Source organism: Mauremys mutica, chromosome 9 (genome assembly GCF_020497125.1).
Source record: "Mauremys mutica isolate MM-2020 ecotype Southern chromosome 9, ASM2049712v1, whole genome shotgun sequence".
Classification (NCBI taxonomy): domain Eukaryota; kingdom Metazoa; phylum Chordata; order Testudines; family Geoemydidae; genus Mauremys; species Mauremys mutica.
In genome coordinates, this window is record NC_059080.1 from 67,921,516 (window position 1) to 68,065,694 (window position 144,179).

Here is a 144,179-nt window from a genome sequence, read left to right on the forward strand (position 1 = left end):
CACTAATGTCAATGTTCTGTAGTTACAACTATCCCATCAAGGTGTTAATAAAGATGGGAAGAAGAATTTTAAAAGCCTACCAAACAGCATAAATATGCTAGTCACAGGAAATTAAATGTTTTTTAATTGTGTGTGCAAACCTTTAATTACAGGAGAAGCAGTGATTAATAGTGGCCCTAAACATCAGAGATTAGAAAAATTCCTCTGCATAACCAGTATAGATTTGGAAAAAAGGTATGGTGATTTTTATTAAACAGCACTAGTTAACAATTTTAAATGCCACTTAGAACCTAGCGTAATTGAGGTTTAACACTTCTACATTTGTGGTATCAAGTCACGATCAACTCTGCATGAGCCCTCATGTGTAAAACAGCATGAGGTTAGTGCAAATTTATAGCCAAGAACATGGTGGCAATAAACAAAAACATGTCTCATGATCAATAAACTGTGTTTCCTAAGAAGTCCATAATAGGGTTCCAAAAAGCCTCGAGTAAATCCCTTCTCTTCCTCAAGCAATGTGTGCTCTTCTCCTGCACAGCTGTTGGGCACAGTCAGGTGAAAACATTCTGCCTCTGCTGTGTGGCACTGATTTTCCAGTGTCTCAGTAAGATATTGCAGCCATTAGTCCAAGTACTAAATCTTTTTTTTTTTTTTTTTAAAGGATTGGGTCAAAATAGTAAAAAACACCTTCTCATTTCTGAATTTAAAAATAATTTTGGAAAGGATCCTGCACCCTCCCTCTACTGCTCAGTTTAACACACATGCTCACTGTTATGACTTCACATGGCCTGCTGCAATGTATGTGACCTACTGTGAAGTGAGGCCTTCTTTAGAACCTCTTCCTGTAGTCAGTATGCAGCTACTTCTCTGTGATTGGATATCAGGCATTAGAGGTGGGAGAGGATTCCTAACACAGGCAGACCTAAGACATACCTGAGTTTAATATCTTGAGTCACTGATTCAAATCCACATTTGGTTGTCTGTGACGGAAAAAAATTGTCTAATAACTGTTTGGTGACTTACGTAGAAGGTCCAGTTCTTGCTCAACAAATGTTCACACTGCAAACACTATTTCTGTCGATGATGCTACATGACTTTGTTGCTTGCTGGTAATCTCGCCAAAGCTAGTGTTGCCGCTCTTCAACCAGAGCAGCTAGTCCAGAGATCGGCAACCTTTGGCACGCAGCTCGCCAGGATAAGCACCCTGGCAGGCCGGGCCCGTTTGTTTACCTGCCGCATCCACAGGTTCGGCCGATCGCAGCTCCCACTGGCTGCAGTTCGCCGTCCAGGCCAATGGAGGCTGTGGGAAGTGGTGGGGACCAAGGGATGTGCTGGCCACCGCTTCCCGCCACCCCCATTGGCCTGGAGTGGCAAACCGTGACCACTGGGAACCACAGTTGGCCAAACCTGCAGACACGGCCCGTAAACAAACTGTCCCAGCCCACCAGGGTGCTTACCCTGGCAAGCCGTATGCCAAAGGTTGCTGATCCCTGAGCTAGTCAAATTTTGGATATTCCAGTTGGAAGTAGAAATTGATATAGTCTGGTATTCTATTTGATACAATCTTATTTACAAGGAATATACAAAGTCCACCTTCTCCAAATGCAGGAGGAACCAAGAACAAAAGGAACAGGTTCCTAGCTTACAGCTCCAAGCCTCTTTAGCCAACAGACCCAAAAGCTCTCACTCTAGATTTTCCCAGGGTCACACTATGTTCACAGGATCCTGGTTGGCTTTCTTGCTTTTTGCCTGTGCTTCTCTCTCACCCCGCCCCCCACCCCCACCCCCACCCGGTCACAATCCCCAGTCAAACCCTTAGCCCAAATGATGGTAGTTTCTTGGCAGTCTTCTACATTTAAAATGTAGATTGCCCTAGCTGCGGCACTCAGAAGTGTGAAAAATTCATACCTCTGAGTGATCTAGTTAAGGTGATCTAACCCCCCCGTCTAGAATTCTTCCATCACCCTTGCTACCAAAACGCAGGATAGTTTTCTGTCATCGTAGGGTCTACAATACAGCACTAGGGCAGCATAGCTGCAGCTGTGCCACTGTAGTGCCTGTAGTGTAGACATGTTGTGTGTGCATATACATGATGCTTTCCCTGCCTCACTGTGCCCATTCTTCTGCACAAATGTATCGATAAAGGGATCACTAGTCAGAGAACCCAGAATTGTAGCAGTGCAAGCTTCATTTTGGGGAAGTTAGGTTTCTATGTTTGGTATATATATGTGTATGTACAATTTTTACATCAACACTGTGTCCCAAAATAATTCTCTCGTACCTGTTGCGTTGTTTCTCATAGGCTTAGATAACAGGCTGGCTTCTTTGATTACACAAGTAGTGCCAGTGTGGCCAGTCATTCTTGCTCTGCCAGCTAAAGATTACTAAGTTATTTGTGGTGGCTGTTACCGTGTATGACATCACAAATGGGAGGGCACCAATCACCGTCCATGGGTTTATAAGGAAAGGGAGCACTAGAACTCCTATTGCTTGTAATGACTGCCTCAAGTTGCTCTACACAGTCACTGGGTTGCCACACTGATTTTAAATGAGCATATGCAATTACAAGGTGAAGTCCAATAAATCACAGAATTTATTATATTAAGAGAAGGAGTCACCAAGATTTAAAAAAGGATGAGTTATTTATCAGAGATGATGGGCTAGATCTCCCAGTTATTAATTTTCCATCTGAGAGTCAACTGCTCCTGGACTTTTAAGTAATATTAGTAACTACAAATGACTTTTATGTATTTGGATTACTGGAAATGCCTCTGAGCTATCTCAGAGGCCTATTCAGAAATTTCAGCTAGTGCAAAAAGCAGCTGGCTGCAACTAAGAGGTGGTCTGTGGATGGAGCATGTTGTCTGTTTTTTTCCAGGTTCAGTTTAAGGTGTTTATCTGTAAAGATTCTATCCATGCTACCAGAGAGACCTCTCTCCCTGTGCACCATTTCAGAAGTAAGTGCAATTATGCTAAATGGATTTTGCACAGTAGGAAGTTCATTTTCAGTTGACTTGTCAGTTTTTCATCTCTGATATACATTTAATAGTGTAACTACACCTGCTGACTATTGCTGGGTCCCGATAGACCAGGCTTGCACAACTCATAAAGCGGCGAGAGCCATATTACTCTAAAGAAAACAGCCGAGGGCCGAACCCCACCCCCCCAGCCAAAATCCCCCCTCCCCAGCGCCTCCCAGCCCCCCTGAAATACCCCTCCTCCAGCACTGCCCGCCCCGTGGAAACAAACCCTCCTTCCCCAGCGCTGCCCCACCGAAACAGGGGTATTGAACCTTGATATATAGCAGGCCCCTAAGGTAGTATAATTAAAGTAAAAGAAAAAATGTCTTTATGCTAGAAGTAGACTAAGATCTTCCCCCAACTTTGTAATCAATTGCCCTGTTGAATGAACGAGGTGTGGATGAGGAAGGCGTGGAAGGCAGCACCTCCAGACAGCTGCAACCCTTGGAGAGGGGATGGGAGCCAGACCAGATCAGTAGAACAGGTCAGCCACCGACTCGTAGCTCGCCACCTCAGCCCCCCCTTCCCTGCCGGCGGCTCACCTGCCCCCCGCACTGCCCGCCCACTCACCTCCTCAACCTCCCACACTTCCCGCTCGCCTCCTCACCACCCGCCACTGCCCACCTGCCTCTTCAGCCCCCCCTCCCTCACCCACCGCTTGCCTGCTCACCCCCCACGGGCCACACAGCGAGCCCACGCGAGCTGCATGTTGTGCAGGCCTGCGATAGACAAATTAAACAAAATCTGGCCTCTGTGGTGACGGTAGGCTAGGAGATGGGTTATAAATCCCAATACATCCTGGCATAAGGTGATCACTAGCTGGCCTTAGGAAGAGGTTTCCTCCCACCATATACTTTGGTCTGGGCCAGCATGATGGTTCCCTCTATTCTAACTACTAGCTGTCTCTTTTTACTGTACTGTTGTCAGTTCCCTAGAGCAGGAGTTCTCAAACATCATTACATCGCGACCCCCTTCTGACAACAACATTTGCTACCTGACCCAGGAGGGGGACAGAAGCCTGAGCCTGCCCGAGCCCCATCACCCTGGGTGAGTGGGAGGGGCAAAGGCAAAGCCCAAGGGCTTCAGCCCCAGGCAAGCGGCCCGTAACCTGAGCCCTGCCACTCAGAGCTGAAGCCCCTCAGGCTTTGGCTTCAGCCCTGTGTAGTAGGGCTCAGGCTGTGGCCCTGGGCCCCAGCAAGTCTAAGCCAGCCTCGGCAACCCCCATGAAAATGGGGTTGCGTCCCGCAGTTTGAGAACTCCTGCCCTAGGGTAAACTCTCTCTATGAGCCCCCCCCCCCATCTATATGCAAAATTAGCAACCTTCTCTTTTGGTAGGGCGATTCTAGCCCCTTGCTGATTTGGGGGCAAGAGGAAGGAAGAAAGGGAACCAACATTTCTGTTCTGCATTCTAGTTCTAAGCCTTATGCTCTCTGAATAGAGAGGAAGCTAAGACATGCAATATATACAGACACTAGAGGGAGCTTCACAAAACAACCAGAAGGGGAAGAGAGAATAACAAGATGGTGGAGATTTGCATATACAGAGTTTGCTTGCACAAAAATTCAATTAATCCTATTTTTGTCAAACTACATTTTCTGTGTGTGGGGGGGGGGGGTTAGCACATGCTGTGTTTGACAGTGAGAAGAAAACAACCAAATAAAGTGACACTTTGTGTGTGTGTGTGTGTGTGTGTGTGTGTGTATACACACACGCTCCCTCTCACCCCTCCTCCTCCCCCGCCCCCATACAGCCTTAGCTATGCTGGCTGTCACTCCACATACAGAGCTGTGATGGTCCCCAATTCCTCCCCTACCCATCCTGATTGGTGTTCCTTTCCAGAGGACAACTAGTCTGAGGCGATTTCTGTCACATGATGTGTGGAGGTCGGAGGTTGCCAGCTTACGAGCTCTGTAATGTGCACAGCAGTCTCTCAGGTGAAGCAGGAACCTGGGGCCTGGCTCACTGATTTCCTGCTGTGCTTATTTAGTGCCCCTCGGCAAAGCTAAGAATCATTGAAACTGTAAACAATAGTGGCATCAGTCCAAAAGCAGAAACTGCCCAGGGAGAGATGTTGCCTTAATCTAGATATCAATCTGTAATAGAAATAGTAATTGTAACCATAGACTAGGGTAGAGGGATATACATCAGATAACTTCTAGTTTCTCCCACTTATGTATAGAGCAAATTTCAGAGGAACTCAACTATTAAACCTCACAAGACATCAGAGCAGTAAGTTGTATACTTGTTTTACAGATGGTTGAAATGAGCCACCTTCCAAAGGTCAACCAGCAGGTTAGTGAGAATAAGACCCAGGAATCCCAACCTCCTGCTCTGCCCCTCAGTTCATCAACCCCACTTCAACCTGTAAAAACAAATAAAAGCACATCAGTCAGACCTCGTAATAGCTTAGGGAAAAACATTCCAAGTAGACATTAAATACAGACACCACCCTAGCAAACAGTGCCACCGAGCCTCTGAATTATGAGAGCTGATAGGAAAACAGAATGTAAAGTGCAGGTATTCTGATGAATACAGTAGTTACAGTAATGTTAGCAGTAAGGGGAATGCATGATGAGGTGTTGCTATGCTCCCTTTCTTCATGCACAGGTTTGTCTTCATTTTTCATACTCAGCACTAGTATCAAATTCTGTCAATGTCTTAAGGTTTCTTTTCTTATTAACTGGTAAAGAAATATGCACTGTACTGGTCAGTATGGGGATTATATACTGAGAAGGATAAAATGTAACATCTTCCTCTCCAGAGTTTAGATAATTGGTATTGACTTAGACCAAAGACAGTAGACTGGTCTAAACACTTGGAAATCCAAGGTAACAGTAAAATACTGTGACCCATTGGTAAGCCTCTCAGTTGACAATAGTAAATCCTCCATTACTCAGACTCTGATCTCCTAATACAATTCAGCTTTAACTTTGGCTGACAATTTCTCTGCAGACACTCCTTCCCAGAACCCATGTTACGAGGAGGTTGAATTGTCTAAGAAGCAAGAAGGCCCATCACCTCTTCTGTTTTGTTCCCATCACTGGCCACTTAACCTTGACAAGAGCCTCCTGAAAACTAAAAGCTCATTCTCAAAAAGCTGAGCCTTAGTCTCTAATCATTTTGCTGCAAAGACACTACTGCTACTTGACTGAATTCTAAAATGTGTTATAAAAAGGGTTAGCCTCCTAACAGTTATCTGGAAAAAAACAATTTTTTTTCCCATTTCTCATATTTTGACCAGTTCTACTCTATAGACAAGTCTGTACCTTCAACCCTCAGCACATTTCATCTCTCATCTGTACAAAATACAGAATCTTCAAGATCCTTCCCTCCTGAGGCTCTATCCACGACCAGTGGACTGTACTAGCAATAATGGGTTGGGATCAGTAGTGAGACAAACTAATTTTGAACCTCTCTAAAATTCATCAGTCCAAAAGTTTCACCTTGTTATTGGGTTCCAGTGGTGTCAGAGAGAGGTATTTAAGTAACGGGCAGCAGAAAAATGATCTACTGCAATAAGCCTCATCACTGTGGTTTCCTTTGGCAATGAATGCTACATTAGTGCAATGAATGCCATGGCTAAGAGTAAGTATAGTATCTTTTGCAGAGGGAGCTGGGTATATGGATTGGAGACTTACCGCTGGTGCAAGAAAGATATAAACTCTTGCAGTATGGACAGTACAAACTGCAAGAGATCTGGGTTCAATCCCCAGATGTCAGACTTCTCAGATGACCTTGGGCAAATCACTTACTAGAACCTTCTAGTTATTGAGCACCTGCAGCTCCCGCTTACATTAAGTACAGCTGTGGGGAGCCAGAAACTCTGAAAAGCAGTTCTTTAGTGCCTCAGTTTCCCTCCCTGTAACTTAAATATAATTTCCTGTCACAAGGAATTATTGGATAACATCACTGGTTGTGAGATGCCAAGGCGATATAAAGCCAGAGGGAAAAAACTTCACCCATAACCCTTCCCACAGAGACTATTGCAGCACAATGATTAGTAACAACCTAACCAGGCTATTATTCAATAGAGGGTAAGCTCAAAGGAGAATTGGGACACAGTGTCCAAAAATCTTGTGTATGGAAGTATATTTAATGTACTGAAGTATGCCTGTGCTATGCTGAAATGCAAATCTGCCTTATTGTGGTTCTAATCCCCACGTATGACCTACTAATAAAAAGAGTTTTTTAATACTTACCATCTGTGTTCAAGCTTGTTTCCCACACTGAAAGCTTGCCTGGTTATAGTTGTGTAGGCATCACAGAGAATATACCTTTCAACTGACAAGGCTTGATAATCCCTGAGGGACTTTAAACTGCAAGCTGCAGTTCTCTCACTCTATGCGCGGTAGAGTCAGTTGCCTTACATATGTAATATCTTCTCATTTCATGTTTGTCATGCAGAGAAGTAAAATCTACACTTCCATCTGATGGTAACTGTAACTCACAGACAATAGGATTTCCAGATGGGTAGCTGTAATGCATTTTTTCATAATATATTAATACACAGTCCCCCACCTGTTAAGAATAATGAAAGATTTACCATTAAAAAGACCTAGTGGTTCCATTCATGGGTGCTTTGAAGTAATACATCTTGGAAGACAGTTGACCTTACCATCACCATTTCCTACACATCTCCCTTGTTATTTAGTTGGCATTTGTAACACTCTTGTCCAACACCACTCAGCTGTTTACATTTATACTGTCCTTCCCCTACAGGACTAGATCCCCCAGTAGAAAGAAGGGTACATTGTATTGGTGCAAGATAACGGGCAACTTTAGAACTGGCTATAATGCAGTGTGAACAATTGTCAAGTTTATAACAACACAAGTAAAGAGCTTGCTTAAAAGCAACACAAGAAGTCTATGGACTCAGCTGTTCTACGTGAGAATGGATATCTGGAGAAATGCTGCAGCTTGGGGCAGGCTCATTTTCCAAGCTAGTGGAGGCCATGAAGCAGAAAACTGTTGTGCCTTGTGAAAACTGACTTACATCAACAGCAATACCTTTGTCATACTGAGAGGTTCCAATAAGCGAACAGAGCAAATGACAACCACACAGAGGCCTTGAGGTTTGGCAAGACAAGGAAGGTAACACAGATGGTCAGTCATTACAGCAAACACACAAGGCTGGGTAAGGAGGTGCAAAACAACCGAATCCATGTCCACTCTCAAATGCTGCGGCAGGAGTTGAAATCCATTGCTACGGCTATGCAAGTGCAGCATGAAATGTATCAAGTTCTGCAGGCATACATCATAGCCTCCATCCCATAAAACCTTTGATCAATATTTTTGGACTCTAAGCAAAAAAGTCAGTCTGCTTTTTGTTTTTTTAAGTTTCTCTCTCCAATTTGGTTAGTGCGGCGCTCCAAAGTGATAAGGCTTATATCTACCACGAAATAATTTCAACTTTGATTTTTCTTTGACTTTAGAATGATAAGAGATCAAAGGTTTTGCTTACTGCATTGCAGGAGATATTGTGTAAGTCTTGCTTACAAAATAGCTCTGGTTTTCATGAAAAAGTTTATTTCCCTCCCCCAACCACCGATGAGCAAATGACAACCGTACAGAATAAAAGCTCAACTCCTTAGTTCTGCTCACATTCGTTCAACATTTGTGCTAATCAATTACCTTATTTCATGCAATAAGAAAAGAATGAGATTCCTGTTATGCAGCCATAATCAGTTACAGTATGAAGCTCTGTCTGTGGAACATTTCTGATTTTGAAAACTAATCATGTGCTTTGCCATTACATTTCTCTTGTAATACATTGGGATTTTACCCAACTTTTTTTGTTTGGGGGGGGGTGAGTAAATACATTGATGGCACATTGTAGCCCTAGTTACCACGTTCTTACATTGCAAATGCCAGCCTAATTGTAATGTAAGGAACATATTTACGCATGGAGCCAGACCGTGTTTTTCTAGTTTATTAGAACATTGAAGTATAAATGGATGTTCTCTGCAGAGAGAGACTAAAGGGTATGGTTGCATGTGAAGTGGATATTTGGAGGTGATATAACAGTTTTGTCTTCACAAGAAGGGCTCAATATTGATCTCTAGGGCAGAGCATGGCATGGTGAGCTCAAATTTGGTGATAACATCAGGGTGAAGGACTCCAAGCTTTCCAATACTTTGACCTTTGGCAAGGATCTCAGCACAACGGCCAGGGAAGAAAGCCGAGTCTGAAAAGAAAGTGAGAGAAAAATCAATATTTCTTCAGGCTAAAAAAGTTAATAGACATTTAACAGTGAGAACAAAGCTTTTATTATTTAACCGGTTTCTCTGCTAAGAATGGGCTCTCTCACTTTCTAGCATTAATAGATGTGCAATGATTGACAAAACAAGGAAACACTTCAAGTTAAAAATAAAACGTGGAACCCTAACATGGACATTTCCCCCCACTCTAGAGTTGTTTTGACAAGCATTTTTCCTATAATAGAAATCAGCGCAGATGAGTAAAGTCAGCAGAGAGACACTGAAGTTAACAAGAAATTTAGCATACTTTAAGTATTATCCAAAACCTGAATGTTTCCCACCTTATTATGTTTAGGAAAATAAAGCTTGCTGTCATCTAAGGGGTGAGCAGGAATGTCACGCTTGATTACATGCCACATTACTAGTAACATGACCTACATTCCTTATCTGGAGAAGAGCTTTTAAGCAGTTTCATGTATACTGTAAAACCACAGCAATGACTGACTCAAAGGAAGCCTGAGATCTTCCCCTATATATCTCAAATCAAACATCAAGTTTTTAAATGTTATTTGGTAGTTTTTAAAAAAAAAATTAGTTGCAACAGTAATAGGGGAAGTCAGCAAAGGAAGAAACATGAGGATTTCTCACTGGGAGCCCTTACTGTCTGGGAACTTATGCACCAACATTAAGGTCTTGTCTACATAGGAAAGTTATACCAATACAAACTAAATAGTGAATTTAAACCAATATAGTTACACAGGTCTATCCCCCACATTATAAAAGTGGCTTTTATGTTGGATTAGCTCATGTTACTTTGGAAGGGTTTTAAGCTACATTGAAAAGAGTCACTCTTATACTTGGAAATAGTATACACATGGGGAGTTGTGTAGGTATAACTACACTGGTTTACAATATCTATACAATTATACCAATATAACTGGTAACACTCTCCTGTGTACACAAGCCTTAAATGCCACAGATGCAGAAAGTTCTAATCTGATAAATTTCTGAAACAGTTGATAAGTATTTCCTTCTATCTTCTCTAATAACAAAGTGCAGGATTCACACATCAACAACAGTTCTTCCCCGTGACTGCTGTAGGCAAACATTACTGGATAGTATTTCCAAGTTAGTAAGATTTAAGATTCCAAAAATTTTTTTTTAGATTCAGGAAAAACATGTTCTAGGGAGAAGTGGAGAAGGGAGGGAAAATACTGGGAGAAACAACTCTTCCCTCTCTTTTCCTGTCAGGTCAGTCACAAACAACGCCCTAAACTGCACCAGTAGATGGGAGTTATTTTATTACACCAGAAGGAACCTACAAGGGTCTAGGGTCTATTTGATCTCATCTTAAATTACTAAAAATGAGACCTGTGACTCACGTCCTAGTGTACTGGGACCTCCTGGACTCAAAGCATATAACTCTGGACTAGAGTGATTTACCCAATGGGACGAGAAGAACGGTAGCTAGTAGCTCTAGCAGAGTTCCTTGTGTACAGTCCCCTCAAGAGAGGGGAGGGTATCAGGAGTAGGCAAGGCCTCTCAACTCCATTGATCGCCCACACTGTTCTGCTGCTACCCAGAGGGAGGGTCCAGCTTTCAGCTACATTAATATTTGAATAGATCTCCACTCAGAACTCTGGTGAGTCACCAGGAGACAGTACCACAGAGAGTAGTCAATCCCAAACTCTACTGCTCCCTACACTTCTCTTCACTGTGTTAAAAAAAACAAACCCACAAAACACTTACAAGAAAATCCAATGGAGCATTCCTTGTACGGTGAGAATCAGGGGAAGACACACAGCAGGGGAGAAGCTCATCCCCCTCCCACCCACTTCTGCAGATGCTGTGCTGAGGGGGTAATTCAGCAGACATCCTCTGTAGCAGGGAGGGTCTCAGTTTTATTGACACTGGTGGGAACTGAGTCAGTGCAGAGCCCTGGGCCCTGCATAAGGCCAGAGATAGATTCCCTAATGGCAGTTTTCTCTTTGGTTTCTCTAAAGTGCTATTAAAATTCTGGCGGGAATAGGCTCAGGTCATTATAATGTGCTTAGGAAGAGCCATTTAAAATGGCAACATCAGGTCAAATTCAGCCCTGAACCTCAGGTTCATCTTTTATGAAACTCAAAGAGCCAACAGACATGGGGCCCCAAATTTTCTTCTTCTTTAAAACATCAATGGGAACTTATTTTGAAAAGTCCCCCTGCAGTGGTCATAGACAAAGTTTACAAGGGCAAGAATCTGAAAGTAAAAATCAATTATTCTGCACTCACTAGCCAACCTGTGGGAAATACCAACAGAATGTTAATATATATTTCACTCTGTACTGTTTGTTAAAACTGAAAGTGTTAGTAAAGAATAGTAATAATGTAAATAAGGAAATGCTTTTAAAAATATTTTGAATGAGAGAATGTCTTTAAATCTAATCGCACTATTCCAGTCTCAGTTATAAGGCCAATCCAACATTGGTATACGTATTTATATTGGACATTTAAAACTGAAATTATGTGCACCCTAAATTCTACTGAAATGTTGATCTAGCTAAACAGTCTCTTTCTACTGCCAAACTGTTGTACCCAAAATGGTCCCTTAAAGTAAAACTTGACAAAATAAATTTAGAAAAGCAAAACAAGTGTTGTGTATACTAACCTCTCTTCCACTTTCAATGAAAACCTAATCAAGAAATAAAGTATGCTTGCTGTCAGTGATGACAGAGTCGCCCATTTGGTGTATAAAGCTGGTACTGTACAACTTATTTGAATAGGATACAGTGATGTTCTCTTCAAGACTTGAGTTTTAAATTTAACAAGCACAAGAGCAATGTGTCAATATGGTCTGATAGCAAGAGACTGTGTCAAGGTCATTAAACTGTAGCCAAAAAATGCTGTTTAACAATATGTCTAGCGGATAGTCAGGAGACAGAGTCAGAACTCCCAATATCTATTCTGCCGATTTCTGTCTGTGCCACTCAGTGTGTAGGAACATGTGTTACTTAACCCTCTGGTGCCTCAGTTTTCTGGGTACACCACCCTCTATCCTTACGTTTAATTGTTTTTAACATGCTTTGAAACCTTTGGATCATGCTATAATAATATTGTACTGAGGTCACCCTAAAATAAAATCAGTTTTTGTCACTACATCATTATCATGGCTATACAAACTGCCCCTTCATTAGAAGAGGGATATATAACCTATGGTATTCAATGAGTTAATACTAAGCCATATATTTATGCAGGGACCTGATCATCACTCGGCTTAATAAGGATCATATTATACCACATCTCTCTCCGGAAGTTCTGACATTCATTTGCGCAGCAAAGAGTAGTTGCATAGAGTCCCAACTATAAAAAGGCATATATATACTGGATACTCCTTTGTTAGAGGTCATAATGAGCGGGGCTGCTGAACTAATTGGTTTCAGAATGGCTGCATTACTGGAAGAGGGCTGTTATTGGTATCAAAGTTAAATAAGTTATTAGCAAAAGCTTCCATAAAGTAATCCACTGCCACGCCAGTATTTTGTTTTGTTTCTAAAACTGTTGCCTCAGACGAGTTAGAATCATGTGACCAATACACATTCTAGAAGATGGCACACTTTCTTCAGAATATAAAGCAGTAAGTCATGCTACATGTAGAATATTTTATTTGGACTTCTTTGAGACTGTTACAGAGTTTGCTGTTGTAAGTCTGCGGGGAGCTTATGGATACTTAATGAAGAGTGGTCACATTTCTGAGGCTTTATGCTGCTTCCCATTGTGTGAAACTGGTTTACACAGGAATAGTCTACTAGCCAGGCATTTCTAATATGTACACAACCTAGTCAGCAGTTAGCAAACTTTTTTTTCCCACCTATGCCCAGCTTTGCCCTACCCAAAAGCGGTGGTATTAATGAAATTATTCGTGTTTTTAGAAAGATATTCCCCAAAACACTAACATCCTAAACTGGAAACTCTAAAAATTTAGGATGCCATGGGATGAAACGCTAAACCGGCTACTTTTTTCTAACAAGCAATAATGTGTAATTTGCCATAATCAACCTCTTATAAAAGCAATAACTAAAATTCAGTATTGTACAAGTATTAGTTTGTAAACTTTTTAGGGCAGGGAGTTTATCCTTGTTTTGTAAAGGCATTTCTTTAGCATTACATGGGTAATGAGCAATAACGTAGTAAAGGAAGAAAAAAGATCAGCTAGAACCTGAACACTGATAGAGGTGTGGTCCCACTAGCCATTACTGGCTGAGAACAGAACAGAACTCACTATGGTTCTGGGGGTTCTCTCTTTCAGGCTGTTTGTCAGTGTCTTGCTCTTGTTCCCATCAGCTAAGTTTGAAGAATGCACTCTGATTTCATATCTTACTTGGAGGTTCCATGTAGCCTTCAGTGTGAGGAATTAGACATAAAACTCCCATTAACAGGGGGCATGCTATGGACTCCCAGCGCATGGTGCTGAGAATTCAGCCCTCCATACTAGCTCTTTACTTCTGTTCATACCCAGTCTGGGATGTCCATTATTTGTCAAATGCAATAGGTGTGCAGGCTACTTTACAAACAAGAAAATCACATAACAGAGATGAGATTCTATAGTAAATAAAAAATGAGAACAAAGGGGTTGGGGCCATAAGCTCCAGGATCTCTCCTGGACCAGTCAACTTTTGAACTCTGCAGTGGGGAGGCACGGATTCCTGTTTTGTTTGAATTAAACTGGACTGTTCACATATGAAGTTGAAAATTGACTTCAATTTAATTTTAACACAGCCTCAAAGCAGAAAAGGGTCCAAATGGCATTCTCCCAGCAAAGCTAGCAGCAGGCGATTTGTGGTCTGTGTGTGGACATATAGAAACAACAGTAATATCTGTGGCAAGGTTATCTACACAGTCACCTCAAGAGTTTTATGGTTGTGAAAATCTGTTAAGTCCAAGTTTCTTTAGTGGAGAGGTTTTACTAGTTAAGCAGTCACTAAACTTCACCTCTAAATTACCCGTAATGATCAACTAGCATACGGACCAGGCCTTAACCCTTTGCTGCTAGGTGAGATTTCACATCAATATTTACTGAAGCAATTATGTTGTAAGTCTCCTAAAGGAGATCCTGGCTTGTGCCAAAAGCTTATTAAGAGCCCACATTTAGTTAAAGATTGTAATTTACTACTCCATTCACTTTTATGATTAACATTAGATGAAAAAAAAAAAAAACAGTCTCCTGATTTAACTAATCCCCTCATGCTCTATAAACAAAAACGTCTAACTAGCAGAAATTCAAAAAGCTTCACTTGCAAATACCAGTTCAAGTGTCTAAAATTCACCTTGAAATCCAGTTAGAGATCTAATACTCATTGCTGATAGAGACTCCTAACATGTCAGAAGAAGCCAAACAAGGGTGGTAGTGGGGGAAAATCGTCTTTTAATATGTCAACATTATAACCAGCAGCTATGAAAGGGGGTGGGATGAAATGCAATACAATGCCTTTTGACAAAAAGAGGCTCTAAAGCCAGTAATGTCTTAGGCGTACTACATGCAAGCAACAGACAAAAGCCATATCTTATAGGTGCAAACAAGAATTTAATTTCCAGCACTCAGTGAGGTGGAAATAATTCCTTTAATTAAAGCTTTTGTAGCATCTCCTCAAAATCTATAATTGTCTTTCTGTGTTCAGACAGTAGGGCCACTTTGATTGCTTTGGGGGTAATTCTTTGGCCAGTAATCCAATGAAGAACCTAGTCTTTAGCACATTTTCTGGCTAATTGACCTTCAAAAGGCTTGGTGAGCTCTCTAGGCTCTTCGTTGTCAAACACCTTGCACAGTTTCTTTTCACTGCCCATTCTTGGCCCCTCCCTCCTTTAAAAAAGATTAAGGTAATATTATAGGCCTAGAGTTAGGATAAGCTTTAGAACATACCAATTCATTCCTATAATTTGAGGGAACTTCGGAAGTCGAAGCTTAAACGGGTAACTGAGTGGACCCTGAATTCTAAAAGCAGCAGAGCTGTGTTATTGAGCATGTGGCATCTGAAGTCTTTCATCTTAATTCCCATTCCCATTGGTTACTTTATTTGCCCATTTACTTGCTTATCCTAGATTCCTCTTTTGAAGTGTCTCATCTGCTCTCTATATTTGCAGATTTTCTTAAAATCATGTTCTTTACTTTATAGATTTGCTTTTTTTCTTGCAAATATACAAAAAAGTCATGATCCAGTACCTGACAAGTCAACATCTGAAAAGACAAACGGGCATTCCTTGCGCATTCTGTGCAGGCCCAGGCCCCATAAACTTAGACCTAACTATAACAAAGTCAGTGGAAATCTTCCCCACTTCAGGGAGAAAAATACGTTTCTATACTCCTCTCTATTTCCGTTTATTCTAAAAATCGTAGCTTTACTAATCGGATTAAGACAATACATGATCTATATAACAATACACAATCTATTGCCACAAATTAGTATAGCTGTATGCAGTATAAACTGCATAAATATTAATTAGACTTCAAAATATGCTTTCCTGCATGGCTACATTTTGCCATGACACAATTCAAGGTGTCCAAAAATAGGAGCCTAAAATGAAGCTTCCAAATTCCGCCTGACTTTTCACAAGTATTGAGACTTCAAGAGCTCCCATTAAAGTCAACCCATTGTCACCAACCCCTCTGTCACAGCTAGTGAATACAGTTAGTTATTGAGGCCAATGGCAGCCTCGGGGGGGGAGGGGGGAGGGGAATCCATCAACTTTAAGCTCCTGGTTTCGAAAAACGTGACCTTTCTCTCGACAAGACGTCTCATTACACAGGATGCCCCAAATGACACAACTGTAAAACCTGGCTAATAGGGCAAACAAATCAATGTGATCACATTAAGTGTGTTCCTTTACATGCCCCCCTCCTTTTTTAAGAGGTAAAATCAAATGTAAAAATTTTAGGGGGGAAAAGGCAAAGCAACAAAAATTACTGAGTTACAATTACTTAAATATCAACACAGCCACCTGCACCTACACACTGATCTAGCAGGGTCACAGTCTGGTGTGTTAAATTAAATGTATATTTACCATACTGGTTTTCTCTTTCATTTTCACAGGTATTAATACCAAAGGTTTTGGAGGGAAGGTCAATGGCACAGTCAATTATCTACCTGTGTGGTATACTGGATACCCCAAATAGGGCTCAGCTTGGAAACCCTTGAGAGGAGGACAATAAGCCCAGGGACTGTAGAATCCTGGACATACTTGCAATTATGAGCAAACAAAAATATTCTGTTCACAACGCACTCGGACAAAAGCTAAATCATTTGTATGTCACCAGACCCCCAAGATACAAATTCAAATATATTATACGGTTGTAAGTCATATTTAAAATAAAATAGAAGTTTACACTTTTCTATAACAGTATCTCTCTGTTACTTGTAATAATTTTATTTCTATGGATGTGTCTGCTCTAAAACCCTCCCAGCAGATCTGGGTATATTTTATTGTAATATGTTGGCTGAAATTCTGTTTATTTAGTTCCTGTCCATACTCTGGCTTTTAACAATGCCTGAAATAGTTTTCAAACACAGTTGCAGTCCATAGTCATAACACTGTTTGGGCCCACAGTTAATGGTTACAACCGTTCCAAGGAATCATGTTATTTATGTAGGCTTCAAAGCCGTCTCTATACTAGTATTTCTCTTCCAGTTGTACTGGATCACACAAGCAGCTTCCATCCCATCTACACCAAACTCTAGTCTAGAATTCTTGCTCATTCTTCCTCCCCCTATGGCAGTCGTAGTTGGAGTGCTAGAATAAACTGGGCTGCTGGAATTTTAGCTTTGTCATTTGGTAGTTTAGAAATATAACAGACATGAGACAAAATAGGAGCAGTAAAACAGTGTTATACATATAGATACAGTACCTCCAATGTAATTTAAAATTATCTGTAAAAATAATATACTCCTACTGCTCCCACAAGAGCTTGATTATCTGTGTGAATGTTGAGGATGACTAAGGGAAATGAATGATTCAGATCACTGATTTCAATGACAGGATTTAATTTATTCTTTGAAAGTGGAACAGAATGAGTGTTAAAATTATATGCCAATGGAAAAATGTATACTGAGTATAGTATATATTGAATACAAATCCTTGGGAGAATTCTCCCACCACTTCTGTATGTTTCTTTAGGAATTCACATGTGCACTATGCACTAAACTCACCGCATTTGCTTTGGTGCAGCAATTAGGAAAAATGGCATGCCTGGCTCAGAATTTACCTGTGTTATAAGCTAGCTTTATGAAGCAACTACACCTTTGTCTATTTTTAAGGACCATTCTGAAATCCAGATCTCAGTAATACTGTACATGATTAAGCAGTGGTTTATCAATGAAGTACACTGAAATCTTACATCCGGTCTAATCCAAACGTTAATCTGGTATTATTTATGTCATTGCTCATTTATAAAACAGGAGAATTCCTAACTGCAAACACTCAAAGACTGGACTTTTTTCAGATGTATAACCATTCAACTTACACTTGAAATGAAATATTTCGAGAACCTAAAGTCTTTAACACTGGAAAGCCTAATCCCCCAATTCAATGGCTACCTTTCATCCCCTTTTGAACATCAAAAGGAAGGAAACCCTCCCAAAACATTACAGTCCTTAGAATCTGTCAGACAGACTGGGGAACAAAGAGTATTATTAAGTCTAATTTTCTAAAGCTCTTTGGAGCAGGGACTGTAATTTATTATATGCTTGTACAGCACCTAGCACAACGGAGCTCCAGCCGATTTGTGGCCATTAGGCACAACCTAAATATAAATGTTAAATAATAAAGGCTAGAGTCAAGTCACAGTCTACATATGCATCAGAAAGACATTTTTTCTGTCTATCTTAAATAAATGCTATTTTACTTGGCTTATTTTATTTCAAGCCCCAGAGTAAGTCATCTTCTTTTGTGATCTGCTGACATTACCTGGTTTGAAATTCATAGAACCACTTGTGATTTGACTTTCATGACTGTCACTTTTCCTGCTATTTAGAAAACGGCTTAGCCAATTAGCCTGCAGAATACTATATCATTACACTGAAGACCTCAGCCATCACTCATCTTTAAGGGGAATTTTTAAGATTATTAGGTCTAAGATTTTTAGCTATGTTAAGGATGAAAATAAACCATTTTCAACTTGAAAATTCAGTGATTCTAAGTGAACGTAAAGTCAATTCCTCAGTCACAGGAGTCCACATTTCCTACTCTTTACAAAACAAGTTTGAAGGGAAGATTTTCCTGAAAATTATTCTGTTTTGGATGTCTTTTGCATCCACCTGTGCAAGGAGAACAGAATCTTGAACTCAACACTTGCCAGTTAAGTGCGGGAGAAACATGTGTGTGTTCTAAAGAGAAAGATTTGGAAGGCTCTGCTTAGGTCTGGAATTCTACAGCAATTTCAAGATGAATGATTTTCCTCAGACATTTATTTAAAAAAAATCTTGTTTGAATGCTAACAATTGTTTAATTGTATGTTGCATTACAAGGAGCCTGGCGCTGTGTTTTGTAGCATACTTCAGGCTGATGAGCCCCAAACTTTAAAATCAGAATCTCACAAGACAGATGGCAAGCAATGTGTCTCTACATTTCTGTCACAACAGATGCATACGTGGGAAAAGGTCTACACCAGTTCTTAAAAAGTTATGCCGAAAAAAAACCAAAAAACAAAAAAAAAACCAGAATAATCAGGGCTAAGTAAAATTAGAACTATTTTAACAAACAGTACTTACACGCCTGCTTTTTACATCCACCCATTTTATGGACTTTTAATTTGGATACATAAAAATGACCATTATTTACACATGTTTTGCAGTAGACCACTGAGGTCTCAGCTGAGATCAGTGGAGGGCCCCATTGTATTAGATGATGCACAAAATACATAAACGCAATCCCTGTCCTAAAGAGCTTAAAATCTAAATTGGCAAGACAGACCGGATTGGAGGTGGGGGACAGAGAAAGGGAAAGGGAGGGGGCACAAAGCAGAGGCACAGAGAGGGGAAGTGTCTTGCATAAGATCACAGCAAATTAGTGCAAAAGCTGGGATAGAACTGAAGGATGAAATTCTGGCTCTGTTGAAGTCAAAGGGAGTTTCATTATTGACTTAAATGGGGACAGAACTACACCCCAAGTGTTTGGGATCCCAGTCCATTGTCCTAGCCACTGGACCATGCTGCCTCCCCAAAGAATGGAGGTTTGTAATCGGGATTCTATTGTTGATGTTAACTACTTATATAAATCATCTTTTGGGAGGAACACAAAACAGTTGAAAATACAGTATCTGGTCTAGCTATGAAATAGTTTGCCATTTGAAGGAGGAAGATAGTGACAAGATAATGTTTTAATATGAGAGTCAGGCTGGAGGTTCTAGACTTCTGAGACTAAGGAATAAACACTACTTATGATGTACGATTAGAAAAAGATAGTCACACTAGGAAAGCAAGGGATTAAGCCCAGAAGTCTCCACAATGAAGAAACCGCAGTGAAGCAAAGAATAAAGGGCAGAGAGAAGAAAAACATCTTGAGAACCAGGTCACAGCTACAAATACCAGGGTCATAGATGTTCTTAACGAAGACCTCTCACATGGAACTGGTAGACAGTGAAATCGCTGCTTCAGAGTATTTAGATGTAAAGGAGAATTTTATATTTTTGAATGTTTCCACCAAGTCATGCAGAAAACCTGATGGGAGCAGGAACAAGGTAATCACCATACTTATGACAGAAGGAAGGGGGATAGAAAAATATTTGTCAGCTCAAAAGGTGATTTGACAATGAAGCAAAAAACAAAGCACCTTTTCCACTGACTTTTCACCAGAAGTCCTTGCTCAGATGCTTCCCACTTTGCCACTCCCATGCCGGACCATAGAAAGATATTACTAAACAGGCCAATTCAACTGACAGCAATTCAGCTTAAGAGAGAAACTATCTTGGCACAGTTGTTTCTTCTCCCTTTTCACTTTTGTCCCCCAGTCTTAACCCCCCCTTCCCCCACAACACCCACCCACCCCACCAATGGTATCATGCTCACGTATATCATTGTAAGAAGTTGCTGATAGCGTTGTCTTTTTAAATTTCCATAGAGCACTTTATTGTTCTGCGCTGGGCTGAGATAAAAACCTTTCTTCCTCTCTCCCCTACCTGACAAGATGAGACCTCTACAGCCAGACTACTTGGAGAGCATAGGACAAAAATACTTCAATCAAAAACTTTCAGAGGCAGACTAGAAACAAGATAAAAACAGTGTCACTAGCTCCTAGTTGTACTTCTTTTGGAGTACACCTCTCTCTCGATATAACGCTGTCCTCGGGAGCCAAAAAAAATCTTACCATGTTATAGGTGAAACCACGTTATATCGAACTTGCTTTGATCCACCGGAGTGCGCAGCCCCGTCCCCACAGAGCGCTGTTTTACCGCGTTATATCTGAATTTGTGTTATATCGGGTCATGTTATATCGAGGTAGAGGTGTATCTATGACTGGCTGTATAGTATAAAGCTACTAAATGCAGTTTTGTTTTGGGTTTTTTTGCATTGGATGGTGCATATTTTTATTAGGTTCTCACACACCTTAAAAGTTTTGAATTTCACAGACAGAATCAAAGTGACTATAGGCCACAGATAATTTTATAGTGTAGTGGCTTTGAGGCTGTGATCAGTGGACCACTGCCCTTTCCATAGAGTTTGACATAACTACAGTCATTACAATACTCAAACATCTGCCAGTCAAGTTGCAAAGCTTCCTGCTACTTGCAGTAATCCAGGTCTCTCTTGGAACGTCCGGAGGCTTTTCAGCCAATTAAACAAAACATAAAAACAACTTTTCACACCCAGTGCACTTGCTTCACATCTTTGTTTGGTGTTTTCTTGGGTGTAAATTCAACCCTGATTAGATCTGTAGCACCAAACCACAGGGACAGTACACGAACAGTAGGTCAAATTAATATGATGGCAACCTGAAAAGATTAGAGCAGCTGGGGCATGAAGAAAGAAGGGAAAATTTGCTACTGAAGTGTAATAGAGGACATAAGCAGATTTTTTTAAAATGGGACAGTAAGCGAGCAGCCACACCCATCTAATTAAAGTGAGTTTAGTTTCATCTCGTCTTCTTAAAACGGTGCTAATCTTACTTTTTCATGTAACCAAGCATTCTTGGTTCCACAAGGAAAGTTGCTCAAGAGACTTAGATTGTGAGGTTAGCAGGGGCGGTGGTATGCAAGACCTCCATCTTAAAAAGTGGCCCATAGTTGGAGAAGGTTTGAGAACTAGTGATTTCATGTTAGTAATAATGAAGGTCATCATTATTTGAACACTGTCAAGCTGTGGGTGGAGACCACCTGTACCCCAACTCATTAATAGCGGATAGACATCTAGTACCCGTGACAAGCTTTGTTTTGTTCCTTTATGCTGTACTATTTGATAGTCTCAACAGTGGAGCTGTACATTTTCTACATATTAACAGACAAGATGAACTAAGTAGAAAGGGCATAATTTATACTAGTAGAGGCATAAACATGATAGCATAAAACTGTAGCAACACCTAGATGTACTGTCAGAAGTCAGGGTCCTTTCTACTAGGCACTATACATACACACACAATGAAAAGACAGTCCCTGCCTCAAATACCTTGCAGTCATGAGAATAATAGGCAGATACCACCAACAAACGGGAGCACAAGGTAACAATAAGATGATTACGAACTGCAGATTAAGCAGTGGTCACTGCACACAAGCTATTAGCTATTGTACCTACCTACAATACTTTAGGTACTTATGTGGCCCCCACTGCAGTACAGTAGCATCTGAGCACCCCTCAATCTTTAACACCTTTATTCTCACAACACATGTGAGGAAGAGAAGTGCGATCACTCCATTTTTACAGACGGGGAACTGAGGCATAGGGAGACTAAATGACTTAGTCACGATGACACAGGGAGTCTGTAGCAGAGCAGGAAACAGAACCTGGCTCTCCCAAGGCCTAGATTATAGATAACCACTGGATCATCCTTCCTCTCTAAAGAGGTTTGTAGGCATCCCACTACAGATAGGGGACAGACTATGAATTAAGGTCAACTAAGCTCAAGTCTATGATTCAGGTCTGTTGCATATTTATTGTAAAAAATGAAAAACAAAACAAAAATGTTCATTCCCTAGTTATGCCGCGATAGCTTCTTACACCTCTGTAATTTCACAGCCAAACCTTATTAGATGAAAAGCTATTACTATGATTTACTGTGTCATTAAAATTTTCTACACTTTACCACACCTTTCATTTAATTAAATGGGGGCAGGTGACGGAAAGTAGTGCAGTCTTTGTAAAGATTAAATGTTATTACACAACTGTCAATTAGTGACAGAAGCAAAACTAAAGATTTGTAAGTATGTAATTTTTAAGTTGAATCCAAACTGGCTCGTTTCCCAGCATATCTACAGTATTAAGCTATTGCATGCCCTACAAGAGTGATTGACAGGAACTGAACTCTTATTAAAAAGGCCCTGTGAAAGCTGTTGAAGTACACAAAAAAAAAAATCACACAAGTTTCAGAGAGTACAAAAAGCAGCGTGTGCTGTGGGCTCTCTCTCTCTCTCTCTCTCACACACACACACGTTTTTTTAAAAACTTTTTGTTGAAGCAAATACTTTTCCCAGACTTTCTGATAAATCTCATTATGAAGGGACATGGGACGAAGAGTCAAGCAATTTAGTTTCTATTCCTAGCTTTGCTGCTGACTTTCTGTGAGACTGGGCAAGTCGCTTCACCTCTGTGCCCCACTTACCCATTTGAAAGTTGTAAATAACACAACTTTTCTTCAAACAGAGGTTGTTAAGTTTAATTCATTGATGTTTGTCATATGCTTGGATAATCAGATAAAAGATGCTGGAAGGGCACATTAAAAAGGTTATTTTCCACACACAAATCTTAAATATTTGCATTTTAATAACACTCAGTATAGTACCATAGGTGTCCCTGGCAAGTAAATACTTTGCATTTTTAATTCTATTGCACCTTGTGTTTGAGGATTTCGAAGCAGAACCTTATGCTGATATTAATTAAGGATAAAAAAACCTGTATTTTTAAGTTTCAAAACTCCACTATAGGCTAGCATGGGCCGGAGCCCTAGTTCAGCATCATCTTTTATGATACTGGCCTCAGCTACCGGAGGGAAGAAGAAAATAGTTTTCTAGTACACTGGTCCCGTAGGAACAAGAGAGGACCAATATTATTGGAGAGAGTTATTTTAGGTTTAAGCAGAGATTACAGGTTTTTGCATTCACATTACACCACCTTTCAATCCATCTATCTAAATGCCGTTAGTTTCCATTTCAAGACACGAAACCATAACAAAGAGAAATGAATCAGGAATGAGGGCATTTCATGTCCAGATTCACTGGATGGCTCTTCTCAGCTCATATATTTTTGTTACTTCTCCTTGATAGATTGGTTACTCTAAAAGGGTTTAGACTGCTTATTGATTCTTTTTCTGTGATGGCTGTATAGTCCATAAACTTTGATCTTTATATTACTAATTACATGGAACTGGCTAAAATATCAATAAAGGAATTTTATATAAAGAAACAGCACTAAAGAGCTAACAGATTAGAGGACCAATACAAAACTCCGCTCTTGTTAATCCATTTAAAGTTTGCTTATAGATGTATGAATTGTTACCTGCTACAAAGGAAGGAAAACATTTTTTCTATGCCAATAGTTATAGGAGCCATTAACCTATAGACATGTCACTATTGTACACTTTCAAAGTGGGGTAGAACTTCAACTTTCCTCCTTTAGGAATGTATCATTTTAATATTACTAGGAGTAGCAAGAAAATATTAACTGGCCAAAGCATCCTTTGAGAAACTGAAATCACTAAGAATCAGATGTATGTTGAAATCCTTCAACTTAGTCACTTAAAAACAGCCTATTCTGTAAGGCTGCTCACAAAACGGCTTTTCTGTTCCATTTATTGTACAGCTCAGATTACACTAAAGAGTGGTGTGAAGGCCAGAGGAACATCACAATTTCACCCATATTTTCCAGCATCTGTAATTTTTCCACAGGTGTTGGTACAGGGGCAAAAAGGCTATGACCCTAAGGTCAAGTCAATGGGCATTAAGGTGTTAGTATAACAGAAGGTGCTTAAATAACCATGGTTTGCACATATGGTAAAGAACTGAACAGACACACAGGCACTTCACTTTACTCGGTGAATTCAGAAAGGCGGCGAAGCAGCATTGAAGCCTTATGGGAATTATATTTAAACATGCAACAAACTGTCTTCTCAGACACTTTCTGAAATGAAATCAGGACTTTATGTTCCAAATTAAATCAAAACCACTGCGATCAGTTAAACAAGGAATACAGGACTATCAGAGGACTAAAACACAAATCTTTATATTGTACCACAAATTAGTTTCAAGATTTGGCTGAAGACTACACAAACAAAAAATGTTTGACTCCCTCCAGCTCAGAAATGGTTTTATATGGTAAACCCATTTTTAAAGTGTACAAATTTTCATGTGGTGTAGCTCCTAAAACTGTTTGCTCCTTAAAAATAAAGATTTACACATGATATAATATCCTAATGTAAAACCTCTACAGCAAGGAGCACTGACTCTTTTTTGAATCCTGTGCAGTCTTAAGATGTTATAGGATATCTTTTTTTCACATAATTGACCTTACTCCATCATTGGCTTGACATTCTATCTCTCATATATGCTTAATTGGCAGGATGAAAGGCAAGTAAAAAAAGCTACTTTGACTTCCAACTTTCTCCGAAGTCAAGGACTTCCAAGTAAGTTGGTGCAGTGACAATGCATTCACGCTAGAGTACCAGAGTATCAGCCATCTGCACTGTTACCAAGGTTAAATTCCAATGTCAGTAGAATTGCATGGAATCTACAAGTCATTCTGAGAGTTTCTGGATCTCTCTTGTAATAGAAAGGAGGGAAGTGTTTTCAAACATACAGAACAGGATTCTACTCATCCACCTCCAAAAGTTACAAAGTGTTTGGTGCCTGTTCTACATAGCAAGTCTTAATTCATTCTTAGGTATCTCCAGAGTAAGCAGATATAGGAAGAATATTATGGGGGTGCTGGAATTATTAAAGGACACAATATGTGCCGAGGCAGAAGGAATACTAAACGGCACTAGTATCAAGAAATCGATTATATATTGTATAAGAATTCTTTATTGGGATCTTTTTCCTGTTCTTTGTAAGGTGCTCAGACATTATGTGATGGATGCAGTAAAGAACGCAAGACATTTAGAAATATTTCTAGCTATAAAACAAACACACACATTCAACATGTCTGTTCAATAACAATGTACAGCTAGAGTATTCAAATACAGCCTAAGGGAGTTAGGTGCTCAGCTCCAACTGAAACTCAATAAGAGTTAGGCACCTAACTCCCTGAGGATCCTTTGAAAATACCAGCCTACAAACGAAATTTGAAGTCTTGCTCCTATCCCTGTTGGGAACAAGAACTGGACTGATGGCACAGCCATATGGTCAACCTGAAGGGTGTACTTTCAGCATTACATTTCACTGGCCAACAGTCAGCTCTTACTGTATTTTTCAGTACTTCAGCTAGAAAATATTTTGAAAATCTGCAAGAAGTAAAAGTAAGGGCATTACTTAGTAAAATGGAAAAAAGCTACATTAAAAATGTGAGCATGTATATGTTCATCAAGGATAAGTGCTAGGAGACTGCATGTGCTGTTATATTCAGTAAGTTGACAAGCCAGCAACACACAACTAGAAAATCAGCACATACAGAAGAACCTCAAAGTTACGAACACCCGTAGTTACGAACTGACCAGTCAATCACACACCTCATTTGGAACCGGAAGTACACAATCAGGCAGCAGGAGAGACAAATAAAAAAAGCAAACACAGTACAGTTCATTGTTAAATGTAAAAATAAAGAGAAAGCAGCATTTTTCTTCTGCATAATACAGCTTTGAAACATTACTAAGTCAATTTTCAGTTGTAAAACTTTTGAAAAAACAGCCACAATGTTTTGTTCAGAGTTATGAACATTTCCGAGTTATGAACAATCTCCATTCCCAAGGTGTTTGTAACTCTGAGGTTCTACTGTATATCTAACAAAGTTGCTTTAGAGCTTTGGACACAAACGTGCTCTCTTATGGACTACCAAAGATGATGTGTCAGGGACACTAGTTACAGTAAATGCAGAACTAAGACCTCTCCTCAAGCAGGACAGAGGTCATAAATTTCTCTCTCACATACTTGTATACTAACGAATGGTGAGTAGACAAAATAGCAGCTGCTATCCCCAGAGTCTTGTTTTTCTCTACCATATTGATTTTGTCATTATTTTAAGAAACAGAATGGATGACTTGCCTGTTCTTGTTCTTTTGTACAGATTCCTGCTGCTGCCTTTTGTTTGGGGGGTAGGGGTAAGACAACTAGCCCTTGTTTCAGGAGTACTCCCAAGAACTACCAGGATTTTTTTGGGTCCCTGTGCCCCTTTAAACCTCCCACAAACAAAACAAAACAAAACAAACCGTCATGCAACAAACCAGAAAAGAGTGGCAGGGGTGGAGATAAGTCACCGTCATCCTCAAGTAAAAATTTTTTTTATCTAAAGTTCCGCTGTAAATTTCCTAGGCAAGAAATGGAGGAACAAGCAGATTCCAATTCTTGTGGGAAAAAATATACAGCAGGCAGAAATCTCAGTCTATTCTAGGCCTTTTCCTAGCCCAGAAAGTCATTTATATAGCAAACATGTTTCCAGCTAATAAAAGTATGTTGGAACAAGGGCTGAATATGGGATACCAGTCCCAAAAGCAACATTGCCCTGGCAATGCTGCAATCCCTACTTTCCCTGAGATATACAGTGCTATCCTGGGGATATGACCTCTTTCATTCAAAAATCAGGAAAATGTAGCACAAAAATTATCTCAAATTTTTGGCATTGAGACAGCCTTGCTGCAAGTCCAAGATGGTTTATTAATTGCTTCAGTGCAGATGTACAGGATGAATCTTTGCTCACCTATTTAATTAAACCCCCTCTCCCACATCAGAGTTTTGCAAGTTTGATGGTACCAGTCAAGGAGAAAGTTTTGAGTAAAGTTCTCCTTAAAGATATATTTATGAAAGGTTTGGGGGGCTGAGGTACATTCTCTAATTTTGTCAACCAAGGATTCTCTGTATAGGAATTAAACTGCTCCTTAACAGTGTTAAAAGAAAGACAAAAAAAGTAAAAGGGGTTGTAAGGTTGGAGGATTCTGGTAACTGGGTGGAATCAGAATGAGTAGACAGCTTGGCACTGAGTGTACACCGCCTCCTCTAACACATGGGAGACAAGGTAGAAGACGAGGGAGGGGGAGAGATGGTTACAGTAGTTAGAAATTGGCACAGAATTCTCCATACAATTCATAATTTCTTCCTGAACTGGAAACTTTCTCAAAACTTCTGGAAGCTTTGAAAAACCCTTCCAATGCATGCACCAGAGCCAAGCAACTGAGGAACATGGATCTGTGAGTATATCTGACTTTAGATGTTTCTATTTCATAACAGATGGAGACTTGCAACTATGCACTTAACTGAGGGCAACTTAAGACTTTTCAGGAGCCTTGGCCAGTACAGTTCCTGCAGGAAATGCATGGCCAACGGGCAGCACAGAAATGGGAGGTCAGGTGCTGGAGCAGAAGCTAGGGGGCTGTGGCTGGATAGCCCTCATATCCCTCTCCTAGAGAGGGTCTCCAGCAATTTTTCTTTAAAGGGGCTACAGTTCAGCCATTTCTGCTGGTGGGCCAGCACATCTCCCCGCCTTGCACATGCACGCACACACACACAAAGAATAAGTAAGGATTTCATATCCCGTCCCCTACATGTAACTAACCTAGCATAAAGAAGCATGAGGCCTATTTTATAAATATTACTAATACAACAGCAGGTTCATTAGTCTAGAAGACAGCACACTTGTGCAGCAGCTCTAGCTCCACTGTAAGTAGGTAACGTTTCAAGCTACAATATATTCAGGAGTAACAAGTCATCTTTTGTCTGTTTCCAGGCACTTCTAGCAACAGGAACGCAGCAGATACCTGGTGTTAATTATAACTCATTCAGTAAACTGACATCTAACCCTTAAATTGCTAGATTAAATCATTGTGAAGAGCACATTCCTATACACATGAAACTTACTTACATGAAGAAAGAAATATCCACAGTACTAGGATTCTCTCTTATGTAAAGATCGCCACCACAGAAGCTGGCTAAAAATACTGAGACCAGAAAAAAAAAGTCCAATTCCATTCCCTAATGTGTAAGGAGCAATGAGAATACGAAGTCCCATTTGCCCCACAGTATTTTGAAGCATGCTAACACATTCAAAACAACTCTTGTACTGTAGTGCCAACAGTTAATGGCAATATACAATTAAATCCACATAGTAATAAGATCATAGGATTCCTTTATAGGTCCCTCTCCACACTACTCTCTTACCTTCAGCTGCCTTGATTAGGTATCCACTCTCTTTGCTTGGTGGCACAGCCAGCAGTTGCATGACTCTATCCAGCAAACCATGGATGACCTCAAACCCAGGGTTCTTGTTGTAGTAAATGGCACAGAGATTCCTCTGGTTCCTTGCACCTACATCTGCAGAAGAAACAAACATTTGTACTTCTGGATTTTGTCACGTGTTTATCCTTCCTTTTTGCATCAGTTTTTACACTTGTGCATGGAGATATCTGTACCTCAGGGGGAAAGTGAGACTGCAGAATGGCATCTCCCACAGACATCCATCCCAAACTCTGCGGAGTTGATTATAGGCACTGGTCATGCTTTAACTCATAGGTCTCCCATCATTTGGAGACAATCATGTTGCATAGATTTTAAATACTGTACTTTATTAGGATGGGAATGGAGAAGAAATGTGGTAAGGAGAAATATCTTGCCAAGTAAACAGCAGAACTCAGTATATTTCCAACATATTATTAAAAAGTTAAAGGAATTAAAAAGCAGATTAACCAAAATATGTACATTCAACAAGAATCAACAAGATCCCGATACTTAGAATCTATTATTTTTAATATTTACAATTTAAGGTTGGTGGTGAAAGTAGATTTATGAAACGGAGACAGAGCCTTTTACCAGTACAAAACAAGCCCACTTCTGTAAGTAGCCAAATATACTTATACTTTCATGGATGTTTGGGGCTCTGTATGAAGAGAGATCTTAGTCTAAGTCTAACTCCAAGCAGACAGGTTTCCACCTCACAGAAGCCATCCACACAATTGAAACCTTCCTTGGTAGCCCTAGAAGCACCAAAGATCAAATGAGAGTGCACTGTATTTTCACATCAGCTTTGAGGACAGGATTAAAATATTGGTGGAGCAGAGACACTAGTTATGTGTGGTGCACCTGTTGTATGGATATCCGTCTCAGACTGTCAAATCAAACACTTCACAAGAGCTCAGATGTATATTTAAAAAAAACTTCATCATTTCCAAATTTTATTACCATATATCATGTGTTCACACAAAGCACTAAAACTACAGCAGCCTCCCCCCCTTACTTGAAATTAGTTTTGATTAGACTACTCATTTCACCAGAATAATTTCTCATTTTCATGTCACATGGATACATTTTAGACACACAAGTGTATTACAGTATCATTATATACCTGTGCCTCTCCAGACTAGACCAGGGCAGTGCACTCTGTCTGGGTCTGTCAAAGGTTACTCAGAAGATTCAACTAATGCAGAATCCTGCTTTTTTAATTTTTGAGAGAAAAAGGATAATACATGTGTTCTCACCATCTGTCAATTCACTTATGGTGAAATTCAAGGTACTGGTTAGTATAACAACACCCTGCTAAGTTGTCTATATCTAGGCTTGGCAGACTTTTTTTTTTTTAAAATATATTTTCAACAGATATCAATGTTTATTTTTAAGCATTTTCCCCATTTTTTATTGATTGCAATTTTCAGTTATTTAAAATGGGTTTTAAGTTTTATCTTCATCAATTAAAACTTTCAGTTATGGGAAATTATGGGGGGGATGGACAATATAGGGGACAGAATAATTTAATGACAGTAGATGTTGAGATTCAAAAAGTCAAAGCTTTTTAACCATTAAAATACAAACTGTCAATCTCAAATTTTGAGATATGCAGAGTAAATGTCCTTAAATCAAACGAATAACCTCTCACACTGCATCTTCCTTACTTTGTCTGAAATTTCAATCATCGATAGAAATATTTTTTCGCCAGTTTCTGTGTATCTGATGAAATCAACATTTACCAGCATTTATTAATGAAAATCTAATCCAGTATTTCGCAAACTGGGGTCGCCGCTTGTGAAGGAAAAGCCCCTGGCAGGCTGGGCCGGTTTGTTTACCTGCTCCGTCCGCAGGTCCAGCCAATCGTGGCTCCCACTGGCCTCGGTTCGCTGCTCCAGGCCAATGGGAGCTGCTGGAAGCGGTGCGGGCCAAGGGACGTACTGACCGCCGCTTTCAGCAGCTCCCACTGGCCTGCAGCGGTGAACCGTGGCCAGTGGGAGCCGCGATCGGCTGGACCTGCGGACGGGGCAGGTAAACAAACCAGCCCGGCCCGCCAGGGGCTTTCCCTACACAAACGGCGATCCCAGTTTGAGAAACACTGATCTAATCCTCCCAAGCCTATCTATAACCCAGTTCTCAGAAGTCACTTCTACCCTTATGGTGCACTCGGCAGAAATCCCTTGGCTTTCTGGTTGGCTGCGCCAAAGGTGGGCCTTGCAGAAGTCAGGAAGGGCTCTCTGTGGGCTGGTCTACACTACTGCTTAAGTTGACCTAACTTACGTCCCTCAGGGGTGTGAAAAAAGGCACCCCCGAGTGACGCAAGTTACAGCGACCTAAGTATGTCCACACCAGCTCTATGTCGACAGGAGACACTCTCCCACCAACAAAGCTTCAGACTCTCGTGGAGGTGGAATAATTATGCCGATGGGAGAGCTCTCTCCTGTTGGCATAGTGTGTCTTCACCAGATGCGCTACAGAGGCACAGCTGCATCAGTGCAGCTCCAACAATGTAGTGCTGTAGCATAGCCTCTCCCTCATTGGCAGTCCCTTTCTTCTAGAATAGAATTTACTCCCAACAAAATACCAGCCAGAGCCTGATCATTTGTACAGCACCACACAAGTTGTATGGATGTTTTCAGACTGTAGAGAGTCCTCCAACATTTAGCCTACCGATTAGGCTTTGCTCTCCACCGAATCCATCTTTTCTCCCTTAAAGTGGGAGAAGAGGGTTCCCTTAATTCTCCTGCTTTTGGAGAAAATACGTCATGAGCCATGCTTTTATAAGCCTCCAAAATTAAAGTTATTTATGAAGATGACTCATTTTACTGCAAAATACATTTCATGCTTTCCCCCTCGTGCCTTTCATTCAACATCTGTGTGTAGCCAATGGGAGAGCTCATGAGATGCTAGAGACTTCAGAGGAATCACAGAACATCAGGATCTGAGCCTGTTTTCTAACAAACATGGACAACAGCGTTCTCAATATGAAACAAAGCCTGAAAGAAGAAGAGCAGGTAGGGTTACCATAGGTAAAATATTTTTGCACCAGGATGCCCAAATAGCAGCAGTAGGCAGAACTGTATTCTCTCTACCCTAAGCCCCATCCACTGACCAGACAGCTCTGTCCATTTTTCTCTGATGCAGACCTAGCAGCAGTGATTCACATATTTATCATTTCTAAATTTGATTAGTGCATACTTCTGTATACTGGGTGGACCCGCTCCACTCTCTACCATCGCTGCCATTCAAATGCCAGGTGCATTCTTAAAGAGATTTGGAACCCCAATTTGGACTCCCTGTCAGACAGAATTAGGGTTGGGCCTTTGACTGCTCCAAAAACAATTGGTCAATTCAGCAAATTTGGTCAAATAATGTCCAAAATGGCCAAATATTTTAAAAACAGTAATTTATTAGAACAGTAACAAGAGTAACAAAAAAGACTAAGACTTTATGGTCTGAGTGGTAAGGTAGATACTCATGTCTAATAACAAAAACCAAGTTACTTAACTGAATTATTTTAACTCAGAAAAATGTAAAACACAATGAAACAAAGTTCTACAAAATGAAAGAATAATTATCTTTTTTAGCAATGTTAGATTAGCATTTAAATGTCAATGTTATTCAAGGCTGAAGAGTTACAAAAAAAGAAAAATTAAACAAATAAAAGAAATCCATAGCAACTATAAAAGAAAAAAGTTATTTTTAAATGCAGTTATGCTAGGTAGGCAGCAGGCCAACTCTTCAAGCATCCTGCTTTTCATTATCTTCTTTTTCTTTATCAGCTTCATCTATATCTTGCACTGATGGCTTGGTGTACAAATAAAGACATATACAGTGTTTGTCTGGAATCTTCTAGGACAATCAAGATGCTCAACTTTCAATCAGTTTATCTTTTTCCCAACTGGTGACATGAATGTATAGCAAAGTTAGTGACTTAGACATTTCTGTAGGCTTGCTAACAGACACTACCATACCACAATTAAAAAGGCAGGCCACTGCCTACAACAGGGCATTCTTGATGACACTTGACCATGGACAAATAATATGTGGTCAATTGACCAGCTTGCCACGCCTAGAGAGAATACTAGAAGTTCATGTCTCTTCACCAGATGTTGGGATCAAGGACAGCAGCCTCCACACTAGAACCCAGATGAAGCCAGTCAGCCTTTTCCATCCCTTTCTACCCTTACCTTAGTGGAGACAATTCAGTTGGAGAGTAATTTTAACACCATCTTACCAGCCCCAGAGGCCCTGGCTGTCTGGCATGAAGGAGCTGTCCCGTACAATCCTATTTCATCTCTTGAAGTGGGAAGAGCATCTGTGTCAAGGCTCCCTTAAGCACTTAGATGAAGGGAAGCTTGAAAAATCCCCTAAGAGCTGGAAGTTGAGCAATTAAAAAATAAATAAATCAGCTATTCTCCAAGAGTCCTGATGGGCTCAGGAAAAAAGTTTCCAAGCTCAGAATGCTCCAAGATCTCTACTGAGTTCAAGTACTAAATAGTACAGAACAAGTAGAGTGATGAAGGATAAAAATTATTCAAGTCTTGGAATAGCTACAGTTTGGGTCTGACTAAGCTTTTTTCAGGAAATATTTGTCAGCAGTCGCCTCAATAATAGGAGTAGAACCCAGGTGGATTTCATCTCACCTCACATGTTAGGTGATTCATGAGGACAATATCACTGATAAATCCACAGGAAATTCAAATTAGGTCCCATGGATTTTGGTTTGATTCTGGTACAAGTTATCAAACCACTATTTAAACCTGTTTCTTCAGTGTCACTCTTCTTCTAATACAAAATAGTAAATCTGGTAGCTATCACATCTGCATGCAGAGTACCTGTGCTGTTCTCCACAGATCTCACGAGACACTTCTTTCCTTATTCTATACCAAGCCAAAACACAACAAAAGAGAAACTCTGCCACACGTTGGACATACTCAGAGTGGTTAATATTGACAAGGCAAGAACTCAGGCATATAGCAAACCTACACCTACTGTACCATCTCCCACTGAACAACCAAAAAGTCATTTAAAACCACCAGTTACTAGGTGGCTAATAGTATCAGAGGGGCAGCCGTGTTAGTCTGGATCTGTAAAAAGCAACAAAGAGTGCTTTTGACGAAGTATGCGTCTGATGAAGTGGGTATTCACCCACGAAAGCTTATGCTCCAGTACGTCTGTTAGTCTATAACAGGGGTTGGCAACCTTTCAGAAGTGGTGTGCCCAGTCTTCATTTATTCACTCTGATTTAAGGTTCTGCATGCCAATAATACATTTTAATGTTTTTAGAAGATCTCTTTCTATAAGTCTAGAATATATTGTTGTATGTAAAGTAAATAAGATTTTTTAAATGTTTACGAAGCTTCATTTAAAATTAAATTAAAATGCAGAGCCCTCGGACCGGTAGCCAGGACCCAGGCAGTTTGAGTGCCACTGAAAATCAGCCCGCGTGCCGCCTTCGGCACGTGGCCATAGGTTGCCTTCCCCTGGTCTGTAAGGTGCCACAGGACTCTGTTCCTAGGTGGCTAATGTACCGCATTAAAGAGGAATACAAAGTACAGGAGTAAAAGCTCACAGGCAAGATCAAAGCTCATCCTTGCAGGCCAAAAGTCATTCATGTCTTCAGAAGATATTTACAAAGCAGCAGGCGGATGATCTAGTACCATGTTTGCTAGACTCTAACAGTGGCTCTCAACCTGCGACCCAGTCACCAATGCTACAAGCTAAACATGCAGGCCTCTGCAGACACTGCCTTCAGTGAAGGGTACTCTGTTATCCAAGAAGCTTTTAAGTACCAGAATTGTTGCTTTCAGCTTGTAAAAACTAACGTGGTTTCACTAGGGTTAAATCCCAATGCGGGAATGGCAAACCTAGACAAAACAGATCAGATGCCTGGTACATCTAATATCTCTTCTCTGGGTATCCAAGGTTTGCCATTCCAACCCAATACTTTCTTCATTTGTATCCCACCTCTCCCTGATGCATATAAAGTAACTATAACATCACGGTAGTAGGATAATTTGTACATACATATGCCATATATAAACAACTGATAAGAAAACCTTTTTTTACTATTTCCTATTCCCTTGGTCTGTTATGTCCTTTGGGAATGCAAGCTTTTTGGAGATACCTTTTTGTACAGTGCTTAGCATATTGTAGGTGCTATTAGAAACAACAGCAACAAAAGTTAGGTTGAATTTTATTTCACAATTGCTCAGGTAACTTATGACTTTCTCATATCGTTATCCTGAACAAAAAGGTGGTCATGATAAAAATACTTTGAATTCTTATACTTCAAATTTTCAAAATCACTACAAATCTTAACTACTGAGTACATTTTGTGTTCACTCACCCCTTCCAAGCTTTGGAAGTGCTGTAACGCTCACTCTTTCAGAGAGTCAATACATTACATCACAGGAAATTCATTCACTGCACACTACGGGGAAAAAAAGCATTCGGAACTTTATGCCAGAGCTGGGGTTTGTTGGAAGTGCCTCAGTTCTTTGTAAATCATTTAAGAGAGCACTTGTGTCATTCCATGAAACAATTCTGTGGGCCTGCCAAATATGTCAGCCTAAATTATATATGTATTTCACCAACTTCAAAGCACTGCCTGGAGATGCTGCTCTAAAATAACTTAAAGGATGGGCAGTTGGCTAGGACTTTGCAAGCCAAAACAACGTAATGAAAGATAGAGCAGTGGTGCATGCTGCCCCCTAGTAACTTAAAGGGGTTTAGAAAAGATGGGATTTTGGAAGAGTACACCTGCTTATTTAAACACTAGTCTCACAATCAATATCACAGAAATCCGCATTTTGTATATAATTACAGTAAGGCCTGCAAGAAAATGCACACGAACAACTTCAACTGCATTTGCAATTTATCTCAACCATGTTAGAGGTAGACTACTGCATACTTGCAAATTTCTACTAGATCATTAGTCAGAGAACTTTTTGAGGGGTTAAATGTATATTTTCATCATGGTTAGGGAGGATGTGAAGTTTCTGTGCCTGGTCTAACCTGATTTCTAGGCTGCAATAACATAGTAATAGCACTAGAGAAGATTTTACCAACCTAACAATAAGACCAAACCGCAAGACAATATTCTATGCAACTCTGCAGAGGGTGCACAGCCCTATGCGACACATACTCCAATCCTGCATTCTCTCTCTCTCATCCTTTGAGAAGGAAACTTTTGAGTCAGATTTGGATTTATTTTTATTAAATCTGGCATGCATTTTCCAAATTTAGTAAATAAAAATCTATGTTTGATATGTGAGGAGGAGAAGCATGTTTTGTTCACCTTAGTAAAGATGAGGTGTGTGCAAAAGATATTTTTTATTAAAGAACAATGCATTTATACAGCTATATTCATTGACATACAAACGACTACTTCACATTCAGTGAGTGTCAGTGGTCTTCTGATCCATACTTTTAAAATTAATTGGAAATTTTGCATGCCAAAAATATGAAATAGTAAAATTAAGTTAGTCAGAAAGATAACATAAGCGTCCTACAGGGAATCTCATTCCCTATGTGAAAACTGGACAACCTCATATTGTTTAATGTCTACAGAACTGTTGCTGATTTCTCATTCCTTTTTTCCTTTGAAACTATGAATTACGGCACATTTAGATTTAAGGCCCGAAAATTAATCTGGGAAAGAAATTTAGCAGATTTACTGAAAATATATACCAAAAAACAACGTTATTTGTATTCTGGTAATTCTCAAACTGTACCGGGCACTGTGCAAATTACACAGGAATACAAAGCCCTTATCTCAAAGAATTTATCTTTAATCTACAGCAATGATTACTGCTAAATTTGAAGTACACTGTAAGAGTAGGCTTTCATAACACTGTTAAGTGGCCATTTGTGTAAGTGGAAGCTTAAAAAAAAATCTACAGTGAGAACCCATGAAACAACAGTAATTTATTTAACTAGTACATTTCATGCAGCCAGAAGGAATGCTCTCTTCCCTCCAACATAAATAACCCCTACACCAGTTATGAAGAATGCTAAAGCTATTCTGCCATCTGTACCATGTTTTGTGCATGCTGGCAGCCTCCCTGCACAACAAGTAATGACCTTGGATCACCAAACTGTCTGCATTGAATAAAAAAGTCTGCCCATGCTTTGCTAAAATTGCTTATTTTTCCTGGCAATTTTTTAAAGTAATCCACAAATTAAGTCCATCAACAAAGCAATTTACTTGCTATTTTGTTTACCTCTTATGTAAACCTTTGTTTCATAGACACCAAATAGGTTAAACACAGCATTAAAAGCTGAAACCAGATAACATAGCAGCACTTATTTCTGCTACTGTATTTAAGGTAGTGTCAGCATTTTTCATTATGAAGCAGCAGAAATTTGCTCCAGGGTTGCAACTCAGCACACAAGGTCTTGCCAGCAGAGAAATAGATCTATATACACTTCCTCACCAAGCCACCATGTGAAGAAAAACTGATTCAGTAACTTGTATTAGATTTTTTTTTTTTTTTACAGTTTAGTTTTTTTTTTTCCCTTACAGCACTTTTATATATTTTCCAAATAAAAATTATGCTGTTTTAGGCCCCGATCCTGGAGTCAGACCCCCTACAACCAGGCAGAACCCCATTAAAATCCTTGAAACATGAACTGGCTGCTTTGGCTATTTAAAATATAACCAAACTAAGATTGCAGCTTGATACTAAAGAAGATATGTTTATCTCAGCACGTTGCATAAAATGGGAACATACTCTCAAGAAGATGATTTGATAGATGTGTGGGAATTTTATAACACCAAGAATTATTTTTTTTTTTTTGCACATGGACTTGCCCCAGTCTTCACCAAGGAAGAGCAATTCACTTGCAAGACACCCACTTACACAAGGGGAGGGTGTGCACAGCCCCAGTATTGCTCTAACATAGGTTACATATCTATTACAATGGTAAAGGAGCCATTAGCTATTGAGGGAGGGAGGGTGTCACAAAATAAAGAGTACTTAGACAAATCTGTCAAGTCAGATAATCACTTTTTACTAAGCTCCTAAAAGGAAAAAAAGTTACTTATCTGCAGAATTATATGATGATATTATCCTATAGGATTCTCTCCTATGTCTCATGCTCCCAGTACAGATCCACCTGGGCCTCAGATATGGTAGTTCAGCACGAGACGTCTCCCCGCCTCCCACCGGGATCTCAGCACCAACAAAGGCTGTCCCAGGTAGAGATGTGCAATAGAGATTTAAAAATACTATTGCAATCATCAAACCCAACTTCTGTAGCATGGTCTGAGTTGTTGTGTGATGAGTGACTGACAAATCCTCACTGGCAAACTTACTATGCCCTGGATCCTGTCCTAGGGCAAGAAGGCTATGAGTTGAGCTTCTCTTATAGAACTCTGACCTACTTAGTCTCTATGGGGGACAAGCCAAGACTTTGGAATCACTTGATTTAGGTGCCTACTGAGCTTTTCAAAAGCACACAGGAACCTAATGCCCATTGATTTCAGTGCGTGTTAAGCACCTATCTGTATGCTGCCTAAATACCATTAAAAATCTGGCCTTCAGAGCAAGGGAATTCCACCCTGGTGCTGTGAGCATGAGCTAAGTGAGAATGAATTCTGCAGCAAAATATTTTTGATGAACAGAGATTCACCCACTATTACCATTTATCAAGTAAATAAGCATTTCTTGAGAGGCACTTGCCCATGAAGTTGGGTACAGTTGAGATTCCCTGAAGGACGTAGGCTAAAACAGCCAATGGGCTGGACATTATAAAAATTAAAATCACTAACACTGTAGGACCTGTTTTAATAGAAAGCGAAGAACAGTTACAGAAGTAGCACCTCTTAAAATGGAGCAACTTAAAACCGAGCAGGCCAGGATTCTTTCAGATAATCATGAATCCTTGCACAGAGGATATTAAAAACTCTTGTGTGCTCAATGGGGTTCTCTTACCTTTGGTGGAATCTTTTACAACAATGTCAGAGATTTCAAAAAGTTTCAGAGGCAAAGGCATCTTTCTATTAGCAGCAATAGTCTTCAGGAGGCCAGGCAAAAGGCTGGTGCGTGCCACCTACAGGTCAAACATGAAATTGCATGTGTAAAACAACCTGGCAGGTTGCTTCAGTGCCTTATCTTTTCTGGGTTTGCTTATTTGGAATTAGTTTTAAAATAGCCAGGTGAAGTAATGCAGTAATTTCAGAAGTTTATTGCTCTCTATTTTAGAATTATGAAACCTGAAAATGTAGATATCATGCACTTACTGTCCAAGGATCTCAAAGTATCTTATGAATGTGCATGCATATTCATATCCACATTTTGCAGGGGAAAGTGAGGCACAGAGCACTTCAGAGGCTTTTCTGAGTTTTTACAGCACAGCCATGACACAGGAAGGGGAAAAAACCCAGGATTTCTCATTCCCAGTCTCCAGCTCTAACTACAAGGTAACGCTGCTTCCAAATACATAGATTGAGAAATTCTCTAAGGAACTAAAACAATTCATATATTTCTGATGCATAGTAACATGTATCATCAGTTACACTTTCAAGCAATGTGTCGTCATGTTGCAAGGGTGCTCGTGAATTTATAAGCAAGAGAACAGCTAAGGGATGGGATGCTTCCTCTACTTCTCATTGTCAGTGGTGTGAGCTCCAGAGTAGAGGATCTAGTGGCTAGGAGCTCAGCAGCTCCTTTGCTTTGCAATAGTGGATATATAATGGACAACTAAAAGCTATTTATTTGTGAACCGGCTGTGAACCAATCTTAAAAATTCAAATCATCAGCCATGAGTGGTGCAAAAGCAACAGCTAAGAGACCTGGCTAGGTGGCAGCCAGGTACACAGGGAAGTTAAAATATGGGTTAAAACTTAATTTTGAAATTTGGATTTAAGCTGGTGAAGGCATAAATATATGAAGTTTAAATGTATATAGACACTTCCTGTTGATACAGAAGGTAAATACTAAGGTGACTTCTGAACAGGCATCCATAGACCTGCTGGTGACTATTAATAGAACAGGTGATATTTAAGATACTGCACTGTAATATGCTTAAAATATGTGTAGAGACTACAGTAATGGACAGCCAGAAATATTTATGATAAATACACAAGGAAACAAACACCACGTACTCACATTAGTGTTTTTTCAAATGCAAGTCACCCACATTTACTGTGCCCTGCCTTCAAACGTCGTCTTAATAAAGTGCCCCAGTTTTCAAATTGGCTCAGTGGGACTAGACTTTCCACTGGAATTTACAAATCATGGAAACACTTCTACTGAACTTAGATGCTCAAAAAGCCTGACTTTATTAATCTATTTTTAGAGTGAAACTTGATCTCTCTGCTGAATTTTGGACTCTGCAACTACTCTACATTCTGCTGATAGAAATGGACATTTAGAGATTTAGGATTTAAAGGTGGAAATTACTGTAACAAAACAGGGCCCAATTTTGTCACCCCTAATCCCATTGGGTAGTACCTCATTCCACTAAATTTACACTGTTTAAAATACTACTAAGTATAAGGGGGATAGAATTGGGCCCTCAGAGGAAACTGCAAGCAACTGTATTTTACATGTGCATAATCTCTCTATTGACTTCTAACTGCATTGAAAGCGGCCACCACATTTTATGTATTTTCTTTCCTTTTGATATTTAAGTTCCCTCCCAAATTGCAGGCTTTAAATGTATTCTTTGTAATGTTATCTTGCTGATTGGTAACTACCCTCTCAGATGTTTAGGGAAGCTGGTAGTGCAACAATTAGAGCTGAAATTAAACTACTCACCTGAAATTCTGCTGTTTTAGGATTAGCTATGTGTACTGCTTTTGTTGAAGAGATGTCCACACCGAGTTTATCAGCAATATCTTCTTGGGAACACTGAGGGGAGAAAAAAAAACCACACAGTCAAATGGTTAAAATATACAGAGAACCAATGATAGAACTTAATATCAAGAACAATGCAAGATCAGCAATAGCTCTGATGCCCCTTAACGTGACTCTCTCTGATCGGCAATACTCACCTGTAAGCACAAAAGAAAGTGAAGAGTGAAGCCTCAGCCTTATATCTAAGTGGGCTGGCTTATTTATGCACCAATTACTAACCAAAATAATGCTAGATTAACAGGAAAAGGCAAGAGTGTATTAGCTTTTATCATGGGTAATTATCTATTTTAAAAATAAGAGGACAGATTCTTCCACTCTGATTTTCATTGAATAACTTCCTGTGCAAATGATTCCAGTGGAATCAGTCCTACACTGAGCCTTCAAACAGAGAAAAACAATCCCACTGGGACTACTTGCAGAATAAGGTACTACTGTGCATTGATAAGCATTACACTATCATAGCTCCATTAGGCTCTCAAGGTATCATTAAAAAGCTAGTTACTAAAATAGTACAAGTGACTTATTGAGATCACTGATCATCTGTGCACACTGAGTGACAGAAACTACCATTAAGGCCATGCCTACACGTACAAGCTTACAGTGGCATAGCTGTACCAATACAGCTGTGCTGCTATAAGAACACTCCCGGTAGCTCCGTAACGTCGACAGGAGAGAGCTCTTCCGTTGACATAATAAAACCAGCTCATCGAGCGGCAGTAGCTATGTCAGCAGGAGACTCTCCCACCAACAAGCGCTTATGCCGACAAAACTTATGTTGCTCAGCGGTGTGTTTTTTCATACCCCCTGAGCAATAAAAGTTTTGCAGACATAAATGCTAGTGCAGACCTGGCCTAAGATTCACAGTCCAGATTTTCAGAATTTATAGCTCTACTAATGCATCAGGAAACTGATACATGAACACTGCATGTAATTGAGGATTTGCTAGTATTCTGCAATTCTCCCAGAGTGTTCTATTTGGGTTGGCAGTGCTCCAAAAGGGGTGTTGATTGATCAAATGTGAGAAAAATTAGCAGCTGACACCATCGGAAAGAGTGGGCTTCTGAATGGAAAAAAAAAGTGATCTTCAATTATTGCTGACCTTAGCAGGATTTTTTTTATGATCAAGTGTTTTCAGATGTCTAGCTAAACTGTGTTAGCTGACTATGACATGACTGAATACACACTTGCTAAATCACACTGAACTCAATGTTACTCTTTTGAAGCTATAGTTTTGGGCTCAAACCAAAGAATGGATTACATGTAAGAATGACTAATGGACATTTTTCATCCAAAATGTAACATGAGGTTGTGGAATGGTGCAGCAGGTAGGACACTGAAATGATAGGCGTGTTTCATATCTGTGTTTTAAGAACCTGGCAGTGATGTGACGGAGCTCAGATATCAATGCCACAGCAGAAACACAGATGTGCAACATGCATGACACCATGTAAGTGTCCGATCCCACAAATCCCTAACTATGTGAACAGCCCTTACTATTGTAATCACCTCTGCATGCTGCTGCAATTCATAAAGGTCAGATAACATGTACTGCTGGGATGCATATAAATTCAGCATTTTGAGCATCCCGGTTATTTGATGTTGAGAACACTGAAGAGACATTAATTGAATTAATACATGAACAAAACCTGTGAAAGCTTTGAACACAGAAACACATATTGTGCTGCCCCTATCATTGCACTACTACAGATAATCTTACTACATTGCATATTGGTATAGCGAGAAATAACTGGTAGCTATTATCCTGGATAGTCCACTGGGATTGTCAACTAGTTAGATGGGCCAAAGTTGAAAAAAAAAAATCACATCTGAACCCCCTGGAAGTCAGGAGACAGAAGTCTGAAGTCAATTTTATAGTTTTACATGATCCCATTACATTAGGACAGAGGTGAGCAAACTACGGCCTGTGGGCTGGATCCGGCCCCTCGGGGCTTTGGATCCAGCCCACGGGATTGTCACCCCTGTGGCACCGCAGGACCCGCACCGCTCCCAGAAGTGGCCGGCACGATGTCGCTGCGGCCCTGATGTGTGTGTGTGGCAGCGGGGGGGGGGGGGGGAGGGGGAGGGAGGGAGAAGAGGAGGGCACGAGGGCTCCATGCGCTGCCCTCGCCTACAGACACCACCCCCCGCAGCTCCCATTGGCCAGGAACGGAGGACCGCAGCCAATGGGAGCTTTGAGGGAGGCACACACAGGCAAGGGAAGCACACGGAGATCTCTGTGCCCCCCACCCTCACCCCAGGGGCTGCAGGGACATGGTTCCGGCCGCTTCTGGGGGCGATGCAGGGCCAGGGCAGGCAGGCAGGCAAGGAGCCTGCCCTGGCCCCAGTGCATGCCGCTGCCACCCCGGACCCGCTCCAGGTAAGCGGCGCCGGGCCGGAGTCTGCAACCCTCCTGCACCTTAACTCCCTGCCCTGAGCCCCCTGCCACACACCTCCTGCACCCCAACCCCCTGTTCTGAGCCCCCTCCCAAAATCCACACCCCTCCCTGCACCCCACCCTCAGCCCCCTCATAGATCCCACACCCTTCCTCTGCCCCAACCCCTTGCCTTGAGCCCTTTCCTGCACACCGCACTCCCTCCCATTCCCCACATTCCAACCCCCTGCCCCGGCCCTGCATGCAATTTCCCCACCCAGATGTGGCCCTCGGGCCAAAAAGTCTGCCCACCCTTGCATTAGGATTATGGTATTTGGTTTCAAAGGGTAAAATTTTCCAAGTGCTGTAGGAACCTAAATCCAATTGAAAGTCAGTGTCACAAACCACTTAGAGGATTTTGAAAATATTATCCAAATATTAACTGGGAATCAGATAACAGTCTCTGAAAGGAGAATGAGTGTTCTTTCAGGGTGCGTGCAAGTGTGTGTATTTTTTGCACCACATACAGGGTCAGCTATTAGCTATATCCTGAATTTCTGAAAATCCTTTCTACATCTACTCAAATCCAAGGGTACAAATTCTGTGGCCACATTAGCACGTGGGGACCTGCCATTATGTTCACCCAAGTACTTTTATTCTAAAGAACTTATTTAGCATACTAAAAATTGTTTTAAAATCTATTCTGAAGAGTTGCTGTGCATTAATATCTGCTTTGCTAAACTAAATATGGTTATGTACATTTAAAAAAAAACATTTATTAGTCTGTATTATCAACTAATTGTCTGCACAATTCCAGTTTTCAAAACTACACTAACTGCAGTTACGGACATAACAGTGGTAAGAAGTACTCTCTGCTGTGAAACCCCGATCCCTTGCAAGGGTCTGAGTACTCCTATAACAACCATAACAGTTTATATCTGCGCAGGAAGCTGGAAGTGAGACTGTTGTACGGGGAAATAAGAGTACAATTAATGCATAATTTATACTTTTAAAAATGCTTTTAAAAGATCTGTAAAAAAACCCAATTTTGCTGACTGAGGCTCTGCATACCACTATTACAGCTCAAGCAGGCATTCACAGACAAGTTACAATACCCAAGAAAGGGTTCAGAATGGAACGGCTGTGAACTCTGAACTGCAGTGTTATGTACGGGGTATCACTATTCATTTTGTTTCCACATTATTAAATTGTAACCAAATACATTTTGTTGTTATTAAACTCTGGCAATCTTGAGAAACAGTCTGACAGTCTTCTAATTCAGTACTATTCATGTTAAGTTAAACTTAAAAAACAGTCCATTTCAGCATCCATATTTCACCTCTATATTTTGAAATATATGCCAATCAGCAATTCAATTCCTCTGAGGACACGAGCTCACACAACACACATTATATTGTAATACCAAAACATTAGCAAACAAGCATGTCCCAAAACAAGATCCCATAACATTTACTGCATTTACACTGCATGACACCGTAAGACTATTATGTTCTGATTTGGCTCCCTAATTGTTTCAGCAGACAACCAACAAATCCCAAAGTTAATAAAATGTACCAGTGCAAAAGTGAGTGCTTCAGTGAATCCAGCAGCTGCCAAATCCTGTCTCAGAAGTTCTGTGAGCTTATTGAGAGGAAACTAAAACAAAATAAGATAGTTTTCATCTTCAATCTGAAAATATTTATGATGCTTTTCCTGGATAATTCTGTATGTTACATTACAGTGAATGTTGCTAGTAAGGTTGCTTGCATGCTTTAAAAAACAACAACAACAAAAAGCATCAACCAGCTGACTGAAAAAATGAATCTCCCAATTAAAGACTTAATATCAGGTCCAGGCTTAAACCCTGTCTTTTTTTCAAACCACCAACCACCACTGGTCTTGGCTCTACTCAAATCAGTTGGGCATGTGTTTTGTATCCAATCCATGGTAAATGCCTCACAGCAAAGCATGTCCAAATATTGTTTAATTTTTTGGCTCTGTTTTTCTCAAAACCCTTCTGGCATACACTAGTCATTTACTGACTATATAGAGGATTTATTTATGGGGACAATCTTACTTGATTAGCTATGGTGTATGTTTTTGGAATAGTCATCTGAATGTTGTTATAACCATAAGCTATTGCTGCATCTTCTATGATATCACATGCATGGATAATGTCCGCTCTGGTAGGAGGAATTTCAATTTCTATATTGTTCCCATTCCCTGTGACATGTGACTTCAAACACATCCTGGTCAGCAGCTTTGCAAGACTTGATGGCGTTTCACTAAAACAAGACAACAGAGTCAGTATTTGGGGACTTTTACATCATGTTGATTAGCTTTTAAATAAGATACTACCTTTAATTTGCACAGTGCCTTCCATGCTAAAGAATCTCAAAGTACTTTCAAACTGTATATATATGTATCACCTATCAGTGCCACCTCTGAGATAACACCTGACAGCAATTTTCTGCCAGCAAGACTACACAATAATTATAGGAGGGAATGAAGAATCACTCACTTAGTTGAAGGGCATCTTTAGGTAGCTGATATAATTACTCAAGTTAACATACCAGTTTTTAGTGCATTCTAAAATTCGACTGAACACACAATATATACACATTTAAAAATATCATAATAACCGGTGTATTTTACCACAGTTCATTAATTTCAATTAAATTAATAAAAAGCTAGGTTTGCACAACATACCTGATCCCAATTTTCTTGTTAATTAAATCAGGTTTCACTTTTTCTCTTCGGTAAGCCAGTTCCTACAAGGGAAAAAAAGGGTTTACGCAGCATATTACACAGAAAGTTACATTTGTGTCTACTAAGATCCAGCTGTGACATCTTTCTAATCCAACTGCTGACACCACTGACAGCCACAGAAGACAAGTCTGTAATGTGGGGTTGGGCATAATATTTTAGAATAACCATAATACACTTTAAACAAACAACATCCTGATATGCTAGAATAAAGTTACTTTTAGTTAAGATGTAAGTTTATAGGCACCTTGAAATGCCTTTCAAGTGAATATTTGACAAAGAGAATACCAAAAACAAAGCACTGACACAATGAATGGTCATGCATGGGAGCTCAGGTTTCTGGAATTGACTTTGGAATTCTGCTACTGGGAGTAGGGCAAATCAAACTACCAGGAAGGTAGCAATTCCTGACACCTTGAACAGAGCCGAGAGCTGACAGAATTCTCTCTTCCTTGTTTTACCAGATGTATAAATCAGATCAGGCATAGGCTTCTGTAAAACTCAATGCAGTTCTTGCAGCCACAGAAAGCAGCAGGAAAACACACACACACCAAAAAATAAAACGAGATCCTGTGATAAATTTGTTAGTAAAATTGTTTAAATACAAAACAAACCCTCCTAAACAGTTGCCTCAAGGGAAAAAGTGAGTTAGTTCTTTTTTCGTTGTATAAAGGCTTGGAAACTTTGGGGGTTAAAAGTTTTTGTTCTACTTTAGAAATATCTGGAATGATGTCTGGCTTTCTCCATTTTGCTGGAGGTCTGACCCAGAGATGTAGATACTGGATCTTTAATCTGAAGGGGAGGGATTTGAAGAGGTTCCTCCCCACCCCGCAACTGTTCATTTACTGCACTGAGTCAAAATGACATTATCAAAACAAAAGATACCAATATAGCACTATAAGAAGTCTGAATCTAAATAAAAGTCACTTCCCCTCTCAATTAACCAAATTTCACTTGCTTCATATCTATGCTAAGCCTAACTAGATCCCCAGTTGTCCACGTGGGATCATTTCCATTCTGCTTATTTTTTAACAAAACATAAAAAGCACTAGCTATCCCCCTAATCCTGCAGAGAAATCCACGCGTGGGCACCTGAGCTCATGCAGAGCCCCTCTGAAGTCACTGTGAAGGCATCTGCCCATGGGCAGTTCATTGTATGATTGGAGCTTCCAAGAGCAAAGGACCAAAAAAGCAACATTAAAGTTATTTAACTAAAAGGAATCAAAAACTTTCCAGATCTGATAAATCAAAAAAGTTACGCCAAGGATGATTTCAATTGCCCATTAGTTTATAGTGGGTGACAGCTGTGGGGGGGAAACTTCAAGCTAAGCAATGATTGCAGGAAAAAGCAAGTTCTATGGGCTTTTGACCTAGATTACATGCCTTGATTGTAGCTATACTTACTACCGGATCAGGCATAATATATTTCAAATTGGTTCTAAGCTACAGCAGTGACCTCAAACGCATTTCAAACCTTCCCCCTTCAAACCTGGGATATCAGACTACTTTAGCAGTCCTACATTTTTAGCTTTGACAGAAATGGAATGTTTACAGGGAAAAGGCTAGTGGGATTGCAGGAAATGAGGACTGTGCCACTCTTACCAATCCCTCATGGGTATAGAAATCTTTTTCCCCCAGTCATCTCTAGAATACTTACTGGATAGATGCAGGTTTTTCCATTATGATAAGTTACTTCTGCTGCTTCAACGCTAAGGGGGGAAAAAGTCAAATTGTGTAAAATGTGGGATTTGATCAACAAGTCTGATCTCATTGACAGTAAAGGATTGTACTACTCACGTGAATTGCTTCTCACAATATTCACTAAACATCGTGACTAAGATATCGAGGACAATTTTTGCCTACAAAGATAAAGAAATACAACCACATTAAAATTTATGGGTTCTGCTATTTATTTTAAATTATGCAAAATATCGTATTTTCTTTGTCATGCTTCGGATATTTAACTTTGAATAGAGTGAACACTGCTCTGTTTATTCCTTTAACAAAAAAAATGGAAATCTAGAATGCAAAATACAACTTTATATCTCACGGGTCACATTCAATTAAAATAAAAAAAACCAAAAACAACGTTTGGTTTCTGTAACAAAGAAGTCCCTTCAAAGACATGAAAAATGGAAGGCTTTGGATGGCACTTAAGTAGACCGAGATTTTAACTCAATTCAGCTCCCAAAGACATGAGAGCCATTATTACAATATGGGTCTGGATCTTGCAAAAACTAACTCTAATGAGCAGTCCCACTGAAGTGAAAGCAAGTAAGAGTTTATAAGCTCTAGGACTGTGCATTAAAAAAACATTATCAGATCAACCTAAACTGTAAAATCTGTTTTTGAGGAGGATATTTCGAGAAGTTAGTGTAACAAATGAATCACAAGATTCAAATCAGTTTCTGTGAGACATCAAAAAACCTATTTAGCCTAAGGCAGACATTTTCTTTACACATACTGAACAACATCCATTTTAATGTTCATAAGTTGTAAAGAAGTAAAAAAAGCACAATAAAGGTGTTTATTGTTGGGATTCCCTCCAAAACCTCTTTCCGCTCGACTTCCCAAGAACTCAGTTCAACTCCAGACTTTGTCACTCAGGTAATTTTATTTGCTAGACTGAGTTGATCAGACTCAAATGCAGGGGGTGATGGATGCAGGATACATCACAGCTCCAAAGTTACACAGAAACCCTCTCCCTTTATATACATTACACATCTCATTGTATTTATTATACATTGCATCACATGTTTTTGTCTTGGCTAATTTGCAGCATGCACTGTCCACGCACTGTCCACGATTCGACTTCCTCTTTACCTCATCTTCACATTTCTAACTTATTTTGTCCTTTTTATCTAGTTCATAGTAAATAGTTCCATGGGTCTTCTCCCTCTTCTTAGTTGGCTCAGACATTCTGTCTTCTTAGCCTGCTGACCTATGAACTCATCTTATTTAGCACAAAACACACTGTTTTCAACCTGATGATTCATTAGCTTCCCTAATTCTCTCTCTCAATGTGTTAATTACATTTATCAGCCCTGAGAATGCCCTCCCAACACACAAAAATCTATTTTAACCCTTGCGGTATATGGATTAATTTTAAAAGTGTTTTTGCTTTTACAAGCAAAGTTAGACTCTGCCAAAATTCTCAAAGGAGCAAATGCAAGTCCAAGCAACTTTTGTGGATGCACAATTACCTAAATTGGTGGGGAAAGGCTGCCTTTGGGTTGACACAATGAGAATTGTATCCCTACGAAGAAGTGTACTCATGCTTGGAAACTCGATCTTTAATTTCATATGACTCTCTCTTTCTTTAAACAAATTAGAATAGAATTATCAAGAAGAAAGGTATCCCCAAGAAGTTTTAAGGTCAAGGGGAAAATGATTCTTTGTAAAGAGAACTCTGCTAATATATAATAATCTCAAGGTATTTTTCACTTTTCAGAGCTGTTCAAGCACAGAACAACTATCAACAAGAAAGAGTATTGAATCTGAATAACTCTCAAACTGAACACTCAGTATCCATGCAGGAACAAATATGCCTAGCCCTGAACAAATGGAACAAGAAACATTTTTTAAAATGTAAGTTATTCCCAGAGCAGTCATAAAAATGAAGCATGAGGAGAAGCTGGTTAATACACTCCCCAAATGGCCCCTCAACTTTTTCTGCTCCAAAATGTGTAATATATACCCATCTACTATATTTGTTTGCATGATGGTCCTGTTACCCCAGAATAAAACAGCTACATGTACACCATATATGACAGCATATCAAAGACAGTAAAGCTTCATTTACCTTTGTAATATCAGTGGCTGTGCATTCAACAAACACATTTCTGGTATTTAGGCTTATTTTTGTATGGTCTCCTACAATAAAAAGATACAAACACACATTAAAAGATGTTAGCATAGTTCTTAGAACAACACATATTGATTCACCTTATTCATAATCTAGTGACACTGCTGTTGTCTTCCACTGGCCAGAAAGTCACTTTTCCTGCTGCACCAACAGCTCTTAAATAGAAGATTTGAGTCTTCTCTCATAAATCAAGAGGCAAGCGTGAAGGCATAATAGCAGTGATACACAGTCTTGTGTGGAAAACTGAGGTTCAAAGTGAACTTGGGATACCCATTTCTGGGAGGTTGCATGGGTCTGTGGAAGCTATGAAGGCAATATCAGCCTCCAGTCAGGGAAGGCAAAATAGCAAAACAATGCCCACCTCGTGGGCATAACTAGCATTGTACTCTCAGAGGATGTGATTTGCTCTCCTTGCTCTAGCACGTGCCAACATCATGACTGTGGCTTATTAGGCTGCGGGTTAGGAAAGCACCCCTGAATCTGAGACTGAACGTTTTTAAACACCACTCAGATTGACAAACAGCCTAAGAGTAGGTCTACACTTGTGGAGATGTGTAGAATACAGAAATTGCACACCCAGCTAACATGGGTATAAAGAGCAGTGTAGACAGTAAGGCATTGCTTGGATGAGCCGAGCAGAGACAAGCTTGAACCCTAGCGTATAGACCCTTCATGGCTGTCTACACACCACGCAGTGCTTCCCACATGTACATGGCTATTTTTAGCAGTGTACAGTCCCCCTGCTGGAGCCTTTCCTTGCTGCAGTGAAAAACTTCGGCAGCAGAGAAAGAATCTAGCAGTGAGGAGGCAGCGGTAGAAGGCTCCAGCAGTGCCCTGCTGCCACAGCCTTTCCTCATTGCCCCCATCCTGCTGGAGCCTTCCACTGCCACGTGTAGCTACACAGCTTGTCTTTCACTGGGGTTTGTAGCTTCACGTACCCAACATACCGCCACAAGGTAGGCAAGGTCTAAGTCACTGCTCTGAAGAACTGAGGGCTTTTTCTCGACATGCCCTAGGTAAAGCCTAATGGGAAGCACATTGGGATACACAGGGTCTTCCCTGCTTTAAAATAAGAGAGAGAAAACAAACAGCCCATATCTAAACCAAAGACATTGGTCAATATTTACTTATCAGTCTAGTGGTCAGACACTTACTTGTGAAAATTCAATAACTTTACCCACCTTTGCCCCTCCCCCAAAACTGCCTAATGGATGGAGAGACAGGACAGCCCGCTGGTTAGAACACTAGCCTGGGACTTGGAAGACCTGGGTTCAATTCTTTGTTCTGTTATAGACTTCCTGTGTGACCTTGGTCAAGTCTGTGTCTAAGTTCCCCTTCGGGGGAGGGAGGGGAGAATAGCACTAACCTACCTCACAGGGTGGTGAGAGGAGAAATATGTAAAAATGTTGTGAGTGCTCAGATCCCATGGTAATGAGAGCTGTATAAAATGGATAGCAGAACAACACTGACAAGACAGGCTTCAAGAAGAAAGAACTGGTTACTGGAGTTTTAAGGGGGGGTTGTTGTTTTTTGACCAGTTCACTGTTCGAAGGATTCCAACTTGCAGCACAAAAGCTAAAAAAGACCAAGTAAAATGTTGGAGCTCTCTCAGACTGATATAAAGGATTTGAAGCTTCCACAATGCAGAGAGCAACATGGCCAAAGCACACAATTTCTCCCCAGAAAGGCTATGAATTTTATTTGTGGATACAACAGGAACAGCACCAAAACTCCAGAAAAACTGATGTCCCATGGTTAGTTGTATATCGTGTGTGTGGCCCCATTCCTCACAATAAGGTCATGTTAAGAACTGAGGAGGATCGAGGAGTTACACACCAGTGTATCTTGTGATCCCTTTACCAAATTGCCTCCGTCATGCCCTCTGCACACTGAATACACTCAATTGTTCTAGGATCAGTTCAAGGCAAATATAACATCACGTTGCAATCAGACCTGGATGGGAAACAGTTTTTCCCATCCCACAAGAAGTTTTGATATTTCAAAAATGTTCCCATTCCATATCAGGACAAACTGAAACCTTTTGAATTTTTTGTGATAAACCAGAGAGAAATCCACTCTACAACAGCTAGTTGCTAGGGCACTCACCTGAGGTAATAGGGCAGAAATTTGAACCTGCCTCTCCCACATCCCAGGTGAGTACCCTAACCACCAACCTACTGGTATTCTGCTTTCTCTGCCCCTTAGCTCCAGTCCCACCCATTCATCCTTGGTCTGAGAAACCTCTCCTTACAGAAGTTTTGTTGAAACTGGTATGTACTTGCAAAAAAGTTCTGTTTCAACATTTTCCAATGAAAAAATGTTTAGTTGGAAAATTCCTGCCCAGCTCTAGTCAATGTTCCCACAATAATCTAAAATGAGCATTCATATGTTTACGTTTCAAGAACTATAAGATGCATCAACTTTAACCTTGAAACATCATCCCTTAAAACACATCAAGATATGTGAAATTTAATTCAGCCTTTTGAATTATTAAAACGCAAGCAGCTGGAATGTTTAGAGCTAGAATAATCTGAAGCTGCAATGAGCCTAATCAAGAACATTTCCAAAAGGATCAGAGACTGTGGCTCAAATCACATTCAAATTTGGAACAGCTGTTAAACATCAGAGATAGATAAAAGTACACAGCCTTTTAAGATTCAGGTCAGCTGTTTAAGATTTGTAGGGATGACTAGAGAAACACATCCAAAGTGAGAATGTCATTGGCCATCAGATCAGTCACTGTAGAGTGTGTCAGACCCTGATTACATAAGAGTTACTGACTCTTGGTCTAAACTCTTATTATGGGCATAATGAAACTACATATCTGTTTTTGTCTAAGGAAATATTCTTGCCAGTATCATTGATCTACTTCACCAGTCACCAGAAATGCCTTCCCCAAATCATCCATGAGTCCCTCTCATATTCAGAGGAAACACTGTTAGAAACCATGCCAACAAAAATTCCAGCCCCAATATTTATTTATTTAATCAAAGCCTTCTGAATTCATTTTTTGTATACCAAATGCTCTCACAGTAATTGATTCATGGTGCTGATAATCACACTGGATTCACGCTCAGGCAAATGGATCAGCATCCCCTATTACCTACAACACAATGAGAGATACAAATTCTCCAGTTATAGATTCACCTTGAACTAAACTCTTCAGCCAAATGACCAATGAGTAATAAGCCTGTACCTGTTATGCCTATCTCATAGTTGCTCATGAAAGTCCCACCAAAGAAGTCCATCATTTAGTTTCCAGTGGCAAGGGTACCAGAAACATACATGGCATTTATAGTGAAGAATAAATGAAAAAATCGTGACACCATTTTAAGAAAAATGAAACAACCCATGTATACTCAAAAGTTTGTTGGCTACACCATCAGAAAAATAATAGTGACAAAATAATAATATGTAATCCTACCATTGATGATTGGTGGCATTGAAAGAACGACACCGTTGCTATCGTAGATAACTGGATAAAGTGGTTTGTTTTCAATTATGTGTAGATAATGCTTAAGTTGGCTGTCAGTCTGGAGAAATAAAGCACAAGCTGAATTTCACATTATCTTAATCATGAACCATCACCATATGACATAATCCCTCAACTGTGGCATTAACAGGAATTTTGCCTGAGTAAAGGATTAGGCTCACAGATATTACTTCACTACAGAAAGTTGTTTAAAAAAGCAAGGAAGCCAAGAAACAAATTTTCTATTTTCTCATTTAAACACTAATTTCAAAATATTACTACTTAATCTATGAGTAGGAGGATCACAGATACACTATCTTACTCAAGCCAAATACTGTGATTCTTTATCGTAAAGGAACTTCCATTTCTTGTCCTAAGCACAGAGCACTAAGCATGCTAAAGTAACTGTGTCCCAGCTTTACAGCAATTGGTCTTAAAGGTGGCAAAAGTTAGCCTGCAGAATAAAGAAAAGAAAATATTCTAGTCTCTTAGTACTTATGGATTTACACTGAAATGCTCTCCAGCATCTGATCCAAATGATTTCATGTTAAAAGAGCCATGATGGGGGGGGCGGCCTGTCAGGGAGAGGAGATGTTTTATTTTGAATATAAACATCTGTTGCCAGAACATGAAACATATTCTACTAGACAATGCAGTTTTCTTCTGTGTATTCCTTCTAGCCTCTCTAGTCCTCCTTGCTTGTTCTCTCCTTCAGTGTCCTGTCACATCAGTTTAGATAGAGCATACTGGGGCTCTCTTTACTTGCTATGAAAAGCTTGTGTGTCCCATGGTGCTTTATAGAAATGACAACACTTTGAACACTTCCATATTAGAAAAGTTACTATTTAAAAACAGACTTGATATGACTTCTTCCCACTAATCATCGACCCATACATGGGGATCTTTTAATTGTGGAGAGGAGCCAAGAATGGCATCTTGTTAAGCTTGAGCACGTTAAACAGCCACCCTCTCCGGCTACATCCAGGCGAATATTTCAACATCTTCCACAAATACATGATCAAATTAAAAAAAAAATGCATTTGCTTCAGCTGTGTGTTCACCCTTCATGTGTTCAGTTTTCTGTCAGTAAGCTCATTCCTAGAATATTCATGGGACATTCCAGAAACATGAGCATTAAGGCAAGATGTTCATGGAAAGCAGTCTTTGTGTTGATAAATGTGACTATTTGCATCAGAAGCCTGATTCCAAGAATTATGTTTATCCAAAAAAAAAAAACAACAACCCCCCCAACACCATGCAACTTACATGGGTAATAAAAACTGAATAGCACAGCACAATTTTGAATATCAAATACAACCAAATGCTCACTCCATTAGACTCAATTGCAAAACTCCCATTGACTTCAATGGGGCCGGATTTCACCCCAAGAGCTAGTTGCAGAAATTAGGTGAGCAATGTCAACTAAATATGAGAAAAAGTTGCTCAATTCAAAACAACTGTAAGGAGTCAAATGGAGAATGATTGAAATAATTTAAGTATCAGAGGGGTAGCCGTGTTAGTCTGGATCTATAAAAAGCAGCAAAGAGCCCTGTTGCACCTTATAGACTAACAGAAGTATTGGAGCATAAGCTTTCGTGGGTGAATACCCACTTCGTCACCCACGAAAGCTTATGCTCCAATATTTCTGTTAGTCTATAAGGTGCCACAGGACTCTTTGTTGCTTTTTACAGATCCAGACTAACACGGCTACCCCTCTGATACTTGAAATAATTTAGCCTAAAACAACAGTAAAAAGATGTACTGTTCTCAGGTTTTGTTTTGTTTTTTAAAAAGGTAAAATCCAGATATGTTCTATTAGTGATAAGAACTCATCACACTGAATTGAAAAAAAATCCTCGTATTTTTATTACAATTTCTATCGCAACAACATTTAAAACCAGTTTCACCAGCATATGAGGCTGATACTTTGTTCACTAGAATATATTTTGGTGAGCACACATAGGAATTTTAAGGTCTTTTTGTGACAACTGGTGGAACTCTATTTTGTTCCATGAAAAACAAATGGAGCATATTAAGGCGGAATTTTAAAAAAGGCAGCTGAATACACCAGTTATAATCCTTCAAATCAAATATTTGTCATATTTCATACAACTATCTCCAGGACTGAGATAACTGGGTATGGAGCCTTTTAGCTAGTACACCATTTCACATTTAGCTCTGTGTACATTAAATTGTGATCTCACATCAGCAGTAAACAAAAGTTACCTTTTCATATGTCTGTTTAGTGCTCTGCATAAAGTGAACTTGTGGTCTAGTTCCAGTTCCTAGTGGGGAGGTGGCCACAATATAAAATTACCACCACTATTGGCAATATCTGCAGAGGTGCCAATCCCAAGTCTTGCAATCCCTCTAGAAATTGAGATTTCAGCACTGCATGTGAAGAGTTTGGAAAGGACACCTACCCTATATAGATCCATAATTTCAGAAGCCGTATACTCCTTGGACTGATTCAGGGGCTTGAATCTAATTTCTGAAGGAGGTCTAGCTGTATAAGTAAATGGACCAGAGATTGTGTCCAGGTCATGGGTGCCAATCGCTACTAACGCTCTTTTCCTACAAAGGAAACAAGGCAAAACAGCAATGACTTTTCTATAGGTATTTGGAGTTCATTTGAGATAATGTCCTCTGAGGCAGTACTGTCTCAAACATGCACATAGCTAATTGTTGAAGAAGAATAGCAATTTTTACAAGTGTGGAAGCACGTAGAAGTAGTAGCATTCTGACTGCAGTACGCATGGTACACTGGCTTTGTAACAACACACACAACAGTCAAATGTAAATCTAATGAGATTGTGGCAGAGAGTTTACCCAAGAGGCTTCTTCCATTACTTATCTAGCAGACGTCACCCACTTATGGCAAAATGCATTGAGAATTGCCAGTATCAAGCAAGCCAAATGAAGAATGTCAGAGAGCACTGCTGAAAAATATTTGTCTAAGCATGAGTGTAAACATAACATCTCTTTGAAAAAGTGAACAGCAGTCCACATCAAGAATAAAATTAAATATTTCACAGTAAAAAATATTAAGCCTACCTAAATGGTGATGTACCATATGCTTTATTCTCACTGGATTTAAAAACTAACCTGCAGATGTTCTGATGTAATTTTTCTTGTAGGTCAATGAAACTATCATAGCGATCCTTGGAAAAAGTTATGTTACGAAGGACTGCAGCTACCACATGAGGACGAACTTGGGCAGTCTACAATTTATAAGAGTGGTACAGTTACAAATTATAAAAATTTAATATATGCAGAATTTATAAAATTAAATTCTCACATTGAAAACAATGTGCGTCTTGAACTTTTTGAAGTGATAACCACTTGCTTACAAAAATGTATACTACAATGGAAAATGCACAGAGTACCGATATCCCCAAAGAAAATAGTTTACTTTTAGTTTGGTAAAGGAAAGAGGATTTTCTCTATAGAGAATACGGTTTCAGAAAACCATCAGAGATGCACAGGTATGAATTTTCCTGAAATAACATGGTTATCCTTTACAAAGTAATTTGTACAGTATTCCCATATCAGCTACAATGCAGACCACTATTTACAATGTACATCACAGGATGGAGAAAACATTTAAACTTCTATTGCATAGGAAATAAGTTGTAGCCTTAGTCTGACTAAAATTTAAACCAAACTCAGTTATTACAGAGTATGTTTGATGGTGATGAAGCTTTCAAGATACGGACAAAGGTTCAGCAAATAATTTCACCTCTTCAGTAATAATCAGCCTTTGAACACCACCATTCGCTGGCATAATCCTTTTGTATCTAGGGGCCTTTATCCTAAAACAAAAATAGAAATAAAAAGGGTTTACAACTGAGGGTGAAACATTCTTCCAAAAAGAGCACAAGGAGGAAACATTAGAAAAGTGTCAATGCGCTTTATGGTGAAAATGTTATCAATTTTTATTAGCATTTAAAATTCTGTAAAAACTGTTAACATATACACCTCTACCTCAATATAATGCTGTCCTTGGGAGCCAAAAAAATCTTACCACGCTATAGGTGAAACCGTGTTATATTGAACTTGCTTTGATCCACCGGAGCGCGCAGCCCTGCCCCCCCAGAGCACTGCTTTACCGTGTTATATCCAAATTCGTGTTATATCAGGTGGCGTTATATCAAGGTAGCGGTGTATGTAAAGTTTCCTACTAACTTACTTAAGTATAGTGTACTATGAAATATATATGCTCAAAAAGACAACTTCACTGCAGTCAAAGATTCCTCAAAAAAACTTAGACTTAAAGAAAACAAGAACACACCTATAGAAAACTGATTCTGTCACAGGGGATTCGATCCTGAGCACCCTCAACTTCCACTATCTTCAAGCAGAGGTGAGGGCACTTAGCACCTTACAGGATCAATCCCAGGTTGTCTAACCAGATCAATCATTAATGTTAATGGTAATTACTTGCACAGAAAATTTCAGAGAAATCGAGAATTGAGAAAAGGGAAAATGTTGATAATATTACATATTATTTCAATAACAATATCAACAATAAATAAACAACAACAACAACAACTAAATAATAATCTTAAAGACCTCAATTAGGAGAAGGAATCATCATTGTCATTCTCAAACTATGCATATCACACAAAGTTGCCTTCTACTCTGTTAAAGAGTACTGCTGTGAGCCTCACTGGACAAGATTTGCTGGAGCGTAGAAAACATTTTGGCAATTACAGTGAAGTTATAGATCAGAGATCCCTCACAGGCCAAGCAAATAGCATTTTTATTAATCAGCTGCTTAACGTTAATGAGCAATGTACGAGTCTAGCCTAATCAAATACTGAAGTACAAAAACCTCAGAGTGCTAGAGTACCTTTCTTTAAAGACCTGAAGCCCTCGGACCAATCCTTCCAGACAAAGAAGATCATATCGGTTAGCAGGAACATCAATTTTATAGAGAATGATATCTGATGCACCCTCTGCCTTTCCATCACCTTGTTCTTTACTTATTATGTCCTTCTCAGACGTCTACAATTAAATGAAAACCAAGTCACTAATAATGGAGTAAATTAACATTGAAAGAGCTTAGAAAATAGCATAATTTTAAATGTAAAAAAATAAATAGTATTCATTAACAAATGTGGTTTAAAGGGCATAATGTGGGTTTATATGTGAAATGGGTGCTTAAAGCATCAGAAACTGTACTAATTGAAGTACCTAATTGTACTACCTCTCAGATTCAGAAGTCTTAATACAATAACCCAAAGGAATATTTGTTTATTATTGGAACTGAATTATTGGAAACAAAGACTAGCCCAGGCACAAGTGGCTAGGCTAGTAGATCCCAGTTCTGTACTGGGCCTAATTATTTCTTCCATTTTGCTGTAAATCAGTATCCCATCAGTAATGTCTGAAGTCTATTCTGAAATAGAGCATACAAAAAAAGAACCTTTGTTAATCTTCAAATCAGATCATTTATATGTACTCAATCACTTCAGACTAAACCAGAAATTAAAAAAACACCAAGACAATATCAGATTCAGTTTGACTCTGCAAAGATGTGGATGCTAGTTCTAGAAAATTCTGATGCAGGATCAAGACCTCAACCACTACTTTTCAGTCACTATATAAAATGCCCAAAACACTACGTTTTTGTGGCAGTTGTACAAGCTTGCATAAAAAAAATAAAGCCAAAGCAGAGTTTATAAAGTATTTGCAACACAGAGCCTGTAACTGGGATACCAACGTTGGAAGTTCCTGGCCATACAGCAGAATAGTAGTGTCGGTGGGTCATATACACTACTTATGATGTTCAGAGAGAAGGCTCTTTTACTGGTGATGGGCAGGTAAACTGCCGAAGACACAGCAGACTGGGTCCCCTCTATCAAACAGAACTGCAATCAATCCCCCACAGCCAAAGGGCTAAAGACAAATGTAAATGTGATAAATGGCAACATATTACTTACAATTTCATCAAGCTCCAGACCAAACTCAAAGCAAAGTTCATCAACTTCTTCATCAGCTAGGAAGAAAGAAAGAAAAAGCTCTCTAGTTAATTCTGGTTTCCAATAAACAGACCTCAGACTTCTGATGACAACTCAGGAAAAAGCCCTGAATAGAATACTAAATGCTATTTGCGCGGGGGGAGGGGGGGGGGGGCGGACAGACATTTAGGATTGAGAATTTTGTCTTTACTTTTGTTTTAGTAACAATTTCTGCTATTCGTATTGTATTTATTGATTTGTGAAATGAATAGCAAAAGATTTAGAACACAATATCTCAGAGTTAGTTTTGAATACAATTGGTTGTACCATTAGCTTTTTTTCAGGTTAGTCTCCACACAGTATAACAGAACAGGAACACATCACATCAGCAGAAGAACAGACAAGCCCATGAGAAGCAGTGCAGTAGCATCAACAATTACCTTCACATTCAGTCAGTTGGGTATAAATTAGGATTCATAACTCACCTTCTGACTTATGGAGAGGTCTAGTCTACCAGAGAAATTGGGGGAATGGAAGGGCTGTGGGAAAAGGCAATTTGGCTAAGCTGTTTTATCTGCCAGGTCTACCTATCTTCCCTAATTTTTAAAAAATGTATTTCTGAATCCATCAACTATTACAATAAAAAAAAGAATCCAGACCTCAGGGTTCAGAAGCCAAGCAATTTAAAAACTGCTTTCCCCAATATGCTGTTTTAAAATTAGTTTGTAATTTTTAAGTGTATACCTGTATTTTATCAGTAAGTGGAACTCAAATAGCAGGTATGTGCACACAGAACCCGAAAAATCCACCAAGCCACGGCATGCAAGAGGCTTTCCCAAGCAAATGCTATGAACGTCTGAAGAACCCAAGCTTTGATTAAAAGCGTTTTTAGCCCTGATGGCTGTGCAAACACACTTCCACCTGGGCATTAAGTGTAAGTTATTGCAGTGACGTCTAGCCCTGCCTACAGCCAACTCCACGCGGCACATACGGCTCCTTACAGACTTCCCCAACGAAATCGACCCAGAGACTTGTCAGTTTCACTGTTGGCCGCTATTAGAGTCAGGACACTCAGACCGGATCGGCAGCACCTTGCTGCTAACTGGGAAAGCGCCGAGCAGGGGCAGAGACCGGCACCGGAGCTGGTACTCGGTGGGGAGCAGCCCCCAGGAACAGGCGGGAGGGCAGCTAAGTCCCCAGGTGACAGTGACCTGAAAGCTGGTGACAGGCCAGAGCAACGGAGACCCCGCCAGGCCCCACCCGACCCGCTCCAGCACCGCGGCCCCCGCCCGCACTCACTGTAGCGCCTGCCCAGCGCCTGGAAGAGCAGCTCCCGCTTCACACTGACCGTCGGCATGTCAGAAGCCTGAGCTACAGTCACATTGCGCATGCGCCTTCCGCGCACGCCCGCTGGAAGGACCCCGACTCCGCCGAACTAACCAGGCGCTGGGGCTGTCCTAAAGCATCGCCTGATCTTCCGAGTCCCCTTCTGCTCCTGTACCAGCGCTGCTGCCCTCCCCATCTCACGCTGCCCCGGTGTCCGGTTCGCACACGCTCTCCCCGTGCGGGACCCGCGGCGTGCGAGCGGCACGAAAGGAAGGATGTGATTGGTGTGATCAGGCAGAGCCAGGACACCTATGGACGCAGGACGATACGTCAGCCGGGTCGGTTCGGCCGAGCCGGCTCCAGATGGTGAACGGGCCGCGCGTAGGGCCCTGGGGGAACGGCTGCTGCTCGCCCGTGCAGGGCCAGGCCCCCTCCCCGGCGATCCCGAGCGCCTCACTCAGCGGCTCCCGCCCGCCCGCGCTCTGGCTCGGGGCCGTGGCTTTGGGTAGCTCGAAACGTGACACTTCCACCCCAAATGGGGGCGCGGGGGACGTTCCCCCGGGCTGGTCAGCGCCCCGGTGCGGGAGGGGGCGCGGGGGACGTTCCCCCGGGCTGGTCAGCGCCCCGGTGCGGGAGGGGGCGCGGGGGACGTTCCCCCGGGCTGGTCAGCGCCCCGGTGCGGGAGGGGGCGCGGGGGACGTTCCCCCGGGCTGGTCAGCGCCCCGGTGCGGGAGGGGGCGCGGGGGACGTTCCCCGGGCTGGTCAGCGCCCCGGTGAGGGAGGGGGCGCGTTATAGGGGCTGGGGCACCGTGGTAGACAAAGCACTGCAGCCCCCCGGGGAATGGCACCGGGCTGCCCTTCCCAGCCCTGATTGTGGGCTCGGCCTTGCAGTCCTTGACTGTGCTGGGCGCTAATGACTTGCGGGGGAGGAGACTAAAAGCTCGTACCGGGTTGTTAAAGTGATGCTCACCCAGTCAGAGTCAGAAGGCGGAGTTTCCAGACGTACGAGCTGTGCCTTGGACAAATATAACCCCCAAATCAGTGTGAAATTTAGCTATGCAACCCACTAACACCTGCTTCCCAGCAGACTACTTCTAATGAAGAGTCTCCCCCACCCCGCAATGAATGTTATAGCTATTATGCTAGCCTGCAACCCTGGGACTTTCTTAGTAATGATAAAAGGGGATTGTTGAGGTAACAGTAAAGTGCAGTTTGCAGCATCTTTAGCTGGACATTTCAAGCGAGAAATAGTGGAAAACAGAAGATGCACTCGAGAAAGTTTCAGAGTAGCAGCCATGTTAGTCTGTATCTGTAAAAAGAACAGGAGTACTTGTGGCACCTTAAAGACTAACAAATTTATTTTAGCATGAGCTTTCGTGAGCTACAGCTCACTTCTTCGGATGCATAGAATGGAACACACAGACAGGAGATATTTATACATACAGAGAACATGAAAAGGTGGAAGTATGCATAACAACAGGAAAAGTCTAATCAATTGAGATGAGCTATCATCAGCAGGAGGAAAAAAAACTTTTTGAAAGTTTGTTTGCTTGAAGCTCTGCAGGTTTTGTGTCATGTTTGCATTTGGAGAGCTAAGTGCTTCTCCATTACCCCTGCACATTCTGTAGTAAATTGAACATAAAATGTTATGTAAGTGATTAGATAGTGTTAATGCCCGTTTTGCACTCTGCACTGGTGTAAATGAGTGCACAAAGAGCAGGGCAACAGAAAATCAAGCCCCAGGAACTGAGAGACTTCTTTCTGGAAGGAGAGGAGTTGAGACCTGACTCTCTTCTGTCACACTAGTATAAATTGAGAGTAACCAATGAAATCAATAGGCTTGATGCTCTTCTAAGTTAAACTGGTGTAAATCAAGAGTAATTGTATTGAAGTCAAAGCTATGCTGATGTGTTACAGGTGTAAATAAGAGCATGAGACCCCTAGTGTTCATGAGTCTTGCAGAGAACCCTTACCAGGGAATAGTCTCCTGGATATTGGAATTTTAATTGCCAGTCGGAGAGTCTTTCCATTGATCTGAATGGCCATTGAAATGAGCATAATAAATCTAAGAAAGGTTAGTGAGACGTGTGAGGACTAGTTACTACAGGTTAGACTATTGCTCAACTCAGGTAATAAAAGTTGTCATTACAATTATGGAAGAAGTGAGTCTAGTTGTCTATCAGATAGTCAGTACTCAGACAAAAATTTCATTTTCATATATTTAATATTAGTGTTTTCTTGTGCATACTGCCCCTTTGTGACACTCTGTACCTCAGGGGAGTGCCCTGTAGCCCCCATATTAATCATTTATATATAATTGAGATATTTTATATAAAGCATGCCACATGAGGTATCAGGGGAAAGGTTATGATTTGCTGAAAGCCATTGTTTTACCTAAATATGTATATCATTGGTGCATCTGAAGTTGTGTGATTGTGGATAGCTTAGTGGTCCTTTTGAGCATTAGCCTGCTAAACCCAGTATTGTGAGCTCAGTCCTTGAGGGGGGCCACTTAGAGATCTGGAGCAAAATCAGTACTTGGTCATGCTAGTGAAGGCAGTGGGCTGGACTCAATGATCTTTTGGGGTCCCTTCCAGCTCTATGAGATAGAATGCTGTGGGGTATTGCCCAGTTATTAGATCCCCAGAGACTACAACAAGGGAGCTAATCAATGCCCGTGCAGGTGTTGAACAACCATCAACAGCCATTGTCCAGCAAAGGAGATACAATTCAATAAAAAGAACAGGAGTACTTGTGGCACCTTAAAGACTAACAAATTTATTTTACCATGAGCTTTCGTGAGCTACAGCTCACTTCTTCGGATGCATTGCACAAGGCCTCACCAGGGGAATTGCTTTATCTTGCCTGGTGACTCAGCAACGCCCACCAGACATACCTGGACTTACGTTCTCCAAACATATGGAACAAGGGTATAAAACAGAACACAGTGGTCCATGCTTGGCCTTTTCTCCCCCCTCTCCCTCGCTCAGAAGAGTGAGGGTGGCCAACAGAGGAGACTGGCCCAAGTTTCAAGGGTGAAACCTGTGTATTATGAAATGTAACATCTAGTGGAGTGAGAAAACTTGATCTAAATACTGCCTAGTGTCTCACAGGTTTAGGATTTAGATTGTGCACTTGTTTTCTTTTGTAACTAATTCTGACTTTTTGCCTGCCACTTATTTCTTAAAATCTATTGTAATCAGTAAACTTGTTTTACTATTTATCTTTACTGGTGAGTTTGCCTGAAGTGTTTGTGACCTGAGCAGATTTATTAAAGGCTGGTGCATGTCCACTTTCCATTGATGAAGTGGCAAACTAATTAATAAATTTGCATTGCTCAAGAAGGTATATTCCTAGAGTACAAGGCTGGGAGCTGGGGGAATGTGGCTGGCACCTTTCTCTGTGTGGTTCATGAGTGGTTCTGAGAGCATTCATGCAATCTAGCTGGGCATGTGGTGCCACATGCGATTGTACTGAGTTGTAACAGCACCTGGAGGGGTTTGCTGTTTGCCTCCAATAAGGCATTGTGAGAGACTACCCAGAATAGTGAGTAAAGGGGGTAGAGCGATCCCACAGTCTCAGGTTGCACTCTGAGGATCCCATCACCCTTGTTTTATTACCTGTTCCTGGTTTGATGCTTTGTTTTTACTTCTCTTCCACTTTTCCTTAAACTTCATTTTAGTGCATATATTAATTAATTAACCTACTGTTTCATCCTATATTTATGTTCTGCTACATTTAGTGTGTATAAGAATATACAAAAATTGAATAAGAAGCCTAACATGTAACCACCCTTTTAAACACTCTTCAATTAAATCAGATAAGTGACTAAAGCATTTCCATTCTGTCACCCTCAACTATTACAAAAACTGTCTTCAGAATTGCCTTGTTATGAATGGATTATGCTATCATGGAGATATCTGTGACGCTCCTTATCATTGTTTTCTGAGAGATGTTTTTTATTTTCATATTTCATGGTGTTTCACCCACGTTTGTGTTCATTCTTTTCTTTATCCTCCCACATCCTCGGATGCATAGGGTGTCCACCAGTTTCCACCATTTATTTTGGTCTTATGCTGGTCTTTTCAGGCTTCTGAGTGTCATGTTGATGGATTTGGCTTCCTTCTCTATTCTACGTAATGTTTTTCTAGTTTGCCCTCTTTTTCCTCTTTCCAGGTGGTGCACATATCGTAAGTGCTTCTCCAGGGCTGAAGCACCCACAGAAAAAAATTAATGTGTTCTTAGCACCCACTGGCAGCTAGCTTCCCCACTCCCCTCCAGCGTCTGCCGGCGACCCCACCAATCAACTCCTCCCCCTCCCTCCAGTGCCTCCGACCCGCCACTATCAGTTGTTCCACAGTGTGCAGGAGGCGCTGGGGGTGAGAGGAAGGAGCGGGGATGAGGTACACTCGGGGAAGGGGCTGGAACTGGGTGGGAAGAGGCGGGGTGGGGGCTTAGGCTTGGGAGAAGGGGTCAGGTGGGGGCAGAGCCTGGGGCAGAGCAGGGAGTTGAACACCCCCGGGGCCTGGAGAAGCCGGTGTCTCTGGCCCATATTATAACTTGCTGTGGAAGTTATGTTGGGGCACCCTTAAAGCATATCCTAAATACGTCTGACCATATTTGATGCCGTAGATTGGTTTGCTCTACTCAGAATTTCTGATGTTGCAAGAAACTCTTTCCAGTGGACTTTGAAGATCTTCTGCAGGCATTTATTTTGGAATTAGTTGATCTTACCAGTTTTTGTTGTAGATTTCCATGACCTTGCTCCGTAGAGGAGGACAGACATCATGCAGGTGTTAAAAATATATATTTGTGTCAATGTCAATCATGCTACTTTTCCAAATCTTTTCATTTTGCTGCTTTTGATATTTGTTGTTTGACATCTAACATGGTCTCACCATCATTGCACATACCACTCCTTATATGGGTAAAATGAGTTCTAGTATTTCTTCATCTACTCTAATGGTTAATAATAAGAATATAGCAGTAGGAATATATTACTGACCACCTGACCAGGATGGTGATAATGACTGTGAAATGCTCAGGGAGATTAGAGAGGCTATTAAAATAAAAAACTCAATAATAATAATAATAATAATAATGGGGGATTACTGGGTACATGTCACCTCAGGACAGGATGCAGAGATAAAGTTTCTTGACATCTTAAATGACTGCTTCTTGGAGCAGCTAGTCCTGGAACCCACCAGAGGAGAGGAAATTCTTGATTTAGTCCTAAGTGGAGCACAGGATCTGGTCCAAGAGGTGAATATAGCTGGACCGCTTGGTAATAGTGACCATAATATAATTAAATTGAATATCCCTGTGGCAGGAAAAACACCGCAGCGGCCCAACACTATAGCTTTTAATTTCAGAAAGGGGAACGACACAAAAATAAGGAGGTTAGTTAAACAGAAATTAAAGGATACAATGCTAAAAGTGAAATCTCTGCAAGCTGCATGGAAACTTTTTAAAGACATCATAATAGAGACTCCATTTAAATGTATACCCCAAATTAAAAAACATAGTAAGAGAACCAAAAAAGAGCCACCGTGGCTAAACAACAAAATAAAAGAAGCAGTGAGAGGCAAAAAGGCATCCTTTAAAAAGTGGAAGTTAAATCCTAGTGAGGAAAATAGAAAGGAGCATAAACACTGGCAAATGAAGTGTAAAGATACAATTAGGAAGGCCAAAAATGAATTTGAGGAGCAGTTAGCCAAAAACTCAAAAAGTAATAGCAAAATTTTTTTGTAAAGTACATCAGAAGCAGGAAGCCTGCTTAACCACCAGTGGGGCCACTGGACCATTGAGGTGCTAAAGGAGCACTCAAGGACAATAAGGCCATTGCAGAGAAACTAAATGAATTATTTGCATTGGTCTTCACGGCTGAGAAGGTGAGTAAGATTCCCAAACCTGAGCCATTCTTTTTAGGTGACAGATCTGAGGAACTGTCCCAGATTGAGGTATCGTTAGAGGAGGTTTTGGAACAAATTAAACAGCAATAAGTCACCAGGACCAGATGGTATTCACCCAAGAGTTCTGAAGAAACTCAAATGTGAAATTGCAAAACTACTAAGTGTAGTCTGTAACCTATCATTTAAATCAGCTTCTGTACCAGATGACTGGAGGATAGCTAATGTGACGCCAATTTTTAAAAAGGACTCCAGAGGTGATCCTGGCAATTACATGCCTGTAAGCCTGACTTCAGTACCAGGCAAACTGGTTGAAACTATAATAAAGAACAATATTGTCAGACATATAGATTAACATCATTTGTTGAGGAAGAGTCAACATAGTTTTAATAACGGGAAATCATGCCTCACCAAACTACTAGAATTATTTGAGGGGGTCAACAAGGGGATCCAGTGGATATAGTGTACTTGGATTTTCAGAAAGTCTTTGACAAGGTCCCTCACCAAAGGCAAAAGCAAAGTAACTGCCACGGGATAAGAGGGAAGGTGCTCTCATGGATTGGTAACTGGTTAAAAGATAGGAAACAAAGGATAGGTATAAATGATCTGTTTTCAGAATGGGGAAAGGTAAATATTGGTGTCCCCCAGGGGTCTGTTCTGGGACCAGTCCTATTCAACATATTCTTAAATATCTAGAAAAAGGGGTAAATAGTGAGGTGGCAAAATTTGCAGATGATACAAAATTACTAAAAATAGTTAAGACCCAGGCAGACTGCGAAGAGCTACAAAAGGATTTTTCGTAACTGGGCAACAAAATGGCAGATGAAATTTAATGCTGATAAATGCGAAGTAATGCACATTGGAAAGCATAATCCCAACTATACATATAAAATGATGGGGTCTAAATTAGCAGTTACCACTCAGGAAAGAGATCTTGGAGTCATTGTGGATAGTTCTCTGAAAACATCCACTCAATGTGCAGCGACAGTCAAAAAGGCGAACAGAAAGCTGAGGATAATTAAGAAAGAGATATATAATAGTACAGAAAATATCATGTTGCCTATCTATAAATCCATGGTACACCCACATCTTGAATACTGTGTGCAGATGTGGTTGCCCCATCTCAAAAAAGATATATTGGAATTGGAAAAGTTTCAGAAAAGGGCAACAAAAATGATTAGGGGTATGGAACGGCTTCCATATGAGGAGAGATTAATAAGACTGGGACTTTTCAGCTTGGAAAAGAGACGGCTAAGGAGAGGTATGATTGAGGTCTATAAAATCATGACTGATGTAGAGAAAATAGATAAGTGTTGTTTATTACTTCTCATAGCACAAGAACTATGCGCCACCAAATGAAATTAATAGCAGATTTAAAATAAATAAAAGGAAGTATTTCTTCACTCAACACACAATCAACCTGTGGAACTCCTTGCCAAAGGATGTTGTGAAGGCCAAGACCATAACAGGATTCAAAAAAGAACTAGATAAATTCATGGAGGATAGGTCCATCAATGACTATTAGCCAGGGTGGGAAGGAATGGTGTCCCTAGCCTCTGTTTGCCAGAATCTGGGAATGAGCAACAGGGGATGGATCACTTGAAGATTAGCTGTTCTGTTCATTCCCTCTGGGACACCTGGCACTGGCCACTGTTGGAAGACAGGATACTGGGCTAGATGGCCCAGTAGGGCCATTCTTATGTTCTTATGTTGCTTTTCTAGCTCTGATAGCCTTATATTTTGTCTTCCCCTTGGTGATGAACAGGCCAATATGTTTTGTTGTACCTGCCAAAAGCCGGGTCTCTTCTTCCATTAAGTGACATGTTAAACTAAGCCGAACAATGTTATCAGCAAAAATTAGGTCCTCCAATTGTGGTTTATCATCTATCCATAAAAATGATATGCTGTTATTGATTCTTTATAAAAGCTATAGCTCTGTAGAGAGGACAACATAACAGTAATGTCTCTCCCACATAAGAAGTCAAAGTCTGTCTGTCTTGCACAGAAATAATCCCCTCTCTTTCTTTGGGACTATATGGCAAGGTAAACTAGTTCTCTTCCTGTCTTGTAGCTCGTGTAGGGCCCCAGAATAGCTAGGGACGGTCCTAGCTCAGGGCCCTGAGTGTCTAACCCTCAGGGCAGACTGTCAAAGAAGTAGGGCAGAGACTCCAAACTGGTTGTGTTTTATAATTAAATTTCACCAACCCAGTAACAAATGTGAACTCCTAAAGCGATATAACAGGCTTACCATAGAGTCACAGACTGTCCTCTGGGGCATTCCAGTCTATTTTGTCACCTAGGCAAGCTGGATTTACTGATAGTTCCTATACACCAAAAATATTCAGGTTGTTTCCAGTCCTAAGAGACCAGTCACTTACCCAGTTCAATTTGTACTTTAGATCTCTCACCAAAGACAATACTTGTAGCCAGTCCTATATTAAACTAACTAAAGATTTATTAATTTGAAAAAAGAAATGAGACAGTAACCACAAGGCTAAAGCAAGCAAATTTATATACACAAATGAGTTACAGTCTGTGGTTTTAAAAGGTGACAATGTTGTTGTAACCTGTCAGCTCTGAATGTATTTTAGGGCTAACCCAAGTTGACCGTGGGGAATCTCTGCTTCTGTTTCGTAGCTCTGACCCTGTCAGAGACCAAATAGCAAAAGAGATGAGAAACTGAAATTTTTTTCCTGCCAGATATATTTCTTTCTTTCTTCCAGAATTCAAACTGATGGGAGGAGCCCTTTTTCTTTAGCCTCTTCTTGGGTGTTAAGAGGCAATTAAGAAAGTCTTTGTGTTGTGATGTCCCACGATGGCCCATTTAGTTGCGATAGCTTTCTTGATGAGCAGGAGACAATCTTCCTGACATGTCCACAGTTCCAGACCAAACGTTTTTTACAGTTATAAAGCAAAAAACTTAAATATTACCTTACAGCAGGTGATAAAGATAAGTGAGATTAACACATGCAGCAATTTACAAGCATTTCATAAAGCTTAAAACACTAAACACAACGTTATGAGTTCGATACCCACCTTAGCCATATTAACACACAGGTGAAACAGCCTGACTTCCTGCAATGAATTTGTCAGTGCTTGACTAGGGCCTAAAGCTTTGGCAAGAGCTGGCCCCTCGTTTGACAGCATTACATAGCCAAGCTGTAAATTAGGGAGAGTTGGTAATACTGTAATGGACCCACACCCCTGGGTTGGACATGCCTGCATGCACACACACCAGAGTGGGCAGAGGAAGTTGAAAAACTTAGACCAAAATTAGTGTAATTTTAAAAAAATCATATTTGGGCCAATCTCATGATTTTTTGGAGATTGACTTGTGATTTTTGAACCTTTGGGGTTGGCCATACTGTTCAGTGGCCGTAGACATATGGAGGCGGCTGCTTAAAACTATGGGGAAAGACTTAGGCTGTTTTCACTCTGCTCATATTTGTTGGCTCCAGGCCCCTAACACGGGGCACCTTTCTCACAGTCTGATGGTGCGGGGTAGCGCTTCACGTGGAGGGGAATCACCTGATGGCTCCTGTTTGCACTGACAAGGCAGATCTTATCACAACCACCTCCTCTCCCATCTGCCCTGGTCACTGCCCCTCCCCACTAGACGCGTCTCTTGGCCTGAAGTGCCCTCGTGTTGCACAGCAGCCAACCTCGCTGAACTGCAGCCGAGCCCGTCCTGCGCTGCGGGCAGCCCTCTTGGCCCGGGACTGCCCCCTCTCTGCCGGCGGGGGCGAGGGCAGCGAGTTCCCGTAAGGCAGGGTGCGTACGGGCTCTGGGCTGACTCTGCTACTCCTGCGCCGCCTGGCTGAGTCACATGCCGGCCCCGAGGCTTTGGCTGCGCTCCGTGATCGTTTCCCCCCAAGGCAGCGGGGCCGCCCCGGCGCCGGAGCTGAACCTTCACCCCCCGGACTTCAGCTTGCTGGGAGCGCTGGCCAGCCGGAGCACTGAGGACCTGCTCTAATCCTGGCGGGATCGGAGCTGGGAGTCGGTTGTTTGCTTTCCTCGTTCTGCTGCTATTCACCTCCCCGGGGAAGAGCGAAAGTTTTCCCTCGACAGGACAGGACAGGACAGACACAGCATGAAGGTCGAGTTTGCTCCCATCAACATTCCCCTGGCCAGGAGAATTCAGACAGCTGCAGTGATTCAGTGGCTCTTCTCCTTCCTCTTACTAGGTAACAGCCTTTTTCCTGCTTACGTCTTCGAGGGAAAATGATTAATCTTTATTTTTTGTAAAAAAGCAGCAGCAGGCAGGATTCCTCCAGACTCAGTCGCCACGTGGTGAATTCCCACGGTGCTTTCTTACTATAGTATTTTGTTCAGAGTCAAATGGACAGGGCATTTCAGAGTAGAAGGAGTAAGGAGATCACTTCTAGTTTTGTTGGCTCTGTGTTGTCTGAAAAGCTGTTGCTGTTTTCCTTCTGTTATTTGTGTTTTTGTTACGCATGGATATTTTTTTTAAAAAACAGCTACAAATGAATTTCTCAATTACAGTATCTTCCCATTAAAACAAATTCCCCCCTCCGAGCTAGATTTATGATGACTAATACCTACCCCCACAACAAAAAAGAATTCAGAATGTCAGATGTAAAGATTTTTATGATTAATGTGGCTTTGATTATTAACTATTTTTGTAGGACAGTTTGCTGTGGTAAATCTCAGTGCAAATCGAACTTAAATCATTACTGATAAGGGACTACTCTGTCATTAACCTCCTGCTTCAGGAGATGGGACTCTTATGTTTTTCATATGCTTGTTTATTTTTATCTAAAATTAACCTAGTTGTTGATGCTTAGTTATCTTACTAAATTAGTTAGACTAATTTATCACTGTGTGGTGATTTTTTTCATAATGTTTCAGTTAGGAGTCCTGCCATTAAATGTTTAACCATAGGAGTAAATCTTACTCATGTGGGTAAAGCTTGATTCTCAGATAGTATACATTGGCATAGCTTTCCTGAAGTCCATGGAGTACACTGATGCATCCACTGAGAAGGCTCACTATTCTATGAATTACTGGTGGTGGTCAGGTGATTTCAGTATTCCCGTAGTTTGATTTTTACAAAAACATCTTCCTTATAAATCCTGCCAATATAATATTTTTTTAATTCCCAAAATTGTTTCTGGATCAGTATAGACATTTAGGTGTGGTCTAATTACCTACAAACAAAGAGATTGGGGAAAAGAATGTAAATTTAATTCTTTTTCCAGGTGTGTGTGTACGTGGTGTTTGTTTTTTAACCTTTACATATTTGCCTTTAGCCCCTTACATTTTTAGTGTACTCTCCAATTTACAAATAATTGTATTTGAGGTCTGAACAGTTTACACCTATAGTAGCATAATTGCCCATTGTCTGTGCATCTTTTATAGTGTTGGGCCAAATCCCTGAACCTTCATACAACCCAAGTATAAATGTCATGTGCAGTGGAAATCTGCTGGAGTTGTAGGAGGAATCCACAATCCTTTCTCCGCCCAAGGCCATGGAATGAGGATCTGTCATTCTCCAAGACAGATACAGTAGATTGTGTCCTTTTGGCATACTGGAAACATAGCGCCAACTCTGTGGGTGCTCTGGGGCTGGAGTACCGACGGGGAAAAATTAGGTGCTTCGCACCCACCGGCAGCCAAGCTCCCCCTTCCTCGCCTCCTTCTCCTGCCCACCCCGAGCGCTCCGCATCCCCACTCCTCCCCCTCCCAGCACTTACTGCACCCCCCCTCACGCAAAGTAACAGCTGTTTGGCAGCACTTAGGATTTCCAGGAAGGAGGGGGAGGAGCGTGGACACAGCATGCTCAGGGGAGGAGGCAGAGAAGAGGCAAGGCAGGGCAGGGGTGGGGACTTTGGGGAAGGAGTGGAATGGGGGTGGGGCGAGGGCGGTGCAGGGGCGGGGCTGGGGGGGATCGAGCACCCACCAGGCAGTGGGGAAGTCGGCACCTAAGACTGGAAACGAGTGTAGATTTCAGAGGTAGAACCAACTTCCTTGCTGCAATCCTACGAACAAGCAGGCAGCTGTGTTCTGCAACTGCTGCACCCCATGGATCAATTTTAGGGGAAGTCCTGTTAGACATCTATTTCAGTAGTCTAAATTGGATATAACAAATGCACATATGCCTGTGAAAAGGGCCATGCTAGCAAGAATCAGTCTGATATTCTGGATAAATTGGGGATGGCAATAATAGTTCACCGTTGTGTGCCATGCTGGGAGAGCTTCCATGCTGAGGGAGCTGTCAAGATAACCTCCACATTTTGTGTCCATACTTGCTACATAATGGATGCACAGGTTGTTAACTGTCCTCAAAATGTTCCACCTTACCCAGGAGCATCATATTGGTCTTATCTGAGTTGAATCTTAATCAAATGTCTCTAATCCATCTAAAAATGTTGGCTGGATAGTATGAGAGCGAAGAGACAGTTCATAATGGGTTGGCCAACAACGAGGCATAGAGTTGAGTACCGTCCTCATTCTTTCCTGTCCTGAATGTCCAGTAGAGAATTTTTTTTTTGAACAAATATAGATATGCCGTGAGCTAATCATTCAAGAGCTCCTGAACTATATGTCTCAAAAATGCCTTTTTAAAAATGAATCATCCTCCGTGCTTAGAACAAGTGGTGTATTTCCCTTTATTGGTAGGTTTAACTGGGTAACATGCTATTGGTCACATAAGTTTAGTCATCCCAGATATCCTGCAGTGACGGGACCTCTCCTGTGTAAAGCAGTTTGTCCATGCCCAACACTAGCTAATACCATATGGTTTAACTCAGGATTTCTCAAATCATGTCTGGGGCCACTGGCCCCGTTGATCAACTCTTCCCCCTCTCAGCACCTTCTGCACATCGCGGAACAGCTGTATAGCAGTGCGCAGGAGGTACTGCAAGGGAGGGGGAGGAGCGAGGATGGGGTGTGCTCGGGGGAGGGTCACAAAGAGGCGGGGAAGAGGAGGGGCAAGGGTGGAGCAGGGCTGGGAAGAGGTGGGGCAGGGTTGGGGCTTCAGGCTGAGCAGGGGGTTTGGAGGTCCGCAAAAAAAATGTAAATCAAAATGGGGGTCCTCAGGTTGCTAAAGTTTGAGAACCACTAGTTTAACCCATTTAATTAAGCCAGTGAAACCTCTTCAGAATTTTGGACCTAAGTTTCTTTGTCTCCCTTTTCCTGTATTTTAAGCTGCCAAAGTCTATCCTAAAGCAGAAAAGACATTAAGAACATAAGAATGGCCATACTGGGTCAGAACAATGGTCCATCTAGCCCAGTGTCCTGTCTTCTGACAGTGGCCAATGCCAGGTGCTTCAGAAGGAATGAGCAAAACAGGGCAATTTGAGTGATCTATATATACCTTGTCATCCAGACCCATCTTCTGGCTGTCCGAGGTTTAGGGACACCTAGAGCATGGGGTTGCATCCATGACAATCTTGGCTAATAGCCACAGATGGACCTATCATTCATGAATTTACCTAATTCCATGAGTGGCCGGTGACCCAGCTGTTAGGGGAAGCTAGCCCCCGGCCCCTCCCCTTGCGCCCAAGGCCCCACCCCTCCCCTTCTGCATCCCTTTTCCCCTTTCTGCCCCCCTTCTCCTCAGGAGCCCAGAGCATGCTCACAACGGCCCCCAGCGCAGGGCGGTGAGACTCAGCTTTGGACAGCCGGGTAGGATGGCCAGCACCGGTTTGCCAGGTGGCAGCATCCCCAGCCCTAGTGCTCTGGGTGGCCAGGTGATGCGGCCAGCCCCAGTGTGCCAGGCGACAGCAATCCCGGCCCTAGTGCTCTGGGCGGCACGGCCCCAGCACCAGCCACCCTGAGTCCCTGCGAGAGGCAGGCCAGCCAGCCCGAGCCAGCCAGGGCAGAGCACTGGGAACTGCAGGAGGGGGGCTGGCCTGCAGGCAGAGCATGGGTGGGGCCATACTAGGCTCTTCAGGGAGGCACAGCCTCCCCCTGCCTATGATACCCGCTGCCTAGCCTAATTCTGTTGTAAACTTTTATTATAGTAGTTGTTCTCCTGTTAATCATCCATAAAAGTCAGGGACATGGCATCAGTGATAAACATGAACCTAAAAATATTGGGAGTGATGCCTAGAAATACATAGATCGGATAAGAGGAACCTCCTTCCAAATCTCTTCCTCTGAACCTGCTAAAACTACATCATATGTTTCACCTCAGTATGCATCATCACGAAAGCCAAGGTTTCTGTAGGTTAAAAAAAGTTTGGTAAAGTTCCTAATGGCTTATTTTTATTTTCAATTTTTCATTCTGTTTAAATAAGTTGTGTTTTTAAAAAGATATTCACCCACGAAAGCTCATGCTCCAAAATGTCTGTTAGTCTATAAGGTGCCACAGGATTCTTTGCTGCTTAAAAAGATAATGTAAATTTAAAATCTAGTATTGTAATTTGATAATGTTTAAAAATTTCTTTTGGACACTATAGTAATCCATGAGTGCTGTAGCCAATTTTTGTGGTTTTATAATCACATTTTACTATTTTAAAATATGGTTTTAAACCCATGTACCTGCATGAAAGACCTAAAGCACATAACATGGGAATCTTACTGCACTGAAACAGTGAAACTAACCATACACTGAATGCTGTCAAATCCACAATATTAAAACTGAAAAAAATATGGAAAGTTCTTTTTCTCTTGGCTATCTCTGCTGTAATATTCATCAATGCTACTTTTAACAACAGAAGGTCAAAAAAATTCAGACAGAAATGTGACATTTTTTTTTCCTTTTTAATTGGTAGTGTTCCTTTGATAACTCATTGCTTGCAGTTTTGCAATATATTAACTATGTGAACTTTTGGGTATTAAACAAACAAAAAAAAGTTTAAACAAACAATATTTTGATAAGAAACCTAACTTTATTCTCACAAACCACATACTAAAACAGCACCCATGTCTCAAAAGCATCAAGTCCTGTTGAAAAGTGGAATCCGCAAACTTTCAAGAATCACACAGGTCGTGAGCGGGCAAGTAAGTGTTGGAGTCAGATTTCGTCTTTGTGTGTATGTGTGTGATTTTTTTTCTCTTTAACCTTATAAAGAAATTAAATGAAATTTTAATGCTTCCGAAAGGTGCTGGCCTGACAACCCTGGAGACTTGGACACTTTGCCAAAACCTTTGTTGAAATGTGTTCAGCTATTGCTACGATCCCACATCCTCTTGATGAGAAACCCACTAGATGGTGACATACACAACTCCCCCTCCCCAATATATTGCTTATAGGTCCACTCCAGTACACATACAGTGCTTATCCCATGCACTTGAGGATCACAGATAAGCTGGGGTGAGTGATGTAATACTGCAGATCTATTAATGATAGCAAATCAATTTGTATCAGTCTGCTGGGACCCACAGTCAACGTCTAGGAAGAAAGATTTAATTTCCCTTCTCCCTTGAAATGAAGATAATTTAATCACGGTGAATAACATTTATCAGGTTTGGTTTTATGAGCTGTTCTGAAGATGCAATAGCTGTTATTTCCCTTCATCTTTGATCCATATTTTGGAAGAATCAAATTACAGAAGAACATTGAAAGAACTAAAGATCTTTTACAAGCTGGTGAGAGGTCGGCAATAACGTTCTTATTTCTTCACTGCCAATTTCTGTGTACCAGGTGCACACGGGGACAACGGAAATTGCTGTGTACAAAAATAAATACAAAACTATGCAACTTACTGGGGGTCCCACTCCATGCAGCATAGGGGAGCTTAAGGAGCAAAGAAAACAGTGCAAAGGGTTCTAAGCCTGCAGGCGAGGGGCAGTGAGTGAGTGGAGTCTCTATGGCCCTCTCCCACTGAGCCTCCACACATCTGTACTATTGGAGTTGAGGAGCCAGGAAGTGGCTGCTCTGCGTGGCATATTTCCTATCAAATCTGGTGGATTACCAAGTGGTGATTCACATGGGGACTGATGCAGCTAGTTGCCGCACCTCTGTGTTTGCACAACAGGTAGCATGGTGGTTTTCAACCTTTGTTAATTTGTGGACCCTTAAAAAGTGTCCAGTGGAGGTGCAGATCCCTCTGGAAATTCAACCTGGTGACAACAGACAACTACCATAGAAGTCTTAGAATGAAAACTGACTGAACAGAATTCAACTATAAATGTTGCAGGGATTCAGCATAGCATTTGACGCAGTGTGATAAAGGGCACTGAATGGTGGGCTCCTATGGTAACGCCAACGCTTGACCTGTGGGGGTATTCACATACTTTTGATTGATCAGAAAAATGGAATCCCTTTTTGTGGGATCCAAAACTTCATTTTCAATCATCTTTCGTGGACCAGTCTGTGGACTCCCAGAGGTTGAAACCTAGCACAATGGCATCCGGATTCTGATTGTTAATATAAATATTTAATAATAATACAAAAGCAGGCAATGTAATAAAAGCTGTGACTTCAGTGCTACATTAATGATCATGAGATAATATACTAAATACACTAGCATGAACTAAACCACCTCCGCCTCTCAGCACTTGTCTTAAGTCCTGTATGTGCAGCATGTGTAGAATGAAACACTACACTAATTGGATTTAGCTGGAAACAGAGTCCAGTGTTGTGGCTCTGACGTCCATAAAAGGACAGCAAGTGATGAAAGATTTACCAATGAGCTGGTTATGGCTGCTGGAACAATAATTCCCTTAACTGGCAAAGAAGGCTACTAACAGTGATATGTGCTAAGGCAAAGAACAATCCCCTTTTCACCAACTGTTCACAACATTTTATTGTCTTGTATTGATTTTGTTCTTTGCCTCCCTACCTTGCCAATTTTTAAGCGGCAACTCAGGAAAGCATCCTTATTCAGGATGGGTATGTAAGCATGTACTTATGTGCTTCCTGAATCAGGGCCATACAGTCTTTGTACCTCTAGCTACAGGTATTTATGTCAATGGGAAATGTGCTTGGTTAAGCTCTGAAACCAATTCTGCAGTAATCTAGGCATTTATACTACACTATAAACCAGGGGTCTCAAACTCAAATGACCCCGAGGGCCGCATGAGGACTAGTGCATTGGCCCGAGGGCCGCATCACTGACACGCCCCCTTGCTGCCCCTGGCCCCACCCCCAATCCACCCCTTCCATGAGGCCCCGCCCCGCCCTGTCTCTTCTCCACCTCCTCCCCTAAGCGCGCGCAGTTTTAATAAATATATACACTCAGTAATGCACCTCACTCAAAGGACAAAACACGCACTTAGATTTACTGCCTAAGGCTCTGGGAGGGAGTTTGGGTGCGGGAGGGGGTCTGGATGCAGGCTCTGTGCTCGATGCAGGCTCCAGGCTGCGGCAGGGGGTGGGGGTGCAGGCTTTGGGACGGAGTTTGGGGATAGGAGGGAGTGCAGGGGTGAGGGCTGTGGGGCTGAGGGCGAGGGTACATGATGCAGGAGGGGGCTCAGGGCTAGGGAAGAGGGTTGGGCTGTGGGGTGAGGGCTGTGGATGAGGGGTTCATGATGCGAGGGGGCTCAGGGCTAGGGAAGAGGGTTGGGCTGTGGGGTGAGGGCTGTGGATGAGGGGTTCATGATGCGAGGGGCTCAGGGCTAGGGAAGAGGTTTGGAGTGTGGGGTGAGGGCTGTGGATGAGGGGTTCATGATGTGGGGGCGCTCAGGGCTGGGGCAGAGGATTAGGGTGTGGGGGGATGAGGGCTCTGGCTGGGGCTGAGGATTAGGGTGCAGGGGGATGAGGGGTTCATGATGTGGGGGTGCTCAGGGCTGGGGCTGAGGATTAGGGTGTGGGGGGAATGAGGGCTCTGGCTGGGGCTGAGGGTTTGGGGTTGGAGAGGCTCAGGGTAAGGGAAGCCTGCCTTGCCAGTACTGGCGGAGGGCAGGCACTAGGACCCTGCACCCTAATCCTCAGCCCCAGCCAGAGCCCTCATCCCCCCACACCCTAATCCTCTGCCCCAGCCCTGAGCGCCCCCACATCATGAACCCCTCATCCCCCCGCACCCTAATCCTCAGCCCCAGCCCTGAGCGCTTCCCTTCCCCCCCCCCCCCAGCCCGGCCCCGGCGGGTCCCGCTTCCCTTCCCCCGGCCCGGCCCCGGCGGGTCCCGCTTCCCTCCCCCGGCCCGGCCCGGGCCTGGGCCCGGCGGGTCCCGCTTTCCCCCCCCCTTACCCGAGCGCGTCTCCGGCGGTCCCGCTCAGAGCCGCGTGGTGAGGGGGCGGGGCTGGGAGCTCCACGCCGAGCGCAGCGCTCAGCCCAGAGCTCCCAGCCCCACCCCCTCCCCACGCGGCTCGGATCGGGGCGGGGCTCAGGCGCTCGGACGGAGACTCGGCGCTCTATGCGCCGAGGCTCCAGGAGAGGGGCGGAGGCGGGAGCCTCCGCTTTTCTCTTGGGGGCCCCTGCGGAGCTCCCCTGGGGAGCTCCGCGGGCCGCAGGGAAGAGCTCCGCGGGCCGCATGCGGCCCGTGGGCCGCATGTTTGAGACCCCTGCTATAAACCATTTGTATCTGAGGGCTTATCTACATGGTAATGTGGTACAATGTTTGCTATACTGGTATAATTATAGTGGTACAACTCCCTTAGGCTAGGTCTACACTGGGGGTCGGGGGGGTCGACCTAAGATATGCAACTTCAGCTACGCAAATAGCATAGCTGAAGTCGGCGTATCTTAGGTCGATTTACCTGGCCATGAGTTCTGGAGTCGACAGCAGAGCGAGCGGGGATCAGTTTTATCGCATCTACACTAGATGCGATAAATCTATCCCTGATAGATCTATCACTACCCACCGATCCGGCGGGTAGTGTAGACGTACCCTGAGTGTGGATGTAGCTATACCAGTATAAGGTGCCTTATGCTGGTATAACTTATTCTGGTAAGGGTAGGTGAATAAGATACACCAGTATCGGGTAATTTATACTGGTAAATCTGCATTGAACTGATGTAACTATTTTGGTCAAAAAATCACAGCCCTAACTGAAATAGTTTTACCAGTACATAAGCTGTCTGTAGACCAGGCCTGAGTGCCTAGGACTTGGGTTTAACAAAGAAACTTCTTTAGGGTGTTAATGCAGAGATGTCCATTTTATTTCTAGATTGTTTCTTTAAAAAAAACAGACAAACCTGAAAGCTGGGATTCAAACAGCCCCAGCTTTGCGAAGAGGCAACTCCAACTTTGAATTTCGCCTCTTGGGCCCATCTCTATGTTACTAAAGTGGTAAGGGTGCTCTGATTAGTTCCCACCAGATTTTGCACGTGATTTTTTTTTTTTTTAAATGGCAGCATTTTCCCAGTGTCTGGCTGGAATGCAGTTCACTTATTTCATTTGCTCATATTCTTGCATTTCTCTTTTAAATTCTTTATTCACTCATAAACCATGTAGAAAGTGGTGTTAAAAAGAAGAGCAACTTAGGTTAAACAATCTGTCATTCAAGCAAGGATAACTGTCTTACACCTACTATTAAGCCACTAATTGGGCTAATAATTTCCTGGGTCACCTTTACTTCCTCATTATTTTATTTGTGCTGTCCTGCTTTCCTGCTTCCAGATCTCTTGGTGATATTTGGTTATTTAACAATTTATTACATTCCTATTGCTGTAGCCTTTGGGCACATTATATACATATATGTGTGTGTGTGTGTGTGTGTGTGTGTGTGTGTATATATATATATATATGTGTGTGTGTGTGTACACACATTAGTGTGTATATATATACACACACTGTAATATCAACCACTCAGTCAGTATTGCTTATAGAGGGTGGTACTGATAGTGATGATGATGATGATAACACCTAGCTCTTACATAGTGTGGGGATTTTCTATCCATAGATGGAGAAACTGAGGCACAGGGCGAGTCAAGTGACTTGTTCAAGGCTACCTAGAAACCCACTGGCAGAGCCAGAAATAGAACTCGAGTGTCCTGAGTCCCAGTTGAGTACTGTACCCACTAGGTAACATGTCCTCCTTTTTACCAAGCATTCCAATTCACCACGTGAATAAAACCTTCCAAGTCCAAGGTCAAACAAACAGTTGCACCACTCTGTGAAGGCCAGCAAACTTTGACTCAGACATATCGAGATGGCAAGTCCTACAGCCAGCTGCCTTCCGCCAAAAATGTGCTTATGAGATTGTCTAAGGTCCTCGTCATTTGTTCATTGACTTCCTTCTAACTAATGCCCTTGGAGAAAAATGCCCTTTTTGTGCTTAGAGACTTACTGGTTAGAATTCTTAGTCATTGTAGTTTACACATTAACTTTGCTTTATAGACCATTAATGCATTTAAAGTAGCAGGTGTGATTTGATGGTATTTGTGTACTCTACCCTACTGTAAGTACAAAAGGCATTATAACAACACAGGGTGTGGCAAGAGAGGTATTGACCAGGCACTCTCAACTACCATTGGGCATGGCCCACTATTTAATGCTGTTGATAGGAGAAGAGGTGCTTAGTACCCCTCGAAGTGCTCAGCACCTTGCAGGATTGGACCCTGCTTTAGAAAACGCAAAGCAGTAAGCTTACTGTTCTCTGTAGGATGCGATCCTTTGCATAGTGTTGAATAGTCTTACATGATGATATTCATAATTGCTCTAACTTTCATACAGTTGACATAGAGTACCTTGCCAAGGAGGTGAAAAGTTACCATGTCTATTAAACTTTATGCTACTGCACGGGGTCATTACTGTGCCAAGAATCCTCTCAGGAACAACACTGGGAAATACTTCTGCTTATCACCCTTTGGATGAGACCTAAAGCTGGAATCCCATCCACTTGTGGTAATTAAAGACCCCCATGACATTTTTGTTAAAGGAACGATGTTGCTTAGTCTGATTCAAACTCTGATCACAGTACCTAGAAATTCCCCTGTCATTTCAGACGGCAAAGTTAAGAACATAAGAATGGTCTTACAGGGTCAGACCAAAGGTCCATCTAGCCCAGTATCCTGTCTTCCGACAGTGGCCAGTGCCAGGTACCCCAGAGGGAATGAACAGAACAGGTAATCATCAAGTGATCATCCTGTCGCCCATTCCCAGCTTCTGGCAAACAGAGGCTAGGGACACCATTCCTGCCCATCCTGGCTAATAATAATTGATGGACTTATCCTCCATGAATTTATCTAGTTCTTTTTTGAATCCTGTTATGGTCTTGGCTTTCACAACATCCTTCGGCAAGGAGTTCCACAGGTTGACTGTGCATTATGTGAAGAAATACTTCCTTTTATTTGTTTTAAACCTGCTGCCTATTAATTTCATTTGGTGACCCCTAGTTCTTGTGTTATTAGAAGTAGTAAACAACACTTCCTTATCTATTTTCTCTACATCAGTCATTTATAGACCTGAATCATACCTCCCCTTAGCCATCTCTTTTCCAAGCTGAAAAGTCCCAGTTTTATTAGTCTCTCCTCATATGGAAGCCGTTCCATACCCCCTAATCATTTTTGTTGCCCTTTTCTGAACCTTTTCCAATTCCAATATATCTTTTTTTGAGATGGGGCAACCACATCTGCACACAGTATTCAAGATGTGGGCGTACCATGGATTTATAGAGAAGCAACATGATATTTTCTGTCCAATTAGCTATCTCTTTCTTAATTATCCCCAGCTTTCTGTTCACTTTTTTGACTACTGCTGCACACTGAGTGGATGTTTTCAGAGAACTATCCACAATGACTCCAAGATCTCTTTCTTGAGTGGTAACAGCTAATTTAGACCCCATCATTACTTTGTGCATTACTTTGCATTTATCAGCATTACATTTCATCTGCCATTTTGTTGCCCAGTCACGCAGTTTTGAGAGATCCTTTAGTAGTTCTTCACAGTCTGCCTGGGTCTTAACTATCTTTAGTAATTTTGTATCATCTGCAAATTTTGCCACCTTACTGTTTTACCCCTTTTTCCAGATCATTTATGAATATGTTGAATAGGACATGTTCACATCCTTTCCTAAAAACATCTAAATTCCTTGCTGCATAATGTTGCTGGTGCTGACTAGCCCCTTCATCCCACCTCAGAAGTTGCTGCCTTTCTTTCTAGAAAGTGCTTTAGAATTGTCCTGGATGAAAGTTGCTATCTGTGGGCTTGATTCAATGGGAGTGTGACATACTATATCTTGGGGGATTGTCTTGTAACCCCCATATTCCTCATCTATATATAATTGTGATATTGTATATAAAGCATGCCATGTGAGGGGAAAGGTTATGATTGGCTGAAAGTCACTGTTCTATCTAAATATGTATATCTTTAGTGCATATGAAGTTATGAGATTGTGTTGTATGGTTATCACTAAAACATGCTGTAAATTGGGGAATAAGCCAGATACTAGCCCCTCAGAGACAACAGCAAGGAAAGTAACCAATGCTCGGGTGGGGTGTCAAACAACCCATCAACAGCCATTGTCCAGCAGTGCCCACCAGATGTGCCTGGACTTGTGTTCTCCAAGCACAGGGGCTAAGGGTATAAAACAGAACACAGTAGCCACTTGCTGGGCCTTTTCTCCTTCCCCCACCTATGCTGCAAGCAATAAGGACACCCACTGAAGACTCCAGCAGAAGAGACTGGCCCAGGTTTAAGGGACAAATCTGTATATTAAGACCTGCAATATCCAGTGGAGTGAGGAAAAACTGCTTAATCTAGATGTTGCCTAGTCTAATAGGATTGAGAGTTTAGACTGCGTGCTTATATTTTCTTTTGGTAACTAACTCTGACTTTTTGCCTATCATTTATAATCACTTAAAATCTATCTTTTGGAGTCAATACATTTGTTTTACTGTTTATCTTTACCAGTGAGTTTGCCTGAAGTGTGTGGTAAATCTGCTCCAGTTTACAAAAGCTGATGTATATCCACTTTCCATTGATGAAGTGGAGAACCAATTAATAAATTTGTACTGCCCATCTTGAGCAGTGCAAGATGGTATATTTCTGAGCTGGGAGCTGGGGGGATTTGGCTGGTGCTTTTCTCTGTGTGATTCATGAGTGGCTCTGGGAGCATTTATGCAATCTAGCTGGGTGCAGGGCTCCACATGCTGTTGCGCTGAGTGATAACAGCGCCTGGAGGGGTTTGCTGCTTGTCACTAGGAAAGCATTGTGAGAGACAGCCCAGACTGCAGAGTTTAGGGGGCCCAGTGGTCCAACAGTCCCAGGCTGCAGCCCAGGGATCCCGTCACAGGGAGTATTTCCATTGTCTTCAGTGTTTTCCAGCGTTCTTACTTTAGCCATAGAGCTAGCTTAAAGGCATTTTACTTATAAGTAACACAAGAAACCTATAGATCTATGCTATGTAAAGCATTAGCTTAAGCAGTTAGCATAAGGCTTTAAGGCCTCTGAGCCTTAGCATAAGAAAGTGGCCCAGCAGGAACCCTGAGTTTTGGTGAACAGGGAACGTTGTGCTTTAGGGGAGGGTTTGTACAAAACAATACCAGGTAACTGCAGGAGCACTGCACTGAATATAGGCTTGGATATTGTGATAAATGAAGTGGGAGGGGGGGTCACCCAGCCAGCCAGTTAACTATAAAATCCCTTTTAGTAGTTGTTCTCTACTTGCTTTACCTGTAAAGGGTTAAAAAAGTCTCCCTGCGTAGGTGAAAGGAAGGGAGTGGGCCCCTGACCAAAGGAGCCAATGGGAGAGCTAGAATTTTTTAAAATTGGGGAAAAAAACTTTCCCTTTGTCTGTCTGTCTGTTGTTCTCCAGAGAGAGGGGACAGAGCAGAGACAGGGCTGGAACTAAGCTATAAAAAGCTTTGGCCAGGTATGGAAAATCATCAGATCATACCTAGAAACTGCTCATTTAAAAAGCCCAGATATGTAAGTAGATCAGGAAATGTCTAGAAAGATGCGATTAGGTTTCTCTCTTATTTCTCTATGGCTTGTGGACTCCTCTGTGCTAACCCCAGGTGCTTTTGTTTTGCTTGTAACCTTTAACCTGGACCTCAAGAAGCTATCTTGATGCTTAATTCTTGTAATTGTGATTTTATTTATTTATTTATTTAAACCTAGCAAAAACCCTAAGTTCCAAATGTATTTTCTTTCTTTTTGTTTTTTTTAAGAACAGGATTGAATTTTTGTGTCCCTAAGAGGTTTGATTGCTGGTGTCAACCAGGGCTTCGGAGTGGAGCCCAGAGCTGGAGCACAGAGCAGCTCCAGAGCAGTAGAGCTGCAGCTTTTTGCCTGGAGCTGGAGCAGAGCCGGAGCACAGCTCCAAAGCCCTGGTGGCAACAGCTGATTTCCTTTGTTTTTCTTTCTCAGCTCTTCCCCAGAGGGGTGTGTGTGAAAGGGCTTGAGGGTTCCCCACAGGAAGGAATTCCCAAGTGCACCTTTCTGGGTTTTCCAAAGGGAGTTTTTGCACTTGGGTGGTGGCAGCATCTTCCCATCCAAGGTCAGAGAAAAGCTGTAACCTTGGGAGTTTAATACAAGCCTGGAGTGGCAAGTATTAATTTTTTAGATCCTTGCGGGCCCCCACTTTCTTACTCAAAGTGCCAGAGTGGGGAATCAGCCTTGACACATACTTTAGGAAAGAAATACTGGCAGATGCTTAACAACAGACTTGCCTTGGGGATGAATTGATGTATGTAAGTTTAAAATTATTAACATACTAACCTGTAGGAGGATAAATACACCCCAACGTTATTAGGGTGAGGAAGTTAGATATGGACAAAGGGGTGGCATTTGTATGAATAGTCATGATAACCACTAGACCCTATAATAGGCCAGACCACCATGTAAGGGGGAGATCAGACTTGTTTGGCATGCCAGGGTGTTGCCCAGTTCTTTAGTGGTTATTGATTATTACTTGTTTCCAGTTATTTACAAGTCTAAAGAAATGGGTACTGAGGGTTCTAGTCCAGAATCAGGCACAACAGAATTCAGGTTAAGGTCAGTGTCTGGTTGGGAACCCCAAGGTGCACAATGATGATACTCACACTGAAGGCAAAGCCAAACTTTAAGCAATTTTTATTAGCACAATTAGTATAGATGCAAATGCTCCAAACCACATAAAAAGGTAGCAGTAATATAATAAGCTAATATTTTGTACCATTCCTTACATATACTCACACCCTTTCTTGGGGATCAGGTGGTAAGACACAGTCATCCATGGGGGATCTTTCTCTGTCCATGGCATGCCAAACAAGTCTGCTGCTTAAGATAATGCCTTACATCAGTGCTTCTCAAAGCCAGTCCACTGCTCATGCAGGGAAAGCCCCTGGTGGTCCAGGCCGGTTTGTTTACCTGCTGCGTTCGCAGGTTCGGCCATTCGCAGCTCCCACTGGCTGCGGTTCATGGCTCCAGGCCACTGGGGGCTGCGGGAAGGGCGGCCAGCACATCCCTCAGCCCGCGCTGCTTCCCGCAGCCCCCATTGGCCTGGAGCGTCGAACTGCAGCCAGTGGGAGCCGCGATCAGCTGAACTTGCGGATGCGGCAGGTAAACTAACCAGCCCGGACCGCCAGGGGCTTTCCCTGCATGAGCGGCAGCCCGACTTTGAGAAGCACTGCCTTACAGGATATAGGCCGATAGATATCTTGCACTTCTGCTAAATGAAATGCTAAGCTAGGTCTATGGGGTACAAAGGATGAGGTGGAACTTCATGGATGACCACTTGTCTCTTACCACTAGATCTCCTTGAGAAGGTGTGAGTACATATAAGGAATGATATAAAACATTAGCTTAAGTCTGTTACTGCACCCTTTTCATATGGTTTGGAGCATTTGTGACTTTACTAATTATGCTTATAAAATTGTTAAAGCTTTGATTTGCCCGCAGTGTGAGTGTCGTCATTGTGCACAGCGGGGTTCCCGACCAGACACTGAACTTGGTAACCTGAATTAGCTCAACGTGTTTCACTGTTATCTACTTTTCCCATTTACTCTAGAGTGATTCACCATCTGCTGTGAAATCCTCCCCTTCAAGGTGCCAGGCTGCAAACCAGGTTGATGTAGTTCCCACAAACTCTTTTACTCTTCAAAGATGAAACATAAAAACTGGTTTGTAAAATACCCTTGTTCAGCCAAGGTAATGCTCATTTGCTTTTATACCACAGTAATGGTTAGAGGCTCCAGTCAAGATTGGGGCCTCATGGTGCCAGGCACCATACAGACACATACAAAGGCACAGTTCTTGGCCAAAGAGTTTACAATCCAAGTTTAGCTCTGTCTACCCTCTGATATCTATAAGCAATGCCCTTTGTGCAAGTCTTGTTGGGTACTCTAAATTCCTCCCACAATTTGCTACTCTTTGTGCCAGGTAGTAGAGGGTAGCGTGTGGCCCAGAATTTCCTTTTAACCAGCTTTGTACATCACAGGCAGAGTTATCCCAGAGCTGCTTAATACAGGGACAAATCCTGCAGGCTCTACGCAGGAAATATTCCCATAGTCATGACTGGGACTTTTTCCTGAGTAAAGATTACAGGAGTTGGCCTAACGCTAACATATCCCGCCTAATACCGTATTATAAATCCACATGATTCAGAAAACTAAGGAAATGGTGTCAATATGCTTCCTATCTGTGGCAATTTATATTAGGATGTTACAATTGCTTTCTCATTAATTTGAGTGTCCGTTATTCTGAAAGTAGCTGGGTTAGGACAGCTGTCGTAATTCCATAGAAATGTTGGTTTGGTTTGTTTGTTTGCTCCTAGTGGCAAGACTGTAGACTCTTTTATTAAATTAGGTTCCCTTTTGGTAACAATACCTAGCTCTTTTCATCAGTAAATCTCAAAGCACTTTGCAAAGGTCACCCCACAGGTCAGTGGTAGAGCCGGGAATAGAATTCAAGTGTCGTGAGCCCCAGCCCAGTGCTCTATCCACTCCCTCCATGATGTCTCCCTCTCAGTCAGCCCTGCTCCATCTCCTCACCAACTGGAATATATGAAGTCATTGCTCACTCTTGCTCCCTCCTTTCCCCTACCCTTAAGTAACTTCTATGGAGTTCCTCTGGTTTTACGCAGGTGTAAATGAAAACAAAACCGAGTCCAAGGACTCTTTCCTATAGTGAGATAGTAATGAATAATCTTCACTGTGGTTTTCTTTTTGTTTCTTGTAGCACAGTGTTGCTGGGGAGTCTTTATCATCTTGCTTTTGGGAAACTACTGGTTCCTACCTGTCCTCTATGCACTGTGGCTCTATCTTGATTGGGAGACCCCCCAAACTGGAGGGAGAAGATCAAAGTGGGTCAGAAACTGGACTATTTGGAAGTACTTTACGGATTACTTTCCAATTCACGTGAGTAACAGGTTTCACACCGAATTGTGAAAATGCAGATCAAGGTGGCTCTTTATCATGAATGCTTTGGGCCAGCTTCATCTCCGGCATAGCCCTGCTGAAGTCAGTGGAGTTATACCAGGAGTGAATTTGACCTCTCGTCTGTAAAACAAGCTTAGATGAAGAAAATCTGGAGTTAGTGACAGGAAGAATAGTTGGGGACTGGTTCTTTTGAGCTGAACCTTTCTAGCCACAAGATAGAAGCTCAGATATTGTAGAGATTACAGAACTATTAATCTGAGACTCTTTATACTTACTTCGCTTAGGATCACCTAAGATGCTCATAACAGGGAAATAAGGTATCAGTGATCTACACACTATTACGTGCAGCCTTCCTACTCTTAAAATTCTTCCTGTGTTTATGAATCACTGTGATTAAAATAGTTTTAAACTCAGACTCCATTTATATTATTTTCAGCTCATAAAAACGTCAGATTTGGATCCAAGCCAAAACTATCTGTTTGGATTTCACCCTCATGGTATTCTTGTTGCTGGAGCCTTTGGAAACTTTTGCACAGAATATACAGGTTTTAAAGAACTATTCCCTGGTCTTACTCCATATCTTCACATCTTGCCCTTCTGGTTCGGATGCCCTTTCTTCAGAGATTATGCTTTGAGTACTGGTAGGTGGAACCAAGATCTCTTAGCCACTGCTTCAGATATGGAATTGGTTTAAAATGAGTTGTATAAAGTGGTCTCTGATATAGGGCCTCATCCTGTATCTATTCAAGTCTATGAAAAGCTCTGCCATTTATCTTCAATCGGACCAGGACTGGCCCTGTAGAAAATCTGTTTACAGTGAACGATTGTTTCAAAAGCAATTCAGAAGGCTTTGTTGTACTTTTAATAAACTCTGATATAGTGAATCATTATTGAAAGTAACTTGTAATGAAATTCCTGAATTATTTTAATACATTATAACGTGGGAATTGTAATTCCACTTATGCAGCCCAATTCTGTACCAATGAAGTCAGTGAGAGCTTTGTCAAGGGAGCAGAATCAGGCCCATAGCAAGTCTATCATGCAGTAAGGCTGTTTGGTGAAAGGGTGACTATACTATATGAGGGAGCTAAGCTAGAAGACTTTTTGGTTGAGCAATGCATCTTTAATTTAGAAAAAAATAATTTTAGTGAAAGCCGAGAAGTCATTACAGGTTGTATAGGCACCGGTCATGATAGATAGTCTATGAAAAGAAATATTAATATTATCAGAGTTGGTAGGGATCTCAGGAGGTCATCTAGTCTAACCCCCGCTCAAAGCAGGACCAATCGCCAATTTTTGCCACAGATCCCTAAATGGCCCTCTCAAGGATTGAGCTCATAACCCTGGGTTTAGCAGGCCAATGCTCAAACCACTGAGCTATTTTTATTTAGTATTTTTGCATTGGCTGTAAATAAAAAGACAAATTTAGATGCAAAATGTCATGCAAAATATAATGGCAGTAGATGCTGGTATTCAAAAATAAAATCATAATATATGAATACCATAATATTTCACATTATGTAGGAGCAGGACACTGACAATAAAAGAATTAACCAGTTTCCTACAGCTGCAAATTCAGATCTGTTGCAAGTGGGTGCAAGTCTGTTTACTTTAATGAGTTGCACTGGCTTACACAAGGTTCAATTGGCTCATCCAGACCCTTACTAAATTGAGTCATCTTTGCTCATGCAAAGTAATCCCCATTGTGGTCAATATGACTGCATGCATAAGTGTAGCAGGGTTGGGCACCATCCACACATTGATAAGTTAGGCCTGTCTCACCTGCACAGGAAGAACTCACTGCCACAGCTAGTCTTTTTCCGGACACAGTTTTATTCTCCAAACGTACGATTTAGGCAGACATCAAACACAAGAGCCTTTCCTCAGCCCACTCTGGGCTACAGGTTCCAAGGGCTTTTCCCCTTCGCCTCTCTGTCCTTCCTGCTTCAGGGCCTACTGTAGCAGCCTGTCTCCCTCCTCCAGGCCATCTACCTGGGAGATACTCTTCCTCAGGGTCTACCGGAGGAGCCAGAAACCATTCTGCAGCTTCCCCTACTATCTGAACTCTCTCACTCTATAAAGGCATCCCTTGGCCCTCTTCCCCAGCTAGGTCTAACTGAACAGGCCATTTGATCCTTGGATGATCAGGATCAGCTGGGAGGGTAGGTGATCTGTTACAGGTGAGGCTGGGCCTGATTCCCCTTAAAGGGTCAGCCAGCCTGTTACAAGGCCACATTCTTGTAATATGTTCTATGCAAGCAGACCTTTTTGCCCATTGAAATCAGTGGAGCTCTGCCTGGGCTCAGGGGTCCATCCACAAAGATTGGATTGCAGGATGGGAGTGTAAAGCTTTTATTTATGGTGGGATCCATTTTTGAGTTGAAGGAGAAGCTATCTATGATAGGTACTTGTATCGCCTCCCTATTGCTACAGTATCTGAGTACCTCACAACTTTTGATGTATTTATCAGAGCTGTATTTATTAGGGAAAGATAACCTGCCTCACACAGAATTTTGCTATTTCTAAATTTGGGTTTGTTCCAATTCAGAATGGAAACCAAAAATGTCAAAAATTTCTTCAATAGGGATGGAGCTCCAGGGCAGGCTGCCCCAGGGCCATGGACTCTGGAAATGCGGGTTTCCCAGTAGCCTGCCACATTGACTACTGAGGAGGTGGGTTGGCAGAATACAGACAGATTTCTGTTGGAACTCTGCCTGGTTTCCAGAGGACCTTCATCAAAATCATACTGTCTCCGCAGAATGTTTTGATCTTGATGAATTGACAAATTCTGACCAAAAAAAAAACTTTTCATCAGAATTTTTCCAGTCAGTTCTAGTATTTCTCCTCAAAATCCTCCTGTGAGGTAGGGCAGTGTTGTTATCCCCATTTTATAGATGGGGAACTGAGGCATGAGGGGGCTAAAGTGACTTGCCTGAGGTCAGACAGGAAGTCTCTGATGGAGCAGGTACTTGAGCCCAAGTGCTAGGCTAGGTGCTAACTATTGGACCCTCCTTCCTCTCTGACAATTTACTGAGATTTCTCTCTTCTTTTCCCATGCCTACCCATGAGCTGTTTTACTCTAGTCCTTAGTACTGGTTACATGGGAAGAATAGGGCAAGTGGAGTTAAGTACAGTATTGTTTATTAAGCAATGATACTATATTCTGTACTGCTGAAGAACAAGCCTGGAGATGGTTCCTGTCCCAAGAACGTTATAGTCCTGCTCTGTACAAACATCATTCCAGTGAAGGGCTTGATTACTTACCTGGGTCCGAAGGGCTTCACTTCCAGTTTTGTTTTATATGTAATTACACCATAAACCCAAGCTCTTTGGGGGGAGGAACTATCTCCACCCCCATGTCTGCACAGCACCTAGTGCAATGGGATCTTGGTCCATAACTAGAGCTCCTAGGTGTTACCACAATACAAATAGTAAATAATAGTAAAAGTGGGAGGAATGGAAGGAAGCATGAGCCTGCTTCTTCTCTCGCCATGGTGTATATTAGGAGTTATTTAAGTTCATGAAGTTATAGCAGGAAGGCAAAATGGCCTAGTGGGCAGGGTGCTGTGCTGTGCTAGTAGCCAGGAGACTTAGGTTCTATTCCTGGCTCTGATGTTAATTCACTGTGTGTGACTTAAGGATGGTGGTTCAACCTTGCTGTGCTTCCATTCACCCATTGCTAAAATGAGACTATCTGTATGCTTTTTTGCTGAGCTCTGCAGATGAAATGAACTAATTATTAAATGTGAGAAGAGAAATGCCTAATATGTAGTAACACATAATATGAATGTACTTCCAGTTATAATCATATAACATCACAAAGGAATCGCCTTCCACCAAGATACAATTTTTCAGGGGATTTTTGTTACACTTGCACAGGTCAGGAATTGGTGATAATGGAAACTGAGCATATCTGATCTGACAGAATGTTATCCACAATCTAAATATAGGTCAGTACAGAAGTGTTTCCACATGGCTTTGCCATTCTGACCCATAGGGACAATCCTTTTACTTTCTCGATGAGAAGTAAATTTGACATGCCCCAAAACTGCCAGTGTTGTAGAATAGTCTGAGTGATTTTATAGACACACAGGTCTTAGAGCCACAGGGGACCATTATGATCATCTCATCTGATCCCCTAATACAGGCCATAGAATTTCCCCCATTTCAAACAATGTAATGACTGCTGCATACTTTGTGAGGACACAGCTAGAATATGGAAAAATCTGTACATTGAGCTCTCTTATCAGTGTTTGAAGCACATTTGTTCAGTTAACTTATTCCTGGTTATATTTGCAAGTCTCCCTAGAACATTAGTTAAACTTAATTCTGTGTCTGTTATCAAGATATTTCTCTTAGTATATAGCTCCCAGAGTAGCAACACAATTGCATTACTTTTCTCACATTTTAACTTCCCCAATAGCAGAAAAGATGGGAAACAGCAGCTCAAGTCTGGGCCATTTGTTTATTTGAATCCAAAAGCAAAGAAATTCAATGCCAGCTTTAAAGAAGCACAAGCTGGATTTCATCCCTAGACTGTTCTTTAAAAAAAATTACTCTAAGATAGCGTGATTGCACAAAGTGCTAGTAAATATGCTGTGGGGCAGAATCCTGCAGGAGATGAGTTAGGCAAAGGTATGTTTTCCTTTGTAATTTCTATAATTCTCATGCTTCAGAGGGCCAGATTCAGTCCCAGTCTATCACAGCTTCAGCTGATGTGAGGGGCCCATGCAGCAGAAAGTCAGCCATGGAAGAGGGGTTGGTTGTGTCAGTAGAGAAGAAGGCAAGGCCTCCTCTTTGCCTGGGAGGGGTTATATAGAGAGTTAGTGCAGCCCAAATAATGGAATGGGCAGCACAGGCTTGGGAGGTGGCATGGCCAGGGTGCCTCAAGGAAGAGCTAATGAAGTAGTTTAAGTGAGCTGATTCTGCTCCTTATTACACTGTCATTCCATTGACTTCAGTTCTGGCACTATGGGTCCTAGTTTAGGTTGCAACATCTTATATCCCCCCTGCTCAAACTCCCAAACATTCCCAAACTCTCTTTTATTGTTTATATGCGCCTGCTTCCCAATTAAACCCTCCACCTGCCATGGCTTTAGCTTCAGCCTGTCGACTCTCTCCATTGTAACTCTCTCCACATGATTCTGTAGTCTCGCATTTCTGAGAAGGAATCATTGAGATGAGAAATGCCGGATTGTTAAGAATTTGTATTGACATTGTCTGGACCCCTCCCCTCTGAAGATTTCTGTTTTCCTGCCATGCTGGAACATTGTGAGTTTAGCGCAAAGGGGAAAGAGGCACAGAGGACTTTGTCAAATACAAATCTGTTACAGAACCAGGATCAAATCCTGTGTCTCTTGACTCCTTCCTGGGCCTTAGCCATTCAAAATATTTTAAAACTATTTCTAGCTTCTCTTGGTGTTATACAAATGATTTACTGATCCTCTGTTACAAACGTTTGATCCTTAAGGAGTGGTGTCAGCCTCCAAGAAGAGTGTGTCTCATGTGCTGAACAATGACAGAGGTGGAAACGTTGCAGTGATTGTGATTGGAGGAGCAGAAGAGTCTTTGGATGCCCATCCTGGAAGTTTAACTCTGAGTATCCTCAAGAGGAGAGGTTTTATTAAAATGGCTTTGAAATATGGGTAGGTGTCCCATTAGCACTGTTGGCAGTGACTGCAACTGCACTTCTTGCAGTGTTAATACAGCATAGAAACTGTGAATCTGAGAAGGTTATTGTGCATTGACATGGGATGCAGATGTCTACAATAAGAGCCAGAACTGATGTATCTTGATTAAAACAGAATAGAGAAATAATACAAAGACAGTTGTGAAATCCCTTTTCTTATCATTTACAGAAATAATCTAGTGGTAGGTGGAGGTATTGGCACATCCTGGTGATTTGACTGACTTGTTTTAAACCACAGCAGCAAACAAACTGTGAAACTCTGTGTAGTAACATTTTCCAGTTCCTCAGGTTGTGTTGCTGAATCATTCAGACACACTGTTTACTGGCTGTCTCATAGCAGTTCTGCTGACCCTACCGTTCCTGTACTTCAGAACACTACTGATTTCAAAGAGTATTTTTTCTCTTTGACTTGATTTGCTCATGATTTTAGGGGGAGAGATGTGGTAACCCTTAGGCCCAGATTCAGCAAAGTGCAGAACGTGTGCTTAAGTGTGTTTGATGAATAGGGATGGATTTAAGTGCTTTGGAGAAACAGAGCAATCCCAGGAAAAAAGGGCCTCCTTTTCACTTAAAGGTGACCCGCAAAGTGGGGGAGGGAAAAGCCAAGCATACAGATTCATTTCAGGCCTCCTTCCTAAGTCTGTATAGTAGTAATATTAATAACTTGTTTAACCAGAAGAAATCATCAAAAATAGAAGCCAAGGTCTATCCTCCTAGTCCAGTGGTTTTCAAACTGTGGGTTGGGATCCCAAAGTGGGTCATGGGGTTGCCAGGGCTGGCTTAGACTTGCTGGGGCCCAGGTCTGAAACTGAAACTCGAGCCCCACCACCTGGGGCCAAAGCTGAAGCTCCTGGGCTTTGGTCCTGGGTGTTGGGACTCAGGTTATGGGCCCCTGCCTGCTTTGTTTTTGGTCCCCCCCCCCCCCCCCCGTCTGGGGTAGTGGGGCTCGGGTTTTACCCCCCCCCCCCCCGAGAGTGGCAAGGCTCAGGCTTCGGTCCCCTCTCCTAGGATCATGTAGTAATTTTTGTTGTCAGAAAGGGGTTGTGGTGCAGTAAAGTTTGAGAACCCCTGTCCTACTCCTATATGAAGCTCTCATTTAAACCAATAGCAGCTCTGTGTGATTACAGTGTGGCTCTGTGTCCTCATTCACAATGGTGAGTTGGCCAAAACAGCTCACAAAATGTGCCACTATTTAACTGACACACAGGACTATAGACAAGAAGCCAAATCCTGCTCTCCTTGTCCAACTGCTCTGGAGATCAAAGGGAATCTTTTCCCACTTATTTCCGTGGGAGATGGATCAAGTCCCTTAAGCACTTCAGTAGTTCCATTCACTCCAATGGGTCTGCTGGCCAGGATAGTTGATTCAAGATCATACAAACGTTGAATACAAATAGAAAAATCATAATGACACAGCACAAGTAGAGGATAAACTAGTTTCTCCTGAGTTTCACAACCAAAACTCCATGTTACTTATTTCAGTGTATCAGCCCTCTATAGGAAGTCTTTCAGATGAAAATGAAAGCTAATAGATTCACAGGGCATGTAGAGAAATGCCATTGCATCACAGGTTTTCCTGTTCATCATCATTAACGGTCTAACAAAAACTTGGCAGCCTATAAATCCACTCTGCTTACAGAGTCTTCAGATGTTTCTTTCAGTGGCAGCTGTATGATGCAGAACTGTCATTGTTGAGAAACCTGCCACACAATTTTAGGCCAGGCAGACACCATTCGAGGGGCAAGGGGAAGTGGGGTAGGGAATGGTATTTCTTATGAATCCCAGAGTCTAAGAAGCCACATAAATAGTTATTTTAGTTTCATGCAAGCAACTCATGACTATCCATTGTACATACTAGACAGCTGCATCCTTGCTTCAGGAGGATTAATTTTCATTACTCTTATTAGCATATCCAGCTGATGCATTCCAAGTATTCTTCACCTTGAGTAATCTTGCTGCAATACTACCATTTTAACAGCCATGCACCATAGAGATAGATTGTCAAACATGGAGTAAGATGAAAATGCTTAGGAAACATAGCGATTGCCTAGGATTTTAGTGCAAGAAAACGGGGAGCTGTTAAACTTCTGGAGAGAACACTTAAGATAACTCTTTATTTTAATTTTATACAATAGTATTGTATTGGTTCCCCATGCTTTCTAACAGCCACATAAGTTTACCAGACTGACACCTCAGCTGTAGTAGCCAGGGCTTTCAATAAAGGTTTCCCCTTTCACCCTGACAACAGCAGAACCATTGCAATTCCGATGCTTAGAATGGGGTGGAATTTGGAGAGTTTTTGCAGGTGCTATATAATCCCTTCCAAGCCACAGATCCCCACTGAGGAGAAGAACAAGAACTCCTTATGATGTGGAGAGGCTGAGTTCTAAACTGAAATGGACTACTAGAGCAACTCCTGCAAACAGGATTCAGCCGCTAATGTTAAAAGATCAACACTGGGATTTTCACAGGCACTACATGGAGTTAGACACCCAACCCCCATTGAATGTCACCTATAAGATAGAAGGTGCTATGGAACTACAGCAAACTCAGTGAAACTGTGATGGCCTAGATCCAACAGCTGTTTGTCATGAATAAGATTTTAGCAGCTGCCATAAAATCAGAAAAAAGGGATTCCTCTGTCTTTATTGGAAACCTTCACTTAGGTTTGTTACTGTTTGAACACGGCGCAGAAGGCAGAAGATGGTTATGTTTTTTGTTTTTACTAAATATTGTGCCCCCTTCCAGCTGCACAAAGAGGCATTTCACTTGCATTTCAATGAAGAGTTGAATGCATAATGCAAATACTGATGAATTTTATAAGCATTGAGGAAATTACCTGCATTGATTAATGTGACTCCTCATGCTGTAGATGTGAGTTGCAAGTCGTGCTTCATTGAGTGCCCCGTGATTATTAATTCTGTTTACTTTACAGGGCTCACTTGGTTCCAGTATTCTCTTTTGGCGAAAATGAACTGTTTAAGCAAGTTGCAAACCCCAAAGGATCGTGGCTCAGAACTTTACAGGAGAGACTGAGGAAGATAGTGGGGTTTACTTTACCACTGTTTCATGCTAGAGGAATATTTCAGTACAGTTTTGGCTTGATGCCTTACAGGAAACCTATTCACACTGTTGGTAAGTCCCTTAGTGGTTTCTGTCATTCTTATGGGAATGTTTAAAATGTGTGATTTGTAGTTAAATTCAGTAACGGTGTTCCTTTACAAATCTGCTCTGCCAGACAGAACTGGCTGCTGAGCATCTAAACACAAGCAGGTGAGGTTTGAAATAAATGTTTCTTTCCTAATGTCTTTATCCTGTTCTTTTCTGTTCTGTTGGCCGGGGGAGGAGATAAAGGCAAAAGGCTTTATAAATAATTTACGCCAACTGGGCCACAATAAGTGATTACTGTTGTGTATTTGGTTGTCATGGTTTTTGTTGCCATGGCAACTGAGTTAGATTATTAGGGGATAGCTCAGCCTGTTTCGGCCGGTTGGGTGAGCTCTGTGTCTGTAAATAAAATGGTAGTTTTGTTAGCTGCCTGCTCTCTGGCCTCAAGTGATTTCTTCCTAAACCGGCTGCCCCCAAGGATATAACGATTACAATAGATTGAAACAGGAGGGGGAACTTTTGACCGCATCAGCCACGGGGTGGGGTGAGGGGGAGCACTGGTTACACAAGCCAAAATGGGGAAAGAGGGGCTTCCCTCTGCTGTTTGCACTCCCCTTCATTTCAATCCCTGCCCAAATCCTTTCCTCAGTGCAGTCCACCTGAGACGGCTGAGTGCTCAGGAATTCCTAAGGAAGTCAGGGAGATGTTCCAATCCATTGAAGAGCAGTGGAGCATCTCCATAGCCATGCAGTTTCATCAGAAGATATTTAGCCCCACATCCCTCTCCCTGGGCAAGTTTGGCAGCTAGAGCCACAGGCCCCCGACCCCATCCACAGTAAAACACAGAAACTAGCACATAACACATGCCTCCTCCAGCCCCTGTAATCTCTGTTCTGCATCTCTGTTCTCTGAATCTTCAGGTTCTTCCACATTTGCAGGATGTGTTAGGTAAAAAGCAAGTCCTACTCACCTCTCCAGCACCCGAGTTTGTGCGGAGTTGGTATAGGGCTCAGAAAACTGTCAGAGACCAGACAATAATTCGTTGATCAACGGGCTCACACCATCCTTAGCTTAAGAGCAAAGCTTCGGAGTAAGTGTGGCCAGTTTATTAGGGGTGAGCATCAATGTTTATACACAGAAGTAAACAAAGTGATTAACAGATCATAATGGTCATGCATAATCAATCAAGATTCTACAGGATAAAACAGGTTAAAATGTAAATTAGAAAAGACAAAGGAGGATATGACTACTTATTGGGAGGGGGGAGGTGTCAGGAGTAGTTCGCAGGTCAGAGCCTTGATTAAAAGTTTCAGACAGAGACATCAAGTCTGGATTAAGTTTAAACTCATGAAAAGTTCAGACTCAACATTCCTCCATTTGTAGCTTTGGGATAATTATTTACCAAACGCTACACCCCATTTTAAGGAGCCAAGGGCCGCTTGGCAATTTCAGCCTGGGCCAACTCAAAGAGAGTAAGGCCTTTGGCTGAAGTAGGAAAAGAATAAACTGACCCACATGAGTTTATGAGGGAGGGGACACACTGGATGCAGCAACACAGTATTATAAGGATTACTATGGCCCCAACAATACCCACCAAGAGTTTTTTAACCCACCCAAATCCAGGCAGCCAATTCCATAAGGCTCCCCACCAATCATAAGGTGGCTGGTGTGTTCCATACATTGCGTTTCGGGTATTCCATTTCTCAAAGTAGGAGGTAACCCACCACCCGTTGGACCACTGTTCCCCTGGTAACGCAGAGGGGTCGTTGTGCGAACCGCAGAGGCACAATTTGGTAGTGGTGTTTTTAAAGTGCAGTGTAGTACTGCTTGAGCAGTTGTAGAAGGCAATTGTATATCCCTTAACAATTAGTTGGACACCCTCGTGATCTGAGCAGGGTTTCTTAAAAGCTGACTCTGAAGGCTTGTGTGGGATTTACATATGGGATAAGTGGGATGCACAAGGCTTGAAGCCAAGGTTTTTACTAAAGGCGGTGCCATTAAAATACATGTTGCATTTACTGGTTCCCACAAATGTTGACCCTTTTTCTTTAACAAAACACAGTGATCCTGTCTGATTGGTTACCCTGAGATATCTGTTAATTGGCACTCCTGTTTTGTCCCATGTAAGATTGTGTTGGACTGGATCTTTTATTCTAGCCGGTGGCATCCAAGTCATATTAGCAGTGGTCAGGGGAATGGGTGTGAAGGGGAGTCCCTGTTCTGCATTTACTGGAAATTGAGTACATACCCAGCAATTACTTCTATTTCCTAAAATACGAGTTTTAACCTCGTGGGAATATCTAATAAAAGCATTATCTTTATAAGCAGAAAATAAACTAAAAAGGCATAATAAAAAACATACAGTTGTCAGAATAAAAGGTCCTCTCATTTTTTTCGAGTCAATTTAAGTCTGATGTCTGAAAGAGGTAAGCTGGTCCACTGGTCAGAGGCAGTATCCTTAGTGGTGGCAAGAGCTGCTGGTCCGTCACTGTGGTCCACTACGGCTGGCTTGACGTGGGAGTGGTGGATCCAGGATTTGCGTCCTTCCAGGAACACTGCAGTCTGGGTTGTTAAAAGAACCTGGTGGGGTCCAGTAAACCTCGGCTGGAGGGCGTCGCCACGAACGAACTTTTTGGCCCAGACGAAGTCCCCTGGTTGGAACGGGTGGATCTGTTCTTCCAGCGGCACGGTCTGGGAAAACTGTGAGGCTTTCCAAAGGGTACGGAGGCGAGCCTGTAGGGAGAGAAACTGGCACGCGGTCATATGATCCCCTCCCAATAGTGAAACATCAGCACGTGGTAGCGCCCCGCCTTTGAAAGGGGGGTGTCCATAGAGCAGTTCAAAGGGGGATAATCCCAATACACGGGTTGGGCGAGTGCGAAGGTGAAACAGGACCAAGGGAAGTACCTGAGGCCAGTTTAACCCTGTTTCCTGACAGTATTTAGCCAATGTAAGCTTAAGCTCCCTATTCATACGCTCAACTTTCCCGCTAGACTGGGGGTGGTAGGGTGTATGAAAGGAGTGTGAAATGCCCAGTCCTTGTTCTAAACGGCCAAGGACATGACCAGTAAAGTGGGGTCCGCGATCTGAGTCAAGCATGAGAGGGATGCCAAAACGGGGTACAATGTCTCTAAGGAGGATCTTCGCCACTGTGGCAGCAGTACAATTAGCAGTAGGAAAAGCTTCGACCCATGAAGTCAGAGGGCAAACCAAAACAAGGAGGTGCTTTTTCCCAAAAGCCTTTGGCATATCTGCAAAGTCAATTTGAAGATGTTGAAATGGAGCAGCAGGTGGCGGTCTTCCACCCTTAATTTTGTTAAGAGGCGGAGCAGGTCCATTTCGCTGACATGTGCTGCATGCTTTCACTATTGACAGGCAGTAGGGTTGAATGCCTGGAGCATACCAAAAGCGAGCGATGGTGTCCACAAGGGCGTGTGTGCCGTAGTGACCCCCCTTATCATGGTGCCAGCGAACTGCCACGGGGTATGTGGAGCGAGGGAGGCAGGCTCGGCCATCCGGCATAAGCCAGGTCCCTTTGACCAGAGTGGCTCCGAGGCTCTCCCACGACTGTAGTTCAGCGGGTACTGGTACGGGGTAAAAGCATACTTGCTATCAGTAAAAATGGTAACGGTCTTACCAGCGGCCAACTGGCAAGCTCGGGCCAGGGCGTAGAGTTCGGCGGCTTGGGCTCCCCAGTTGCCTGGCAGTGAGGCGGCCTCTTGAATGTCCCATTCAGAGGTGACTGTATAACCGGTGAAACGCTTGCCATCAACATAGAAGGAGCTTCCGTCCGAGAAGAGGATGCAATCAGGGTTGTCCAGTGGCACGTCAAACAGGTTGTTCCTTATCTGTAAGATGCTATGAACTACTTCCACACAATCGTGCTGATCCTGGAGGACTGGCAGGTCAGGAAGCAAGGTAGCTGGATTAAGGGGCCCACACCTTTCAAAAATTAGGTTAGTGTCTTCTAGGAGTTCGGCCTCTAGCTGCTGCTGACGATGGGCCGAAAAGACTTGGGTCGTGCCCCTACGCAGAAGGGCTGACAAGGCATGAGAGGTCCAGACCGTGGTAAAATGACCCAGGGTCAGGCTCTTTGCCTTTGTGATCAGCAGGGCAGCTGCTGCCAGAGTCCGGGTGCAGGCTGGGGTTCCCTGAGCGACAGGGTCGATCTGCTGGGAGTAAAAAGCAAGCGGGAAATGGTGGGGCCCGCTCAGCTGGGTAAGGACGCCACTAGCAATTCCGCCCCTCTCGTGGACAAAAAGGTGAAAGGGTTTGCTGTAATTGGGGGGGGCGGAGAGACATGGAGGAGGCCACACTGTCCTTGAGTAACTGAAAGGCTTGAATCGTGTCTGGGGACCACTGCAAAGGGTCAGGAGCAAGGTTAGCAGTCAGTCGGTGGAGCGGTTTGCTCAACTCCCCGCAGGACGGCAACCAAGGTCGACAGAAGCCAATTAATCCTAAGAAACCTCGAAGTTGTTTCTTGGTGTTTGGCAGAGGGCAGTTTTGGATAGTCTTTATGCGGGCTGGGTCCATTTGTCTCCCCTCTGGGGTTAACAGGAAGCCCAGATATCGGACCTTCTGTGAGACCCACTGAATCTTGTTAGGGTCTACCTTGTGGCCTCTGGTGTGTAGGTATAATAAAAGTGCCTTACCATCGATGCGGAGGGCGGCTTCTTCGCGGTTACCTAGTAGGATGTCATCTACGTATAGGACTAACGTGGATCCCTGCGGACTGGTGAAGCCTTCCAAGTCGTGGCGGAGGCATTGGCTGAAAATCGTGGGGCTGTCTCTGTAGCCTTGAGGAAGTCGTTGCCAGACATAACTTTGTCCCTCCCAGGTGAAGGTTGCACAGGAATGCTGAAAAAGGCTGATTTTAAGTCAATAACAGTGAACCACTCAGCATCCCAGGGGATTTGGCTGATGATAGTAGCTGGATCAGGAACTACTGCATGAAGAGGGGCCACATACTGATTAATAACCCGTAGATCCTGTACAAAGCGCCAACGAATAGGGTCTCCGTCCTTTTTAGGAGGCTTTTTGACAGGCAGTATAGGGGTATTACAGGGAGTGCGCTGAGGGCGGACTAGCTTTTGTGCAATGAATCCCTCGACAATGGGGCGGATGCCTTCCCGGGCTTCCAGCGACAGGGGGTATTGGGGGACTGACGGGGGGGCTAAGGAGGGCTTCACTTGAATCCTTACTGGCTCTGCCGAAAGGAGCAGGCCAACATCAGTGTCAGAAATTCCCCAGAGGGTTGAAGGCAAGTCAGTGAGGTCAGGGGAGAGAGAGGGGGGGGTTTCCCAATTACCCTGAGTTAGGGCCGAATCTCCTAACACTGTCATTAATAATCCTACCCCTTCAGGAGTGCAGGTTAAAGTAGCCTCAAGCTTACAGAGTAAATCCCGGCCCATCAAAGGGATCGGACAAGCTGGGGAAAAAAGAAAACGGTGAGAAAAACATTTATCAGCATAAATAACATTTAGAGGCAAAGTGAGTCCCAGAGACTGTGGATTGCCTTCCACCCCAGTTGCAGTTTTAATCTCAGAGGATAGCCAGGGAGAGGGGGCATGATTTAAAAGAGAGAAAGTAGCTCCAGTATCAATGAGGAAACAGACAGGCAGTCCCTGGACTGAAAGGGTTAGATGAGGCTCTTTGCTGGGAGGGGAGAAAGTGAGGAAAGAGCCGGCTAAAGACATTAAGGAAATAAGACCATCACATTGTTTGCCTTCGCCCCCGGGGTACCGTCATTGAGAAGGCTGAGTTCGCTGCAGCTGTTGCTGTTGCCCGTAGTTGATCCAGGCCTGAGGAACGGGCTGGGCTGGTGGTGCAGGAGTGTATTCGTCCCTGGTGTAAGTATCTGCGGATGCGACCGGACCCTCTGGGCGTCCCCAGGGGCATTCACGTTTAAAGTGACCGGGTTGTCCGCACTGAAAACAATTTCCTGGTGGCTGGGGTTGCCTCACGTTTAAAGTGACCGGGCTGTCCGCACTGAAAACAATTTCCTGGTGGCTGGGGTTGCCAGGACCCTCTTCCCCGAGCACCCTGAAATCCCCTGCCACGGCCACGGCTTCTGCCTCGAATACCACCGCGAAAAGCTAAAGCCATTAACTTATATTCTTCCTTTTTCTCTTTCTTTTTACTACTTTCCCTTTTTTTTTTCCATGCAAAACTCCTCCCGAGGTGTGCCCCTCCATTTCCTCCTTATCCCTCTGCAGAGATTCCAATCTGGAGTCCTGCAGATTCCCCTCTGCGCCCTGGAGAGAGTCCCCTTGCTGAGGAATAGGGGCAGGTGCAGTGGGGACCAACTGACGAGTTAAAACACGCCGTGGTTTACACCCTTCATTGAAATAACATGGAGGGGGTTCACTCTCGGAAGAATACCTGACTGCCATAATTTTTAAAGATTTCCACAGCTCTGCTGCTGTGTCCCAACAAAACCAGTAACATAACTGTCCCGGATGGTCTTTTTCGATCTGGCTCCTTACTCCTCTTAAGGCAGCCTGTTCGAAAGAGCCATACGAAGGCCACCTCATCTCCGGGTCGGCCAATACCGCGGTATACCCAGTCCAATTCCTTACACACAGTGTGTACAACTTCCTCCTAGACATTCCTGTCTGTACTGGGAGTTTCCCTTCATTCCATAACTTATTTACAATCCCCAGCGGACTCTCAAGAGGCACGCTAGTCCCTTGACCCATGGTGTCTGACAGGAGCCCTCCAACTGGCGTTTATCCTGCTGTCCAGTACACGACCCCTCAATATTGAATTGGCTGGGAGAAATCTCCCGTGGCGCCTGCCAATTCGTATATGAGTGGTCTGACCACTGGACAGAGGCACCGCACCAGAAGGAATCCCGGACGAGCCCCCAAATTGTTAGGTAAAAAGCAAGTCCTACTCACCTCTCCAGCACCCGAGTTTGTGCGGAGTTGGTATAGGGCTCAGAAAACTGTCAGAGACCAGACAATAATTCGTTGATCAACGGGCTCACACCATCCTTAGCTTAAGAGCAAAGCTTCGGAGTAAGTGTGGCCAGTTTATTAGGGGTGAGCATCAATGTTTATACACAGAAGTAAACAAAGTGATTAACAGATCATAATGGTCATGCATAATCAATCAAGATTCTACAGGATAAAACAGGTTAAAATGTAAATTAGAAAAGACAAAGGAGGATATGACTACTTATTGGGAGGGGGGAGGTGTCAGGAGTAGTTCGCAGGTCAGAGCCTTGATTAAAAGTTTCAGACAGAGACATCAAGTCTGGATTAAGTTTAAACTCATGAAAAGTTCAGACTCAACAGATGCATGTGGCATGCAGGATTTCTAGCTCCATAGAATCAGTCCTTTTCTTTTAAAAAGAGTTTTTAATGGGCAGATGATTTAATGGTTAATAACGTGTTGACAGATCAAATTTGGGGGGGATTTTTTTCAAAATTGGCCCAACTCTTGTCTCATCAAAGAGAGTGTTGAACTGCTATGAACTTCAATGGAGTTAAGCCAATGCTGAATGCTTTTGAAAAATCTCACCCTTAAATCATGGTCATGTTGCAAGCTACCCAAAGGCAATGGTTGGAAACCTAGATATTTATCAGGTAAAGCCATTTTCTAGGGTGTTGGAATAAAGCAGGGGTCAGCAACCTTTCAGAAGTGGTGTGCCGAGTCTTCATTTATTCACTCCAAGTTAACGTTTTGCGTGCCAGTAATACATTTTAACATTTTTAGAAGGTCTCTTTCTATAAGTCTATAATATATAACTAAACTATTGTTGTATGTAAAGTAAATAAGGTTTTTAAAAATATTTAGGAAGCTTCATTTAAAATTAAATTAAAATGTAGAGCCCCCCGGACTGGTGACCAGGCCCCGGACGGTGTGAGTGCCACTGAAAATCAGCTCGCATGCCGCCTTTGACATGTGTGCCATAGGTTGCCTACCCCTGGAATAAAGACTGAATTTCATTGTACAAGTCAGTCTGTATTTCCCTGTGTCCTGTTCTGTCTGCCCATATAGGGTGTGTGTGGGGGGGGGTGGGGACTGATTCATTTTAAAAAACCTAGACTTTTTTTTATTTAAATGAAACAGAGATTTATGTTCTTAATTTTAAATAGGTTTATTTTTAAACTTGTAGTTAGGACAACCTATGTTGAGACCAAAATTTACTGTAATCTATTCATTTAAATGAGGGGGGGGAAGCAGTATGTTTGCTGCCAGGTTTTAAAGAAAATAAGACCACTGCGCTGGTGGAAGTCACTGGCTAATCACCTGGAAACAGAGTTTGTTGAAGTGCTAAACTATCTTAGGACAGCAGTATCCTCTTCTGCTGATGAGAGAGAATAAACTGAAATGAAGACTATAATCTACTTGCTTAGTGCAATGACTAGTTCATTCAAAGTTTACAAAAAAAACAATTGAGAGTTGAAAAATCAGGAAACTTGTTTTTCTTTTCCAATGTATGAATAAAAACTAGGTGTGAGATGATGAAATCTACTAGTTCTAAAATCCTGAAGGATATAGTGACCCAAAACAGTCAGTTCAATTCACTAACTACAGATAATACTTTTTGTTTAATTAGTTTTAAATGCAAAATATGTTTAGATGAACTTTTTTTGTGTGTCCAGCACATATGATTAGTTTTATTCAATTAATAAAAAACAACTTTAAAATGATGGTTTTGTGCATTTTAATTGAATTTGAATTTCCATCCAAATAGAGCTTAACTCAAATCATAAGTAAAAAATGATCCATCTAGTAAATGAGAAATTAATCATTCCTCATTTTCTAAGAATAAAAAATTAAAAGTTAAGAATCTGAACAATTGTAAGTTAAGCTATTTAAATAAATGTGTATCTTCCTGGTTAGCAAAAAGAAGCACCAAATTTGGTGCAAAAGCTATATTTATTTGCAAGTTAGCATGTTTCAGTGGTTCCCAACCATTGAAAATCAACTTTTCTTGGGAAAATAACTAAAAAGTACAAATGCAAAACAAGATTAAGATCAATTTAAATCAAGACTTCCTGTTGCTGATTTAATACTAGGTGAAATTCTGGCCCCATTGAAATCAAAGAGTTTTGCTGGTGACTTCAGTAGAGCCAGTATTTCATCCACCATCTGTAAAACAACAAAACTAAGCATCTGGCCAATACAGAAGAGTAATTTTATCTGCAGCAAATAGATGTCAGTGTAGCTAACGTCATTGCTCTTTTGTTTGTTGTTTGCAGTGGGGAAACCTATCACTGTAAAACAGAATTTGAATCCTACTCTTGAAGAGATTGAGCAGCTGCATCAAACATACCTGCGAGAACTAAGTAAATTATTTGAAGACTACAAAGAAAAATATGGGATACCCGACCATGAATCGCTCATCTTTAAATAACTGCAAATTCAGGATGTCCAGATGTACGACAGTGGCCTTGTGGTGAAACAAAACATTTCTCAATTTGCAACTGCTCTTCTATAGGAAAAATGTGTGCATGTGATAGATTAAATTGGTAGAATTCCTTCCTATCTTCTTAGTCATGGAAAATCCTTCTTCATTTAGCATCTGATCCTGCAAACCTATCTGTGTAAGTGTCCCTTTGGCTTCATCAGCACTGAAAAATGTAACTACTTTTCTCACTATTGGCTTAGCAGCTCTGCTGGTGAGAATGCTAGTGTAGACAGAACACAGGTGTCTTTACCATCATGTGGTCCAGCTCTAGTTTCAGAAGGTGGTGCTAGATCAACAGTGGGAAAAGTGTTAGTGTAGACAAGGCCCTTGATTGCAGCAACTTTATTCCTATCTTTTACCCAAGGACTGTATAATTTAAGGTTAGGGGATTTATTAAACTTGTATTCGGTGTGACATTGAGTTGTTCTCTGAATACCAAGAAAAACATATGCTAATCTTCAGTAGAAATGAAGCTGTGTGTATAGAGCTCCTGGCCATCAAGAACAGAACCTGAATATGCAAAACCATGGATAGTTTGAGGTTGCTGTCCTAAATGGGTAGGGTGACCAGATGTCCTGTTTTTAACTGGACAGTCCTGTATTTAAGCCTTCTTACAGGTGTCCTGACTTTTTGCTAAATACGGGCAAATTGTCCTGTATTTTCTGGGATCCCAGCATAGAGTCGGCAGTGGGGGGCAGCAAACGGCTGTGCCCCCCCTTTTACTTTCCCCAGCGCATGCCTGCACTGGAGTCTCCCTACCTGCCTCCTCCAACAGCAGTGCCAGGGATGGACAGTGAGAGCATGCCTAGAAAGGAGCAGCCTGGGTTCCCGCCAAGCCCCGAGCCTCCCGGGAAGCAACCCCGCTGCGCTGCCATCAGCTCCCACCTTGCACGGGTGAGTAGCCGGGGCAGGGCATGCTCCCCCTCCTTCGTGCACCTACCCCTGCTCTCTGCCTGGCGCTTGGGGCAGCCTGTGGGGATGGGGGTCCCTGCTCAGCCCTGGCGGGAAGATCTCTAATCCCCTGAGTAGAGGGGCTCTACTGGGAGCAGGCTGCGAGCAGCATTTCACCTCACTGCCGAACCCCCTGCACATGGGACCCCTAGTGGGGTACGGGGGGGAGGCAGAATGGCAATGCCAGCCCTGCATTGGAGGGAGGGCTAAGGAGAGTGGCTCGGACTAGCCAGCCCACCCCACCCTGTGTGCAGGGAGACGAGAGGGGGTGGGGGCTTAGACCACCAGCCCCGTGGGTGTGCGTGCGGCAGGGGAGGCTTGGACTACCAGTCCTGTGGGTGGGCAGGCAGTGATAGGATCGGGGGCGGGGACAGCAGAGGGGCTCAGACTGGGAGGGGGGGTTGTGGGTGAGCAGCAGGGTGGCCTGGGGCAGCCCCGCGTGGGAGGGGTGGGGTGTGGCTCAGGCTGGCCCAGGGGTGTCCCTATTTTCCTTTTTGGAAAATATGGTCACCCTATCATTGGGCCCTACCTAAAATGGTTCACCCAGACTATAAGATGATATTTAACAGATTCACCCCTCAGTTTGAAGGGCTGATAGGGCTTTGTGGGGTTTTAGTATTGGGTGTGTGTGTGTACATGTACATGCATATGTTGCATGATGGGAGAGAAATAACAATAAGTTTTAGTAAAGGTTGAATTTTGGGTCATCGGTTTCTAAAATACAATAACTTTATAGGAAAAGGCAGTCACCATACTGTAAATAGCTGTTTGTTTGGGGGCTACTTTACCAAGGAGGCCTGTAGGAATCGTAACAATTTTGGCATGACTAGGCTGTGACTGTTACAAATGAATACCAAACTCTTAGGTCAGGCATCTTTAGGAGAAGGCAAACTGCCCCCATTTTGCTCAGTACAATTCTGAAACATCACTGAGAGAACATATATTAGTTTATACTTATTTCAGGTGATGAAAAAGATTGGAGTCCAGCAGCTAGAGCAAGGGACCAGGAGTCAGATCCTGAAATGTTATTCCTGCTGCTGACTTGCTGTTTGACTGAGTAAGCCACTTAACTGCCCCGTGCCTCAGTTTCCCCATCTAAAGTGGCAGGCCCATTAGACAGGGAGGCAGTAAGGGTTGCCACTTTCTCCTCCCCTGCAGTTGGTTCTGTGTGAGTGATGATCATGCTGAAAAGTTGCTCTTTCTCTCCACTGCTACAGCTGCTCAATATGTGACTCCACTGGGTGCCTGCCATTCCCTGGATTCGGAGCAAGGAGGGAAGGGAGGGTCTGGCTGATCTACTCTAGTTGCTACCTACCTGCTTTCTTGCTGGGCAGTGGTCAAGGAAAGTTGTTCCATTGGCTCTGTTTGTACCCAATGAGGGAGGAGAATGCCCCGCACAGGATGTTTCTCCAACTTACAGAGCAATGGTGGCCAATTGAAGGGAGGCAGAAGGAAACTGATGAAAACTGCCTCTCCTTCTCTGTCTTGGGGAGAGCCAGGAATACAGGATCAATTTGCTAGGGTTGGTGGTGCAGCATTAATTTTGGGGATGGAGCGAGGATGAATTTTTAGAGTGGAGAAGGGGATCTGTTTGCTGTTGGGGAGGAAAGGGGGAAGGTGAATTTGCTGGGGGAACCTGGGAGGGAGGATCAATGTGGTGAGCAGATGAGGGGAGCAGAGGATCAGTTGGATGGGGTTGGCTGTGGATCAAGGAATCAACTGATGGTCGGGAGGGCTGGAGAGAAAGAGATCCCCCTCCCTCCGTACGCGCACACATTCCCTGCACCAAACAGTGCTCAATCAGAACTGACAACTGGGCTCTGGGAGTTTAAGTAATGCTGGGTAGGTAGCCCTGAAATCGAGTTATGAACAGTAAAACCCCTACATTAGTCATGTGTTTTACTATCAAAGCATAATGCCTAAACTTTAGGGACATAACTCTCACCAGAAGTGACCTTTTGGAACAGTGTGCTGAGCAAAATAGGGATGACTTGTACTAATTTAAATTTTGAAAGAAAAATCCTGACCACACCAAAAGCCTGCACTGGAAGGAAAATGGGAAAGGCCCACTAGGTTATCCCAACTTGCATCATCAAAATGTTATGGAAATCTTTTTTTATCATGTCCAGATCCTGGGAAAGTGTAAGCTGCTCCATTCCCACAATCTCAGAGCCGTGACATTCACTTCCATGCTATAGGTTGTATTCATCCTTCAGAAGAAAGGTTAGCACTTCATGGATGCATGAATTTCTCCCTAATAAAATGTAAGCCTGCAGGCTTCTATATACTGCAGAATTAGTCTGATTTTTAGGTCTCTGCGGTGGTGTTATAGGAAAAAAAGTACTAATGAGCCAGCAAAAAAGTTGGGGTTGGGCATGATCTGAATGCTGTAATATCTCGATGTTTTGTGGTTTTGTAAGTGTCTAATAATTGTGAGCACAATGTTGGAGTGTAAGCAGATTGAAGAGAGATTTTCCCCACAAATCAGGCCATGTATTTGGTGTCTGTATACTTGGAGCCTTACTTTTGGCACCCATTACTGAAAATCTTGGCCTAACTCTCAGGTACCCTAATGCTTGGATCCCAAAAATAATGATGTTTGGTGGAGAGAATTATATTAATATTTTTGATATTTAAGAAAGTAATATATATATATTTGTAAATGCTTTCTATATGCACATGGAGGAAAGCGTTTGTTTGCAGTTTTGTTGAAAAGAGTTTGCCTCACTGCAAATAGTTCTCCAACTTGTTGATGTCAACTGCAACATAAATTAGAGCGACCTCATTCATGAGCTCTGACCAGCTGTGCTTGAGTCCTGAATTTGATTTCCAGCCCAAGGCTTCTGCTTCCGGGACTGTCTGCCATCGGATATGCTCTGGAGGCAAAAATAGGGAATGCATCGTATCACTGGACAACTAAGCAGCTGCTTGACAGGCTCAGAGGGGAGTCTCAGCAAAAGGAATGTGTCTGTGATTCATGTGGGGGTTAAAACAGTAGGAGGAAAAGAGAGAAAATCTTTTCAAGACACGTTGTCATGGGGGACTACAAATACAGAAGCACCCAGCATCAAACCGACTGCAATTAGTTAACAATAGAATCCAGTATAATTCTGTGACACTAAGCACCCCTGTATTCACACTGTATACACTATTGTAATAATCTGTTTACAGAATACACCGTGTGAAGTATCATTTGAAAACTCATAATTCACTGTTCATTAATATCCTTCTGTGATGTACACCTCTACCCCGCTATAACGTGACCTGATATAACACAGGTTCACATATAGCGCGGTAGCAGCGGGGCTCCAGCAGCGCTTTAAAGGGTCTGGGTCTCCAGCTGCTGCAGGGAGCCCCAGGCCCTTTAAATCACCGCTGCAGCCCTGCCACCGCTACCTTAATATAACAGCGTTTCACCTATAACACGATAGGGATTTTTGGCTCCCCACAACCACGTTATATTGGGGTAGAGGTGTATGTACATGGTGGGTAATCAGAGTTACGAATATATGCTGGAATTATGACGGAAGTGTGTGTAAACCAAGTATGTCGGGGGAGTTGTTAGACATGTTTATGATAAACAAAGGATGGATGTTTACCTCAATTTACATCTAAGCAGTAAACAGGACCATCAAGAGAGCAGGGGGAGGAGATGGCAAGAAACAGAACAGTTTTCATTTCAGCAACCACAAGTAGGGGAAGGAAGAGCATAGAGCTTCCTTCACTACCAAATTCCATGTCATCTTCCTCACAGCTTGAATAACCTTTACTTTGAGGGATAAACTTCAGAAGAATATATTGCAAAGGTTTACTGGACTATAAAGACAGGGGCTAAACCTCATGTGCTAGGCAATTGAATCAAATGATTGTATGCCATATTACTGTATTATAAAAGTGTGTAGAGTGAGGTCTTTTCTGAAAGCTAATGACACACTGGTGATTAATATAATTCTGAAGTGTATGTATTCACACTATATGAGGAAATATGGATATTTAATGATATTTATGTTTTACTGCCTGTGGCCGAACAGGGAGAAACAGGTTCTCTCCCAGACAGGAGCAGCAAAGGCAGCTATATACCTGTCTCCTATGCAAAATAAACATTGGTGGACTCAGAACAGTGGAAGCTCCATTTACATACCGGGGGATCGGAAGGCCATAGGAAGGGAAGAACAGCAGGAGGTCATCCTGCCTCTTGAAACAAAGTCACTGAACTTTGGAAGATATAAGCATGGACAGAAGCTGTCTTTTGGCATCCATCACTAGACAGACACAAGGGAAAAGAGCTCTTGTGAGCTGAGAAAGGTGGGTCCTTCAACCAAGGGAGGTTTGAAGTCTGGGACCTGAATATAGGTGAGAAACCATCTTGAACAAAGCCTGTATCTTGCTAGATTAAGTTTTAGACTTTTAGATGTATTTTCACTTTTATTTGCTTGTAACCCTTTCTAACATTATTCCTTTTACTTGGCATCACTTAACCTATGTCCTATTGTTAATAAACTTGTTTTATTTTTACTATAAACGAACTCAGTGCAGTGTTTAAATTGAGGATGTATTTACCCCAGTTAAGTTAATAAGCTGTGATGTGCTTTCGTGTCTTTAGAGGAACAAACAGACCTTAATATTACTCTGAGCTGTCCAGGAAAGGGCTGGACCTTCCAGGGCACACAGTTTTGAGAAAGTTCAGCATGGGGAGTATGTTGTGGTCACCCTGTAAGTAGTAACCAAGGCTGCTGGAAGCCAGAGTGGGGGTGTAGACAGGCTGCTGGGGTCAGAGCTGCTGAACCAGGGCTGTCTAGTATACAAACGCTTCAGGGTGTGACCATGCTTGCAGGCAGGTTGGGAGCTACAGCAGCAAAGCATTGTGAGGCAGCCAGGGTTGCAAGGCAAGTCACGCCCTAAACCAAACCCCGTCAATTCCCTTGCCTTTTTCCTGTTCTCAGGGCTGTAGATGCCTTGGTGAGAGCTACCATTGCTGCTCTCTTGAGAAGCAGCAGTTTTCTCTCTAGGTTGCTGGCAAATTGTCAGCATCACTTCTTCCTTTCTGTTCCTCCTTGAAGCCACATATTCTTGTTCTCATTGCCGGGCCTTATGCAGTTCTGTAACTGCTGCAGTGTTACAAAGCCCATGACCTCCTGATGCACCAGGCTCCTCTTTCTGGGTTGGGATCTCTGAAGGTGCTGGGTGGGGGGAGATCTGCAGGGCTGTTCATCACTGAGCAAGGAAAAGAGTTTTGGAATCAGGGTTTGGAGGGTAACATCTGGGTGCTTATCATTAGCAGGAAATCTGGAGGGTTTCTGCAGTGGGCATGATCAAGAATTTGTCCATGGACAGAAACTAGGGAGGGGTTGACAGTTGGGAAGATGGGGAGAAGGAAGAGCAAATGCTTGTTTTACCCACACATTGGGCCCTGGACCATCTGCATTAGTTGCTGGTACCTTTCTTCTCACCATGGTCTGGAAAGCTCTGGCTGTTCACCAATTACTTCTCTGCCACTGGACCTTGATGACATTCAAACTCAGGTGTGAACTAAAACACTATGTGGGTGTAAGGAGAGGATGCAGAATGATATTTGGACTCCTGCTGCTCAAATTAACCCCTGATTCCAGGGATTTGAAGGATAACAAGAAGGGTTTCTACATGTATGTTAGCAACAAGATGACGTTTAGGGAAAGTGTGGGACCCTTACTGAATGGAGGATGCAACCTAGTGACAGATGATGTGGAAAAAGCTGAAGTACTCAATGCTTTTTTTGCCTCTGTCTTCACAGAGAAGGTCAGCTCCCTGACTGCTGCACTGGGCAGCACAGTATGGGGAGAAGGTGAGCAGCCCTCAGTGATGAAAGAACAAGTTAAGGACTATTTAGAAAAGCTGGACATGCACAAGTCCCTGGATCCATATCTAATGCATCTGAGGGTACAGAGGAAGTTGGCTGATGTGATTGCAGAGCCATTGGCCATTATCTTTGAAAACTTGTGGCAATCGGGGGAGGTCCTGGATGATTGGGAAAAGGTAAATATAGTGACTATCTTTAAAAAGGGGAAGAAGGAGAATCTGGGGAACTACAACCTCATCTCAGTCCCTGGAAAAATCATGGAGCAGGTCCTCAAGGAATCCATTTTGAAGCACTTGGAGGAGAGGAAGGTGATCAGGAACGGTCAACATGGATTCACCAAGGGCAAGTCATGTCTGACCAACTTGATTGCCTTCTATGATGAGATTACTGGATATGGGGAAAGCAGTGGATGTGAGATATCTTGACTTTAGCAAAGCTTTTGATACAGTCTCCCACAGTATTCTTGCCAGCAAGTTAAAGATGGATTGAATGAATGGACTATAGGGTGGCTAGAAAGCTGGCTAGATCATCTGGCTCAACAAGTAGTGATCAACGGCTCAATGTCTAGTTGGCAGCTGGTATCAAGCAGAGTGCCCCAGGGGTCTATCCTGGGGCCAGTTTTGTTCAACATCTTCATTAATGATCAGGATGATGGGATGGATTGCACCCTCAGCAAGTTCACAGATGACACTAAGGTGGGGTGGGGGGAAAGGTAGATATGCTGGAGGGTAGGGACAGGGTCCAGAGTGAGCTAGACAAATTGGAGAATTGGGCCAAAGAAATCTGATGAGGTTCAACAAAGACAAGTGCAGAGTCCTGCACTTAGGATGGAAGAATCCCATGCACTGCTACAGGCTGGGGACCAACGGGCTAAGCAGCAGTTCTGCAGAACAGGATGCGGGGATTACAGTGAACAAGAAGCTGGATATGAGTAAACAGTGTGCCCTTGTTACCAAGAAGGCTAATGGCATATTGGGCTGAATTAGTAACTGTATTGCCAGCAGATTGAGGGAAGTGATTATTCCCGTCTATTTGGCACTGGTGAGGCCACATCTGGAGTACTGTGTCCAGTTTTGGGCCCCCCACTACAGAAAGGATGTGGACAAATTGGAGAGAGTCCAGTGGAGGGCAATGAAAATGATTAGGGGGCTGGGGCACATGACTTATGACAAGAGGCTGAGGGAACTGGGGTTATTTAGTCTGCAGAAAAGAAGAGTGAGAGGGGATTTGATAGCAGCCTTCAACTACCTGACGGGGGGTTCCAAAGAGGATGGAGCTCAGCTGTTTTCAGTGGTGGCAGATGACAGAACAAGGAGCAATTAGGGAGGTCTAGGTTGGATATTAGGAAAAACTATTTCACTAGGAGGGCGGTAAAGTACTGGAATGGGTTACCTAGGGAGGTGGTGGAATCTCCATCATTTGAGGTTTTTAAGGCCCGTCTTGACAAAGCCCTGGCTGGGATGATTTAGCTGGGGTTGGTCCTGCTTTGAGCAGGGAGTTGGACTAGATGACCTCCTGAGGTCTCTTCCAACCCTAATCTTCTATGATTCTATGACACATGAGTACTGGTTCCAATGGGTATATCTGATCAGCATGGTGTAAGAGACAGATTCACCTCCCACTTAAATCTGAACGTTAATCTTGGACTTTGCACAACAGAGCTGGTGGGAGCTGCACAGTCAGACTAAGTAGGAATTGGGTTACTGCAGTTGGGCAGCAGGGTATTTCCATTAATTACAAAACACGAGGGGGGAGTAAATAAAATCAATCATATCAAGTGCTGTTCACTGACAGCCACGTGAACTGTGCAGATCCTGTTCTATCTACAGTTGATTAACACGAGTTCCACTTAATTTGTGCTAAATTTCCCCCAAGCTATTTGTAAACAGAATGTTAGTCTCTTAAAAATAATCTGCAAGTTACCTTCTAGCATGTAAGCAATGCCTGTTGCCATTCTGAGTCAGACCAACAGCCCTGTAATCCTGGCATGGGCAGCCCTGTTGCCCCTCAGCCAGCCAAGCTAGCTGTCAGAACAGTCACTCTAAGTGCAGGGTTGTAAAACAAATCCAGGCATCGATTCTACCGTCATTGAAGTCAATGGGAGTTTTGCTATTTCCTTGTTAGTTTTCTGCAGGTTTGGTACAAAAAAGGAAGAGGAGGAGGCCAAATAAGAAAATTAGTGATCCGCAAATGGATAGGTGAGAAGGGTAGGGAGAAAGAATTGATTTTGGTGTATGAAGAAAAAAAAACTTGGTTTGTGCATGGTTTTGTGGTGTCGTTCCCCAAGGATTCTGCTCCATTAATGGGTGTCTGCAGTTCTGATTCCTCTCCCTTTCCCTCTCTGGTCCTTATTAGCTTATCCACAGTTCTTGTGCTAGCACTATTTCCTTTTACACCTTAGCAGGCTGGAGTTCTCAGATCTGCCTGACACACTTCATTTTTTCTTATCTCCATACTTGTTCTTCTGCACCCAGCCAAATACAATACAGCACTGTGGAAAGTTTTGAATCCTAGGTCCTAAGCCACTTGCTTACCACTTCCAATGAACAAACTGGTCTTTCTTTCAAGGAGCAAGATGCCTCCATATTCCAAACAGGTGTGCATACTGGTCAGTTCTTATGCACCCCTGAACATGCCCAGCCTGCTTCAGCATGCATGAGTGGACTGCAGACTGCCAGGACAGTTATCCTGCATATCATACTGGTCCAAACAGGTGGCATCAGTCCCACTCTCTCTGAGAATAGACTCCAGAGCTGGAGTAAAAGTCCCCACTCACTGACAGCTTCTGCTAACAACCCTGCAGGGCTAGCAGCTGAAATGTATTCCAGGTGAATGCAATGGGGATTTGACTCTAGCAGACAAATCCTGCTTGCCTTACTTGCACAAGTAGTCTCATTGAAACTGAGAAGCCTATTTCCCTATAAAGGGGACAGCCTGCCTTCCTTTATACCCTGGAAGTAAGTACTGCAAAATCTGCAGTTTCTCTACTCGCTCGGGTTGCTAATGCCCATGTATTCCCTTGTGGATGGTGGTCATAACGTCTTAGTTCACCCAACAGAAGTTGCAAAAACTTTTGAATGTAAGTTTTGATCCTCCTTCCACCTACTGGATTTTATTTCTTAACCCATCATGTGTGTCATGGAAATTGAGCTATATTGTTTCTTTTATAATTTATGGCTCTGGGTGGGTGGTGTGGGGAAATACATGTTTTTTGTACCAAAGTAGGCTTGTGTTTAGCTGAATTTACATGTTTTCTCACTGTCACCTGTGCCTGGTTTAGCCCACCTCCCCAGGGAAAGAGAGCGAGTCAAATGGTCATCTGATATGACAAAACCAGGCCTGCTGAGTTCTGGAAGAGACTCAAAGGAGCATGTGAGGGTGTGTGAGTTGCCCTACAGGCACATTAGGATCTAGACAGGTGGCCTGAGGAGTGTGAGTGACCTAAAGTGAGGCTCCAGGGGATCCAGAGGCAAAAGAAGGAAGGAGTCGTACATATAAGCTCCATGGCTGGAGCAGTCTGTAGCCAGACTCAAGAACAAAACCCTTTAGAGGAGTGCAATGGGCTGCAGAACCCAGGAAGCACCTAATGAACTATTGAATCTGGAGAAGCGGGCTGGGAAATCGTTTGAACTGTTCTATGTTAATAAACCAGTGCTTGAAAGGGAGAGTCATTACAAAGCATCAGGTGAGAAATTTTGTATAGCTGTGGAAGTGGGGGAGCAGCAGGGTTCGACACGGGTTTGGATAAGACCTTTTGTAATCATGCTCTTGACTACTTCTGATAAGGGAGAAGAAAGAGACTGAAATTCATGTCTCTCCCAGACTGCTGCTTTACTGTAATATCAATGACAAGCTCTTTATAGTGGCAACCGTTCTACCAGATTCATGTGTAGACATTTCCCAAGCTCAGGGTCCCCTTAAGATTTGGGCGTTTCTTTTTTAGTATTCTTTTTATTGGCCTATACAGCAAGCTGAAATGCACATTAAGAAAGGAAAGATTTGATAAAACTGAAAAAAAACCCAACAACAACAAATGCCTTCAAATGTCAATTTGAAATACTGAGTCATTCTATTTGGATGGATGAAAACAACAGCGGTATTACAGTACCAAACACTCAGCTTTAACAACAGTGGATCAACATCATGTCTTGGTTCTATACAAATACAAAGTAAGCAGTATATACGAATGAGGGAAGTAAAGAAAAATGGGGAAGTGAGGGTGACTGGTGTCTTATACTGTCAAAGTGCTGTAAAAACATTAATCCTGTGTGGTGGGTAAGTAAATATTACACCATTTTATTAAGTAGGCAGCCACTCATTGGTAGCCTTAATTCACCTCTTGCTAGACACCTATTTGTATCACAAGAGGCAATACCTGGGCAGTACCAGGCAGTGGTGTTGCCAGTCTCAGTAAATAAGTCAAAGGCTGAATGGAGACCAAACTATTCTTTCACTCCAGGAGGGATGTGTTCTAGACAGGGGAAGCGTACGCTGCCATTTCCCATGGTATAGATAAATGGAGGACTTCAGGCTCACTGGTTTACATCTGACATCTTTCACAAGCACAACATCATTTTGGGGAAGTTCCAAACCGGATAGTCAAAACCAGATATGATGGATGTGTGACATCTACGAGGCTTTGAAGAACATACAATGTTGATTTAAAAAAAAAGTTATTGTAGAAGTTAATATCTGAGAATATGTTAAGTGCCTGGGGCTTGTTGCTGTCTTTACAAAAGCTTGAGACTGTTTTTTCTCATTTCCTTGTTAGCACAGAACTGTTTCTCCAATGAATAAAAGGAACATAACAAAATAATGGGAAAATGCTAGGTAGGGAGAATTCTCTCTTTCCATTTACATGTCCCTTCATTTATAACTGAAAATTAAAAATGGATATTTATTTGTTTGTGTTCTTTAGGTCACACTTTTTTGCTGCTTCATATAGGAAAATGATTATTTTAATGTTGACCTTTTTATCTGCAAAGTTTACCTTTCCACAGGAAGATGATTATTACCAATTATCTGTTTGAGGGACTCTGTATCATGCAAAATCTCATATCAAAGCTGTTCAACTATATTGAACAGAAAGCAAATTTTCCACACGGACATTTCAATATCTATAGACTGACTAATTAATTTTATAAAGTGCTTTGAAAATGGACAGCTTGGTATAAGGTGTGAGTATTACTGAGGGGCCAAAACCTGGCCCCTGGTTTAACAAGAGCAAGAGATGCAGTAACCCTTTGCACCAGCAGAACCAAGCTCAGCAATGATGCAGTGAATCCTGAACCACTAGGGTCTAGTGCACAGAGTACTCAGGGCACTGCAGCAACTTATATAGCCTGTGCTGCCACCCACCTACTATGGCTTTACTGCTATTTTTACTTGAGCTAACTAGACCAAAGGTAGCTCAGATATATCTATACATGCCACCGTCATACCTCTGAGAGTCCCAAGACAATGACAAAGGGGGTAATGAAAGGACAGAATCAGCAAGGTAAGTAAAAAGTGGACTGAGGCACTAAGAGATCTACCTCAAGTATGTAGGCAGCTAGAAAAAGAACAGAGGTGTGTAAAGGAGGAGATTGGGGGTTGAGTGGGAGAATGTTCGAGCTGCCTGGGGAAGCTATGAAGCATGGCTTGTTCTCCTACTATACTATCTTACTTATATCATATACATATGATTATGAACACCTCAGAGTGATAAAGCTGCTAAAACAGTACTGCAGACTGACTGGGGAAACTATGGTACGTGGCTTGTTGTCAAGCTGTAACTCACTATATTTAGTTCTCAAATTCCTGTTGATTTCAGCATGACCGTGAATACTGGGGGCTTGATTCTGATTAATTAACACTGGTGTAAACTAGAAGTAGCTTCACTGAAGCCAAGGGAGCTACGTAGGAGTAAGTGAGATCAGATTCAGGCCCTGTGAGACTGAGTCTTGAAAAGTTTTTAGGTTTTGGACAGTAGCCTCATTAAATTATTATTGTGTGTGCGCGCCCTGAGCATGGCACGTTCTACATGAATGATTAGGAATAGCAGGTGTTTGCAGCTGAAAGGGAGGGAGGATTGGAGTGACATATTGTGACTGAACACATTGTATAATTGGCAAAGGATGTGAAAGAGAGAACTGGGTTAGCATGCACAATTGATTGTAAAGGAGCAAGGGGACCTTGGTTAGTATCACATAAGGTCATTATTCTGTGCAAATACTGAGACAAAATTTGCCTTCTTTCATTGTCCCTCCAATTCCACTAGATGGCATCTCTCATTCAACTTTCATTTCTTATCATTGCTGCTAACTGATTCAATAGACTTTGAGAGAAGAGAACTGGAAATTGTGGGGCTATGTCTGTATAATGATATTTATTTTCTCATCCTCTGGTACCATTTTCTTGAAGCCTCAAGGTAAGGCAGAGGTCCCAAAACTATGAGGCATCTCCCACAGGAGGGGGCAGAGGAAAATTTGGGGGGGGGCACAGCTGGGGCCTGGCCCAGCCCCCATGTGGAGCAGAGAGCGAGCACCACCCAGTTCTGCTCCTGGCCCCAGCTGCTGGCCCCACACCCAGGGCCCAGGCTGCCGGCCTCAGCCCCTGGCCAAGGCTCTGCTCCCCCCGCCCCAGCTGTGGCCCCAGGCTGGGCCCTCTTACCCATGTACACATTCCCACCCCTCAGAGGGGGCACAGACAGGGGCAATGGAGGGCACGAGGTAAAAAGTTTGGGGACCACCGGGGTAAGTCAATGAAATCCTGTCTGCGGGTACATATAAGGTTGCCAATTTTGGTTGGACATATTCCTGGAGGTTTCAACACATGACAATCTTTAATTAAAGATTAATCTTTAATTCCTGGAGACTCCAGGATAATCCTGGAGGATTGGTAACCCTAGGTACATGACATCCTGTGTAAACTTCAACAGTCAAGTCTAATACTGTGTCAATAGGAGACTGTGGCCATTATATTATGATATGCAACAAAAGAGCAGTTCCCATGACAGGATATGCAAACACCCATAGTCACCAACACCACGTCATCAATCAAAAATGTCATCTCTACCTTTAACAAATAGCATGGCCTTAACTTTGTGAGGGTTCATGAACCTTATTTTTGTCCTAGACACTGCTGAGGCTAAGAGAACAGGAAGTCCTTTCTTTCTTTCAGTGAGTTATGTCTCTGGCAGTGTAAAAACCCGCAGCAGCTTCTGTTTGCTTTAGCTTTTCTATAACCTAGTGTACAAAGAGTGCCTGGGTGTTCACTATTAAGCCTGTTCTCTTTTTCTCACTGCCACAGATAGTGATGTTTAATCTTGCCTTTGTGATATATGTAACACGCCCTCAGTGCCAGCTGCCAATGTGAGTCACATGCATGTGTGTATATATCTAAGACAGAACGCACGGAGTGCAATTTACTTCAGGGCTGGGTTAAGGTAGTAAAAGGCCTTTGGATACTATAGATTTAGGGGCCCCTAAATCTCATATGAAGTCCAATTTGTGTTGCGACACGGCTACAGTACCTATTAAATATCACGAGAGGCTGGGATCTCCTATTGCCGTCATAAGCTCTGGCCTTGATTCTGTTTACTTCATGAAGTACAAGCACCTATGAAAAGTAGTATTACAAGTGTTACCTGCCAGACAGTGGATTGAGGGTGGGGATTGGGAGATTTAAATGGGAATTCTTTTGCCAGCCAAGTCAACATGAATATTTTGTAAGCATATTTCACTACCTAAAACCTAAAGATCTTGGGTTTGTCTGGAGTAACTAAACTTTGTATGATAACAGTTCACCCCAGGAATTTTTTTTCCCCCCAGCATGTAACCTTTAAAAAAATCTCACAGCTAGAACCCTTTAAAAATGTGGAGTATATTACAGCTGCTGAACAGGGCAGAATGTTATGTTACACCACAGCCTCTATTAAGAATCTCTCATTGTTTACATTTAAACTTTCCTTTCTGAAATATCATTAAGTTTTAATCTAACACTTATACAGTGCTTCTTATCCATAGATCCCCAAAGGCCCAGATCCTCCAAGGTATTGAGGCTCCTAACTTCCAAGTTAGGAGCCTCAATACCTTGGAAGAGCTGGGCCAAAGCACTTTCATGTTTGTAGCCTTCTTCTAGGCTGACCAGATGTCCTGATTTTATAGGGACAGTCCCAATTTTTGGGTCTTTTTCTTATATAGGCTCCTATTACCTCCCACCCCCGTCCCAATTTTTCACACTTGCTGCCTAGTCACCCTACCTTCTTCAGAACTTCTTTTTACAGATGGGGGATCCAAGGCACAGAAAAGTAAAGTGCCTTGCCCATTGCCACAGCAAGTGAGTGGTAGAGATGGGACTAGAACCCAGGTCCCCTGACTTGGTCTGCTGCTCTCTCCACTAGACCATGTGACCATTTCTCGTGTTAAATTTGCATATGAAATCTGAACTTTGATCAAGCTTGTATTTATTTTTACACAATTTAGTTTACGTTGAAATCACTTAAGAGGAAGAGGAAGGAAAGGAAAAAATATGAAAGGTATTCATTTGTTTTGATAGCTACTCGTACCTCCTTTAAAGAGCATGAACCTAGCATTTACATAACACTTTTCATACCAACTCATCTTTAAATCCCCTGTGAGGTAATTTGACACATGATAAAGCAGAGGCAGAAAGATTAAGGTCCAAATGTTTTGAAAGTGAGCCCTCAAAAACTCAAACTGAACTCCACGGCTACTTTGGGTGCTCAGAATTTAGGAAAATTACAATGTATAGACCAGATTTTCCAAAGAACTCAGGACCAGGTTCTGGAGCCAGATTTTTCAAAAGCGCTCAACTCCCATTCCAAAATCAGATTCTCAAAAAAGCACTTGGGCACCAAGAGTCATCACCATGGGAGCTTCCAGATCCTGAGAGTATCTGAAAATCTGGCGTCAATTGAGAGAGCAATGAGTACTTGAAAATCTGCCCCTGGAAATGGAGGTATCCAAACTTAGAGGCTACTTTTGCAGACAGTCATGGAAGTTCTTTGCAGCACTCTAGGTGCATGTCTTCATACTCAGGGCCTGAAGAAATAGGAAACAAAGCTAGGTGGGACAGACTGGATGACAGGGAAGGATGGCCTGTGCTGCTGCTCCTGCTTAAAGGGGCCATGGGACAGACTCACTGCAGCTTGTAAAGCTCAGTAAGTAAACTCTGACTCCTTAACCCTCCTCATGTTTTGAACCTTGACTCCTCTATAGGGGAAGTTGCTCCTCCTCTAGTGAACGGCCCTCCCTGCTTCCAGTATATCTCCTTCTACCACCTTAACGTAGTTGCTTTTTCTTTTGGTTGGAAACTTCCTCTCTTTATAATGCTTTATAGCCAATTTCCTTCTGGAAAGGGAGACCTTAACACTATCAGTCTGAAGAAACACATTTGCTGTTGTGGGATCTAATTGATAAGCAACACTAGAAGCCATTTGCAGTGTATAACAACTTGTTTTGGTTCTAGATAACTTACAAAGGATGCTGCATATTCATCAGCACCATCTACTAGAACCTTATTTGTTGATTGGGCAGGATTTACTCTCCATTCTCTCTGTCCCTATTTTGACCTTTTAGGCCTCACCACTCCCCCTTTAATTCCTCTAAACCCCATATTGTCTTTTTAATCTATAAACTTTCTAGGGTATGAGAGACGCTGCTACATCTATTTAGTGAACCCCCTCAGAATGATCATGAAGTATCCCTCTTGGCCTCCAAGTCCCTCTTTCTGGTGCTTTCTATAATAAAGGCAGAGTAGCAGGTGGTTGCCTGCCACATGTGTCCCTAACCAGTTGTTCTGGGCACCAGTTCCAGCATCTTCTGAGCCTCTACCTATGAAGGCAGAGCCATGCCCTGCCTTGCTGTGACTTTACACTTGCAAGCTGCAGATAGCATGACGGCTGCTTTTGCACAACTGCTGTGTTCTGGCAAGCTCATTTCCGAGTATCTATCCACCACTTCCCACTAATCGCAGGTGGTATTAGCTCCACCGTGGTCCAGAGCAACATGCTTTAATAGGGCAAGATCATATCTTGCTGCTCTTTTCTTGTGCCCTCCACACCATTAAACTCTTCCTTCTACTTTGGCAATGGGGTTGGGGAGGAGCTGGCCCCTGAGGGCTTCAGCTACCAGCCTACCTGTGACAGGCTCTGGTAAGCAGTATGAGCCAATCCAGAGCCACCTGTGGGTAGTTAGGTGGCTAAGTAGTTGGGCAGCAGTTAATTAGGTAAGGAGTTCAGAAAGTCTATCCTGGAAGAAGAGGAGGCTTCTGAGCAGATAGACACAGACAACTAATTAATGTAAAGAAGCTGGCTGGGAAGCTACTCCCAATAGTGTCTCAGAGAGAGAAGGAAGAGGCCCAGGGAGATTGTGCTTCTAGGCAAGGTACAGGAGCTGCCCCAGAGAATGAACTGGTTGTGGGACTTCCTGGGGAGTTACTAAAGACTGACTCAGCAAAGAGTGTTTGGCAGAGTGCTCTACGGAAACCCTAGCTCCAGGCAGGGAATTGAGCCGGAGAGTGCTCTGGGCCTAGAGGTAGAAGAAATAGGTCTGATTAACCCAGGCTGGAGCATTTCCAGTGGAGTAGCTGACTGAAGCTTTTGTTTATGTTTTCCTTTTTATCCTGTTATCCTTTAGATAAATGAGACCCTCCAAATAGGGTGCTCTTTAATACTAGAAAGATCAGCCTAGACTCATCTATACCCTGAGTGAGGGGAAACTGAGTCAGGGAGTTACCTGCAGTGCCCTGCTTGGCCACAGGGGGTCTGCTAGTGTGACCTCCACACTATTACACATCTCCTACCTCTGATCTTTGAAGAGAATCTGTAGCCCTGGGGAAAGGGGAATAGGTAAGTAAAGCTGAGCACCCTTGGGATAATGCATTTATTTGGAGCAGTGCTAAATGTAAAAAAAGGACCAGGACTTCCAATGGTGTAAATTAGCAGATTAAGGTAAATGCAGTTGTATAGCTATACATCAGCTGAGCATCTGAGCTGTAGTTCTCATTTTCTCTCAAACACCATGCACAGTGATGGTGCAGATATTACACATTTGTTTAATTGTGACAAAGTACTCAGCACTATACAGCACAAAACAAGAACAACACTCTCTGCTTCTAAGAATTTAGGGCTTGTTTACACTACTGGCATAGTTAAAAGAGCAAAATCTCTTTAGTGTGGAAGCAGTTATCTATAAAAGTAAATGTGCTTAGTAAGGTATGTTATTCTGATTTGGAAAATGAAAAACTATCCTGCTGTAAGGCACTTTTTATACAAGTATAGCTGCATCCATACTGGTGTTAATACTAGTATAACTATATCAGAAAAAAAACTCTTAACCAGCCTAGTCATACTGGTGTAACTTTTCTAATACAGACTAGCCCTTAAAGATAGACAGAAGAGAAAGGGATGTCCTAGTAAATTCCCAGATGACAATGTTTTGTTTGTGGGGGGAGTTGCAATTAAATCAATGTTATTTTCAACCCTCGATGACATACACACTTCCTTTATTATTGAATACAACAAACATAGTTTAAATTTCTCATATTGATGGAGAAAAGTCAAGCAATTCAGTTAGTTAACACACTTTTAACAGGGTCAACTTTCCCTCCTTCTATACTATAATAACTTATCTCATTATATGGTTGCACAACAGAAATACAATACATTACATTGATGCCTGTAGGGTCATGGGAAATATTCAGCTTAAACATAAGCCTGGGAGGGAGGTGGAAGGAGGGAAATGCGGCACGCCTGGGGGAGGAGGCGGGCCGGGGATTTGGGGAAGGGGCAGAGTTGGGGAGGAGACATGAGCAAATTTGCCGCTCCTGCAAATATGCCGCCCTAGGCCTAGGCCTTGTTGGCCTAGGTGATAATACGCCGCTGCTTGGGATGTCATAATTGCCCTTGTTCTCCAGGGTAAAGATCACCTGAACTTCTAATATAAAAACCAAGAGGAAAACCCCACCTCCTTCCAATTTTTAGAGAGGACCCAAAAATACACCCCACAACAGAGTCCAGCCCTTCTTTATACTTGTAAAGAACAACAACAAATACATTAAATAAATAAGGCAGAAGCCTTTTTTCCTTTACAGATCACCTTCAGCTGTGGAACAGGTGTGTTTAATATCTTGCCCAAATGTGCTGGCATAGTCAGGAATAAAATTCAGGACACCTAACTCCCAGAGCAATGCTCCAAACAAGGCATCCTAGGTTAGCGAATTCAAAACTGTAAACAGCAACAACACTGGTCTTTATAACATGCGAAAAGAGAATCTCTCTTAGCATCTCTGCATTAAGGCTTACATCCTCTGACGTCCAGTCACTAGAGGGCAATATAACTACCAACACAGAGAGATTAGCTGGTGCACTGAACATGTTCTGGTACTTGGTACAGTAACTCCTCACTTAACGTCCTCCCGCTTAACGTTGCTTCGAAGTTACGTCACTGCTCCATTAGGGAACATGTTCGTTTAAAGTTGTGCACTGCTCCCTTATAATGTCGTCTGGCTGACTTTACAAGGGAGCATTGCACAAGTTCCTCTTTGCCTCCTCCCCCTCTCTTCCTCCCTCCCAGCGCTTCCCCTACTGCCAAACAGCTGTTTGGCAGCGCTTAGGACTTTCTGGGAGGGAGGGAGCGAGTGAGAGGGGAAGCTGCCCCCCCCCGCCCCCTCAGGCAGGGCCACCCGGAATACAGGGGCTTTGGGGGCTGCAGAGCCCTGGGCTCAGGGGGCCCTGGGGCCCTGGCCTGCAGCTCTAAAGCCCCTTTCGGAATGCGGCCCTGTGAGCACGGGCCGGAGGACTCAGGAGGAGCAGGGGCAGCCGTGCAGCCAGCGGCCGGAGAGAAGCAGCACTTTCCCCTTCAAAGCGGGCCAGAGAGAAGCAGTGCTTTGAAGGGGAAAGCTGCGCTTTGAAAGGGAAAGTGCTGCTTCTCTCTGGCCGCTGACTGCCCCTGCTCCTCCTGAGTCCTCCAGCCCATGCTCGCAGGGCTGCATTCTGAAAGGGGCTTTAGAGCTGCAGCCCAGGGCCCTGCAGCCCTTAAAGCCCCTGTGTTACGGGTGGGTCTGCCTGCCGGCGGGTGGGGGGGACAGCTCCCAGAATCGCGGCCATGGGGGTGGTGCCACGCTGCACAGAGCCACCTGCACACCCCCTGCACCAAACAGGAGCTGCCCCAGGTAAGTGCTCTGCACCTCCTGCCTGCCCCAGCCCTGAGCCTCCTCCCGCATCCCCACCCTGAGCATCCTCCTGCACTCTAACTCCCTCCCCGACCCCGCACCCTCACCCTGAGCCCCAGGGGTAAGCCAGGGGCACCTTCCCACCACAGTACAGTACAGTCCTGTACAGTATATAATGCCTTTTGTCTGCCCCCAACAAATTTCCTTGGAACCTAACCCCCCACATTTACATTAGATCTTATGGGAAAATTGGATTCGTTTAATATCGTTTCACTTAAAGTTGCATTTTTCAGGAACATAACTACAATGTTAAGTGAGGAGTTACAGTATAGCTGTTTCCAAAACCAGACTCTCCCTGCCCCAAATGTAGATGATACCATTACTTTTCTTATCCTTCTTTATATTTTTTTTATCCTAAAAGAATGCAGCTCCACTAATTACAGCTATAATATATATAGCCTGGGAAAGGTATTACACATTTAATTTAAAAACAATACATACAGTGTATTATCCCATGTTTCAGTTCACACCTAATAAGGCCCCAAACTAGCATTATTTGCTAATAATATTATTATATACTGTTACTATTAACTTTTTAAAACAAAGTTTTATCAACTTTTTGGCTATAGACTCTGAATTAGTAGTGGTTTATAACCTGACCATAAACATTCGCTGATGAGGAAAATATCTGCTTAGTTATTGTTAAGTAACAAGAGATTAGGGGAGAAGAACTGGGAATTATTATTGCATGATTTGTAAGATGTCCATCTCTATAGCAGGTGGGTTACAGATATTATGAGGTGAAATACTGTTCTAGCTGCCATTTATTTAAGAGCAATAAAATAGTAGAATTGTTTGCACTTCAAAACCAGAAAAGTTACTTTTTAGAAGTCCTAAAATACTGAAGCTCATTGGTTTATAAAGTACAGTTGTGCATTTGGAACATTTTGTTTAGAAAAAGGTTATGAATAAATAGGTCCTATATATCGAAAAATGTCAATGGGAGTTTTACCTGTCGGGGTGGTTCCATTATATTTAAATAGACTTGTGCTAGTTACCCAAATTGACAAAAGCTAAAGAATTCAGATTTAAAGCTGATATTGATTTTTTTCCCCTCTGTTTTGTTTAGTGACTTGTTTTTGCCATTAGAAAGGATAAATAAATGCAACAATGTGTATTCATTTGGATGAATACATATTTTAGTGTTCAGTATGAAACTGATGACATGACTGTCATGTTGCCTTCTGTAGCTGTGCAATTCCTTGGATCAATGGGCAGCATCTGTATGACTGTTCTGTTTCTACGTATGGAGTCTTGAAAACAAGTTTTCAACCAGTAAAACTGAATCATGGTTCATTATGTTTTCTAGTCCCAACATGAGTCCAAAGCCTGTCTGTACAATTTCCTGTTTGTCTATTTCTATTACAATCTTAATATTTTGACCTACCTTTTGTATTCATGCACCACATACTGATTTGTAGCTCAATTTGACGCATTTCCATTTGTGGTATCATTCAGCATTCTCTAGCTTCAAGCTAAGCAACTCTGCTGCTCTTTAACGCAGAGGTTTCTCTAATTAAAAGGACTGAATGATAGCACATCTGCCTGCTCCATGAATTACTCTTGGAACAGTATGTGACAGCACTAATCTGCACTATGTGGGATTAAACAGGCACAGTAATTAACGTGCATAAGCACTTTAGCAACTTTTTGCACTTGGAACAACAGCCTGTCCTTTACGGTGTGATGCAAGGAATGTATACAGAAAGGGGGAGGTGTGGTGGGAAGAGGAGTAGAAGAAAACTCAGATAAAATTAAAACATCACACCCACATAACAAGAGAGAAATTGATCAACTGCACCCAGTCAAAAATTAGTATCCTCTTTATCAGGTTCAGACACTTATGTAGCACTCAAAATGTACTAAATGTTTTACAGGTATATTGAAGGCACAGGGCCTGATCTATAATCCCAAACTAGAGTTTGTTTACTCCATATAGAGTCTTTACAATTGGAGATGCTGCCCCTGGGTAACCTAGCAATCAAACATGCTGTTTAAATTGCAGTTTGCTCCCTGGTTGAGAGGCTGAAGCAACTAGGAGTAGTAGGTGCTCAGCAGCTTTGAAAAACTGGCTACTTTAGGTGCCTAAATATGGATCCAGGTGCCCAACTGTGAAGATGTAGTCAGAGTACTATACTGCAGTACTTCACGGGAGTGCTGTGAATGATGATTGTATAGCACTACATAAATACTAAGGGCTAGTCTACACTAGGAACATACATTGGCATAGCTACATCTCTCAGGGTTGTGAAAACTCCACACACCTGAGAGACACAGCTATAGAGACCTAACCCCCAGAATAGATAGTACTAAGCCTGTTGGCTATAGCCTCTCGGGGAGGTGGAGTACCCACACCCATGGGAGAACCCCTTCTGTTGCGTGGGTAGCATCTACACTGAAGTGCTACAGCAGCCGCTAAGTGTAGACAAACCCTAAGCATTATTATATTCTGTCAATGGCATCTATATCCTTTCTATTTCTTCATTAGAAGTAGAGCATTATTGGTTGTGCTGTAGACCTTAGTATCTTAACTGTGTAGAATTTTGTATAATTAGGGACAGTGTCTGACAACAGTGTGGACATTATCCATATTTTCCTTTAAATTTTCTGATAATGTTCTGCTGTATTTTTTGCCACATAAATAACACAACTACATCAGATAACTATGTTTTGCAATGGTATTGACTCCAGCTTGCAATGATGCTGTGGATCACAAGACCTTGCTAACACTTTCTGGAATGAGCCCAACCATTCTGCTTACAAATACAAACTGAACTTTCTAAGCATGCACGAATTCAGTTTCTGCTACTGCTAAGATAAAGAACCCACTCCCAAAGCTGGAGTGATTTTTCGTTGTGCCTGCTACCTCTTTCAAAATTCCTGTTCTGCTGGCAGTGCAGCTGCTGATCCTCATCTAGAGAACAGGGAGAGAGTCCCGCTCTGGTCCCAACTCTGTTCTGGCCCCAGCTCCTGGCCCCAGCTCCACTCTTGGCCTCAGCTCAACCTCTGGTCTTGGCTCTGCACCTGGACATGGCCTTGGCTGATGGCCCTGATTGTGGCTCTGCTCCCAGGCCCAGTACCGCCCCCAGCCTTGGCCCCCAACCATAACCTGCTCACGGCTCTACTCCTGGCCCCAATCCCACTCCTGGCCCCACACCCATCTCCAGCTGTGGCCCTGGCCTCAGCACCTGTCTCCTGACTTGCTGTGGATCTGACCCCAGCCTTGGGCCCCTTAACCCTGTCCGCACCCCTCTCAGGAGGGGTCCTGGCTCCCGACTGTGGCTCCTGGGGTGTGGGGGGCACGACGTGAAAATTTGGGGACCATGGGGCTACACTCTTTTTTTTCCCACCCTCAAAATCCTTTGCAGAGCTTGCTGATTTTAAGTTGAATCATTAATGAATCTCCCCCACTCCACCAAGGGTGTTCCTTGGTGAAATGGATATCAAAGGGGTTCTTTTCCTTTCCTCTTATAGTCCAATAAACCTTTAAAATGTATCCTTTTGAAGTGCACAGACAGGTACAACTCTTCACCCCACCCCACCCCATCGCTCCCTTGCTTGTACCCCAGTATACGGGTGCCATGTTGCCTTCACATGCTCCCATTAACTTGTTTTTAAATCAGCAGGTCCAGATAACTTGCATCCAAGAGTTTTAAAAGACCAAGCCAAGGCTTGCTGGACTGTTAATGTTGACTTTCAATAAGTCTTGGAGCTCTGGATAAGTTCCAGAAGCTTGGAAGAAAGCTATTGTTGTGCCAATTTTTAAAAAGGGTAAATGGGATGACCTGGATAATTATAGGCCTGTCAGCTTGACATCAATCCCAGACAAGATAATGGAGCGGTTGACATGGGACTCGATTAATAAAGAGTTATAGGAGAGTAATATAATTAATGCAAATCGACATGAGCTTAAGGACAATAGATCCTGTCTAACTAACTTAATATCTTTTCTGAAGGAGATTACAAATGTGGTTGATAAGGATGATAGTGGACATAATATACTTGCATTTCTGTAAGGTGTTTGACTTGATACCACACAACATTTTGATTAAAAAACTAGAATGATATAAAATGAACTTGGTATACATTAAATGGATTAAAAAATGGCTAACTGAGAGGTCTCAACATATCATTGTAAATGGAGAACAGTCGTCAAGCTGGTGTGTTTCCAGTGCAGTCGTGTAGGGATTGGTTCTTGGCCCTACACTTTTTAATATTTTTATCAATGACCTGGAAGAAACATAAAATTCATCACTGATAAACTTTGCAGAGGACACAAAAATTGGGGGAGTGGTAAATAATGAAGAGGCTAGGTCACTGATTCAGTGCAATATGGTTCACTTTCTATACTGGGTGCAAGCAAACAAAATATATTTTAATATGGCTATGCATAAATGTACTCATCTAGGAACAAAGACTGCAAGCCATACTTACAGACTGGAGGACCCTATCCTGGGAAGCAGTGACTCTGAAAAGATTTGGGGGTCAGAGTGGATAATCAGCTGAATATGAGCTCCCAGTGTGACAATGTGGCCAAAAGAGTTAACATCATCCTTGGAAGCATAAACAGGAGAATCTCATGTAGGAGTAGAGAGATTATTTTACCTCTGTATTTGGCCTTGGTGCAACTGCTGTTGCAATATTGTGTCCAGTTCTCATGCTCACAGTTCAAGAAGGTTATTAATAAACTGGATGGTTCAGAGAGGAGCCACAAGAATGATTAAAGGATTACAAAACATGACTTATAATAATGGACTAAAAGAACTCAAGCTATTTAACAAAGAGAAGGTTAAGGATTGACTTGATTATGTCTATAGTGTCTACATGGGGAACACATTTAATAATGGACTCTTCAATCTAGCAGAGAAAGGTAACATGGTAACAGCATGAGCCAATGGCTGGAAGTTGAAACTAGACAAATCTAGACTAGAAATAAGGTGTACATTTTTGACAGTGAGGGTAATTAACCATTGGAGCAATTTACAAAAGGTCCTGGTGGATTCTTCATCAGTGACAATTTTAAAATCGAGATTGGATGTTTCTCTAAAAGATAAGCACTAGGAATTATTTGGGGGAAGTTCTATGGCCTGTGTTATACAGGTGGTCAGATTAGATGATCACAATGGTCCCTGCTGGCCTTGGAATCTATGAATCTGAGAACCTATGGTCCCCAGTGTTATCTCCCCTTTAGAAATCATGCATCAGAATGAACATTTGGATGGAATGGCCAAGCCATTGAAGTCAATGCCTGGTGTTGTGAGAGTGGAAAGCAGCTGGATAGCTGTGTTTTTAATCTATTACATTAAAAATGAAAATTGTTTGGAGTACAATGTGACCCTCCCCCTGATATAGTTAGTGTGCTCCACCCCATCACCACCTGCTGCAAGACATTACATGCTTATTTTCTCACTAGTTCTAACTGTATATATGATTTTTTTTCTGGCTCCTTTAAACTGCAGTGCTGAGTCCAAGTGAAAACTGCATACTTGGCTATTGTCCAGAGTTATAATCAGTTGCTAGAACCTGTGGAGAGCTCCATATAATTTAATCTTGCCTTCTATCATGAAAGCATAAAAAGTATAAAGGTGTGTTTTTAAAGTAGCATGGCTCAATCCCAGCAAAATTCCAACACTGCTATTTTCTCCTTGGTATTATGAGTTTAGAGGGCTTTTAATTAAATCTCAGGGAGGAAAATACAGCCATGTCTACACTTACCAGGGATGGACGCTGCTGTGATTGATGCAATGGTAATTGATTTAGCAGGTCTAGTGAAATCAACTGCAGAGCGCTCTCTGGTCGACTCCGGTACTCCACTGGAATGAGAGAAGTAAGGTAAGTAAGATGCTCTCCCATTGACTCAGTGCAGTGTAGTCACTGCAGTAAGTCAACCTAAGCTAAGTTGACTCTAGCTACGTTATTCACATAGCTGGAGTAGCGTAACTTAGGTCTACTCACCCCAGTAGTGTAGACAAGGCCTACGCGTCAGTTGTGTGTTCACTAGAAATGCAGCATTTTGAGATGTCAGACTCTGGAATGGTAATGTTAAAATAGCATGCATAGGGTTGGATATAACAATGGCACGATTTTTCAACTTTCCTCTTTTAACACATTTATAAAATTTAAAAAGCCACAGAAGTTGGAGCATATTTCTGGGCTCTCTTCATGCTTGAAATGAGGTTTTCAGCTGTCTCTTTACATTTTGGTAATGATCTACAGCTGAAAATGATCATATACGGGGGATATAATTAAGCTCCTGAGCCTGCAAAGACTTTTGCAACTTTATATGCATGTGAATAGTCCAATTGATATATGATAAAGAATGGAATCTTGATCTAGTTTCTGTTCTCAAACCAATTTTAGAGCTTTTGAATTACGGGTTTTTATAAGATACCTTGATTCCACCCAGTTTATTGCTTGAAATTAATACCTTAAAATAAGCTGAGTGCAGCAGGAAAATATTTATCTTCAAGTCTGAATTAGTAATAATAAATTGGTTTATTTCTAAGATTAAAAATTAATCAGCCAAAGGTGTGGAAACAACTATCATTGATCTTGGCTTAGTTGCATCTTTTTAATATGAATGAATGTACCTAGTGCCCCAAGGGTACCGCTACTTAAATAATGAGTGGAGCTGGGTGAAACTTCACTATGAAACACAAAACTACTTGAAACTCCCCTGGTTTGGGGTTTCATTACAAACTTGTAATTCACCCCAAGTTCCTCAAAAAGTTCATGAACCTGGCTCCAAGCACATTTGGACAAATGAATGGTTTTGCAGAAAGAATTCAAGATGACGCTGAATTGGAACTCCCCATCCAACCCTTTGAGCGTTGTGAAAGTGCAGATCTGGATCCTAACTTCATGGCTAGTTGAATATGTGAGTTGTTTTGCTGCAAACCAGGTGATGGCAGCAGTTTCAGGTGGATGGGTCATTACACAAACTAAAAACTATTTCTCCATGCTAATTTTTCCCCTACTGTTACTCACACCTTCTTGTCAATTGTTTGAAATGGGCCATCCTGCTGATAATACTTAATTGATTAGTCTCGTTAGAATTGGTATGGCAACCCCCATTTTTCATGTTCTCCATATATATATGTGTCTTTCTACTGTATTTTCCACTGCATGCATAGGGTGAAGTGGGTTTTAGCCCATGAAAGCTTATGCCCAAATAAATTTGTTAGTCTCTAAGGTGCCACAAGTACTCCTTGATCTTTTTGATTTCTTGGGGATCATTACACGCCAGGGCCGCCCAGAGGATTCCAGGGGCCCGGGGTCTTTGGCGGCGGGGGGCCCTTCCGTTCCGGGACCCGCCGCCAAAGTGCCCCAAAGACCCGCGGCGGGAGCCCCCCGCCGCCGAATTACCGCCGAAGCGGGACCCGCCGCCCGGTCTTCGGAGGTAATTCGGTGGCGGGGGGGGGGTCCCCGCCGCGGGCCTTCAGGGCACTTCGGCGGCGGGTCCCAGAACAGAAGGGGCCCCCCGCCGCCGAAGACCGGGCTGCGCTTCGACGGCCCCGGCCGCCGCTTCTCTCCCCCCCCCCGGCCGCCGCTTCTCCCCCCCCCTGCCCGGCCCCGGCCCCCGCTTCTTCTCCCCCCCGGCCCCGGCCTCGGCCCCAGCTTCTCCCCGGCCCCGGCCTCGGCCTCTTACCGAGCGCGTCGCCGGCAGGGCCTGAGCTCCGTCCCGCTCAGAGCCGCGTGGTGAGGGGGCGGGGCTGTGAGCTCCATGCCGAGCGGAGGCAGCTGCCCCTCCCCCTCCCCACGGTGCTCTGAGCGGGGCGGGGCTCAGGCCCCGTTGGAGCTCCCAGCCCCGCCCCCTCACCACGTGGCTCAGGGCGGGGCTCAGGGGCTCGGCCGGAGACTCGGCGCTTGATGCGCTGAGGCTCCAGGAGAGGGGCGGAGGCGGGAGCCTCCGCTCTTCTCTTGGGGGCCCCTGCGGAGCCCGGGGCCCGGGGCAAATTGCCCCCTTTGCCCCCCCCTCTGGGCGGCCCTGTTACACTCAAATCAAAGACTGAGAATAAAGTTTGCATGAACCTCTGTGATCCAAAACCATCAATTTATAGACATTCTTAATTCTTCAAAATCTTATGAAACAGCAATTTTAGATTCCGGACCATAAAGCTACAATGAAGCTGAACAGTTCTATCCTGGATGTAAATGAGATATCTTACATTCAGAAAGGTGTGTCAGCCCTGGATCTGAACTTCCGTCAAGTATGGAGGTGTCTGGATCTGGGGTGAAATCCTGGCCTCATTGAAGTTAATAGCAAAACTCTTATTGGTTTCAGTGGGGAGATGATTTCACCCATGATGTTTTAATTCAGCTCTGTAAAAAGGAAAGCACAGCTTCAAATTATGGTTCCAGATTTCAGCAGAGGTCAGAGATGTACAGCCCTACCTGTAATTACAATATAAATTTACATTGGTGTAGCTGAGCGTAGCATTTGGCCTGCTGACTTCAATGGAAGTTTTCTTGAATTAGGGATGGGAAAAATGTAAGGACTTTGGGATTTGACCCCATAGTAAATGCAATATGTAAACGTCTTGGTCTTATGTACAATAACATTTTTACAGCCTATTTATGTACCTCAGGCCTTGTCTACACTAGGTTTGTAGTCACTGTTGTAGTTACACTGTGTCGGTATAGACATACTGCAATAATGGAAATGATGACCAGTGCAACTTAGTCTGATTTAAATTGTGTGTGTGTGTGTGTGTGTGTGTAGGCGGAGAATCAATGTAGATGGGGAAGATTGTGGAGCTCTTACTCATACTGGTGAGTACTTACTTGGACAAGTAGTCCCAGGCAGATGATACAGAGAATGGGGTGAGTCATCCATCCTCAGTAAAAATGTTGATCTTTATAATAAACAGAACAATGTTTGAAAATGAACTTTTCACCCCCTCAGTATTTGATATTTAGGTCTTGAAACAGTCCCACATTCTGAATTTTTTAATTAGGCAAAACTACTGAAGATAACGGGAGTTTTGATTGATTAAGAACTACAGAATTTAGCCTGTGGTTAGTATGTGTCATTTATAGTGGAACTTGCAAAAGAAGGGAAATGTTGAGTATGACACCCTTTGGCCTAATCTAATAGTTCTCTGTTTAAATATGACTTTTGATTAGCTGTCTTTGGGGGCAGCAATACCTTCACTCTGTGAACAGCAAGACCCCCAAAGAAAAATATTCTCCTGCCAATGCTGGCTACATGTCTCAGAGAGCCAGGAACTTATTGCTGTGAACAATCAAAGGCCTATTATCCCATCCTCTCAACCATCCACTGAATGAATGAACAAAAACCAACAGCAAGAGCTGTTCTGAGCCAACAAGAACTAAAGAACTAGCATCAGTTGGTAACCCTTCTTCCTTCTAATTTCAGCCCTAGCAATATGTCGCCCAAGCAGGGGAGAATTGAATAACAGGGTTAAAGGGAAGAAGATATAGTTATTTAGATTTGATAATTAAGCCTGTTATGAATGAGGGTTATTATAATTAGTACTGATGAACATAAATATGAAACAAATGGGGCACCGGAGTATTGTTTTTAAAAGGCATCACACTTCCTGCACATGCAGGCTTGCTCTCCAGTTCAGCAGATGCATGGCTAGTTATTATTGCCTTCTTGGGACATCTCAACCCACAGTGTAAGTAAAAATAGAAGGAAGTGATGTGTGTGTGACAGGGAAAGGGAATTATTAATTTGACACCATCATAAGTGTTTATGTTGCGATGCTTTGCTTCAACCCAGACCAGTGAGAGATTGTGTTGCCATCTGCCTTGCATCTTTTGGTGCCTTAAATGCCATGATAATATGACTCACAGCCCGGACACCAACAGCTTGCATACAAACATGCAGGTCACACCCTGGCTTTCACCACCCAGTTACTGTTTGCAGCATGACCCCAGCACCCACCCAGTCCTGAAATTGTCTGCGAGCAGTGTCCAGCCCTCTTCTGGAACCCATTCAGATGATAGTCAGTTTGTTGCTCCTTTAAAGAGACAACACATTACAGTTTGTTAGCTTAACTGGGGTTAATACACCCTTCCCTTCAATCAGTGCACTGAACTGGTTTATATTAAAAGTGAAACAAGTGTATTTAACAAAAGGACATAGGATTAAGTGACACCAAGTATAAGGAATTAAGATAGAAAGGATTAGAAGCAAACAAAAGGAAAAATATGTTTCTAAGACTAAACTCTGATCTAACAAATTAAACTCTCTTGTGCAAAGAAGTGTATTCAACCAAGTCTCTTTTCCAGCATGGCTCACCAGACTTTCTGGGCAGGACCCTTCACAGATATCAGTGCTTGGTTCCTTTGTCTTTTCAGGTGAAGGATGCCAAAATGGCTTTTTCTCTCTGTTTACAGCTTCTCAAAATTCCCTGACCCTGCTTCAAGAGGCAGGAAGGTTTCCCATGGGTGCAGTCTGCAATCACCATCAAAATTGCTAGGTAGTGTTCTTCCCCCATGTGCTCTCCTTATGGCTTTGTTTGCCTTGTATGTAAATTTGTTTTAATTTGTCTTTGATCACATCTTGCCTAATTTACATTGGAAACCCATTCAAGCAGGCAGAACTACATTTCCTTGTTTGGAACAGGTGTGGCTTAGGCACTGTTTGACAAATGCATTTTAAAAACATATTTGCAGCATATTTCAATAAAGTCCTTTGTGGGCTGACCATACATACATGTCAGAATCTTAATGATCAGTGGGTCATTAGTTTTCCAATGATATATTACATGCCACCTTTTGGGTATATGTCATGACAACAGTGTGTCGGAGTGCACTGAATATGCCAGGCCTGATAAGAGGTGCTGACACAGAGCAGGGAACCACCAATGGGCTTCTGTGGCACGATGTATAAAGATACATGACATGACTGATGAAGACGATGAGTCGATATGTATTAGTGAAAGCTTGTTTTATTTGTACAGTACCACAAGTGTGCATGAGGCCTTACAGATGTATAAAGATATTTCCCCTGGCCAGAAAGATTTTACAATTTAAGGCTACTCTCCTGCAAACAGATATATAGGCATGAACCTTTATTCCCATTTTAACTGCATTGGCACATCTATTTGCAGGATCAAAGTCCAGGTCACACATAATACAAGTGATACAGATAAACAAAGGGAAGAAGGAGAGGAAAGAGAATAAGGGTTACACCAGTAAGGTCAAGTGGATGCTGTGGTTAAATTACAAAAGCATCCAGATCCTCCCACATTTCATAAAGTTGTTTATGATTGTCATAATGTTTTTTGCAATGGTTGAAGTGTGCAGAGAAAATGCTGGGAGGAGAGAAGTAATAGAATTCATGTGAGTTAAAGAGGAGAGGGAGAGGGAGATGGAGAAACTGAATGGAAGGAGTACGGGACAGAAGGGATGTGATGCAAGGTGGGCAGAAAAGAGTACGGTAGGCAGCAAAAGTCATGCTGGTGGGTGAAATGGAGGTGCTGGCAGGAGTGGAAGAAGACAGGAATTGTGGCTCTGGGCCTTGAGCTAGAAGAGGGGTGTGTACACACAAAGTATGGGTCCAAGGGTGGGCCCACCATCTGAGAATGCTGGAGAAACAGGAGACAGCCTTGATGGGCAGAAGTCAGGACCTCCATGAGCATGTTTGTGTGTGTGCAGGGGATCCTATAGCTGGATTGGATCCAGGCCCCATTTAGTTTTGATCTGTCACTGGGTGCTGGGGCTGCCTGGAATCCAGTGTCCTTGGGCAGCTTGTGCTGCTGGTGTGGGGAAGAAGGGGAATAGGGCAAGCAGGCTTGGCTCTCTTTTCTAGTCCCTTGCTGTTGCTGGAAAATAGTAGAGTGACATCAGTGACGCATGTCCAGGAAGAACAGAAGTGTATAGTGACAACATTCCAGGCAAGATGGTGTGCAACTATCATTCCAGACTGTAAAGAAATCCAGAGTAAAGGTAGGGGCCCTGATTTTCAGTTCATTCACTCATTCACACTTGTGTAAGTTAAGAGTAAATCCAATGAGGTCAATGGAGTCACACTGATGTAAAACTTCTGTAAGTGAGACTAAAATCAAGCCTAACAGCTGTAAGATAAAATAACATTATTATGTGTATTGCAGGACTGCCTAAGAGCCCTAGTCATGGACCAGGCCCCCACAAGGCTAAGTGCTGTACAAATGGAGAACAAAAAGATGATCTTCTCTGCCCCAACAAGCTTGCAAACTAAGTAGAAGCTTACAGTCTAAATAGGCCCCTTCCTACTGATTGATACCCTTCAGCTCAACTAGTGTTCTTGGCATTTGAATTTACTCTACATCAAGAGTTAAGTAGCTAAATTATCACTCAGCCATCCTCCATTCACTAGGCTATTACAGAGACTCATTGAGGTGGAAGAAGCATCTTACAGCCATGTTTTCTTCCAGCTGAAATGTGATGCAAGCTGATGACTTAAGGGAAAAAGATGTACTTTACCAACTCCTGAATACTGAATTTCCAGGGTGTGTCCAGTTCTTGGAATATAACTACATGTTACTCTCATGTGCCATAATCACAGTTTCATCCTCATGCCTATTCATTCATTGGCCTCTCTCTCCTGGCATGTGTTTTGTGCATATGTTTTTAAAGGACAGTTTGTATGAAATACAGTCCTTTCTTTTTCAAATTGCCAATTGAAGTGATACTATTCCTACGTTTTCATTGGGCTATAGTATTCTTCACTTCCTCTCCTAGGCTGTTGTGTAATGTTGGTATGTGTTGTTCCACAGCTGCCATGACTGGAATGACTGAATTTTGGGTGTGTTTGAACTGATCCCTGGCCCTATAAATAAAGATTGCCTCCTGAGAACAGCATAGCCAACCCCAAACATTCAAAAAATCATGAGTCAAGCCCAAGAAAATGAAATTTTGGGTTTTTAAAATGTTTTCTGGTTTCTGTAAGATTTGTTTTTGAGCTTTTCACCACAAAAACTTAATCTGTTTTCAGTTTTAAAGAAAGTATCTCATACTCACCTGGCTCCAGAAGCTGGTGCTTTAGGGAAAACACCTGTTCTCACAAGACTCAAGATAAAATGATGTGAGTTGGCAACATTGTGAGAGGTGCCCTTCAGTGACACTTGAGGACACTCAGCACCTTGCAGGATCAGGGCTTTAGGATCCTTAAAGATGAAAGATGCTATATGTAAATGCCAGATATTATTTTTACTAACATGAAATGGTGACAGGAGTTAACCTGTACCATGATGAGCTATGCTTTACCCAAATGTTTGTAGAATAGCTTTCATCAAAGCCTGTCTTTGAAAAAATAAAATTGTAAGTTGGAATTTCTATTATTCTAAAATAACAGCTATTTTCATGGTTTAAGTGCCATCTGTTTGATTAATTGTTACTTCCAGTGAAGTGGGCTGTGAAACAGCTGGGTGAAGAACTACATAAACCTAAAAGAATTTGTATATTAATGTCATTCTTGTCTGTTCTTAAATATTTTGAGAAAAAGGGAATTTACTCATTACATGTGCTTATAAACTCAGCCAGAAGTTGAATTTGGACCAGAGAGTAATGGTACTCTTCTAACCATAACATACATAAACTGTATCCATTTGGGACAACAAAGTAAGACTGTGTTCTCTGATTGTATAGCTGTTCAAAATATGATTGTGTATTCCCCCTGTACTACACTGGTTTCTTCATGACTAGGATTAAAAATAACTGGTGGTAAACTATAGTTAGAATAGACTGTGTAGATCTTCATAATATGATACTTTTTCACCTTTCTTCATATTTTGATGATCACTGAAATTGTTAACAATGTTGATACTTAAAGTTTCATCATTAGCATCTGAGATGGTATCCACTGAAATGAACAGGCATTTCATATCTCAGAACTATTGTTTCAGACTCTCTGTAAACTCAGGCAAATTGCTGTATTGGTTACACTTGGCTCACATTTTCAAAATTTTCTTTGCAGCCATAACAACCAAAGATCTGTGGGTGTGGTTTTTTTGGTTTTGTTTTTCGTTTTTTAGATTCTGGAGAACTGAAAGCAGCCTCAGAGAGGGTGGAGTGGTATGCTATATCAACATGACTCCCCAAAATTTGAGTCCTTATCTCAGCAGCTATTGTCAGTGTGAATGCTTAGTGAAGAAGTCTATGAAAACAGTAATGAAACTTTTAAATTTGTGAACATTAAGATATTTATACACAGAGTTGCAAGGGGGATGTTATACACATAAGAACAGCCATACTGAGTCAGACCAAGCCATGCTGTATCTAAACACAGAATGTCGCAACACCTTTATCATAGAAATCACAACTGCCTTCAATTTTAATGCCTTTTCTCAAATATTGGGTGATGATGTCAGCATATAATGATCATACAAAAGTGCTCTCTGCACATTTTACTGCAGGTTAAACAAAAAAGGCCTTTTATGAGTCTTCTGTTTAAATCTAGCTTCTCTATTTTGTCCATATATTTCCTATTTGTCTTGGTACCATAAGCATTCAGTTCTATATTTTGCAGTGTTCTCTGACATATCTTATAACATAAAATAGAATGGTACAATTTTGAAGTCTATTTAAATGTGCTACTACTTGATTCAATCTTATATTCTCTCTTAAGTCTTTAACTTAAGATCCTTGCTTTAATATTACATTGAGATGCTCTGAGGATTCACTGAATTTAAGTTACTCATTTATCAGGCTGAGAAAAATCCCAGTTACTAGCAATGCAATATTCCAGGGGTAGGCAACCTATGCACGGGTGCTGAAGGTGGCACGCGATCTGATTTTCAGTGGTACTTACACTGCCCGGGTCCTGGTTGCCGGTTCGGGGGGCTCTGCATTTTAATTTAATTTTAAATGAAGCTTCTTAAACATTTTTAAAACCTTATTTACTTTACATACAACAATAGTTTAGTTATATATTATAGACTTATAGAAAGAGACCTTCTAAAAACATTAAAATGTATTACCAGCACATGAAACCTTAAATTAGAGTGAATAAATGAAGACTCGGCACACCACTTCTGAAATGTTGCTGAATCCTGCAATATTCCATTGTCTATGATGTTTCTGATACAGGTTTTCAGCTTTCCAAGTTGATATATCCTCCAGTCAATACATAAACGTAAGTCCTATTAATGTTAGCTAAGAGTAACGTGGGAGTCATTCACGCTTGTCACAGTAGTAAGGCTTGTATTGTCTGTATTATATAACCACTACAGGGCAATATAATCTCACATTTGAGCAGGACTGAAATTCTATCAGTGCGCAAAAGAGGTTGTTGGAAGACAGACTAACAGTATTAAATTTATCCTATTATGTGTATGCATCTAACATTAATCTGCAAACCAATAAAAGCAACAAAATAGTTAACTTATTAGTCACATCCACTGCCAAAATTCATGTACACAGTCTGCTTACTATTTTGCTACTGCTCACCCAGTATGTCCCTAAAATAATAGTGCTTTCAGTGGTTTGATGTACAAAAGTACTTAAAGGGAATAAATGCAACAAGCTTTTGCCCATCATAAAGTAGCTGCAGGCAATATAGTAGTGGTCAGCATGGTCTATGAAGGCACAGTCAGGACTGGAGGCCTGGGTCCCGTTCTCAGTTCTTCCACAGTTTCACTATGGGATCTTGGGGAAGAGAATATTAGCTTTCCGTTTTCCATCTAGAGAAAGGGGAGCATGATAACTATCCTCCTTCATAAAACACATTGATAGCCACAGAGAAAAGCATCATCTCAGAACATACAATTATTTGTATTCTTTACACAAGCTTTTCCATCACTTTAGTCTAAAGGGCATCCAAATGTTCTCTGTACACTTGTTTCTTTTGTAACAAGCCAAGGATGTGGGATGAGTGATTCAAATGATTTGTTTGATGCTTCAAATGTTGTAGGATTTAGGAAGTGTCCCATATTCAAAATCAATTTAGTGAATGTTTTCATAGTCCAATCTTGAATAAATGAATTATCAGGATGCATCTATCAATGGCGCCTGATTCTTGCTCTGAAACTGTAGAACGTAGAACTGATGTGTGGGGGGGAAAAAGAACAAGATAAGTCCATGGAGGATGGCTACTAACCAGTATGGGCAGATTTAAAGTGGTAAAGGTAAAGGCAAAGGACTTTAATTTCTTCTGTATGAAGTTACTAGAACATGTTTAAGACAAGACAGCCTAGCCCAGATAAAGGTGATGAACAGGTCTGTCCTAAACAAAGGAATGTGGGTTTACCTCACTTTACATATTAGCTGTAAGCAAAGTTCTCAAGCTAAATCAGCAGAGGTTGTCCTGAGCCAGAACTCAAGAGACTGAGAATTAACATAGCTCATGCTCCTCAAAGAGACACAGGAGACTGAATCCTCAGGACTCATTCCTGACTTGCAAAACAGACTCCCTTTGGGAATATAATGAACAGAGAAAGACTCTATCTTGCTCCTTCACCTTAAGGAGATAAAGAAACCAAGCAATTTGATCTCTGTGTTGGGTCCTGGTCAGGCTGGCCAGTAAAAAGCTGGAAAGGGGACTGTAGGTGAGAGAAACCATCTTAAACAAAGACTATATCTTGCTAGATTAAATTTTAGATTCTTATAGATATGTTTTCACTTATGTCTGTAACCATTTCTACCTTTATCTGTTTTACTTGGTGCCACTTAATCTATGTTCTTTTGTTAATAAACTTGTTTTACTTTTACTGTAAACAAACTCAGCACTGTGTTTGAAGGGGAGGGTGTGTTTACCCTAGTTAAAATAATAAACTGTGATGTACTGACTCTTTAACAGAACAGCAAATTTAATATCTTCTGTGAATGCACAGTGGTAGGGGCTGTGCATTGCAGAGAAACATCTCTAAGGAGCTTTGGGGCTGTAGCTTACTGATTGTTACCTGCTGGGCAATGTCTGGGTTGGGAGAGCCTTGAGCAGTTTACTGGTGAGCAAGATAGTGGTGTGGCAGGGAGCTGACACACAGTTTAACCTCCAGCAAAGCTCTTCTCTGGAAAGCAGCATGTGTGGCTATAATAGTCTTGATCATAGTCACTTCCTACTTCTTCTGGGGATGCTTTACAAGTATCCCAAGTACTGGAAATCTATAAAATAAGAAAGAAACTGATAAGGAGGTGAAATTTCCCCCTAAATTAGACTCCCTTTATCTTGAATGGGCTTTAGATCATACCCTTTATGATTCTTTCCCCTGGTATTTTCCATTACATACTTTTTTTGAGAGAGAGAGAACCAGACAGACACCCTTGAGGATTTAAACTGTTATGAAATTTCAAGTTTTATAACCATAATGATTTGTGAGCCAGTCAAAAAGTTTATTTTAATACCTCTTATAATGGGAATCTTGCCCTTCAGCAATTTTACATAAGCCAAACTATGTAGAATAATCTGACATATCAGGTATGTTAAAAGACAACTGTTGTACACTTGCACTATGAGTTGCTCTGGCACTATGTGGTTTCCACCTCTCTACGAAGGGCTATTTTAAAATCAGTTGCACTGGGTGCCTGCATATCTTGTGGTTGAGCTGTTGGGCTTTCTCACAGTAAGTCTAGATTAAATTAATCAAATGAAAAACAGTACAAGATCTCAGTGCCTAACTGAAAGAGCTTTTAGAGTATGATCCAGCTCTCATTGAACTCCAGCAGGAATTTTTCTATTGACTTCAGTAGGAGCTGGATCAGGCCACCTATGAAATTTGTTAAAATGTATATCACACACATGTAAAGCTGTTTCCATAGAGAAACCATAAATGAGCATGAAACTGAATTGCCCTCTAATTTATAGAGATAATCCCTCTACAAAGGCAGGTCCAAATCCTATTGATATAAAGCTATATTATCAGATATAAAAGAGCAGAAACCATTTACAGTGAATTAGGACATTGTGAAAAAGAGTATATAGTGAAGTAGAATGAAAGTCTTGAAATTTTTCAAAGCATCAGAATGTGCAAATTGCAGTTCTGATGAACCTCTGAAGTCTTTCAATTGACTTTAATGGGCTTTGGATCAGGTCCCAACAATGATGCAGATGGGGTGGAAGAAAGTTTCAAGTGCCAGTGCTGGTGCTGTTGATAGAGGACTTCAGGCCTCACACAAAAGCAACACATTTATTTAAATATTAAAAAAACTTGAAAATAGGAAGTTGCATGTAGTCCAATAAAAGCAAGGAAATAGTTAACTTTTTTGGTTTATCTGTTGCCAATAGTGGGTATCATGATTCAAAATCTGATATTTGCGAATGGATTAAGTCTGATGCCTAAGTGTCATTTCTGTGGCAGCCTCCTGCCTTGTAAAGTAGAGAGACAAGAAGGAATTGGTTATAAAATACTTTTGTGGCTCTCTCCCTTTCGCATGTTTTTAGTTATTCAGTTCAAGTCTTATAAAAACCCAACCTGTGGAACAGGATTTATGACACACTTCTTAAAGCATTTTCATGGCAGGCATTTCAGGCTTTTGGGTGTTACTAGTTGTGCTGTCCAGTGACGTGGGAAATTATTGTTGTTCAGCTTGAGTTGGGGATTTGGGAGTT

General features: G+C 42.3%; 2 protein-coding genes across 3 annotated transcripts; one reads left to right on the top strand and one right to left on the bottom strand.

Moving 5' to 3' along the window:
• Window positions 1-8,933: 8,933 nt before the first annotated feature.
• On the bottom strand, window positions 8,934-60,790 carry FARSB (phenylalanyl-tRNA synthetase subunit beta). 2 transcript variants are annotated; one of them, XM_045030474.1, is made up of 17 exons: window positions 60,493-60,790; window positions 59,035-59,090; window positions 57,942-58,096; window positions 56,829-56,901; window positions 56,195-56,310; window positions 55,513-55,663; window positions 53,042-53,150; window positions 49,555-49,625; window positions 47,550-47,611; window positions 47,410-47,461; window positions 45,696-45,757; window positions 45,064-45,271; window positions 44,562-44,642; window positions 40,516-40,608; window positions 38,689-38,806; window positions 28,691-28,843; window positions 8,934-9,204 (listed from the first exon to the last, which is right to left on the bottom strand). In XM_045030474.1, the coding sequence occupies exons 1-17, from the start codon at window positions 60,572-60,574 to the stop codon at window positions 9,053-9,055; spliced, it is 1,794 nt and encodes a 597-aa protein (XP_044886409.1). In that variant the 5' UTR covers window positions 60,575-60,790; the 3' UTR covers window positions 8,934-9,052. The 2 variants fall into 2 exon arrangements, with proteins under 2 accessions (XP_044886409.1, XP_044886408.1); XM_045030473.1 differs by having other exon boundaries at window positions 60,352-60,788.
• An 8,874-nt stretch (window positions 60,791-69,664) lies between these two features.
• Window positions 69,665-106,903, top strand: MOGAT1 (monoacylglycerol O-acyltransferase 1). The gene is made up of 6 exons (XM_045030482.1): window positions 69,665-70,471; window positions 87,240-87,418; window positions 87,876-88,080; window positions 92,910-93,084; window positions 96,064-96,263; window positions 105,449-106,903. Exons 1-6 carry the CDS (start codon window positions 70,378-70,380, stop codon window positions 105,601-105,603), a joined length of 1,008 nt encoding a protein of 335 aa, XP_044886417.1. The 5' UTR covers window positions 69,665-70,377; the 3' UTR covers window positions 105,604-106,903.
• The last annotated feature ends 37,276 nt before the right edge of the window (window positions 106,904-144,179 follow it).

Bases quoted from the DNA above. Each gene is read 5' to 3' on its own strand.
- FARSB (XM_045030473.1), bottom strand. From the start codon at position 60,442: ATGCGCAATGTGACTGTAGCTCAGGCTTCTGACATGCCGACGGTCAGT. The intron at 58,097-59,034 runs GTAAGTAATATG...ATTTAATTGTAG, and splicing joins GTCTGGAGCTTGATGAAATT to ACGTCTGAGAAGGACATAAT. The intron at 47,462-47,549 runs GTGAGTAGTACA...TTCCCCCCTTAG, and splicing joins TATTGTGAGAAGCAATTCAC to CGTTGAAGCAGCAGAAGTAA.
- MOGAT1 (XM_045030482.1), top strand. From the start codon at position 70,378: ATGAAGGTCGAGTTTGCTCCCATCAACATTCCCCTGGCCAGGAGAATT. The intron at 88,081-92,909 runs GTAGGTGGAACC...TTGATCCTTAAG, and splicing joins AGATTATGCTTTGAGTACTG to GAGTGGTGTCAGCCTCCAAG. The intron at 96,264-105,448 runs GTAAGTCCCTTA...TGTTGTTTGCAG, and splicing joins GAAACCTATTCACACTGTTG to TGGGGAAACCTATCACTGTA.